Here is a 105,742-nt window from a genome sequence, read left to right on the forward strand (position 1 = left end):
ACAGAACATTGGCCAATTCTTGCTAAATATTTGTCTTCAGAACAGTTTCATGGCCCTCTCATTTTGGCCTCTGTTTCTTACATAGGTAGGCCTATAAAGACACACTTAGAGGCAATGTCACATTCAAAAGCAGAAAATTCACACAAAACACACACTGGTGAGCATGCATTAATATCCTTAACATATCACATGAAAACACAAGTTTTCCTATTTGCAGACTCAGAGATACCATCTTCACAGAAAGACTCGCAAATGTGTTTATGCTTCCATACACAAGCTCCAACATATCCTTTCCCCACCCACTACTCACTCAGGCAAATAAATGCATGCTTTTGTTAACACACAGGAGTTCACACACAAATCTCATCCTGCCTGTCTGGTTAGAGGAGAATGACTAATGGGAAATCATGCACAAAGGCAAGCATCCTAGGAGAGGCCAGGAATGGGTTTACAGTGAGGCTGGTGGGATGGAATTAAGCCATCAGATGACAAACTTGTCCTGCCAGGCTGCACCTAAAAGTTGCTCAGCTGAGGCTACAATGTCGGACAGCACTGGATCTTGGGTGATGGTGCAAGTTTGCCTGCCTGATTTCCAACTTCCTCCAGAGTTTCATGTCATCCAGGGTTAAGCTCTGTTATCAGCCCAACCCCAGTGCCGGCAACAAGCAGGACTCTCTGGGGACTCAGGGGCGGTGTGGGCTGCTTTCCAACCTTAGGCTTGTCCTGACATAGTGCAACCCCAAGTGGTTAGCATTAATGACGGTTTACAACGTTGGGCCAAGCATTGGGTTAAGCCCTTCATGATTTCATTTTCACAACTCTGTGAGGGGGATGGGGTGTGCCCTCTCATCTCACCATTTATTTAGGTGGTTAAGAAAATTGCTTGAGCCACAACTCAGCAAGAGAGACAAGGAGCTGAAATCCAACCTGGTCCTATTCTATCTTTCCGAGGTTCTGGGCATAAGGTGTGTATGCCAGTTTGTCTCCTCTGGGTCAGAAGCTTGCTTCTTGTGCTTATGATTGGGCTCCAGGCCATCCCATCCGGCTTAGTGCGGGGCCAGGCCATCAGCAGGTGCTTACCGGGGACACAGAGGTTGGCTTGCTGAAGCTGTCAGCAAGAGTTTTGGTTTCCCCATCTCTGAAATGGGGATGTCAGCGCTGACCCCGCAGGCCCGAGGTCAGCTGTCTTGAACAACACAGTGAGAGCCCAGCTCCATCTACATTATCGCTGCCACCACCCTCGCCCATCCCAGGGATGAAACACACTCCCCGCCTGAGTCCGGGTGCGGCTCCGGTGCCCCCATTGTTCAAAAGGGCGGAGATGCTGCCCACAGGGGACCCCCGCCCGGAGTCCAGCTCGCATCCCAGTGAAACAGCTAATCTGGCCCAGAGTCGGCCGCGCGGGCCGTGTCCTTTGTCTGCACGGCGGCGTTGGGTGCCCAAGGCCCGCGCCCCGCTCTGTGGGTAGACAAAGCCGGAGCCGCGGCGAACCCAGCCGGCTCCAAAACCTCTCGCGCCTCCCGACGTCCCGCCTTCTTCCCCCTGATTCCTCTGATTGGTTTGTGCCATTACAAAGAGGCCGGGAAGCGGGCGGGTCACGTGAGTATACGCGACTTCCGATTGGTTGGGCTCCGCTGCCTATCGAGGAGGGCGGGCAGTGCGCGCTCCTCCCGGTCGCTCCCTCCGCGTTGAGGCCCGCCCGCAGGGCCGGCCGCCTGTCAGAGGGAGGTGGCGATGGTGCTCTTGGTGGCGGCAGCGGCGGCAAAGCTTTCCTTGGGCGGACGGCAGGGAAAAGAAGATGACTGACCGATCAACTGGATGAATGAATGAATGAATGGCGGAGCCGAGCGCGCCATGAGGAGCCTGCCGAGCCTGGGCGGCCTCGCCCTGTTTTGCTGCGCGGCAGCCGCAGCCGCTTCAGCAGCCTCGGCAGGGAATGTCACCGGTGGCGGCGGGGCCGAGGGGCAGGTGGTCGCGTCGCCCAGCCCTGGGCTTCGGGAACAGGCCAGCAGCCCTTTCTCTAAGGCCGCGGCTCCCACGGCGCAGGCCCCGCGGACCGGCCCCCCGCGCACCACAGTCCACAGACCCGGGGCTGCGACCCCGTCAGCCGGCTCCCCGGAAACCATCCCTGTCCGCACCAGCGCACAACCCGCTGCCACCCTCTTCCCGGTTGTGGACCTGTCGTCCGCCACCCCTTCGGAGGACGGACACACTCCCACCACCGAACCACTGCCCTCCAGACCCGCGCCCACCACTCTTGCGAGCACAGCTGGCCAGGCGCCGACCACCTCTGTAGTCACCACCGCTCAGGCTTCCAGCACTCCGGGGACCCCGACTGCCGAGTCCCTGGACCGTGGCAGAAACAGCAGCAGAGTCCCGCCCACCGCACCTGTCACCGAAGCCCCTACTCCTCCTCCCCCAGGTGAGTCTCGGCGCTTCCTAGTCTTCTGGACCTTTCCCAGGCACTGCCTATTTACACACCAGCCTAGTCACCCTGGCCTCTTGTTACTCAAGAGCTTCCCAAGGGAAGATCCAAGCTCCAGCTAGGGTAAACCCCCAATCCCTCCAAATCTAGAAAGTCTTTTGTCCCCCAACCCAGTGTTGTGCTCCATCCAGAGGGAGCTGCTGCTATGTGGAAGATTAGGGACTCTTCCAAAAACAGGGTTCTCTGGCCTTTGTCAGAGTCCAGGAATGGGCACAAACTTTTGTATTGGATCAGCCCAGAAGGCCACCCCACCTGAGATATTTGGGGAAAAGTTTGAAAGCTAGAGCGGTGCTTTATCAATGCCTAGGTAAAAACCTTTAAGGGATTCTCTCAAAGCTCTAGTTTCCTTGTTTCTTTAATAGTTAATAGATGCTGGTGTCGTGTGTGTGTGTGTGTGTGTGTGTGTGTGTGTGTGTGTGTGTGTGTGTGTGTGTGTGTGTTGGAAAGATAAAGAATATGTTTTGCTCACAAACATGCCACTTCAGGCCTGAAATTAAAAATAAAAACGTCATTGTAGTCGGTGTTTTCTCTGCAAATAAGTAGACTTGATAGGTCATTTGGGACAGGTGTGTATCTAGGTTGAGCAAGTTTATAAATTAGGTTAAATCCCTTCCTTGCACCACTTCATTCTGTCTCCATTCTAAGGTCAGTGCTTGGGCAAATGCCATTTAAGCAGGGATGCCCATTTTTGCCCTTTTTAAAACGAGGATATTCCTTACCGCTGATGCTGACATGCCAATTTGTGCCTGAGCTCACAATAGGAAATGTAGCTCTTGGTAAAAGTGTTCATAGTTAAGATATTCTTTCACCCTCTTGCATCTTAAGTAGGCCAAGAGCTCAACCAATAAGGCCTACCTCTTTAAGAAATTCTGCAAGTTTCTGAGATCTTTTGCTTTGCATTGGGGTGGAGATTTGCCCAGAGCACTTACTTGTCTAGCTTGATCTGATCGTTGACCTAATTCTTAGGCTCAGTGGTTTACTGTGGAGTCAGGTATGGACTTTGGACTACAGTTGAGTTGGTAGAGGATTTTCCCAGATGGCTAAGTCTTGAATCGTGTGTTGGAGCTTGGCAAAGGCATAAGTAGGAATGCGGATTATTCACCCCCAAAAGCCACATTTGGATCTCTTTTAACTTCAAGGAACGTACTAACTAGCTATTTTTTTAAACCTTTGGTGCTTTTTTAGCTTTTTATAGAGATTGACATGTTACTAAAGGTTAGACTAGTATCTAAGTGTAGACTCTAGAGTCCATTTTTTAGGTTTGAATTCCAGCTTATTGCCCCACTTTGTGTGGGCAGGACCTTGTGTTCTCACTTTCTTCAACCTCAAGATGAAGGTTATCATAGTCCTTATAGGTTTGCTGTGCAAATTATATAAAATGGACTGAATGTTTATATTATTGATGTATTGAAGAAGCAAGGACAAGAGGAGCAGGAGTTCAAGGCCAGTCTTGGCTACATACTACATTTAAGGCAACCTGGACTACGTAACAAGACTTTATCAAGAAAGAAAGAAAAACAGTCGAGAGCGGTTAGGAGAGGAAAGAAAAAAATTCACCAAGTCAATGCATACCTAACTAGTGCTTAGAATAGTTTCTGTGCTTGATAAGCACCACCTGTGTGTGTTGTGTTTTATTTATGACCAGCTCTGTTTTCTGATTAGAAAAATATCAAGAAGCCAAGTATTGTGACTTTTAAACATTGTTTTAGTAAATAGAAAATGGATGAGTTAGAAATTGTGAGTTTTTAAGCATATATTATTTAACTAGCAGTTGCTTCCTTTTGTTAGTATCTGATAAATGAACATACAATTAATGTCACTTCATGTTTGACATATTAAGAACACAAAGATAATCCTTACTGCCAAAAGAGATAATCAGAAGCCTACAAGAAAAGGACAACAGTCACTCCTTCACGGCTCTCTAGTTCTGGTTCCTAGAGGACCTAGAGGTTACTCCTAATAGTAGTTTGCTCCATCTTATAACATTTTTTTCTGGATGTATATCAATACAAAAATATTTTAAAATAATTTTAGGGCTCAGGGGTAGAGACTTCTTTAGTGTGAATAATCACCAATCACCACCAAAGCTTAAGTAATTAATAATTTGTAAAATTAAAATGGAATTATATATCCATATATATAGTTTCATCTTGATGTACCACTTAACTGTGTAACATCAAACTTAGTTATTTTCATGTTAGTACCTTCCATCTACTGTATTCCTTCCAATAGTATTTTTCATTGTAAATATACACACAGAAAGTAGACTTGTTTAACCAATTCCTTATTAATTCATTTAACCAGTTCCTAATTCATACATACATACATAGATTGCTTTGAAAAGCACAGAGAAGAATGTATTCTTGTTAAATCCATCATGTATTTATTATATTCTCTGATAGTTTGATAACAAATTGTTACTTAGAACCAAATAAATTTTAAGTGAAACCAAGCTTGGTTTATGAATATTTATTATTTGAAATGTTTTTTCATAATTTCTGTAGGCTAACATCTGTATGGCTGTCTTTCTGTAGCAAACACTTCAGAATATCAAACTGAGGTCTTTTACCTTTGTTTAAAAAGTGTGTAATTTATAGTCTTCTGTAAATTCATTCACAGAATTGTTTAGTTCTCAGTAGCTTGCCTGACTTTGTGGTCTACTGGTAAGCAATTTTAGCCTTACAGTGATATATTCAACTGGGACTTTTTAATTATAGCATGGGCTCCAATCTACTTTAGATAGTAAGTATAGCTCTTCAAAGGAGGAAAAACTACTATATGAATTTGAAAAAACTGATTTGGCTTGCAAAGCTGGATTTCCTGCCATTGGGAAAGATGGTTGTAGAATTTTATTTCAACATTTCTATGAGAACTGGTTACCGTTTATCATTTGATTGGAAAGGTCTTGGAAAGCGCTATATGAATCAGTAAAAATTTCCCTCCTAGAGATTTAGCTGAAAGCTCTTACCTACCAGTCAGTTGGGATCCTGTTGTTTACACAGGGACACTGATATGCAAACTGAAACTAATTACCCAGCAAGCAGACACTTTCCTCTCACAAACCTGGTACAACACTATACTGATTGGTTGGATGAAGGGTGGATGGAAATGCTGTGATCTTACTAGAGAGTAATAATCAGCAGAAAGGCCCTAAGGTAATGACAAATGCTTCCTTGTTTGTTTTGTGTGGATTAATAGAATATTAGAAGCCACTAAAGCCCAGCATGGCTCTACATTTTAGGAAATACTTTTATAAGCTTAGGTGAAACATCTCTGCTTTAGCTAACATTTGACTAAATGGATTGTAGCCTTTGGAAACATGTACAAGTCTGTTTTCTCAGTGCACATCTTCAGATATAGGGAATTAAGTTGTACTCTGAGTACAAATAATTTCAGCTTCTTCATTCGTCTTTACTTTCACGTGATAGTGAAATTTCTTCACTATCTTGTTCACCTCTATTGTGAACCTTTTCAGTTTTGTGTAACTTCCCTAAACACAGAACAGAGCTGAACCCAATATTCTAGATATACTCCAGCATAGCTCATAGCAGAGAGAGTGGTTACCTTGTTCTTTCTGGGTACAATAGTGATTTTGTATTTAGTCCCCTAAGCATAGCATTTTTTTTCTTGCAGCCAAATTGTGTGGTTGACTCACTGAATACATCAAGATATCTGACTATTTTAACTTATTATTTAAAAGATATGTGTTAGATAAATGTTCTTTTATCTGGACTTAGAAATGTTTGTGATTTTTGTAAAATATCTGAAAATTTTGCCATGCTTTTAAGATTGATTATGTCAAATTCAGATGTTTATTACAGCTCAAATTGTACTCCACCCAGGTTGTTCAAATGACTTGCAGGGTGTTCCTACAAACCAAGTCTAAGGACAAGTCAGGGCAGGTTATTCTTACCTCACTGGAAGAAGAAATTTATGGATGTTAAAACAGTTTGGAAGGGAAAGGATAATAGCTTACACTAGTTCTCAAGGGTCTCTTTCAGCTCTTAGGATCTGTGATGATTAAATGTGCATGAATCAAGGCACATTTATACCTTATAAGGAGTCTTAATTGTTTACTTATGATCCAAGTACTTTATTTAAGCAAGCCTCAATATCTAGTTTGAAATCTCTAATAGCATGAGGAATTAATGCAATATTACAAATGGATTCTATTTGATTTGTTTTATTTGCTTTTTTTTTTTTTTTAAGATAGGGTCTAGCTATATAGCTCAGGCTGACCTAGAACTTGCTATGTGGCTCAGGCTGACCTCTAACTTGTAATCCTCTTACTGCTACCCACCCCCAAGGGGATGGTTGGAGGTACCACCATGCCTAACTAATCCCTTAGAGTTCATTTGACAAGAACATTCTAGAAATGTAGGATCCTCCTAGCTGGACCAAAAGCTGGGTTTTGTTTTGTTTTGTTTTGTTTTGTTTTTTGGTTTGGTTTGGTTTGGGTTTTTTGTGTGTGTGTGTGTGTGTGTGTGTGTGTGTGTGTGTGTGTGTTTTGCCCAATAGTCTTTAATGGTAAGCCAGTCTTATTATATGTAGTTATTTTGTCTAGCATTTATTTTATGAAAATACAATCTGTATAGGTTCCAAAGAGAAGATGGGTTCAAAGTCTTTTATCAAAAACCTATGTGTATAGAGATATATTGGAGAGTTTTTCATCCTGGTGAAGCTGGGAAAATAGCTAGTAATCAGACTTATGAGGACATTCATATTAACATGCTCAGTATCAACAACTCAATGGGATAAGAATCATGAGTACCCTTGCCTTTGATCAAGTCAGGCTTTATTGAAGTGTATTCAAGGTAGAAATTGCAGGACAGACAACCTGGTTCTTTACCAATCTTGAAATACTTACAAGTACTTCCTTCCGCACCTTGGATAAGGTTTCACTATGTTACCTAGGTTGGCCTTATATCGTGGGCTTAAGCCATCCTTCTGTGTCAGTGTAAGTAACTGAAATGTGTCTGGATTCTTAATAATTTTCTTCAATATTTGTTTGGTCCAGACCTTGCATCAGCTGGCCAATACTTATAAAACACTTGAGCCCAAGCTTAGTTTGTGAGCATTTGGCAAAAGCAAGATGAAGCAAAGTCCTAACTCAACTCTGCTAAACGAGGACAAAAGAATCCTGTGGTCAGTATTTCTTTATGTCTGCCTGGGAAGGGGACTAGGTGGTTCAAGTCCAGCTCTTATGTCTTGAAAGAGCGGCTCTAGGCCACTGATATTAAAAGCTGGGAGCTTGTCTGTGAACAGTGTTCAAAACTTTATGGGTTATTGCTCATCAGAGCTGCAGTTTGGGTGTCCATCCTAAACCCTGTCCCTTCCTTAGTTCAGTTGTAGCTTGGTCCTAAAACTGAGCTGCTCTCCCTACCCTTCTTCCTCCCAGTAACTGCAGTAGGTTAAAGGGAAAACATGGGTGTTTGTGAAAAGACAGGTGGATACTGAGAACACCCTGCATAGCCTTCTTATCTGAAGACAATATGAAAGTCCAGTGGGTTCTGTGTCACTCCTGCCTTATTGACAGGAGAGTAAACGTTAACACCATGAAAAGATTACCAGTATTGGGGACTTCACCATGCTCTTGTTCTAAGAGGTCCACTTGAGGCTAATAAAACTTAAACTCTCTTTGGTATCTGTTCTAAATCTTGGTATCTTTTGCTACTAAGACCAGCAGAAAAAATATTTGATTTTGAATCTTCTACCATTTAGCATTAGGTTTGAGGGTTGTGAATCACTATTATAGTAATTGCAAATATACTGTGCTTCTAGCACAAAATGTCTTACACACATTAAATAATTTATTCGTAGAACAGTGAGGTATTGTTATATAGTATAATTTTCATTTTCTTCTGGTGCTGGGCATTAAATTCAGGCCCTTGCATATGATTAGTACATACTCCTCCTTTGAGCTATAACTTCAATCCTATTTTATAAATAAGGATACTGGGACCCCATGCTCTTTGGTGTTTACTGTATTGTATACTGCTCATCCACCTTTAACATTTCATTTTATAATAGTTTATGGTTATGATATTAAACTATAGCTCATCCTTTTGATTAGGGTTTGTTTTGCTTTGATGAATGTATTTGTATGAATTATCTTTAGGTCTAGTCATAAGGACATCTTATATTTACTGTATCTTATTCCTGGCTTTAGTGCGTACTTTTGGGTAGAAATTCCTTAGTTTGATTAGTTTCTGGAATAGCATAAACTCTATAACATTAGTTTAGAGTCTCCAGGAAGCCTTCTGGCTAGTTGAAAATGTACACATTGAAATAATCTGACGAGGTCTTTTTATCTTGATTTAACTAAAGACTCATAAAATTAAAGTGCCTTACTTTTCATCTTAGCATTCTAAACATATGTGCATTATCCTCCCAGATGTCCTGGTATCCTTATAAAACAGAATGGAGCGAAGTATTACAGTGCTGTTTTTACTGATGGGTAAATTATGGGTAGGGAGATTACTGCTTGAGGGTACTTCATAGAGAAGAAGCAAATACAGATAGAGGATCTTGTTTAGCTGAAAGAACATTAGATGATATTTTTAATTACATATACCTTTATTTTATGCCTTTTGCCTTGGTCTTGATTTTTTGTTTGTTTTCTTTAGATGTAAAAATCTTTATTGTTAATTTCAACATTATATTACAGGTATTTCTTTAGCTACATTTAGGTCTTTTTAAAGTATAGATTTTAGTTTACCGTTTCATTAGTAGAAACATCTATACCATCTGCAGTTGCCACTTTAAAAAGAGATTTTGTTTTAATTGTGATAAAATAAAAGTTATGCAAGGATCCATAGTAAATGTTTGCTAAAAAGTAGTAACCTATCAGATTTTTTGCTCAAATATATCCAATAAATTTATGTCAAAATAATCTCTCTAGTAATGCAACTCTTCCACAGGTAATTATCTGAGAACTCTTCTACTTTCCATCTTTATTTGCTCATGTGTTCAGTGCAAACTCCTCCATGTGTTTCTCTTACTCTGTCTCATTCTTGAGCCCTACCCCTTTTCCTTGTTATTTAAGAAGCCGAATTACCCTCTCTAGTGAACAATTTACTACTTTGTCTTCCTCAAAGCCTGATTCTTCCAAGAGATCTTTCTAGATGAACAAAAAGTCCTTGAAGATGTCTTGGTATCAGGGTATTTGGAATTGAATCCTGTTTATGCAGAAGAAAACCTCTCTTTTTTTCTGTGACTTTTTTTAAGCAACAAAATATAAAGTATTTTAAGGAGCAATTTCGTTTTTCTGTTATGAATAATATTGGCTATTTTTTTATATACTGCTTTGGTATATGAGGCTTAACTGGGTTGAGAAACAAGTGTTTTGATCTTTTGAATGATAGAAATTTCCTTGCATAAATACAATTAAAGTTAATAGTGAACAGAATGCTTCTAATAATTAACAAGTATGGGTTTCAAAGTGCTCTTGGAATCTTCTAGAGCTTTTCATCTACCTCGAGGTTAATTTCTGTGTATTATATAAATGTAAAAAGGCTTAGTCTCTGTCCACTGTTCTGTTATTGGTTATTTGATAGGTTTCACATTTGATCATTTTTTTTCTAGCTGTTGTCCTTGGAGTTTATTTGCTGAGTTTAATCCTTTGGTTGATTTTACTGCTCATATCTAAATAGCAGAAAGAAGGTGACTAGAGGTTAGGATTGTCTACATTTCTTTCCTAGACAGAAGCTGGGAAATGTAATAAAAAGAACCTAGTCATAATTAAAGATAAATGGTATGGGAAATAACAAGTTAAGCTATGGTATTTGATTAGGAAACTCAAATAAATTTCTCTTCTTTATCTTAAAATTGTTATGTAGGAATATGAATGGTAAGAATCTGTTTAAAACTATCTTAATCTACCTCTTCAGTTGTGTTACACCAAACACAAAGTTCTGCTCGATAGAAAAGAGACTTCATTTCCTTTCTACTCTAATATTTAACACTGTGGCAACAAATATAACTGAGTACTTATATGGATAATTTCTTATCAGGCTTTTAAAATATACATAATTTTTTCTTAAACAATAAAGGAGTTAAATGTCATCATCCCCACCTTATAGATGGCAAACTGGGACTCAGAAAGCTTCAGAAGAAAGGAGACCAGTGATATGACTCAGCTGTAAAGGTGACCCTCACCACACAATAATTTGGGTTCATTTCCTTGAACCCACATGGCAGAAAGAGAGTACTGTCTTTCGTAGGTTGTTCTCTGACTCCACATGTGTATGTAAGTGCTCTCTCATTTGTAAGCATGCTCACACAGCACATCTACCTCTCCAGTAATAAATATAACAAGAGAAGGAGAGAATAGACTCCCCCAGTTGTTCTCTTACCTCCCACACACTTGCCATAGTACCTATTCATAAAATAAATATGTGTGATTTTTAAAGAAGTAATTTACATTTATATTGCCATTGAATATCCCCAAATAGATTTTCAGTATTTAGCGACCAAATGAATGAAGAAAGAGTGGTTGGTACTTAGAGTAGGCATGCAGTATGTTCTTGAGGAATACAATACAATCATGACCTTCTCTCTTAAAATGAACTTCCCTCTAGCTTTTCTCTTTTTCTCAAATCAATAGAGCATGTGCAATTCTGAGAACTTATATATTACACTAATTATTCAATTTTATTACATAACTTTGTCCTTTCTATTTTTCTTAGCTAAAAGAAAAACCAAATAGGCAGTTGAGACTCTGATATTTTGGGGAGAAAGAATTGCCAAGTTAGAAAGCTGAGTTCTTGTATATAACATATGGGCTTTGTGGTCATTTTACTAATCTCATGATTTGGACAAATAATTTTATTTATAAAATGAGATGAGAACTTTGACTTATAAACTGTGTTATGTGGGTACTTATACTTCCTCAGATGTGTTTGGGAGCCAACACTAAAATAAGAGAATTCAGGTAGGTCTACGCATGTAGTCACCAACCTTCAGTCCTCATTTTCACTCTCATACACAAGTTACACACCAATCATCTATATTCTCAACTGGTTTATATAATGGGTACATTCTCTTAATAGAGATTTAAAACAGAATTTTCCTACTCTAACTTTTATGGTAAATAAATTATACTGCTTTCTGAATTATTGTAGTCATTAAAAGCCTTTCAATAAGGAGCAAAATACATAGGAAAAAATCTACCAAAATAATCCAAGGAATAAAATTATGGGTAAAATTTAAATCTTTTGATATTTTGATGAAATTTCCAGGTTTTTTTATTCACTAGATCCAATTTTTATTTTATAGTCATAAGATAACTATAAAATAAAAACAATGGTCAAAAGTTGTGATAAGCATGGTAAATCTCTCTTTACATGAGGTTAAGTCAGATGATGTGACACAGAGTCATGTAATTGGCTGAGCAAGTTTGATGTGCGTCTGAGATACTTGCTCAGTGTCAGGGAGATGCCATTCTGAAGAAAGCTGTAGAAGATGCTGTCTGAAATAGGAAACCTCCTGAGGCTTGACAAATCTACAAGATTTAGGCAGGCAGAGATGATAGATTAAATGTATTTTTTCTTTAGGAAAGATTAACTTCAGTGATTGATAAAAACTGAACATAGGATATTGTGTCTTTTTTCCATTTTACCTAGTCTAAAGGATTTGAAACAAATACTTTAAAGTTAATTTTAATGTACCTGAAGAGAAGAGGGGATTTGATTCTTATCTTTCGCCTTCTATAAAAATCAATTAAAAATGGACCAAAGACTTTAATTTAAAACCTGAAATACTGCAGCTTCTAGAAGTAAACATAAGGGATACCTTTTGAGATATAGGGGTAGGAAAGAACATTTTAATAGAACACTAATATGACAGGAACTAACTTCAAGTGCCAATAGACGGGGGTCTTGTGAAAATTAATAGTTTCTGTACAGCAAAGGAAACAGTAGAGCAAACAGCCCACATAATTGGAGAAAGAGTTTTACCAGCTGCACTTCAGACAAGGGGCTAAAATCTAGACTTTACAAAGAATTACTGAGATTAAGTTCTAAGAAAATAAAACTGCCAATCAACAAATGAACAAATGAAAATATATACTTTAAAAAGTAGAAATAAAAATGGCCAATAACTATTTTTAAAATGTTCAATGTCCCTAGCCATTGGGAAATTGAGCTATTTTGAAATACCACCTCATCCTTGTCAGAATGGATCTCATAAATAAATATGACAACAAATATTGGACAGGATGTAGGGACACAGAAATTTTATTCACCAGTGGTTGGAATGAAAACTAATACAACCATTGTGAAAATTAGTTTGAAGATTTCTCAAAAACTTTGAAATAGAACAGCCATACTCTATTTCATTCCTGGGCATATACTCAGAGAATTGACATTCCACACAAAGATATTTGCATCCTCATGTTCATTGCTGCTTTATTCATGGTAGTAATCAACCTTTGGTCAATCAACAAATGACTGGCTAAAAAAATTTCCTATATCTATGGACTACTATTCAGCTGAAAAGTGAAATCAAAGATTTGCAGGAAAATGAATGGACTTAGAATCTATGCTTTTAAGTGAGGTCACAAAATCTCAGAAAGAAAAGTAAAACATGTTCTTCTTCATCTCTAGAATCTAGCCAATAATATATGTAAATGTCTAAGCAATGTGCATGTGGGTACAGTATAAAATATAGAAAAGAAGACAAGAATGACTAAATAGTATATTAGGGGATGGGGAAAGATTGAATGCAGGCAATGAACATAAATTGTGAAAGAGGATATAAAGGTAATTGTTTTTCTAATTCTAATTTTGTCATGTATTTTTCATTTTTGACAGATAAATGCATAAAAATATATTTGGTAGTGAGACTGTAAAATCCAGGATAAAGCTCCAGAGCTTCCATTCCCAATACTATTCTAACTCTATAGAAGTTCATTGAGTTAGAATTTAAGGTCGGGTTAATTTTGGTGTGTACTTTTTTATTTGCATTTTCAAAATACATAATAAAATTTAAAATAAGAAAAATTAAACTTTATTTATATAGACACTGTTTAAACTGAACAATATTTGAGTTCATGGCATTTTTCTACTGTCCTTTACTAATAGAAGTCTGATATTTTTTCCCCTTAAAGGCACACTGCACCCTAGAAGTTTGGTTTCAATCTGCCCATATGTTTTGCAATTAGATCAGATGGGGTTGCTTTTATTCTGGTAATAGAACAGCTGTTCTATATGATGCTTTGCCAGGGAGACAGCTAAGCTCCAAGGAAAGGAGAAATTTATTCATTTGGAAGAAGGAATGTGTTCTGCCTAGTCAAAGAGAAAGTGATAAGGAGCAGGAATGTTTTCAACTTACAAGAGGAATGTTAAATAAATTTTAGTTAGCCAATGTTATGCCCTTGAGATAACTGATTTTGAAAGTTTGTTTCAGTATTTTGTTGTTCTTAGCAACTAACATATGCCCGGGGATCTTTTTATATTTTCATGGTTTCTTTTAAATCTGCTGCTTTTACTTCATGAATGTGGGCAAAGGGGTAAGCTGTGAGCAGGACATGATAGCTCTGAGTTCCTCTTAATTTTCAGGGAGGTGGGAGGGAGTGGGAGCACCCTCATAGAAGCAGAGTTGGGGGGATGGGATAAGGGGTTTCTGGAGGGGGAACCAGGAAAGGGATAACATTTGAAATGTTGATAAAGAAAATATCATTAATAAAAAACAATCAATATAATAATAAAATAATATATTAAATAAAAATATCATTAATAAAAATATATGTATGTGTGTATACGTACACACACACATAAGTGTATTCTAGGAAATATTTGGATGTTGGACACTCTGAAGGAAATTGGGTGAACTGAATAGCATTTTAGTTTTCCTTCAATCTTGTCAGTCATTTATAGAAATGTAGTCCAGGTGTGGAAAGGGTTAGTGGGAATAATAGGGGCCAATAGACGTGGTCAGCATTCTGACATGCTGCTTTTTGTCTCATTTTCCTGTTGAGGTTTAGTTAAAAGAAGATATCAGGCCTTTACTGCTGTACATTTCTTATTTGGCTTTATGTTCCTTACAGTCCTAGTTCTGAGCGTACAGCATTAATAATACAAACCCACCACCCACTAACAATGTGTGGGATAATGAATAGCTAGACAGTATACCAAACACAGAAAGCAATTTGGCTGTTGGGTATTATTATACTGAATTGTTGGTGTATTGCCTGCAAACCTATCCCGTTTAACTGGTTTTAATTTCTGTGTTAGTTTGTTGCTTCAACTTGTCCACAAATGCAGGACTAAAAGTTTCAGTTAATCAGTGGAATGGCAGTCAGATCTAAATTCCTGTCCTCCTTTCATTGATTTTATGTGTTAGTGAACATAATCTCTAATGATCGATGTCAGGTTCCCTATCTATAAAATGAAATATATTTTCCAGAATCCCAAGGTTTTTGAGAAACATGTAACTTAATTTGGATTTTTCTCAGACAAAAAGGCTTTATAGTATTCAAGCTTTCTATTCAGATTATGTGGTTTATATTTGTTCATAAAATACTGTGACTAGGATAGCTTTTGAAAACAAACAAAAACAATATACAAATTTATATGAGTTTATACATGTTATATTTTATAATATTTATTTTTTTGTATAATAAACTGCTGTTATGTTTAAATTTGGGACACTTTAGTGCCATTCTTTGCTGATTAGCTTGATGAAATAAAACATAATAAATCAGGATTTATAAATCTTTAATATTATTTTAATTGATTTTTGTTTGCTTGCTCATTTCAATTTTTGCCTATTGTTTATTCTGAAATTTCACTGAAGGTTAGCCTTGAGCTTAGGCTCTTACTGCTCTAGTCTCTTATGTTCTGGGATTATAGGCATGTGCCACTAGGCCTGGATTATGGTCGTGCTTTTTTGAATGGATTCTGCTTCACCAATTTTATGTTCAAGTATATAAATATATGTTTTAGAATATGAAAGCAATTGCAAAGTTAAAAAGCGAACTCAGATATAATAGAAGTGACAGTTTTTAGTGGTAACTGCAGATATTTTTATACTAGCTTTGTTTTCCTCTCCTTCCCTGTCACTGATAAAATTATATATGTATGTATGTATGTATATATGTATGTTTGTATGTATATAATGCATAAAAACCATTCTTTCAGATAATGTCACAAATGTGAATATTTTAAAGTAAGATGGGTTCCAATTGAAGTTGTTAGTAGAACTGTAGTATTATTATGTTAATTTATTTTATCAACCACTGTGAGCTTGGTTCAAATTACCATATTAGATACCTCCAAATATTTGCAGGGGAGAAATTATCTTATAAAGCTTTTTATCACCAATTTTAATATTCTATTGCTATGCATATTACTCCATTCTTCACAGCAGTAAATGAGATCACTTATTTGTTAAGAGAACAAATAATCAAGTTGAATTTAGCACTCTGGAGTTAAATATATGACTGATCGACATGGAAAAATTCACCACATTTAAAAGACTTATCTGACCTCCATAAAGAACACAAATCTCCTTTACATATGACTTGAGATGATTTGCTTGGTGTTCTCTGGAAGAACCAGAGAGGTGACTTGCTCTTGTGTGTGTCTCCTGGGTTCAAGGGGCCCCTGAAAGCCTAAAGTATTCTGGCACCAAGCCTGGCTTGTAATATTTTCAGACCTGTGGTAAGAAACCAGGGTGCCCATCTGCCCAGCTCATGCATTGCCAAAATGCTTAGGTGCTATGCTGAGGACATGGCTTCAAAGTAGTCCTGGCCTTCTAAAAACTGATATGTGTCCTATACAATGATCTGTACTTTCTGAATTTTGAACTGCAAAATCTATACTGAATGCTGAGAAAGAATTAAATTATTTAATGTGTATGGCACTGTTAAAAGATCAGCACTTCTCCACTATGTTTATAGCAGCCTTATTTATAATAGCCAGAAGCTGGAAAGAACCCAGATACAGAAGATGTGGTACATCTACACAATGGAATATTACTTAGCTATCAAAAAAATGACTTTGAAATTCATAGGCAAATGGATGGAACTGGAAAATATCATCCTGAGTGAGGTAACCCAATCACAGAAAAAACACACATGGTATGCACTCATTGATAAGTGGCTAATAGCCCAAATGTTGAATTACCCTAGATGCACAGAACACATGAAACTCAAGAAGGATGAACAAAATGCTAATGCCTCACTCCTTCTTTAAAAGGGGAACCAGATTACCCTTGAGAGGAAATAGGGAGGCAAAGTTTAGAACAGAGGCAGAAGGAACAACCATTCAGAGCCTGCCCCACATGTGGCCCATACAGCCACCCAATTAGATAAGATGGATGAAGCAAAGAAGTGCAGGCTGACAGGAACCGGATGTAGATCTCTCCTGAGAGACACAGCCAGAATACAGCAAATACAGAGGCGAATGCCAGCAGCAAACCACTGAACTGAGAACGGGACCCCATTGAAGGAATCAGAGAAAGGACTGGAAGAGCTTGAAGGGGAACTTCAGACCCCATATGAACAACAATGCCAACCAACCAGAGCTTCCAGGGACTAAGCCAGTACCCAAAGACTATACATGGACTGACCCTGGGCTCCAACCTCATAGGTAGCAATGAATAGCCTAGTAAGAGCACCAGTGGAAGGGGAAGCCCTTGGTCCTGCCAAGACTGAACCCCCATTGAACGTGATTGATGGGGGGAGGGTGGGAATGGGGGGAGGATGGGGAGGGGAACACCCATATAGAAGGGGAGGGGGAGGAGCTAGGGGGATGTTGGCCCAGAAACTGGGAAGGGGAATAACAATCGAAATGTAAATAAGAAATACTCAAGTTAATAAAGATGGGAAAAAAATCAGCACTTAAATTAATAGACACCACATACTAAACACTCAAAATTAGCTGTCATTATTTATATTACTTTATTACCTATCAATAATGTTAGGGTAACGTAATTCTAGATTAATAAACTTACTCTTTCTTGACAGTCTGACAAGACTTTCATAATTAGGAAGACATACATTGTCACAAATCAAACTTCTCTAGTAAGTGCTTTAATATGCAGGGTAGGACCAGTGTCATTTCAAAGGCTATGCCCTGTCCTTTAGAGGGGCCCAGTTCAAGTGAGAATCGTCCCCAGACATGACAGCGCTGGGCTATCTGAAAGCTATTTCAAAAGATGAATATAAACAATCAGTAGTTAGGGGCAGGAGGATCAGGATGCCAAGACCAGTTTGAGAGAAAGAGAGGTGGGGAGAGAGGAAAGGAGAGAAAGGGAGAGGAAGAGGGAGAGAGAACCTGCAGCAATAAATGCAAACTTTTAAGGAATTTCTGGAATAGCAATCGGCAGTCTGTTAAGTGTGCATGCCTCTGGGATCTTTTGTTAGTACCAGGTTGCAGTCCTAAATGGCCTAGCAAAGTGTAAGTCTGTGTGTTCAATTCTGTATTGGTAGCATGTTGTTCTTTCTCAGAAGATACCAAATAGACTCTGCATGTACAAGTTATACCAGCTACCTGGCCTTCAGTACTACCTCTGTAACGTTAGTATAATAATGCTTACTTAATAGCCCATTCATTTAAAGCCAGCTCTTCCGGACTCCAAAGGCTATGCACTTTTCCTCTGACTTAATTGTGTTGCATTGCCAAAGCAGATGGGAGTAGCAGAAAATGGAATAAAGCATCAAGTGGGTGCAGATCTCATTTTGGCTTTTGATTTTCTCACCTTTTCTAGCCTCCTCCAGCAAGCTCATATTTTTTCTTTCTCAGTACTTGGATCCAGTTGTACATACTGATCCATGTTTGCTTTCAGTAGCTCCTACAAAAATCAAAATTAGATCAAAGAGCCTTTCTCAAAGGCAGTAGAGTGGGTGGAGTAGGAGTAAAGAGAGGAGGTTGTGGTAAGAATAAGATGAGGACAAACAGGTGGATGAGCATGGGAAATGTTAAAACAGAACCAAGGAGTGACTGTGAGCTTGCCCTTCAGCACCAGATGGTTAGGGCTGACATATGACCATGTAGTGCTTGTTAGAATTTGGCAAGTGAAACCATACACTGTGAAACGGAAGTATTGATTGTTCTTGACTGACAATAGGGCCTTTCATAATTAACTTAAAATGAGCTCTAGATCAAGATGCTGATTTATAATAACACTATACGAAAGTCACAAAAGGCCAGAAGAGCAAATATGAGTCAGACTTCTGCCAGTCACCTCAGGTTGCAGCCCTGTCCCCATCTAATCAACTTCTTAGTGAAAAATTAGTTTCTTTCAATCTGATCCACTCAAAAAACATTGACATATGATGTGTAAAATTTTGGAGGGTTTGTTTGTTAAAAAGAATGAATAAATAGCTTCAGTGTGGGGGAAATGACTATTCAACAATAATGCTATCACATCTGCAAGTGGACAAGAGCAGAGGTCAGGTCCAACTTTAGATATAGGGCACACATATACAATGAAAAACCCAATCATGTCAATCTCATAATTAACAATTTAATATTTAGAGTATAATACAATAGTCTTGCTGAGAACAGTAAGTAATCCCAGCCCATAAGGCCCAAGTTGTTTAATGACTTAAAAGTTCATTATCTTTGTTCTCAGTTTCTTCATCCTTCAACTTGTTCTTTAGACTCTAGTAGAATCCGAATGCCGTATTTTCCACCATATACATACTTACTGTGATCAGTAGTAATAGTGTAGGAAGCAATCATCTGTGAAGGTCTTTTTCTGTGTCCAACACCAAGCTTTAGATAAATTGTATGACCTCATTTAATACTCAGAATGTATAATAATAAAATGTATTATGATTCCTGTTCTTTTTTGCTAAAATTGAAGTTTTAAGATTTTAAAGAGAATGAACAAATTTTCATAGCTATTAAAATGTAGAACTTTGATTTACATTCAGCTTTTTAGCCTCAAAGCCTGTTTCCATAATCATTAAGCTAACCAGACTATTTTACTTTGTTTATGCTTTCTTCTGCCTAGAGTGTCTTTGTCTTCAGTTTTAATAGAAGTCTTAATTGTAAGTAACAGAAATTAACACACTGATTTAATCGGAAATTAGGTTTATTACAAGGATTTTGAGGGTATCAGAAAATTACCAGGAGAACCCAATATAGGCCATAAAGCTGGCAGTGATGCCTGATGATACCACCAAATGGGCTGCTGACATTGCTACTGAGCACTGGATATAGCTTGATGAGAACACGAGTACCTGGGCACTGAACCTGATAGTAGGTCCATTGTTACACTACATCATCTCCTCAGCCAAGAGAGAGAACCTCATGCTCGTTCCTTGGACCCATAGTTTCTAAAGTAGTTTTAAAGACAAGGAATGTGCATCTGATTTATTTATCTTCAGTCATTATACATGTCCTGATTGCAGGGAAGGCCAGGGATATAATATAAGACTCTGACTTAAACCATTTGATGGAGAATCAGAGCTAAGAATATGCATAAATACACTACATAGAAAATAATTCTGAAATACCAAGGAATTTTAATAGCAATCTGTTGAAAAGAATGCCAGATGTCAAACACCTCTTTCAGCCACCTAACAAACTTATTTGTCCTTGGAAAATACCATTCATGCTGTCTTTTAGTGCTATTGTGAATTATGCGTTCTAACATTACTGAATGTATGATTACTTGCTTTTAAGGAATTCTTGTTTTAAGTGTCAGTTGTCTCAGAACTGGCTCTCTGTCTTCTTATTTAAACGTTTATGCTTTATTAATGTTTACACTTTGACATCATCTCATCTTTAGCATGAAAGACTCCATTGCCCTGAAGTATACTTACTACCTACCACCTCTAGAAAGTAAGCTCTACAAAGGCAGGCCCCCTCTCAAACACAGGCTCCCAGATTAAGTCCTAGTATGTGGTAGTTGCTTGGTAACTGTTGGATAGGAGAAAACTCCTGAAATAAATTATTTACCTTTGGGAATGAAACAGTAGCCAGAGAGACCTTTGAATGAGTGACCTGTTCAGAGCATTGTGTCATAGTTTCCAATTAGACTCCAAACAATAAGTGAGTGGAAACAGTCTTATTTATCTTTGGTCACCTCTTCCTCTTATCCAGAAGCATAATCAGAAAAAGTTAATTGGGAACTTCCATAGATCTGCTACTATGGTCAGTAGCCACAAAAATGGCCTGAGGATACTATATTTGTACTTTATGAACCTATTTTCCCCTTCTCCATTATAACTAGTCACATCTGTGATTATCATCTTTTCTGGCTTGAGAGTGATCAAGGAAGACAACTGATATCAACCCCTGGCAGATACAGACATGTACATGTACACACATACACACCCCCTAGAAGAACATGTATATACACACAGACGGTAAAATTAAAAACTCTATTAAAGAAAGGAAGTTTAATAATGCTGAAATTAATTTGCATAGGAATAGTGAGATAGTAGAAACACAGTCTAGAATTTTTAGTTGTTAATGTTTTATCATGAATGAAAGTATAATTTAGTTAGACTGAAAGAGAGCTTTTCAAGTTGATAATTATTGTCAATGATGACTACTATCTCTGGATCAAAGCTGTCCAGTCGTAATTTGGGCTGTGCTACCTACCTAGTATCCTCACCTATATTATAGACAATGGGAGTTATTGTATGAATTAAACTAATTTAAGGTTTCTGATATAAATTGGCTTTGTGTTAGCTGTACCTTTTACTGCTATAATTTGAATATCTGTTTCCCTTTACTACTTCCAATTCTTGGTTATTTTGTTCTTCTAATCCTTCCAAGTCTGGTGCTTTTACAATGGAGAGCCAAAATCTAAAATGAGGTCGGGTTGCTTATTCAAAAATCATGTGGCTGGGAAGTGCTAGTTATGGGATTCAAACCCAGATGCATCAGACTTTTGAAGTCATTCTATCATGGCAAATTTGCATGCTAGAAATAGAATAACATAATGCTCTCTGTTATATTCTTCCTTCCATTCCTATTAGTTTTAAATGAATCATTCACTCACTCAGCATGTCTACTTCTCTTTTCTCATTTTGTAGTCTTTTAGTTTGTCTAAATTATAAATCTATTTACTACTCTCTAGCTTTTCTCGTGATCCTTGTATTTGTAGTAGGAAATCTGCACATTATCTGAGACAACAAAACATTGTCCAACACTACACTGCTTTTATTTTTGCTTTATTTTCTGCTGTTGCTGCTGTCGTTGTCATTGTTAGTTAGCCTGACTGGTCTGTATAGTGGATTTGTTTCCAGAGGAACTGTTATGAGTCAGATAAGTAAACATACATTATCCAGGATGTCAATTAAGGAAATATATCATACATCCAAGCACTAAGGGCCATTTTAGCTGGTATAAAAGATGAGACCTAAGTTTCTCAGAGTGGAAGACAGTAGCAATGAAGATACTTGTTTTGCAACCTTAGCGTGAAATTTTGTCTTTATTCCTCTTTCTTAAAGCTTGTGCACAAGACACTTGAAATATTTCAAGTAGATTCTAGATACTTGTCGAAAAGAAAGGAGAGGATAGGAGAGGAGAAGAGAGAAGAGGAGAGAAGAGAGGGAAGGGAAGGGAGGGAGGGGAGGGGAGGGGAGGGGAGGGAGAGGAGAGGAGAGAAGAGAAGAGAAGAGAAGAGAAGAGAAGAGAAGAGAAGAGAAGAGAAGAGAAGAGAAGAGAAGAGAAGAGAAGAGAAGAGAAAAGAGAAGAGAAGAGAAGAGAGGGGAAAGAGATCTTTAAACTTGCTGTTGCTGTTCTGGAGACTTACTTTTAGTAATAGCATACACCAACCCAGTTTTTAGTAAGTCTTTTAATAGCTTATCAGAAAGCCAACATTTGTATTTATTGTACTTCTTTTAATTTATAATCTGTGTAACAGAGTATGCATTTATGAAAACATTCAACCAAAGTCAGTGGTCATTAGTTTTCTAGGACTAAAGTCACAAATGTCAGGATATAATTAATTTGTTTCCTTATTATTTAGCCAATTTTCGATGTTACCTTCCTTTTTTTTTTTTGTTAACTGTTACAAATTTTTAAATCCTTTCTTTCCATATATCTATATCCATGCTCAGCTATACATCATTAACATGATTAAACTCCACATTACATTCTCATTTATTGTCTCTGTGATGATTGAACCCAGGATATTCTACATGTTCTGGATTGTACACTCAGCTACATGTCTAGCCATGTATTTATTTTTAGTTATGTAATAGTAACTTCACATTTGCCTTACTCATAGCATAGTTATTACTGGCAGTTCTTTTGTCCATTCTTCAGGTCTGTTAGTTTTCCACTACTGAATGCCTGTTAACCTAGTTGCTGGAGGAACAAATAAGACAGGATTTGTGTCCTTGAGAACACAGTGGAGAATAAAGAAAATTAGATCAGAGCTAGTATGGGCAGAGAAATTAGAGGAGCAAAGAAGGGACTCCCCACTTAGACTTTTAGAAGGTCTAGGAGGATGATACAGAAAGCTTTCTGAAGGAAATTTTTATGAGATGAATCTTGAAAATATGTAGGAATTGTTGAGATGATAGAGAAGGTGAACCTAGGGAAAGTCCATGGGGAAAGTAGAGGTAGGAGAGCACATAAATGGGGCGTTTGGGAAGTCTTGAGTGGCCTAGACATTGTCAGGGTGATCCAGGGAATGGTGAAGCCTGGATTTGGAATGGGTCAGCAGTGTCACATCATGCACTGCTTCCCAGGTCATATTCAAATATTTATTCTGAAAGCAATGAGTTGCAGTGTATGCCAGAAAGTGATATGATAAGGTTTTTGCTTTGTAAAGATTGTGGAAAATGCATTGTTCTTCCAAAAGTGTGCTGACGCCCAGCAAACACAGTTAGACCACTGGCTAATTCTTTTCTTCTTTTCTGCCTCTAATTGTGGATTAAATGGCTTATACCATAACATAATAATAGAGGAGTATGAATTAGTTGTCTAGCTTCTCCTGTTAAGAAACCATTTAAAACCTATTTGACTTGTTGGTGTGATATTCATCCTTAGATGATTAAAGTAAATTAAATAGAACCAATAAAATTTGCAATTGATGCTGGACCTTGCAAAGAGCCTGGTGTTTGTCTGGCCAAATGCAAGCACCTCCTGTGTGCCAAAAATTTATTTGTGTTAAAGGCTGGGGAGAGATGATAGATTATTTAGTCCTTTGTAGCTTGATAGAGTAATATCTTGGATACTAATTTGAATATTCTAGGTAATTACTATATTCTTTTACATGCATTTCAGTTTGTAGCCTTACTGCAAACTTGTAGGATATGGTAAGGAACCTACGATAAATAATGAACTTTCTCAGAATCATGTCATATTTAATTATGAGTAATAAATAAGCACAATTCAATATTTTTTCATTTACTCCTATCATATTTTGTTACTTTCCCTGACAAGGCAGTATTTCTGTACTTTCAACCTGAAGTCTTTCGCCTTCTCTAATATTATGAGAAAATGTTAGCAAACCACTTAAACATTAAGAGCTCAGAAGGAAGAGCTTAGTTGTTAGAATCACCACTGGAATAGCAACTTATCTCTGTTCCAAACACTTAGGAAACATGGTAACACCCATTTAAACTGTTGTACTGTATTCAAATTAATCTTGGTAAAGAGCCTTTTACTGGCACACATTTGAACTTTGGCTTCTTGTTCAGGTTCTGAGAAACCTTGTCATCATAAATACACATCCAATAAAGTATGGCATGAGAGTAGCTTAAACACTTCTTTATTGTAGAAAATTTGGGGCATATGCCAAAATTAACATAATAGGAACATGACTTCTGTCTACCTGGGCAACCATTTTCTTGGCCCCCCAAACAAGGCATTTTCTCATAGATACCTCCATCTGATTACCTTATTCTGAAATTATTTTTAAATAAATGCCAGTCATTCTACGATGTATGAATATTTCAGAATGAATTTTTGAAAGAAGTGGGTTCTCCATTCTAAATCATTTTCAACAAAAACTAACGGTTTTCTTAATATAATTTAATGGCGATTCAGGAAATCATTTTCTTTTTTAACTAAAGAAATCTATTTTGTTTGCTTGCTGTTAGATATATTTAGAGACTTGACTTTGAACATATAAAAAAATGCACAAAATAGTGACCCTTCCTGTTCCTGTTACCCATCTGGACTGTTACCTCGTATTGAGCACTGCCTTATCAACACTTCCACCTATTTACCTTACAAAAGCTAAAGCTGGTCTGCTAGCTTAGTTTGCTTTTGTAATGTAAATCGATCGCTTTATGTCATTGTCTCTCTGCACTATTAAGTATCTAGTATAGCCCAATTGAAGATAGAGGTGGGAAGGAACCCTGGGACTGTTTTGATAGTGTTAGGTACAGATTAGAATGCACTTTCTCAATGTAGGGAATCTGATTCAAAGAGATGATTTATAAATATGAAACTGTTAAGTAGTTATTGAAATTTGTTATTTGAACAATGCTTATCCATAAATGTATATTAAATGTGAGAAATTATTTGTATTCCTTTCTTTGGATATTATTAATGTGCATAAATGTTTTGCCTGCATGTGTCTAAGGGCATTGCATGCCTCCTCCTGTTGAGATCAGAAGAAGGTATTGTATTCCAGGAACTTGAATTACAGGAGACTGTGACTAGCAATGTGGAGGCTGAGAATCAAACCCAGGTCCTTCATAAGAGCACCCAGTATTCTTTTAACCATGGAGTCATCTTCCCAGTCCCTTAGTTTTCTTTTCAAATGCTTATTACACATAATTTTTACAATGATGTATTTTTTACTTTAAATATCTAATTTCTTCTGCCCTTTCTCATATTGTTCTTCCTCTGTCTTACCCTAATGTGAGTGATTTTAGGGTTAATAAAGAAGCAATTTTGATCTACAACAGAGGGCCATTTGCAACTATGAAAACAACTCAAGCAAATAGTCCATTGGTGGAAGAACTTCTCATTACAAAATGTTCTTTTTAAAGTCCGGGATATTGGTTGCTCGGTCACTGAGGAGTCTGGACTGCCATTCATTGGCACCCTGGATGTTTGAGCAGACCTGGATAGGAATGTACTGTTCATTTTGAGTGAGAGAAAAGGACAGAGAGGCTGCCTCAAACATTGCATCATCCAAGCCAAATATTCTATTTGTTTGATACAAGCCATTGATCTTAGAGTATAACCTCAGATACAAATAGGTTTTGTTGAGAGTGGGACTATTTTGCCTGGTCTCTCAGGTAAGGAAAATTGTTTTATGTGTACTAGATCTGGTGTTGTCAGAAAATATGCACTTTTCCTACCTTTTTATTTCTGTTGAATTTTCAAGCCCTTGCATCTCATAATTATCCCCTAACACTTTGCACACTGTCCATTTAATAAGAATGTAGTGCTGATGGACTATGGCTTTGATATTAACTCAGTTATATATCTGGAATGTTTATTCCCTTGAGCTTTCCAACTGAGGGAGCCCAGCATGAACTCCTACTTTGGAAAATATCTGAGTGGGCAGGCCTGTTTGCCACATTACCCTCATTGTCTGTCTTTGTTTATTCAGCTGAAAAGCAATACTTGCCTCTACATAGCCTAGCACAAATCTCTAGCTCTCAGAAGCTATTAAAGTGGGTAGGAAAATTGTTTAGGGAAGAGAAAATATGAAAATTGTCATTGGTCATTGACATACTATACAGGTGAAGGTGCTTTCTTATGTGAACAATGTAATGATTTTTGTGAATTATGCAGCCTAAATCTGAAAACATTTTTGTGGGCTGTTATATTAGGGTCTTTGCTTTTATATGCCTTTTTACCTTCTGTATTCGAGGCACTGATAACTTACTGACACGATTTATTTGTTTTTACTACCATAAAAAGAATCCTAGGTTTTTAAGACACAAGCTGCCTTCAGGTACAGGTGATGATGAATTTCCTGTGGCCGGATTAACAGTAACATTTTTGGCCATTTTCTTTGGTTTTCTTTGTGTGTTAAGTGAATTATTTTAGCAGACTGCTAAAATTTCTTTGCCTTCATTCTTTCCCAGACATTTTCCACATTGTCTCTAGAGTTATAATTTTATAATGCAGATCTGTGATTCTTATGTAAAATTCTCCCATGGCTACTCAGCCCTCACATGTCACTACTTCTGCTTTTACTTCTTGCCCTAGTTACAGTGAACTGTCTTAAAATTTCTAGGGTATGTTTCCTTGTCTCCAAATCATATACATGTTGTCTCCTAACCTCCATCATACCTCCTCATTCTTTGTTCCCAGGTTAGATGTTTCTCCTTCAGAAAGCCTGGGCTGTACTGTACTTTTCTTTAATACCACATGAATATCTCCATATGGTACCTAACAGAATATATTGCTTATTTGTTTTTCTTTTTTCCACAAGACAGTAAGTGGTTGGAGATCAGGGACCATGTCTGCCTTCTTTGTTGTATCCACATTACCTAGAAATTATAGACTCTATTTCTGGCATAATGTAGCTTGGTAAATGATTGAATTAATAAACTTATGGTTTGCTGAGAATCCTTTCTTTGGTAAATGCAGAGAACATTTTAGCTCTCTGTTCTTGTGTTCTTGAACTTTTCCTACTTAAGTTCTATTAATATTCATTTGTTCACTCATTGATTGTCAGTTTGGCTGAATCTGGAATCACCTATAAAATAAGAATCCAGGCAAACCTGTGAGGGATTATCTTGGTTAGGTTAGCCTCTGGCCTAGCCTGTCAGGAATTATCTTGATTGGGTTTATTGAGATGGAAAAACCCACGCATTGTGAGTGGCACCATTCCATAGGTTGGGTTCTATACTGTATAAGAAGGAAAGTGAGCTGAGCTTCTCAGTCTCTACTTCCTGACTGCAGAAACAGCAGGACCAGCTATCTCAAGCTCCTGCTGCCGCCTTCCCACCATAATGTACTACTGTACACTTGAACTGTGAGCCAAAATAAGTCCTGCACTAAGTTGCTTTCACTAAGTCGCTTTCGTCAGGATATTTTATCACAACACAGGAAAAGGAACTGAAACATGCATTTTACTCAACAAAATGTTATTTTAAACTTTTTGAACCTCCGTGCCTTCTCTGGAAAACTGTGACTATGTAATATTGGACTCCTGCAACAGGAGGAAGCCCCTCCCCAGCCTCCTTTCCTGAACTGCTTTTCTACCTTAGCATTTGACACTTTTTTAACTAACAGATGAACCATCCTTCCTGGAGCATGGCATGATATTGCATTTTTTGTTTAATTTCTACATTTTGTAACGATAAGGAAAGTGAGGCCCAGGGTTAACTGTTAGAAACACTGTTGGGTATTTTAGACTGCTTTTCTGAGAAACTCAAAATTGGTCTGGAAAATAAACATGTCTTCTCTCCTGGCCTCAGGTTCACTTAAGAATAGAATCTCAGAAAATTTGACACTTTTTAACTAACAGGAACCATCCTTCCTGAGATGGTGAGCAGATACTCAAGTGGCAGGGTTAACATTAGAAACACTGACTCCCTCAAAATCCTTGGTTGGCTAAGACTTACTATATAATGTTAGTTTTCCGCTAAAACAGTTTGAATTTGCTAAAGTACAATTTAATAATATTATATTATCTCAAGAACCTTTTCATCTTACAAACCTAAAATTTTGTGCCCCTTTAAAGGTCCCCATTCTTCTTTTTTTAAGTCCTGGTAATTCAATGGTTTGTTTTTATGAATTTAGCTACTGCAGAAAATCTCCCTAAGGGTCTTTTGTGGCTTAATTTTATTTAGTGACTGAAAGTTTCACTTCTATTATAGTATACTACAGACTTTCATTTTTAAAATATACTGTTGGATGTGTGTGTGTGTGTGTGTGTGTGTGTGTGTGTGTGTGTGTGTGTGTGTGTGCACATGCACGCCTGTGCGTGCATACATGCCATGTTTTAAAAATTCATTTACTTTGGATTCTTATGCTTTGAAATTGAAACATCGGGCTGGAGATGTGGTTCAGTGGTTAAGAGCACTGACTGCTCTTCCAGAGGTCCTGAGTTCCCAGCAACCACATGGTGGCTCATAACCATCTGTAATGAGGATCTGATGCCTTCTTCTGGTATATCTGATGACAGCAACAGTATACTTATATATAATAAAGCTTTTTAAAAAGCAGTAAGGTATACATTTAAAAAAAAAAAGTGAAACATCCTCCACAGTCACATGTGTTTGAGGACTTGATACCCTGTCGTGGGAGCTGTCCCCTGAGAGGCTGTGCCAGACCCTGACCAATACAAACTCGAATGTATGCATCCAAACATTGTACTGAGGAAAGAAACCCCAATGGAGAAGTTAGGGCAAGAACTGTAGGAGCTGAAGCGGTTTACAACCCCATAGGAAGAACGACAATATCAACCAACCAGACCCTCCAAAGCTACCAGGGAGTAAACCACCACCTAAAGGGTACACATAGGTCCATGGCTCCAGCTGGATATGTAGCAGAGGATTGCCTTATCGGACATCACTGGGAGGGGAGCCCCTTAATCCTGTGGAGGCTCAATGACCCAGGGTATGGGAATACAAGGACACTGAGGCAGGAGTGGGGGGGGGGGATCACCCTCATAGAGGCAGGGGTAGGGGAGGGGTTAGGGAGTTTGTGGAGGGGAAACTGGTAAGGGGGACAACATTTGAAATGTAAATAAATAAAATAACCAATTAAAAATGGGAAAAAAAGAGAGAAATGGAGCCTAGCAGGTCACTGTAGTTTGTTGTTGAAGGATATATCTAATGCCTTTTCAGGCACACACACTTTGCTCCCTGATCTACTGAGGTACTGGGAGACAGCCTGGCCTCTTGCACCCATGGATTGAGCTAATTGTTGTCATGCCTTTCCTGTCATGATTGGCTATATTTACTGAGCCAGGCTCTAAGATAAATCCTCACTTCCTCAAGTTGCTCTGTCAAATAATCTGTTACAGTGACAAGGGAAGGGATCTTCTTTCTGAAACCCTGTTCAGTATTTCAGGACATAAATACTCAGAAATGTTGGGTCATATGGAACGTCTATTTTTAATTTCTTGAGGAGCTGCCATACTGGCTAATTTTGATTGTCAACTTGTTGGAATTTAGAATCACCATGGAAACACACTTCTGAGTGCTTCTGTGAGGATGATTCCAGAAAGGTTTAACCAAGCAGGAAAGACCCATTCTAAATGGTAGGTGGCTGGGGTACCTGACTGAAGGCAAGTTTGGCAGCACCATTCACAACTCTTTGCTTCTTGTTGCAAGGGTAGTGTTGACCAGTTGCTTCAATTTCCTTGCCATAATACATTGCAGCCTCTCAAAACAACAGACTGAAATAAATACTTCTTCCTTTACTTTACTTTGCCAGGTATCGCCCATAGAAATAGAAGAGCATAACTAATATACAGAATATTTTCTTCCTCCTCCCTCTTACTCTCTTAGTGCTGGGAATCAAATCTAGGGCCTAAGCATGTTGGACAAGCCTTTTATTACTGAGCTGTATTCTCCCTGACCCCAACCTCTTTTAAAGGGAGTCTCTCCCTATGTATCCCAGGTTGCCCTTACACTTGTGATCTTTATGCTTCTGGTTCCTAAGCTCTAGAATTACAGAACAGTGCCACCACGCCCAGCCTGCCATGCTATTTTCTATAGTGTTGTTCTACAGTGTTACAGTCCTACTGAGACTGTTAATACACACAATAGAACATGGGAGAAATAAAGCAGAGGTGAAGGAAACAGTTTTGTTAGTATGACGGAAAATATCACTTACCAATTTACTTCTTTTAGCTTTTTCAGTTGACACTGCTTTTTTCTTTTCAGGGCTATTACTTCGGGAAGAGTTTTGAGTTATGGTTACCTATCATCGTTCACTGAGAATTTCTAAATTTACAAACTTTGATAGTACCTTAGCAATTATTAGGGGAGCTTGAGGGTTGTTTTGCATTTTTCTTTGAAGGAGTTTATGTTAGAATGATGGTGACATGAAGCCTTTTTAAGAATTCTAATGTCTTTGTGATTCCAACTTTTTAATTGAAGTGTTGTAATCTATGATTTCTTATATCTCAACTTCCTCTTCAAGATTCTGTGTGTGTGTGTGTGTGTGTGTGTGTGTGTGTGTGTGTGTGTGTGTGTGTGTGTATGTCTGTGTGTCTGTGTTGCTCAGGAAGTGGTTGAATTCCATCAATGTATGCAACATGACGAGCAAGAAAGTGCCATAAGAAAAGGTTTTCTTTTTTAATATGAAGTGAATATGAAGTGTTACCCAAATGCTTAGTCATGATGATAAAGCAAAGAACTTTGCAGTTTGCACAGCAGAAAAGTGTTACAATGATCATACTGAGTGGGGAGAATTTGTCAACTAGTTTGGGGAATTAAGAGGATTAGATAGAGAACACAAAGTAAGGATAGACCTCTTCCAGTTCCAAAGAGAAGAAAAAGTAGATCTATTTAAATGTTCTTTGGAATGACTCAAAACTCAGTTGTTTTCTTACCTTAGAGGCACATCAATTAAATTTGTAGCCTCTTTGATGACTATAGAAGAGTGTTTTCCACTTTACAGTATTTATTCATTCAGAAAGCAGCAAATAGACTTAATTATATTGTATAACACAAAAGAGAAACTTTATTACTGTGCCAAATCCATATTTCAAAAAATGGTTTTTGCTGCCAGTTCTGTCCAAACCTGAATTGTCCTTTAGACAGCTGAAGTAATTTACTAATAAATGTATTGCCTCTAGTCTCTTTTATTCAGTCCTTTCCTTGCAGTGCTCTTGAAGTTAATCTAATCCCAACTGGTCTCTGTTGCCATCACACCCTGGAAAAATTGATTTCTCTGTGTCTCCATTCCATTGTTTTATCCTAAGATAAAGATAATACCTATCTTTTAGTTTCCTAGTAAATTAACAACTTAGTGCATGTAGAATACATAAAACGATTATGCTGTGTAATAAGGAAATAAATAAAACAGTAAAGAATAGTAGAGATAGTTACTGTTGTCTTTGTTTGTATTATTTGTTTTTGCTTCTGAAGTAGAATCCTGGCTACCTGTTTCAATTTCATGTCAACCTGACCCAAGGTCAAAGTCTTCTGAGAGGAGGGGGCCTCAGCTGAGAAAATGTCACCATATTGACTGTAGGCAACCCTGTAGCATATTAATTAGTGATTGTTGGGGAAGGGCCCAGCCCATTATGAGTGGTTCCATTCATGGACTATATAAAAAAGCAGGCTGAGTGAGCCATGAGGAGCAAGTCAGGAAGCAGCAGAATTCCATGTCATCTATACCAGCTCCTGCTTTCAGATTCCTGCCTTATTGAGTGCTTGTCCTGATTCCCTTCTGCGATGGACTATGATGTTTTAAGTGTAAGCCAAAGAAATCCTTTCCTCTCCAACTTGCTTTTGGTCCTAATGTTTCACCACAGCAATAGAAAACCAAACTAAAACATGACCTCATTACACTGGTCAAGAATTTTGAATTTTCCTTTGCTTGTGACAAACCTTCCAAGTATTTTCAAGTGATTATATTGTAATTTTGTATAATTCCAAGTACCACAACCAGATCTGATGAACCCCAGAAGTGTTCTCTAGCTACTGGTGCTGGAATCTTCAGTGTTGAATAATTCTATGATCAAATTCAAACATACTAGATTCAGGGATCCAAATAACTGTTTCTTCATCTGTTCTTCCTTACTTTTTGCTGCAGCCATGGTAAGTAAATTTTCTCTTTGCTCAACTGTTTACCCTATAACTCCTGGGGTCTGTTAAGATAGTATGATCCAATTCTGGTATCAAATGCATATATCCTCAGTAAGCTATCCAGTTAGTGATCATGTTGATTGCATGTGAGTGCTAACGCTATACTGTATAATCTTCTTTAGGTTGTATCACCAGCTGCTTTAGATCAGCAGCTTCTAATTGACCTGTCCTTTTGTTCTCTTTGCACTCCTCTGAATGACTTTTCCAGGCATTAGAGTGAGTAAATAGTTCCAGGCTTTAAGTTGCCCAGCTGGCTTCTGTAAACAGAGAGACTAAGGCAGATTCAGTCCAATGACAGAAGCAGTAAGTAGTGCTTGAAATTGAAATTCTTTCATCACGTTTGTTTTCTGCTATGTTAATAAGATTAATATACTAATGAAATTACTTAGAGTATTTTAAGAATATTTAGTTATCTCTGATGATCTTTTTAATCTACAATTCTTGCTGTTTGTAAGGATACTGCTTTTCAGAAAGATTCCTTATAATAAAAATGTAAGGTGGAGAGAAAAAAATCTATTACTGTAGATTTTCTTTGGCCTTGTATCTTCTAGTTGTCAAGGCACTCCTCAATTAAGTAACAAGTATCTTAACTTACAAGCAAGCATGAAACTCAAGATTGCAAAGCAATAAACAGTGGTTTCATGTTTGACACCAAGTCCCTTGACCTTATAGAATGACTTCCTTCCAGTGTTGTCTGGACCTGGATTGCTGCTCAAATTCAATTTCTGTGTTTACTTTTAACAACCACTTCCAACTCATTAAACTCAGGACTCCTGTGCTCAGGCTATCAAAGAAGAGACCCATATACATGCAAGCATGGTTTCTAAGATGGAATAGCAGCCCGGCAAATAGTAAGATAGAGTACCCTTTCAGTCCTCGGGAGCAAGTACTGGGCTAATCCTTTTAGTGCATTTCAAATTTGACAATGGCACATAAAATTAATTATAATAAAAATAATTCTTATTAAATGGAAAAGTTTTCACATAGGCTTTTAAAATGTGTACAGACAGAGAAATAGCAGCAAAAAAAATGAATGTCTCGGTTCAGGTAGCAAGTTGTAGTCTGCTAATTAAATGAGGATGCATTTAAATAAAATAAAGCAGTGACAAATATTAAAACAAGAATATGTACCTTTGGCTTTCTGTACAATATATTAAGACTCATAAGCAAAGAGCAAATGCAAGATACTCTGTGTCGCCAATTGAGAACTACTTTTGTCTCTTCAGCAACTGTTTCCTCCCACCCCCCATTTGGTAATCATTCAACTTGATGTCACTTGCTTACATAGGGAAAGTAAATGAAAGAGATATATTGAACAGTACTAGGTAAATGATCCATCTCTTATCTGAAGTAAAAAGCTTGTGTGGTGAAACGAAATGAATAAGAACACTAGAGTAAGACAAGTGTAAATGTGCCTGCTGCCTCAGCCACTTACTGCAACTGTGGACTCCAGCAATTACTGCACTTCTTTAAGGTTCAGTTTTCCTGTTAATAAACTTAGGCTTGTAATCCCTGCCCCTAAAGTTTGGGTGATCTAAATGTTAATAAGTAAAATGCTCAACAAAGGTTGGAGCATTGTTGGTAATAGTGAACGGTAATTTTTCTCTCTGTAATTAATAATGATAAGTCCAATTATGCTAGTACGACTTATATTGCTATGACAAATCCCTGAGAGAAGTAAAATAAAAGGAAGAAGAATTTTCTGGGATCCTACTTTCAGAGTTTCAGAGATTTTAGTCCATGATCAATTGGACCTGTGCTGAGACAAAATATGGTCATAAGAATATGAGGCAAAGGAGGCAAAGAGGCCTGGGTCAAGACCATATTGCCATTTTGGCCCCAACTCTGGAATATTCTATGACCCTCCCCCAATAGTACCATTGAGTGATTCATCAGTGGATAAACTCATTCATTATGTCAGCACTCTAAGCACATAATTATGTGAGTGGATCTATCTGCTTAGGATCAAACCTTCAATACCTGCGCCTTATTTATATCCACATCCAAACCATAATACTGAGTTAGAGATTACACTAATAGTTGTATGAACTAGTTTGTTGACAAGGTTCTGGTCCAGGAAAGTTAAAATATGTTGTTATCCAGATAGGTATGACCTTCAGTGGGTAACCTTACTTTGAAATAGAAATAAATCTTATAGAGATTTAAGTAGGGAAACCATCTGGAATAAGTTCATTAGAATGTTTCTGCATATCTCAAAACATAGATGTAAACAATTACTACTTACTAATGCTTGATAGAAGATATAATGGGAAAAGATCAGTTTTTACCACTGCTGATAATGACTAAGTAGTTTTGAAGTAATCTTCACAAGATTTATATGACACTTAATATAATTTTAATAATAAAAATTTACTGGGCAATAAAAATTCTGAATAAATTAATTGAAAAGTGAACCAGTACTTACAATTAGGAAGTTTGAATATTACAAAATCTACTCATTCTTGGTATATTAATTTTTAGGGTAAATGAAATTGTTAGAAAAATTACCAAAGAATTTTTTGGGAGGAATGTGTTAACAGTTTAGAAATATAAATAATTATGAAGGATTAAAGGCAAATGTGGAGAAGAACAAATTAGTAGAATGTTATAAAACTGTAGCTAATAAAACCATTTTATGCTTTCATATAAATAGATCAACATAAGTTAAAGAAAGAAAAAAATATATATATAGTGTGTATGTGTGTATGTATAGTTTCCTGTGGATGTGTGTGGAAATGTGTGCACATGGGTGGAAGCCAGAGTCATCCTTGGGTGTCATTCTTCAGGTGTCATTTACCTTGTTTACTCAATGGGGGCATGTGTCTTGCCCTCATTATGGGAATGGGGGGTAAAGGGTGGTGTATCACATCATCATGTGTCTACCCACTTCCACCACCCTCACCTGCCAAGACAGCAATGCCTATGGGTCATCAAAGGGTGCTGAGATTGTTTTATTGTATATGAGTAACCACTTATACAGTGGAGCACATTACCTTAGATTGGATAGTGAGCACTCATACTACCAATGTCTCTATGTAGAATAAGCACATCAAAAAAATTACATGCTACACTCTCCATGTCTCCCTTAATAAAATATATGCCATCACCTCCTGGTTTTTATGTGTTTTTTGATGATTGAACTCAGATCCCATGTTTGCATGGTAGGCACTCCTCCATGTAAATGTTAGGATTTTAGAATTCTTTGTATATATGTGCAATAAATATGATTTACAAATATCTTGTCCAGTCTGTGACTTGTAATTTCAATTCTGAGACATCTCTGAAAAAGTTCATTTTGTTTTATTTTAGTAAAGTCTAGTTTGTATGCCCTTCTCTTGTGGATTTTATTTCTGTTGTTATATTTAAAAGCTCTTCCTATAATACAATGATTTGTCTAACCCAATCAAATTTTTCTGTTTTCTTCTAATATGGTTTTATTTCCATACTGTATATTTAGGATAATGGTTCTTTTGATAAAATGGTTCTTTTGGTAAGTATGAAGTTAGATCGAGTTTGTCTTCTTCTTGCAGAAACTTGTGATGGTGTTAACTGTCAGGTTGACAAACTCTAGGATCATCTGGAAGATGGGCCCCTGAACATACTTGTGGGAAAATTTTCTCACTGAGTTATTTGAAACCGGAAGACCCACATTGAATGTAGGCAGTACCACTTCATGGGCTGCACCCTGAAATAAATGGAAAGGATGGAGCTGAGCAGCAAGCTGCATTCACTGCTCTCTTCGAACTGTGGATAGGTGATATGAATAGGTGCTTCAGGCTCCTGCTGTGCCTGCCCAAGAGTGATTGACTGTTACCTAGAACCATGAGATAAAACAAACCCTATCTCCTTTAGGATGCTTGTATCAAATTATTTTATTACAGTAACTAGAAAGAAAACTAAGAGTCACTGCAACTCTTTAAAATTATTTTAACAGAAAAAAAACTAGCCTTTTTACATATGATTGGCTTTTCTCATTGTCAAAAAATTGGTTGATTACCTGTGAAGGAGCAGAAAAGGTTTGGGGAGGGATTGAGGTGTGGCATGCCACAGGTGTGGAGGTCAGAGGCCAATTTGTGGAAGTCAGTTTTCTTCTTCGGTAGGTCCTGAGATAGAAGTCAAGTTGCCAGGGTTTTTCTCTCCAGCCATTAATACCTGTTCTCCACTGATAAAACAGTACCCTGATAGCTGCTGTTTTACAGGAAGTTTTAAAACCCCCTTTTATGCATTCTGCACTTTTCTTCGTTGCTCTTTTGTTTTTCGTACTCATTTTATTTTAAAACCTAATTGTGAATACTTTTTCCAAAAAATTATTCTGGGACTTTAATTAAGATTCATTGACTCTGTAGATGTAATTATTACAGTATTTGTCTCCAATTGTTTAAGTCTTCTTTTGTTTCTTTCACAGGTGTTTTGTAGCTTTAAGTCTAAAGGCTATGAACATTGTATTTAGTTCATACCTAATATTACATATTAGGTGTTATTCTTAAGAGTTTCTTAAAATTTAATTCTAATTGTTTATAACAAGGGAATAAAATTGTTTTTTAATATGAAAATTTTTTTAGGATTTATATTTAGGTGTGTGTGTATCTGTGTGAGGGTATATCTCTGTGGGTTCTCTGAAGACCAGGAAAGGACAGTGTATTCCTTGGAGCTAGAGTTCTAGGCAGTTGTAAGCCACATAATGTGGGTGCTAGGACCCATGTTTGGGTCTAGTGGAAGTCCAGCAAGTGCTCTTAACTGTTGAGTCTCTTCTCCAGTCTACCTGATTTTGAATCACTGTTGACTTTGGATTGTGCACTCTTTACTGATGTCTTGGTGAGTAGTAGTAATGTTTGTTTCCCAGGCTGGCCCTACATTTGTGGGCTCAGGTGATTCTCCAGAGTAGCTGAGACAATATGTACATGATACTATGTCCAGCATAGGATCAATGATATAAAAGAGTTTGGTTTCTGGTATTGAATTATCTCTTGATATTATGGATAGTCTCTGACTTGATGATTTTGACTTTATGATGGTGTGAAAGCAGTATGCATCCATAAGAAACTGTATTTTAGATTTTAATGTTGACCTTTTTCTGGGTGAACAATATGTGTTTTGACTTTCTTATGATGTGAGGCAGTGGCAGTCAAAGGTAAAGGTAAGCAGTGGCCTCACAATGGCCTCCACAGTTGCTAAGCTGGTGTTTGTTGAGGTTGAGTATATGTTGATGTAATATTTTTAAGTTTAAGTATAAACTCATTGTCAATTTAGGAGCATTCATACTTTGTAATATGTTTTTCTGATTTAGAATTATTAAAGTTATAAGTTGTTATTTCCCATACCTTAAAATATTATTTGGAAGCAACTTTATTTATACATAAAAATTTAAAAATGCTCTTACTGAGTACCCTCCTTTTGTTTAAGATATTATTGAATTTTATAATGTTCTCTACAAGGTTCCTTATGTCATCATAGTTCCAATACAGGATCTTACATTGGATTCATGTATTCATTCTTCTTAGACAGCCCTAATAAGGAATAGTTCTATCTGAGATTGTTTTTATCATTTATGACCTGGATACTTCAAATAATACTAATCGCTAACTTTGTCCAGTATTTGAGTTTGAGTTTGTGTGTATGCATTTGGTACACAAGTGGTGTGTGGGTGTGTGTATGCATGAGAGAGAATGTGTGAGTATGTGTGTGTATGCACACGTGCGTGTACATGTGCATGTATGTGTGTGTGTGTAGACCAGAGGATTATTAAGCACCTTCCTCAGTCTTATGGGCACAGCCTGTGTATCTATCCTAGTTGTCAAAATAACTGTCACTCAATTTTATTCCATTCTTATTTTCAATCATTACCCTAGCTAAATAATAAATTTTCTATTGTTTTTACTTTCATACTGGGGATTGAACCTAGTGCCAGCTAGGTAAGTGTTCCTGTTCCTGTGCTATATCTCCAGCCTCTTTTTTTTTCTTAAGTTGAATAATTGAATTGGATAATTCAATTGGATAATTGAAGCCATGGACAAAAGGCTATTGATAATATTCTTTAAGCCTAGGTACCTTCTGTCCTATGGCCAGCTCTTCTGAATATATACAGCATTAGCATCTGTTTCCTTGAATGGAGGCAGAAAGCTACACATATTTCTCCCAGGTTCTTGAAAGGCATTCACGACCTATTGAGTTTACTCAAATCTGGGTTCCCCTTCTACATTTTCTAGTCTTGTAAGAACAAACTGTACCAGCCTTGCTTTTGCCAGAGAGCTCTTGGTAAGCAGAGAAAAGAATCTCTAGACTTATCCTGCTGACTCAGCTGCCAAGTTCCCCCACGCACTTGCTGAGCTTCCTTCTGATGCCAAAGTCCACATCTTGCTGTTTTCTGTCATCCTCCCATATTAGTTAGAATTTTACTGAAGCAAGAGCTCTCCCTTCAAACTATTTTTTAGAACTTATTATTTATTTAGATCATTGTGGTCCTGTGACATTTAGTTGTTTTTAAACTGTTAGCTCTTTCAAATCTCTTTTTATATGTTTGGATTTTGGAGTAAAGACACAATAAACCAGTAAATAAATAAAATGTAGTAAGGACAGAGAGAACTTTTTGTAATTGTACAGTGTAACTGTACTTAACCATACCTAATCCTTAACTTTAAAGTTTAAATGGTAACTCTCTAGAAATAGAAAGTCTAAGATGGCCTCATGTCTGATGTCCCACTGGGAATGGGTGGATAGCCAGCTTTTTTTTTCCTTTTTTTTAAAATTTTTATTTCTGTTCATTGGTTGGGTTCAGGTATCTGCATCTGATTCAGCTGCTTGGTGTGTCTTTTGGAGAGCAGTCATGGTAGGTCCCTTTTTGTGAATGGTCCAAAGCTTCAGTGATGGTGTCAAGTCTTGGGGCATCCCCTTGAGCTGGAACCCACTTTGGGCCTGTAGCCGGACCTTCTTTTTTTCAAGCTCCTCTTCACTTCCATCGCTGCATTTCTTAAAGACAGGAAGAATTATGGGTCAGAGTTTTGACTGTAGAATAGCAACCCCATCCCTCACCTGATACCCTATCTTTCTGCTGGAGGTGGATTTAAGAAGTTCCCTCTCCCAACTATAAACCCTTTCGTCTACGTCTACCCCTCTTCCCTCTTTGGATCTTGAGAGTCTCATACTTCCCAGGTCACTGGTACTTTCTAGAGGATCCTCCCAACCTGTTTCCTCCCAAGGTCACCTCTTTCAATTCTTTCTGCTGGCCCTCAGGGCTTCAGTCCTTTACCCCCACCCAATACCAGAACATGTTCCCCTCTCCCCTGACCTCCAAACCCTTTCCCTCCCCTGGCCCACCCCCTCCCCCATTATATTGCTTTCTTCTCCCTCCCAAGTGGAACTGAAGCATCCTCGCTTGGGCCCTTCAGCTTGTTGACCGTTTTTGAGTTCTGTGGATGGTATCTTGGGTATTTTGTCCTTTTTCTTTTTCTTTCTTTTTTTTTTTTTTTTTTTGGCTAATATCCATTTATTTGTGAGAACATACCATGCATGTCCTTTTTGGTCTGAGTTACCTCACTCAGGGTGACATTTTCTACTTCCATCCATTTGCCTGCAAAACTCAGGATATCCTTGTATCTTAATAGCTGAGTAATATTCCATTTTGTAAATGAACCGCATTTTCTGTATCCATTCTTCTGTCGTGGGAAATCTGGTTGTTTCCAACTTCTGGGGATAACCAGCTTTTTAATCGGTCAAATTTCCTTAATTGTTTTTAAGTTAGATTTATTCATTTTACTTTATGTGTGAATTTTTTGCCTTAGTGTGTGTATATGCACTATGTGTGTGTTTGGTCAAAAGAGGACATCAGATCCTTAGAAACTAAGGTTAGGAATGGTTGTAAAATACTATGTGAAGGCTGAGAATCGATTTGCTCCTCTATCAGAGTAACATTTACTCTTAACCGTTGATCTATCTCTCTAGTCCCCTGTTTGTAGAATTTCTTATTGGATAGTTGTTTAGCTCAGGTAACTGGGCTAACTTAATCTGTCCTAAGTTAATGAAGCAGAAGATGTAAGATGCTGCAAGACCAGGTTTGAAACTGTCCCCTCACTTATGCTACATTTAGAAGGCCAGTTAGGGGTTTCAAATAGACTCTGTCTTTTGATGAGTAATTACAACAACATCACAGTGCAAAAGAGGTGTGGACAAAGGAAAAATTCATTGGGAATATTATTACAAGGATCTACAATGATAGGGACACAAGGAAAGGATAGGAATTGATATAGTAAGTTCTCAGTAAATAGTCAAAGTATTGTTGGAAGGAGCGGGTGGGAGAATGTAGGTTAGTGATGGTGCACGTACCTAACCTGTGAGTTCTGGGTTCATCACCCGTACCCACAGCCACACCCACAAAAGAAGAGATAACGAAAGATTGAAGAGATATATAGCTGAGGAGGAAGACTCATATTTGCACCAGTATTTTTTTTTGAGAGAGAAGTTTTAGCAGTTCAGAGAAGATTATGGAACATTAAAGAAAGAATACGTGATGAAGAAAGGGGACCAAATCAGTATTTTAGTTTGAGAAATTTTATTTGGAAGATAAATGATTTTTATCTGGGCCAGGAGATTAAAGAAAATATATTTTATGTTCCTAGAGTACATATTTAAAGGTAGAATCTATGAAAAGGTATTATAGGAGGCAGTGAAGAGAGGGCAGAATCCTGGAAAGAGCTGGGAAAGGGTGTGATAAAGAGCACAGTTGAGGAACCAGCTAGTTCATCTTGAAGGAGCTGGGCAGTCTGAAACTGCAGAGACAGGTAAGTAGACAATCAGAGGAAGAGAAATAGCCTGTGTGCATGACACTGAAAATGAGAGTATTTGCATTTCATAACAGTATTTTTAGACTTTCTAGGATTACTATGTAAATCATTTTCTCAATTATAAAGCAGGGTTTTTATAATCCAAAGGCAGTACATGTAATCACAGATAATATGACCTTTTATTTACTTATTTTTAATGATGCATGCTGATGCTCAGGGCACATACATAAACACACATGCATGCATACACACACACACACACACACACACAGAGAGAGAGAGAGAGAGAGAGAGACAGAGACAGAGACAGAGACAGAGAAACAGAGACACAGAGAGCACAAAAAGCTAGTCAGTGATCCCTAAAGTATGATTTTAAGTGGTTATGTGGTTATGGCTTTTTAAAATAATATTCGCTAATTTCTCTGGTCCTGGTTAGTTATATGATTTATTTCTTTTTTGTAGCATCAGATTTCTTACTCACAATCCCCATGTCTCAAGATTACAGTGGATAACAAAGGAGATCATTTGTGTTATTTCTAAGATTATATCTGATACATGTAGCACATACTCAATGACTGGTGATATCATTTTCATTATTGATAGTAAAGGCTAGCTGTTAGCCTTTTAGAGCCTGTCATCTTGTCCCATTAATTAGATGAATTATCGTTGAACTGTAGAATTCTGGCACTGAGCCAGAGGTAAGACACACTAATAACATAACCTTGCCTATGAAACAGCAAAATTTCTACAAAAAGTTCACTCCTTTATTCACAAATGTCTACAATAAAATAAATTAAATGTTTTACTATAAAAATGTGTTGTTGGGAAGTATTGTGGCTACATCCTTATCTTTAAAAGGAAATCTTGGAGCATTTATTTACAAATGATGGCTTTTAAACTTTTACATTTCTGTGACACCTGTTTTAACTCAAGAAACTCATCAGCTTTAACATTGTTTGCCAGAATTTAAAATATTTATGACCCTACCCTAGCATAACATAAACATGAAATGTAATTTGAGTATCAGTTCTATGTTAAAGTAAGACACTTTATTTTAAAAAAATCTGGTAATTGTTACTTTTCCTTAGAATGAAGACTTTCCAAGATTTATTTTTTCTAAATATTGAAAAATGAAACAGTCTTAATAAAAAGTGCAGTTTGGAGCACAGAATACCTTTAAGAAATCAGGCCTCTGGTCAAAATATAAACTTTCCGGTTTACATAGGAAAAAAAAATGGCCACCTTACTAAAAGCAATTCCCATTCAATCATTTCCAGATTCAATGCAATTCCCATCAAAATTCCAACATAATTCTTTACAGACCTTGAAAGAGCAATTCTTACTTTCAAATGGAAAAATCAAAAACTCAGGAGAGCTAACACAATTCTGTACAATATAAAAATTTCTGGATATATCACCATCCCTGAACTCAAGCTTTATTACAGAGCAATAGTGATTAAAAAATGCATGATATTAGCATAAAAAGAGACAGGTTGGTCAATGGAATAGAATCCTATGTACACTTAATTTTTGACAAAGAAGTCAAAACCATACAATGGAAAAAAGCATCTTCAAGAAATGGTGCTGGTCTAACTGGATTTCTTCATGTAGAAGAATGCAAGTAGATAGATATTTATCACCCTGTACAAAACTCAAGTCCAAGTGGATCAAAGACTTTAACATAAAACCACATACACTAAATCTCAGAAGAGAAAGTGGGGAATAGCCTTGAATTCATACATACAGGAGTCAAGTTCCTGAACAGAATACCAATGACTCTGGCACTAAGAGCAACAATTAATAAACGGGACCTCATAAAACTGAAAAGCTTCTGTATGGCAAAGGACACTGCCACCAATAGAACAAAACAGCAGCTTATAGAAAGGGAAAAAATTTTACCATCCCTACAGCCAACAGAGGACTAATATCCATATACATTAAGAAGTTAAGAAATTAGACAACAAGAAACCAAATAACTCAATTTAAAAGATGGGGTACAAATCTAAATAGAGAATTCTCAACAGTGGAATCTTTACTGGCCAAGAAGCACTTTAAAATAAAAGGAAATGTTCAATATCCTTAGTCATCAGAGAAATGCAAATCAAAATGACTCTAAGATTCTATCTTATACCTGTCAGAATGACTAAGGTCAAAAACACAAAAGACAACTAGTTCATGGTGGCAAGGATGTGGAGCAAAGGGGTACACTCCTCCATTGCTGGTGAGAGTGGAAACTTGTACTTTGGAAATCAATTTGGAAGATTCTGAGAAAACTGGAAATAGTTCTATCTCAAGACCCACTCCTGGCCATGTATCCAAAAGATGTTTCACTATAGCACAGGGACACATGTTCAACTGTGTTCGTAGCATCTTCATTTGAAACTGGAAATAACCTACATATCCCTCACCTGTAGAATAGATAAAGAAAATGTGGTACATTATTCAGTGGAATACTACTCAGCTATTAAAAACAAGAACATCATGGAATTTGCAGGCAAATGTGTAGAACTAGAAAACATAATCCTGAGTGAGATTACCAGACCCAGAAACACACACATGTGGTTTATGTACTCACTTATAAGTAGATATTAATCATAAAGTGAAGGCTAACCATAGTACAATCCACAGACCCAAAGAAGCTAAGTAACAAGGGTCCCAAGGGATGATGCTTGAATCTCACTCATAAGGGGAAATAAAATAGAGATCAGAGGTAGATGGAGTGAGAGAACTGGATGGGACAGGGGTAGAGAGGGGAGATGGGATTTAGATGTAGTGTGGGGAGAGAGAGGTGGGAAAAGAAAGTGGAAATTGGTTGTTGGGGGTGTTTCTCTAAAAGGAGCCAGAGATCTGTGACAGGGTGGTTCCTGGGAATCTATGGAAGTGACCCTACCTGAAACTCCTAGCAGTGATATGGAGCCTGAAGTGGCCACCTCTGGTAGGCAGTGGAAGGAGAAGGATACCAAACCCTCCCCCAAAATCTTTGACCAAAAATTTGTCCTGTCTACAAGACAGGTAAAGATGAAGCAGAGATTGAGGGAATGGCCAACTAATGACTGCCCCAACTTGAGACCCATTCTTTGTGAGAGAACCAACCCCTGACACTAATAATGATAGTCTGCTATGCTTGTAGACAGGCGCCTAGCAAAACTGTTTTCTGAGAGGCTTCATCCAGCAGCTGATGGAAACAGATGCAGAGACCCATAGCCAAACATGGGATGGAGCTTAGGGAGTCTTGTGGAGGAATCAGGGGGAAAAATTGAGGGAGCTAGAGAGATCAGAGTCATCACAAGAAAACCTACGGAATCAACTAATTTGGGTCCATGGGGGGCTTAACAGAGACTGAACCACCACCGAAGAGCATGAATCCATTGTACCTTGGTCCCCCACACATGTTGCAGATATACAACTTAATATTTGTGTGGATCCTCTAACAATTGGAGGGGAGGCTGTTTCTCACATTTTTTGCCTACATTTGGATCCCTTTCAGTTAGCTGGACTGCTTTGACTGGCTTCAGTGGGATAGGATGTGCCTAGTCCTGCTGGGACCTGACATTCCAGAGTGGTTGATACCTATGGGGGAGCCTAGCCTTCTCTGAGAAGAAATGGGGAGAGGAGTCTGATGGTGGGCCTTGGAGGAGAGGAGAGAGGGAGGTGGTGATCAGAATGTAAACTGAATAAATAAATTAATGGAAAAAGAATATCTTGATGTACAGGTGTTGAATGTAGTATCCTTTGATTTTGTCAGTCTTCTTCCTCTCTCCTTCAGTTTGAGAAACCAAAGAAATGGTTATTGTAGGCTTCTTGGAAAATGGTAACATTGTATGTTGGACACACTAAGTATACACATCAAGTTATTATACTTAAAATAATTTTCCTAGCCTCTGTATGAACCTTTAAAAAATCTCAAAAGGAAATAAATATATGAAAAGTGGGAGAGGAATCCTGTTGCTCTTCATCTCTCACCTTATCCTCTCTTATAGCCATTATAACCCAAAACTTAAGCTTTTGTTAGTTCAAGTACATTTCTTGGTATCTATGTTTGATGGAAATGCTTACTTTATGACCATTATTTTTTATTATTATCAATTTAACATTTCCTTTCCCAGAAATTTACATAGTAAATAGACTAAGGACAACTTTTCATTTCTTTATTTAAATCTTTGATTTACTATAGTTCTTTTTCTTCTATAAAGCGTTAACCCACTGTTCTACAAAGTTGCTTGAACCTTTGAACATCAATGGTAATTCTAAGGTTTTTAACATTCAGAAAGGACTTTAAAAGGAAGCATATGAAGAGGGCACACATTGACACATTGACTATGTCTCACTAAGTTGCCTAGTTTGGCCTCAGACTCATGATTCTCCTGCTTCAGCATGTAAAACAGCTTTGGTTATAGGCATGTGGTACCACTCCTAGCTGAGCAAAGACATAGATGATAAAAATTAAATGGAGAGAAAAAATACAAATATGTAGAAGTCCCCTAAAAGATCAGTTATATATTCTTGAGGCTAATGACCTCCCAGAATAGGTATTTGCATGTAAAGAAGAGTTGTGGTACCTGCAAGACTGAATCCCCGCCCCCAAAAAATAAAAGCCAAGGAAGTTCATCTCTTGATCTTTGGTAAAGGGACACTTGAGGAAATGTGCTGTTGGGTATAGATTCAGTGACACTTTCACATAAGAATTTTTCCATAAATTCACGTTCTCAGAGGAACTACTACCTTTCTCTGAGCCTTTATACTCTTTTTTTTTTTTTCAAACACTTTAACCAGTTTGGTACCAGATTTTAGGTTTTTAATTTTTCAGGGTACAAATCACTATATTACCATGCTCTTCAGAAACTAGACAACAATAAGATTACCTAGTATAGCAGTCTGTCTGTGAGCATTTGCATTACTTTTTCTAGTTATGTCTCTATAGAGTTTTTCCCCTAAAACTTGAAAGTTTTGCAAGCTACTTACTTGATAAATAGTATTCCACATTCAGTTCTCAGAAACTGAAGGAGCTTTTGGCATTTCATCCACACTCTCCATGATTAGCTTCTGTTACTTCATTTCCACAGTGTCTGCCCTGGTGACTCACCATTAGTCATGTTATTAATGTATTGCTTTGTATAGCTCTGCTGTCTGTGATTCTACTTCATTAAAAGTCAGTACTTCGATTATTGCCTTGGGCACCCAAAAGTTCTTCATATTATGTTTATTAACTAAAATTACATTTTTTCATTTCATAAAATTTTCCATTAAAGTGATTGCACTATTTCTGTATTGACTCCTATCTACATGAATGTCTAGAATTATGAAAGGTCTGAGAATTTCCTTACAACTTAAAAGACTACCTTGACATAATATAATGGCTGCTCATAGTGTTTTGTATTTATTGTAGTTGCTCACATCTCATTTAATATGGGCCATTTTATTTGAGGACTGTCATTGTGATAGAGCTCAAAATCTGACCTATAATTGAAAAGATGCATATACCCTCTCACATTTGCTCTATTTTCCTTTCCTTCATTATTTTGGGAAGATTATCGTGATATTGCATCATTGCTTTTCCCTGTCATTGTATTGGTCTTTTTTTTTTTTTGCTTAAATATCTTATTGACTCTGTTACTATTAGGATAACCTAATACCACAGTACCAAAGTATCTATTCAAATCTGGGTGGTATCATTTCTTATTCTTGAAAATTCTGTCTTAAATTCTTCTATTCGCATCACTATATCATAGGCTTATATATGAATACTGCATGTAACCCACTATACATAAGATATTGTAACAGTACTGATTTTGTTTTCTATATATTGTTTATAAATGATCTCATCCATATTGCATATTGAAGTTGCGGCCTATAAATTTACCACCTGAATGACATTTGTGGTGTTTTGTGTGGTATCACTACTCTTAACATTCACTACTATAGTACTGTACACCCCATTCTGGGACTATGACACAAATGCCATCACTCCACACTGTTTACAGATGAAAACAGGAGAGCAAGGGAGAGTAAATAGCTTGCCTAAGGCCATATAGTAAGTTCGTTCTTAGGCAGGATTTTAAATGTTAGCTGACTGTTTCTATGGTCTCTTTGATTTATTGCCTCTTTAAACTACTCTTGTATGAGGGTTATAGGGAGTACGTTATATTTTCTTTCACAATGTTGACATGAATTTTAGCTATTTCTTGAATTTCGGCCTAGCAGAGGTCTTGCCATGATAAGTTTGCAAACCACTGAATTCATTATATACAAAAAGATTATTCAAATAACAAAGTGTGGGGGGGGTGGTGTGTGTGTGTGGTGTGTGTGGTGTGTGTGTGTTTTACTAAGGCTTGCATCCAGGTAGGAAAAATGTTTTACTGAGTTACAACCCCAAGCCATAAGTAAGAATTCCAATTTTTAGGTAAAGCTGATTCTGTTCCTTAATCTTGGAACTAAAAAATGTTTGAACTCTCCATTAAATTTTATAGTTCACTACACATGCTTGAAATATCAAAAAAAGGAAACAAATTATCTACTAGTATATTCATTACATCTATAGATAAAAAGGAAATGGAAGGAAAGAACCGATACCAAGGCTTAGAAACTGAGAATACATGGGAAGTTGCCAAATGTGTGTTTTGTGGAATCTTTTGTTTTTACTTGTGCAGATACACTGTTTTTAAATTGTATTTCTTTCTCTAAAGTACAAAATTAAACACCTTTATAACTTTCTATGTAAGACTCTGGATTTGCTGCTATTTGGTAATTTTTAAAATAATTTAGATTAATATTAAGATTACATTCCCAAATTAAATTTTTAATGACTATGCTACTTTATTTAGTGCCTTAACTACTAACAAATACAATTTTTATCCTGGTTTATCCCTATTTGGGAATGAAAGAAGCTGATCTGTAGAATATACACAAAATTTTATAATTTTCTCCTACAGTTCATTTAAAGAACATCTTTTTTACAAACTTACAAAGTCCTCTGTTAAAACTGGGTTAAGTTCTGCTAAAAAAAATACTTTCCCTTTGCTAAAACCTCCTAAATGAGTGTTTGCATTCAAAGGTTAAAGCTGGGAGCTTCTAAATCATTTTCATCCAAAGAACTGTTTGAAATCTACTTAAGAAAACATTTAGGTTCTAAATAACCATATTTAGAAAAGATAGTTGAGTTGAGATTGGTTTCTGTCAGGGTAAACTGGCCCTTCCTTCTCTGGGCTTATTGCTCACTTTCCTCCCCTTATAGTTTAGTTCTCCATTTCTTCCTTGATGGAACACTGAACGTCTGATTGCAGGTGCGACACAGTTTTATACGACCTTGTATAACTTACTGGACTTAGTCACCTGAGTCTTAGGCCTTTGCTGCTCATGGTAGGGTTATTTATTATTTAACATGTTGTCATTTCTTTTTTTTTTTTTTCATCTTTATTATATTGGGTATTTCTTATTTACATTTCGATTGTTAGTCCCCTTCCCTGGTTTCCAGGCCAACATCCCCCTAACCGCTCCCTCTCCCCTTCGATATGGGTGTTCCCCTCCCCATCTTTCCCCCATTACCACCCTCTCTCCAACAATCACGTTCACTGGGGGTTCAGTCTTGGCAGGACCAAGGGCTTCCCCTTCCACTGGTGCTCTTACTAGACTATTCATTGCTACCTGTGCAGTTGGAGCCTAGCCTGTCCTTCAAGCACCATGCAGATAAGCCTGCTTTCAGAGGCCTTTAGTTCAAAAACGTGCATGATTACACTACACACGTATGCATGCATGCATGCACGCATGCTGCCTTAGAATAAGCAAGTTGGCAATGAAGAGAAAACTAAAGAGGAAATTGAGAATGTCTATAATTATAAACTCTATATGTGTTATGAACTCTGCTGTGTTTATTTCTAAATAAGCTGCATAGTCTAAGAAGTCAAAACTAGAATTATTTTTTCTAGCACTAAAAATTTATCACAAGTGTTTTTTTTTAACAAAAACTAGAGTTTAATGATGACTTTCTTTTGTTTTCAGAGTATATGTGTAACTGTTCTGAGGTTGGAAGTTTGGATGTAAAACGCTGCAACCAGACCACAGGGCAGTGCGAGTGTCGTGTGGGTTATCAGGGTCTTCACTGTGACACCTGCAAAGAGGGCTTTTACCTGAATCACACTGTTGGTCTCTGCCTGCCATGTCACTGCAGTCCACGTGGAGCAGTTAGCATCCTCTGTAACAGGTAAGCAGCAGAGTGTGGACGTGAAGTCTATTGTATTTTGTAAGGAGAAACTGTGTTGGGAAACTTGGAAGAGTTGGAAGAAGAGACTAGAAGGTGGGTATGACTAAGATTTCATATATATCAAAGAATTTTTTAAAAAGACTACCCTGTGGAGAATCAGTTATTTAATTAAAAGAGAAAACTACTGTGCCATAGATTTATACAATGTTTTTTACACTTTAATTCTGTCACTTTGTATATTATTATCAGAATTATAAAGCTTTTGTTTTTTGCTCTTTGATAGTTTCTCTAAGTTTACTGAAATAAATATTGATGAAGGATTCTGGCACTGGAAAGGGTTTCCCTTTCAGGCATTTCCAGTGGAATATCTTTATTGTTGTATCTATTAACATGACTGGATATTAAGGAAACATATTCTTGGTTTACTTTTGTATTATCAGAAGTCTCAGATTTCATATATGCTTTTTTGTTGTTTGTTTTTATTTTGCTTTTTTATTAAAAGATATTCATTGTGTGTGTTGTGGAAGGGGTATGCCTGCCATGATACTTATGGAGGTTGAACACAACTTATAGGAGTTAGATCTCTGCTTCTAACATAGGGTCGTGGGAATTGAGCTTTAGTCATTAGGTTTTGTGGGAAGTACCTACTATACTGTACCTGTTTCTTAAATGACTGGAAAGTAGACATTATTTGGAGGGGGGAGGAGAGAAGAGGGAGAAAGAGAGAGGGAGAGAGAGATCAAATTAAATTATCTTCTATTTCGAAGCGACTCAACCTCCTGGTACCATACCACATTATGGAAGTAGTTGTTATTTGATTTTATATAAGTGAATACCTAACTTTTTATGGACCTCAAGGCATAAAGCTGAAGAGACAGCCATACAAAGTGACAAGGGCAAGAAATTTGGAGTTAATGTACCCTGAATATGTACCCAAGATCTGGTGCCGCTTCTGAACTGCACTGTGTTATTGGCAAATACTCTCATTTCAGTGACTCAGTTTCTTCTCAAGGTTGCTATAAAAGCTAAATGGGTTGTTATATTTGTTATAAATGTTATGTATGTTACAAACGGATGTGGCACACACAGATCAAGAAATACATGTTTGTCTTTATTTCAAAGGAATATTAAATTATGTGAAAAAATTTTAAATATTTTAATTTTAAAATATTTTAATTCTTTGAAATTTCATACAAGTATGAATATATTTTATTATATTTATCTCCCACATTTTGTGATGAAATATTTTAAAGGAACTTTTATAGCTCCTTGGTTAAAAATATACTTTAGACTCAGCGAGTGGTGGTAACACATTTTAATCCCAGCACATGAGAGGCAGAGGCAGGCAGATCTCCAGATTTGAAGCGAGCTTACTCTACGTAGTGAATTCCAGGACAGCCAGGGCTACGTAGAGAAACCCTTACTACAAAAACAAAACAAAACAAAAAGTGTTTTAGACTACCAATAGGTATTTTAGATGTTTTATAAATCATATTGCACTATTGTGCAGTATTACATTATGTACTTGTATTAAACTATAGAAATTAATTTGACTGAGAAGTCTATAATTTGAAGTGAAACAATGATGAATGTTTGTGAATTTTTAGTAACTTCAAAGTTAGTCTTAATCTTCATAGCAACTGTTTATATATAGGTTAGTAGGTCACAAAAATATCAAGTGGCATAAAAAATAATTCCAAATTAAGTTTTCCATGCCCAAGTCCTGGATTTATTACCATGCCACATGCCACCTATAATGGGAAAATTGAGTCTCTTTTAATATTGAGACTATAGTACATTTTTTTTTTGAGAAAGGGTTTCACAGTGTAGCCTGGCTGATTTAGAACTCTTAACAGGCTGTCCTCAAACTCATGGTGATATATCTGCCTCTGCTTTCTCTATGTCTGTCACTTCTGCCTCTACCTCTCAAGTGCTGGGATTAAAATTATATGCCACTATCCCTGGTCTATATATAACTTCTTTACCATGCCCCAAATACATAGCCATATAAGTTATATTCACTTACTTTTATTGTGGTACTAGCAGCTAACCCTGAGCATGCTAGACAGGTACTCTACCACAGAGCTACATCCTGAGCCCAACACACCTAACATTTTTCCCTTTTATTGGATTTTTAAAATTTACATTTCAAATGTTATTCCCTTTCTCGGTTTCCCCTCCAGAAACCCTCTATCCCGTCTCCCCTCCCCCTGATTCTACCTCCATCCACCCACCCATTCTCTCCCACCTGCATGCCCTGACATTCCCCTACACTGGGGCATCAAGCTTTGACAGGATCAAGGGCCTCTCCTTCCATTGATACCAGGCAAGGCCATCCTCTGCTACATATACAGCTGGAGCCATAGGCCCATCCCTGTGTACTCTTTGGGTGGTGGATTAGTCCCTGGGAGCTCTCGGGGGGCGTTGGTTGGTTGATAATTGTTGTTCTTCCACTCCTTTCTCTAATTCTTCCATTGGGGACCCCATTCTCAGTTCAATGGTTGGCTGCAAGCATCTGCTTCTGTATTTGTCAGCCTCTGGCAGAGCCTGTCAGGAGACAGCTATATCAGGCTCCTGTCAGCAAGCTTTTCTTGGCATCTGCAATATTGTCTGGGTTTGGTGTGTGTATATGGGATGGACACACAGGTGTGGCAGTCTCTGGATGGCCTTTCCTTCAGTTTCTGCTCCACACTTTGCCTCCACATTTCCTCCTGTGACTATTTTTGTTCCCCCTTTTAAGAAGGACTGAAGCATCCACACCTTGGTCTATTTCTTCTTTAGCTTCACGTGGTCTATGAATTGTATTTTGGGTATTCCAAACTTTTGGGCTAATATCCACTTATCAGTGAATTCATACCATGTCATACCTACCATTTTAAACAACAGGATGCTAACAAGCTGATAGTTTGCTAACTAGCTTAATAACTTAAGATATATTACTTTATGAACTTTATTGTTTTATAATATGTTTGTATAATATGATCAATATATTTAACATGAAGGATATCTCTGAGAATTAAAATTTGTGTGATATATATGTATATGTTCTCATTGTGAGTGGTGTATAGATAGAGCTCAATAACCTTTGGAGTTGAACCTGATTTGTTTGTTTTGTTTTATTATAAAGTGAGCAATATAATTACTATCTCACAAAAGAGAAGGAATAAGTCAGCTAGACTTGAATATTCCTGTCTACTGTGGTACATCTTTTCTGAGAAAATCAAGTGCTGAACCAAGAGAGTGAGCATTGTGTTTTTTAGCTCTGATGTTTGACTAATGCACTCAGAGTACTTGTATTGTTAAAGGTTTTCTTCCATTTGTCATCTGATAATCAGATCCTGACCTTGGTGAGATAACTCATGCTAAATCAGAGCTAATCCTAATGTGCTGTTAATAGATTTAGGAGTTAAAGATCAGCCTTGTGAGTAAGTTTCTTATGTGATGTTTAGTTGCTTTCTCATTGCATTAGCACCTTGGCGTAAAAGAAAAATGTATAATCTGTGTAAGACTAAAGGCATACACTACTAGGAAATAACACAACACAAACAAGTCTAAATACATGCCTGGTTTGTAAGCAGAACGTTTTAGCTACCAAAGGCCCTCAGATGAGTCTTTTTGGGTATTACAGGGAGGGAGACCTAAAATTCTAGAGAATTTTCTAAAATAATGCATGAATATGAGAGATCTCTCCCCTTAATGCCAGCTAAAGTCTTTTGTCTTGATCTCTCTGTTCTCATTAAAAATGAATAGAAATAAGAGTTCTGTCCTGACTCACACATTGAAGGTCTGTGGAACAAACAACTGACTTTAAAAATTCATTTTCCCATTCTCTCTGTCCATATGTTTTAGTGGGAGTTGGTCCAGTGCGGGTAGATTTTGGCTCTAGGAGTCAAATGTGGGTTGAGTAATGTCTTTGTATGCAAACACAAAGTTCTCTATGTACTGATAGAAGGTCACACCCTTGTGTCAGTATTGGTGTTCTAGTCTGTTTAACTGGAAAGTTGGTCTGTACCCTCTGAACTTTTTTATTTTTGCTTTTGGGTTATATTCCTAGTAGTTTCCTGATTCAGATCTAGATGTTTTATTAATTAAAAACACAATGTTTTATCCAAAAATGAAGTCTGCTAGTAAGGTCATGGATGTCATCATATATATTTCTTAAGATGTTATCATATTTAATGTTAATGCTTTAATGCAAAGTATCAAAATATTCATAATAAATTAGAATACATGATTCTGTACTTTATATTATCTGAGTGAGGTAATTTCTGTGATAATCTAATAATCCTCCTCTCCTTTAAGTCCAATTTGGGCTATATAATGTGTCATGGAATATATATTACTTTGCTTTCCCAATTATTGGAAGATGTTCCAGATCAGAAGGCAAATTATAATTATGTCATAAATGAAGACCAAAATTAATTTTATTTATTATTGGATGTTTTATGCATTTACATTTCAAATGTTATCCCCTTTCTCGGTTTCTTCTCCAGAACCCCCCTATTCCATCTCCTCTCCCCCTGCTTCAGTGCCCACTACCACCTCACTGCCCTGGCATTCCCCTACACTGGGGAATTGACCCTTCACAGGACCAAGGGTTTCTCCTCCTGTTGATGCCAGACAATGCCATCCTCTGCTACATATGCAGCTGGAGCCATGGGTCCCACCATATGTACTATTTGGGTAGTGGTTTTAGTCCCTGGGAGCTCTAGGGGGGTCTGGTTGGTTGATATTGTTGTTCTTCCTATGGGGTAGCAAACCCCTTCAGCTTCTTCACTCCTTTAAATCCTCCAATGGGCTCCCTGTGCTCAGTCCAGTGGTTGGCTGCGAGCATCTGCCTCTGTATTTGTCAGGCTCTGGCAGAGCCTCTCAGGACACAGCTATAACAGGCTCCTGTCAGCAAGCATTTCTTAGCATCTGCAATATTGTCTGGGCCTGATGTTTGTATTATGAGATGGATCTCCAGGTGGGGCAGTCTCTGGATGGCCTTTCCTTCAGTCTCTGCTCCATACTTTGTTTCCATATTTCCTTTAGACAGGAGCCATTCTAGGCCATTCTGGATATGATTTACAGGCTCTCCCTCCCCTCTGTTGGGCATTTCAGCTAATCTCATCTCTTTTGGGTCCTGGGAGCCTCTTGCTTTCCTGCAATCTGTGACTTGCTGGTGACTACCCATAGAAAACTAAGACTCATCCAAGACCTTTGCCTATATAGGGCACTAAAAATCACTTTTTGTGTAGTGTTTAGGAACAATAGCTGGTATAAAATAGTGCTTTGTGAATGCAGCTTTTGAAGATTTAAAAAGAAAGCTAGTTGGTTGCTAGAAACAATAATGTGGGAAGCTTGGTCATTTCAAATTCTTATTTTTCGATTGTATTTGCCACACATGTCAAAAGATATTGTCCCTGTTCTCAAGAAACTCACAGGTTAGAAGAGTTCCTGTGAAAATCAAATGTTAGAGCTTGTAACGTGTACAAGTTGTTTCAGGAAGGTCTTAGGAGAGAATTCATGTTTGAAATGGAATTTGAAAACTGAGTAGAAATTTGTATGAAAAGAAAGGGTCACTGTTTCTGGAAGGCAAAGAGTAGTAAGGGCAGTGAGGAAGGATTAAAAGAGAATAGGAAATAGAACTCTTGTCTATTTATTTGGGGTTGTATCTTGAAAGTTTGGCTATAGTAGAAATTCAGTAAGCATTTGGTGAGTGAACAGAATAGATGAATGAAGAATAAACAGCAGACCATTAAGGAGCTAGTGGCCATCACATTCAATAAATATGCTTGATTAGGGGGTGATCAGAAAAATCATCTATCTGGTGAACAGAAAGAGTGCTCAGGCAAAGAGACTAGTAGGAAACTGTTTAACAATGTAATCAAGAGAAGATAAGGCCATATCTAAACCACAGTGAAGGGAACCAGATTAAGAGTTAAACGGTTGCCTTAAATGTATGAAGTAAATGGGGGAGAGATGACAACTGTGTGTCTTTCTAGCTTGAGCATAGAAGTGAAAGAAAAGAAATACTCCATTAGACAAATGAGAAAATAGTGGTGTAAGTAAAGTAGTGATGCTGTTTGGTTTTAACCATGTAGATATGGAAATGACTAGTAGAGCTGTCTTAATGATACATTCCGATATGTTCTCTAACAGGCTCACGATATATTCTGTTATTTTTTAAAAGAAGGTTTATCTTAAATTATATATGTATGCATGTGTTGTTCATGTGAGTACAAGTGCTTGTGGAATTCAGAAAATGGTATTACATTCTCTAGAGTTGGTCTAACAGAGCCACATAATGTAACATGGGTGTTTAGAACTGAATTCAGGTCCTCTGCAAATAACTATCTACCTAAAATACTGTATTTTATGCTGTTTTGTAGAAAAAGAGGATAGCACCTTATAATTTTAGTGTGTAGACCAATTATTATTCCTGCAAGTCACCAACCTCAAGTTCAAAGTTTTTTTTTTTAATCCTTCAATATGCCATCCTTGAAAGTGGAATTTTTAAAGATAATCATAGTGGTAAAAATAGGTATTTGGCCTGTATTTCTTAACCATGGTTTATTTGTTCCAGTAAAGATTTATATATTGCTAGTTTATATCTTAGAAGGTATATTAGGGTCATTATATCAAATGACTTATGGAAAGAGAACTTGGAATAAACTATGATTCTTAAGTGGTCAGGGGTGGTTTTGTTCAAAAATGGGCACTGAGAATACTGAGACTTTTATGGAAATAAAGCATATTTAAAGTAGTCTGGATAATCTTATCTGTTTTGTATCTAAAGGTTCCATTTCATATCAGGCACAATTTGCCCTCCTAGTCATCTAATTATTAACTAGATAACAACTGTAGGCAAATGAATGGAAAAAACCCTCTTTCCAGCTACTCCTGACCTTTGTCACTCTTTCTGAATCTTATCATAGACTCCTCTTGTTTAACATCACTTTAGAACAGTTTTGGAAGGTAGAATTTAATGTTGTGTTATTAGTAATATTAAGTAATAATTTCTTTTGCTTTTAATAGTCTGTTCCATTTGTATGCTAGTGGTAAAATCAAGTTCCACAAAGTATTAAGATTATGAGAAGTTGGAAGAGATCAGTATTATAGCTGAAACCAGTGAAAACCAGAACTGAATAAAATGAGGTAGTAGCATTTGATCTGTTTTGAAGAAAGGATTTAGACATACAGGGTAAAAAAAGTAGAAAAAGACTTTTTAGAAGAGGAAAGAGGATTAATAACTCATAAATGCACTCAATATAGATGTGAAGTCAAAAAGAAGCAGGGTTAAGGGATGAATCTGGTAAGTACTCCTGGGGTCAAGTCATAGAGAATATATTAAAAGCCATATAAATTAAAATGTACTTATTACATAAATTTTAAGGACTTATTTTTTAATTATATGTATGTATCTATGTAATTTGGGCATAGGAGTGTAGTATACATAGATACCAGAAAAGTGGATTTGGACTTGAAGTTACAGATGGTTGTGAGCTGGCTTTTGTTGATGTTGGGAAGTGAACATGAGTATCCTAAAAGAACAGTAAGTGCTTGTAATTTCTGAGCCTTCTCACTAGGTGCTCCTTTGTAAGCCATCATCCGTAACAGCAGGTGTAGGATCAGCACTGTATTGTAGCAATCTCCAATGTGGATATGTATGATAGTGAGTTGTTAAAGGCAGAGTGAGAATTAGTAAGGATCAAAATATGGGTAACACAACAGGAATGAGAGAATAATAGGAAAATAAAGGATGAAGTACTGTAATAGTCATGTTTTGTGCATAATCTCTAGGAATTAATGCTTTGTGTTAATTCAAACAAATGTAAGTGTAGTTCATGTTCCTAAACTGAATTTATAGAAATGTGCATCAGTTTCAGCCTCCTTCTCAGATCTATATTCTCTATGTGTGCTTTCTATTCTGTTGCTGCAAGCTACAAGGGTTCAATGGCTACACCCCATGGGATTTTAATCCCCCCAAGTCTTGCTTTTGAGTATCAAACAAAGCCTTCATACCTAAATTCTTTCTATGCTGCTGAATATAAATCCAAGGCCCCTTCACCTTTTAAAAGTGTTGGAGCTGTTATTCATTATAAAGAAGCACTTGATGTACAAAAATAATAGATGAGGGGAAGTCAAAAGCTTGTATACTTTACAGTTTTCATAAAATTTCAATAAAATCATGTTTCTACTTAATCATTCTGACCCTCATATGCAGTAGGAGAAAGTGCAGTGCCCTCCTTTTGAGGTCACCGATTGTTCAACAACTCTGGGCTCAGTTCTCCTGTGACAGTAGGTATAAAAGGAATGATTCTGATCAGCTCACTGATGCTGATTTTTCCTGATGTGTGGAATTATTTGTCACAGCCTGTTCCCTAAACGTCTGGATGCTTTATATGTACTCACTGCTGTGATGGTATATTACCCTCTGTCTGTATCCTTACAAGTAACAGCGATTTTTCTTGTTGTTTTGTTTTGTTTTGTTTTGTTTTGAGAGATGGTGAATTTAATCCCACAGTGCCAAGTTCTCATAAGGATGTTCTGAACTGAACTTCCTAAGTTACAGATCTTAACAGTCAGCTTCTTCAGTTTAAACATGATGCAGTATAGCTTTGTTGCATGGCAGAATCAATAAAAATTTTGGAATTTTTTATAGCAAACCTGGAATCCTCTTCCTTTCCTAAGGGTGAGGAACCTTTCATTGACATTCAAATTGCAGAGAGTTTTGTTAGACCCATCTCTCCTAATAAGGGAACTTGTTCAGTCCATATTCATATAACCAATGGAAACCTAATTTAAATGATAGCATTTAGGCTGATCAGCCTTAAGCATATTTTCAACTTCTATTTAAATGGCAAAACAGTTTCTCTTGCTTAAGAAGAAAGAAACTACAAACAAATTTCTCAATAAATATCTTTCTCATAGGCAATTTTATTATACTTTAAAAGGTTAAAGCCTTACAAACGTATAGTAGTATTAATCTGTAGTCTGACTTCCTTCTAAGATGAAAATACCACATAACTTGGAAAGTGCTACCTTCATGCTATTATACATACCATCTCACCCTTCTAAAATACTTAGAACCAGAAGAATGTTTTACATGTTAGACATTACTATATCCATTACCATATGAACAACCATAATCCATAAATTCAATATCTGATACAGATTTTCTAAAAAAAAACTATTGAAAAGCTTCAAGTTCATAACTAATGAGGAAGGACCTTGAAGTTACAAAATTGAAGAGACTCCTTTAAGATATGACTAGTAAATGCTAGCTGGTAGCTCGGGAACCTGAAACAAAAGGACATAATTAGAAAATTTAGGAAAATTTAAGTGAAGTCTGTAGTTCACAGCAGTGATGTTAGTCAGAATGCTCTAGAGCAACAGAAATTACAGAATTTATACATTTAAAGGGGATTTATTAAAATGGTTTACCTACTGTGGTCCAGTCAATCCAGCAATGGCCATCTACTGATGGAAGTTCCAATAATCCAATAGTTTTTCAGTCCATGAGGTCAGGTATCTAGCTGGTCTTCAGTATTCACTGTAATCCTGAAAAAGTAGTGTGCTGACTCGTTTTAAGTCAACATGGCAAGCAAGAGTCACTGGTAAAGAAGGAACCTCAATTGAGAAAAAATATCCATAAGATCAGGCTGTAGGTAAGCCTATAGGGCATTTTCTTAATTAGTGTTTTAAGGGGGAGGCCCTATCCATTGTGGGTGGGACCACTCCTGGGCAGGTAGTTCTGGGTTCTATAAGAAAGCAGGATGAGAAGGTCATGTGGAATAAACCAGTAAGCAGCGCCCCTCCATGGCTTCTGCATTAGCTCCTACTTTGAGTTTCTATCCTGACTTTCTTCAATGATGAATACTAATATGGAAGTATAAGCCAAACAAACCCTTTCTTCCCCAAGTTGCTTTGGTTATGGTGTTATATAATAACAAGAATAACATTAACTAATACAAATAGCCAGTGAAGGAACAGACTTGAAAACAAAAGTAAGGGCAAGCAGGTAACGTGAGAGAGCTTCCTTTTTCTATGTCCTTTATATAGGCTGCCAGCAGGTATGGCTCATATTAAAGGTGTATCCTCTCACTTAACAAGATAAAAGAGCATCTTCTTACTTCAAATGATTTATTTAAGAAAAAATCCCCCATAGGTGTTCCCAGCTGCTTGGGTTTTAGTTAGTTCTAGATGTACACAGGTTGAGAAACAAGGATAACTATTATAGCAATATATTAACTTTTCAGCTTTTACAAATGTTCTGTGCTTATGTAAGATGTTAAATTGCAGGTAAAGTTGGATAAAAGCCATATGAGAGCTCTCTATACTTTAAAAAGACTCTTTCTTAAATCTCATATTTTATGATTAAATGTCAATAAAATCATTATTGGGAGTAGCCAGAAAGGTATTGTGGATAGTATTGCTGTCTTGCCATGAAACTTGGTCCTAGTGATACTTTATAGGTATAACACTTTGTTGCATGAACATTTGCAGGTTTAGATATACGATGTTGTGGTAAGAATATACAGTTAAGCTGACAGCCTGATTTAATGTCCTTCCTTCAGATTTTAAAAGAAGACTTTCTAAAACTATGCTAATAGACTTAGTTTGAAATAGAAGTACTGTTGTTGCTACAGAGAAGGCTTTGTCTTCCTCTGTGTCTGAAAGCAGCATGACTTTTTCCATTTCTGATTTTTTTTCCATCACACATTTAAAAAAAAAAGTGTCTTACCAGGCAGAAATACTTGACTGTAGAGATTTTTTGTTCTACCAGAATATAATTTCCACTCCAAATGACTAAATTTGCCAACACAAAAGGATTTGGATATGGCATTTCTTCAGATTTCCTAAGAGAAAAGTTTAAATCCATCAGCAGTATTGTGGCCTTCAACATGTGTGGTTCAGTCAAAAATTATAAGTTGCTCAGTAATTCTCTGATATGATACAATGCACTTTGACAATTGCATATTTCGTTACATTTTTGCTCATATATAAAATCAAAGGTTATAGATTACATGAATATATTGTTTTATTCACATTAAACATATATGTTTCTCCTCAAATATTTATCACTCCTTTATAGTAAAAAAAAATCAAAATCCCTTCATTTATCATTTTGAAATACAGAGCACATACTTAATATCTGTAGTCACCTTACAATGCAGTGGCCCATCAGAAATTCTTACTCCTAGTTCCCACTCCCTCTGTGCACGTGCGCGCGCACGCGCGCGCACACACACACACACGCACACTTTTCTCTTCATCTTTTTGGCCTTCTACTCTTCCAGTACTCTGGGGAACTATCGTACTATTTTCAACTCAGTGAGATCAACTTTTATTCTACATATAAATGAGATCATGCTGTATTGCCTTTCTGTGGCTGGCTTATTTCATTTAACATAATGATCTCGTATGTTGCCTCAAGTGCCCAAATTTTGTTCTTTTCTATAACCGAATAGGGTTCTATTATGCACATTTCTTTGCCCATTCTTCATCTGATGGACAGTTGGTTTTTTTTGCATTTCTTGTCTCTCATGAATGGTGGCACAATAAACATGAGAATGCAGATGCCTCTTCAGTCTGCTGGGTTTCTTTAGTAATGAACACTGTAGTTGGATTGCTGGATTGTATAGTTGCTTTATAAAAAATATTTTGAGGCACTTCTGTACTATTTTTTCATAGCTGTATTAGGATACACTGCCCTCAATAATGCACCACTTCACTTTCCATTGAGTGTTTAAAGTTCCAACTTACCATAGTAAATTCAGTAGGTTTTGTAAGAATGTTAATTTATCTTCAAAGTAATTTACAAATGACAGTGTATTCCTAATTTGATTCAATAGAACTGTGAGAAATAGGTAAGTTTGATTGATGGCTTCTAACATCGTATGTTATTTACTACTTTAGATTCTCATGAAGTTTATCTAGCTATAGTGGCACACAGGTTGCTGATGCAGGAGGAGACCACTAGTTCTAGGATAGGCTGGCTTAAATAGCAAGCCCCAGTCTCAAGGAAGAAAAACAAAAAATGTAAGTAGCATTTTGTGGAATAGGTTGAAAAGTATTGGTATTAGGTCTTCTTTGAAGGTCTTACAGAATTCTGCACTAAACCCATCTGGTCCTGGACTTTGTTTGTTTGTTTGTTTGTTTAGGAGACTTTTAATGACTGCTTCTATTTCTTTAGGGGTTATGGGACTGTTTAGATGGTTTACCCGATCCTAATTTAACCTTGGTACCAGGTGTCTGTCTAGAAAATTGTCCATCTCCTCCATATTTTCCAGTTTTGTTGAGTATAGGTTTTGTAGTAGGATCTGATAATTTTTGAATTTCCTAAGTTTCTGTTGTTATATCTCCCTCTTCATTTCTGATTTTGTTAATTTGGATACTGTCTCTCTGCCCTCTGGTTAGTCTGGCTAAGGGTTTATCTCAAAGAACCAGCTCCTGGTTTTGTTGATTCATTGTATAATTCTTTTACCTTCCACTTGGTTGATTTCAGCTCTGGGTTTGATTATCTCCTGCTGTCTACTCCTCTTGGGTGAATTTGCTTCCTTTTATTCTAGAGTTTTCAGGTGTGCTGTAAAGCTGCTAGTGTATGCTCTCTCCAATTTCTTTTTGGAGGTATTCAGATCTATGAGTTTTCCACTTAGCACTGCCTTCATTGTGTCCCATAAGTTTGGGTATGTTGTGCCTTCATTTTCATTAAATTCTAAAAAGTCTTTAATCTCTTTATTTCTTCCTTGATCAAGTTGTCATTGAGAAGAGCCTTGTTCAGCTTCCAAGTGTGTGTAGACTTTCTGCTATTTTTGTTGTTATTGAAGACCATCCTTAGTCTGTGGTGAGCTGATAGAATGCAAGGAATTAGTACAATCTTCTTATGTCTGTTGAAACCTGTTTTCTTCATTGGTTATATGGTCAGTTTTTGAGACGGTACCATGAAGTGCTGAGAAGAAGGTATATTCTTTTGTTTTAGGATGAAATGTTCTATAGATGTCTGTTAAATCCATTTGGTTCATAACTTCTGTTAGTTTCACTGTGTCTCTGTTTACTTTTTGTTTCCATGATCTGTCCATGAATGAGAGTGGTATGTTGAAGTCTACTATTACTGTGTATGGTGCAATGTATGCTTTGATCTTTAGTAAAGTTTCTTTTATGAATGTGGATGCCCTTGAATTTGGAGCCTAGATATTTAGAATTGAGAGTCCATTTTTGTAGATTTTTCCTTTAATGAGTATGAAGTGTCCTTCCTTTTTTTGATAACTTTTGGTTGAAAGTTGATTTTATTTGATATTAGAATGGCTATTCCAGCCTATTTCTTGGGACAGTTTGCTTGGAAACTTTTTTCCCAGCCTTTTACTCTTAGGTAGTGTCTGTCTTTGTCACTAAGGTGGGTTTCCTTTATAGAGCAAAATGCTGGGTCCTGTTTATATATCCAGTCCTTTAGGCTATGTCTTTTTATTGGGGAATTTAGTCCATTGATGTTAAGAAATATTAAGAAATACTGATTGTTTCCTGTTATTTTTGTTGTTAGAGAGGGAATTATTTTGTGTGGCTTCTTCTTTTGGGTCTGTTGCAAGATTACTTTCCTGCTTTTTGTAGGATTCAGAAAAAATGCCTTTGAGAAATACTATCACCATCTTATAGACAAGAGAAACACCTATCCGAATAATAAATTTAAATGTTGCCAGATAGAAAAATCACAATACATTTATCTTAAAATATAGACTGGCTTTTATAAATGAGCCTAAAAACAAACACTACTGTTATAAGAAGCAATCATCTATCATGTCTTAGGGCAAAACAGATTGGGATGTGTTCAAAGTTGTCAGTGTATTAATATCAATAACAAAGTCCCAGTTAATATTCATATTCCTTATTATAATAATAAAAACAATATTAAGAATAAAAAATGTAAGTAACAAAAACCCCAAAAAGGTTACAAAAAAGTAACAAAACCCTAAATACCTTCATGGCATTTAATGTTGGGTTAGCATGTGTGTCTGTTCTCTAGGCCAAGAGGTCTCAATGAAGAGAACACAAGAAATGTGTTGATGGGTAAATATACTTTTCAGTAGAGATTTTTATGTTGTCAAAGACTATAATGAAAAGATAGCTTCTGATGTCAGTGACAAGACCCTTTCTCCTCTGTGTCTCCTTTCAGATACGTACTATGACTATTTTATTCAATTTTCACTTTTTAACTTTGAAGTAATTTTTAAAGAGATCAGAAAATGAATAGGATTTACAACAGAACATATACTACAACTATTTAACGGAGAAATATATGACTTTCCTTGCCTGACCTATTTGTTAAAAAAAGCAGCATAATCGAGGACATCGGGAAGATTAATGTGAATGTGGTTAACTTTTTCTGTTTGGTACTTAACATGTACACATTCTCTGACTTAAGACAATTCAAATCATTGTTCTCTCAGAAGCTAAGTTATTTAGCAACATGGACTAAATAATAAATAGCAAAATTTATATTTGAGTCAAGGGGAAAAAAACCTCCAAACACTTGCACATGTTAGGCAACTGCTTTTGAAGTTTGTAAATGAAATCTTACAGTTAAAAAATAGTTGTACTCAGTTCTGTTTGGCCCTGAGGCTCTTTCTACTGTACACGGAAATAGAAGAGGGCAAGATTATATATGGCAGTGTGGGTATCTCATGTAAGTGCTTGGTTGGGTGTGGGTGAGTATGATTCATTGGTGTAAGGGTTGGTCATTCGAGGGAGATAAATTTAGAAATCACTTTTGGACCACAATGAAAATGAGTACTTCAAAGATGGTAACATGAAGTAGTGAGAGTATACATTAAGAATCATTTGAAAGGCTTGAAGTAGACATAATCCTTTCTATGAAAGAATTTAGAAGATGTCATGAGTTAATGAAGAAATTACATGAATTTTGAAGCCAAATGAAGTTTGCATACTGCAAATACAAGGGAGAAAGTACGTAGAACCTCTTGACTTCACAAAACTGACTTCATAAAGGAGGAAATTGAACAAGGTAACAAGAAAAAGTGATATGAAGTATACTTTGGTATCTGAGGGTTCTCAGTGGATCTTACTAGAGCTTTGGTTAACATACACAAAAGTAAGTTTCAGGCAGATTGAAGACATAAGTGTGAAAGCTAACAGAAAGCTGTAGGAAAGCATCTTGATGTCCTGAAGGACAGAGAGATCGCTTCAACAGTAATATAAAAATATTGACAGCACACTGTTTTAACTGTGTCAGAAACTGTTCTGTTTATATGCCTATCGGATATGTTTACTAAATTAACCTTTATGGCTTTTGTATGAGATGTTTCTGCATCTTATGGATAAGAAAAGGGGTTGAGTAATTTACACAAAGTTTAGAAAGGAGGTTAAATGATTTATGCAGTGCTAGAGAGATGGCTTAGCATTTAAGAACACTTGTTATTTGTTTTAGTCTTTGTTCCATTGTGAAGAGACACCATGACCTTGGCAACTCTTATAAATGAAAACATTGAATTGGATCTTGCTCACAGTTTGAGAGGTTCAGTTCATTACCATCATGGCAGGAAGCATGGCAGTACACAGGCAACATAGTGCTGGAGAAGTAGCTGAGATCTACATCAGGATCTACAGACAGCAGGAAGACAGAGAGCCTCTGGGCTTGGCTTGACGTTTTGAAACGCCAAAGCCCATCCACAGTGACACACTTGCTCTAACAAAGCCATACCTCTTAATCTTTTCAAATAGTGCCACTCCCTAGAGACCAAGCATTCTAATCTATGAGCCTATAGGGACCACTCTCATTGAAACCAACTGAGTGTCCTTCCAAGGACTGGAATTTAGGTCCCAACACCCATAATGGAGCTTCATGTAATCCCAGCTCCAGGGGATCCCACACTATCTTCTAACTTTGTAGGTACCCATGTGCGTGTGCATGTTTACACATTAATTAAAATAAAAATGTTCAATATTTTTATGTATATTCATTATATATATGTATATGAATATTTTGCTTGAATGTATGTATTGCACCATATGTGTATCTGGAATCCATAGGGTTCAGAAGAGGGTGCTGGGTGTCCTGGAACTGGAACAAAAGCATGTTTATGAGCCAGTGGATTCTGGAAATTTAATCCAGGTCCTCTGCAAAGCAACAACAAATACTTCTTGACTGTTGAACCATCTCTCCAGCCTCATAAACTATAATCTTTCAAATATAGTTTACATAGTTATGGCTTGTGAGAAAGCGAGGATTTGAATTCAAACATTCTAATTCCAGAGTTTTTTGTTATTTTTATGTTTATTTTTCACTAATACATAATATATAAAAATTGTACACTAATGTAGTACATGTAACACATTAGTGCATGTTCGCTTTGATTTTTGTTTAAATCTGGTTAAATATATCTGTCTCCTCCAATATTTATCCATTTCTTTATAGTAAATTTTTTCAGAATCCTTTCTCTTGATTAATTATTTTTTATGTGTATGGGTGTTTTGCCTGTAGGTGCATATATATGCACCTCTTGCCTTCAGTGTTCTCAAGGCCAGGAGTGGGACCATCTGTTCCCCTGGGACTGGAGTTATAGGAGGTTTGTGAGCCACCATATGAGTGCTGAGAATGGAACTCCAGTTTTCTAGAAGAGCAGCCAGTGCTTGTAACTGTGAGCCATCTCACCGGCCCCATCAGTTATTTTAATAATGTATGAAGTATTATTGCCATAGTGTTTATATTCGTAGTTTTGCTATGTAAAAATGAAAATTCTGAACAATTTAAAGTATTAAAAGTAGAGGCTTCTGTTTCTGAAACAGTCTTATAAGATGGTAAAGACAACCACATACTGGGCAAGGACAGTTACATATTTGAACATGACAGGACTGCTTTCCCAGAAACATTTCAAGAGTTTCTAGAAATAAATGTGAAAAATACCCTTTACAGAAGAGCAAAGTCACATGACCTACAATAATGAAGACATACTTCATCACTTTAGTAATCACAAGAATGCCAAGTGTTGGTAAAGCTCAAAGTGCCTTCCTCCATTGCAAAACATGTGCTGCCTGGTGAATCAGTTGCCTAGGAATTTAGTCCTTGATGCGCTCCTTAGGGAGAATTGTACTCAGGAGTGCAATAGATCTGTAAGAGGTTCACAGAATGCAGTGCACAACACTTAAAAGGCTGAAAACAAGCCAAGCATGGTGGCACACATTTGATTTTATCACTTGGGAGGCAGAGGCAGAGGGATCTCTATGAATTCAGTGCCAGCCTAGTTTGCATAATGAGTTCAAGGTCAATTGCTGGTACATAATGAGACCCTGTCTCAAAAACATAAAGAAATCACTGTCCAAATAATGGAGTAATTGAATGGGCTGAGAATTCTTAGAGGCCTGTTTCTTCTGTTGAAGAAAAAAAAAGTGAAGGGAATGAGAAATAATTTTCCTTTCTAAATTAAGCCAAACTTCTAAGTTATAGCCCTGGGAATATGATACTTTTATGTGTTTTGCCTCTAATTTTCTTCTGATCTTTCAAATAGGTTTTAAATTTGATAATGGTAAGATTTTTGTACTTAGGCAATACTCTTTTATTATTAGGAATTTCTGTCTGAATTTGACTTTTCTCTTATGTATTATGTACTATGTGTCCTCAAAAAATACAAGGAATGTTTGGCATAATAGCCCACTGTTTTCAACAATAAAGCTATCCTTTTTTCCTCAAGAAAAAGGAGCTTTTCTCATTGTATAATGGCCTTTTCCATGACTAGAAAAATAGGGAACAGACAGTCTTTAGCCAAAATGTCCAATTATTGAGTATTTTTGGTAATAAGAAAGGAAGCAATATTTTTCATCACCTTTACAAAACCATAGCTCAAACTTGAAATGAAGAATTGTCAGTAACTTTTTATTTTATATTCCTATGTAAAAACTTTCTGGTGGCTAAACTTCCCTACTACCTATTAAATATTATTTTAATCATTTGAAAGAGCTTATAAATCAACAGGGTTTTTTTCTGACTCTATTTTAATTAGCCATCTCAATGTCTTGCCAAACTAAATTGTTCTCCCAAGTTAAATCAAGAAAAAAGAAAACTGATAGACTTAGTTAATGGAATTTTTCTGTTTCTTGTTCTCTATGTCTGAGTGCCAACATGTAACCTATCTGAGAAAGAGAGAAAAATGAGTAAGGCTCTTTAGTGACCAATAACATGTATCTATTTTGTGTATGTGTGTGTACACACCTGTGTTTAAGGCTTCCCATGAAGGCCAGGAAGGGCACTGAATCCCCTGAAACTGGCATTAAAGACATTTGTAAACTGCCTGATATAGGGAAAAACTCTGTTCTCATACAAGAACAGCAAGGGTCCTTAAACTCTGAAAGGTCCCTCCAGATCCTACTGACCAAAAACACATCAATTAACATATATTTAGTTAAAGTTAATGACAGTATAACTAAATGTGTATATGAACAGGTAATTTATATCCTGCAAATCTTAAGAATCATATAGACAAATGTTTTAATGACAAAAACATGCCAAGATGTTTGATACTTAAAAAAATAAATTAAATCGTTAGCTAGTTGATACAGATAGTCTAGCTGGCTTTGATCCTGCATAATGTAGGACTTTCCAGAGTTTTCCCTTTTCACTTGTAAAATATTCTTTCTAGAAACTGCAAATGTGTTCGTATGCTCTTTGCCTAGCTATATGTTGTTCTAAAGCAGTGAAAAAAAAATTAAGTGGTTATCCTTTAATTTCTTGCTGGTTCTTAAAAGAGGATCTTAAAAAAAGTCAACAACTCCGAGTTTTCCCTGTGTTTAAATACTCCTATTCTAATGAGTCCTAGGGGAAAAACATGATCTAAGAATATCATTACTACGTCACAGTTGCTATCATGTTTGAGTTGAAGTTTGTGCTTAGGCTGTGAATATAATTTATAGTTTTCACAATAACCCTATAAGAGTTGTAGTTACTTTCACTGCATAAAGAATAACTAGGCTATTGGGGAGAGTTCATGCTTTGTACCAAGAACTCACCAGCAAAGCTGGATGAGAACCAAGGTGAGGCTCCTTGGTCTGCTTTTCCATAAACTCTGATACCTTCTTTCTTGTCTTCCACTCCTCCCAGTTAATCACTATGAGGATAAAATAATGGAATTTTATTTAAAAAAAAAGATTGGATAGTACTTGTTGCACAGATATATGCCAAATCTTGAAATGACAGACTTTGGAGGATATTTTTTAAATGAGTAATTATTCGTGTTGGAAGAAACATTTGCTTTACGTAATTACTTTTTGGTAAAGATTAAACCCAGGGTCTTGCACAAGTTTGCATGCTCTCCAGATTGGGCTGTAACATCATCTCTAAGAGATAACTTTCTGTAATACTTTACTGACTTTGTTTTTGAATAGATCATTCATGTATAATGTAGATTCTGAATATTAAATCTTCCCAAAGTCTTAAAGCCTCACAATATTTATTGTACCAGTGATTATGTAGAATGTGTAAACATTGACACTATAAGAAAATCTGAAAACCCATTGGAATAGTTTAAGAAATGTGGAGTATATGCCTAGATTTCCTACATATTGTAAGTAAACTTTTTCTCTGTAGAGTGTTCAAAGTTTGCTAGAAATTCGAGTCCCTAGGATATGACACTGGAGGAACAAATTCTACTTTAAATGTCTTGCAAGTATATCTTACAGATTTCTGATTTCTATTCATATTGCAATGCTATGCTTTTACTTATTTTCCAGAGAGGAAACTGTGAATCTTCAGTTATTTCCTTTCAAATCTGTGGATAAGCACAGGCTTTTTGCAGCCCCCTCCCCCACATTTATATCCTTGACCTTTGCCTCAGAAAGCAGCAGTCTGTAACAAGGAGCCCATGAAAGAGAGTGTTGTACAGCATTATTCTATAAAAGAAGTCACACAGGCTAAGCTTTATGTTTGCTGAGTGATTTAATTCTTACACATGCTGGAATTGGCTGTGGACCATGCATAACATGATGAAAAAGCACTTTTAGTGCAATATCACAAGCAAACTTCCCACTCTACTCCATTGGGATTTTTTTTTCGTTTTTTTTTTTTTTGGTTTTGTTTTAAGTGAAAAGAAAGCACTTACTTTCCTGTTATTAAAAAAAAAATCTACCCAGGAAAAGTGAATTGTGGTATCTAGATTCAAGCACTGGCTTCATTAGGATTCCTGAAATTACTCTGGTTGGTTTTAAAATAAGCTACTAAGGGATATACTGTCCAGGGGAAAGGATGCCAGCCGACATCAGTGTTTCGAGTTCCCCACAGAATTCTAAAGGGAAAACATAGCCAGCAACGACAACTCAGGAAACACGGCTATATCATAGCTACAGGGTGTTTGTGACTCAGTGTCCCATGGTAGTCTAGGCAGACCCTCAGAAGTTGTTCCTGATCCATTCGAATACTAAGTCGTGACTTAGAGGAGTGAAGACCAACCATGTTTTCATGGACGACGGAAATGTTTGAAACTTGGCTAATAAGTGCAGTTAGAAATCTGCAGGAAGAGGGATTTTCTTTATAGTTTTCTCATATGCCTTTGTTTCAGACATGATGAATGTCCATCTTCTTTGCCAAATCATGTAGTGGCTTTAGGGTATTCTTGGGTAAAACTAGATATCAGTGTATCTTTTCTGTTTTGCAAAGTTACTTAAGAGGCATGCTTGGTAAATGTCTACTGAACCTTTTAAAATACCAGAGCTCACCCACTCTATGGACAGTACAAAATTTAAATTCTAATCTAACTTGAATATCTAAATACTTGATGGTGTATCCTCTGAGAACCTTGTACTTTGTTACCCTATGACAGTTTTCCAATTATCACATTGTTGAGCTTCTGTTTCAGAATACTTGATTTTTACTGACCGTGAAAAAGAGATGTTATTTATTCTAGATCAGGTGTAAAACAATCAATTATCAGAACCTTAGGAGTAGTGAGATATGAGAGATAAACCTAACTCATTGATTGTAAACAATAACTCTGCCTTCCCAATAGCAAATGAAAGATTGTGACTTCCACTAGAAGAGAGATCCAGAGGATTAATGAGGATATTATTTTTAACATTAGTCTTCAACACAGTGGTTTATTGTTTATTATTATTATTATTATTATTATTATTATTATTATTGATATTGTTATAGTGTTCCTGCTTTTAGTATATCTCCATTTTAAGTCCTTTTTTTTTCTTATTTGCCAGGAAATTACGTGGGTGAATAGACTAGGTAGCTTTGAATAAAAATGGAGTTCAATACAATATTTTTATTTAACATACAATATTGCAGAGGTAGTAAGTATTTAATATTAACTCAATACTGACTTTCTTTTCTAGATTAGATTTATTTGAGTAAAGCTGTAATAAATTTCCATGTAAAACTGAATGGATTTATTTTTCTACTTTTATACTCCTTTTTGACAATTCTTCAGATAGCCAAGAGGAAAAGAAGAGGAAAGTTGTCTTAGCCACTTTTCCTATTGTTATGATAAAATACCCAGGCAAAAGCCGCTTATGGCCAAAAGGATTTATTTTGGCTTATAGTTCCAAGGTGCCACCCATAACGATGGAGATGTTCTGATATCAGACCTCTGGTCTTGTTGCATTGCCAGCCAGGAAGCAGAGGAAAATGAATGTCCATGCATGGCTGCCTTTCTCCTTTTTCTGCATTCCAGAATACAAGCCACTTTTAGGACAGATCTTTTCACCTCAAATAACCTATACCAGATCATCTCTGGAGTGCCTCAAGTTTTGCCTTCTAGATGATTCCAGATCCTATCAAGTTGACAGTCAACATTAACCATCACAGAAGCAAACTTCAACTTAAAAATATTTGCTTATGGGTAGAACATAAAACTTATTTGTTATAGTAGTGGTATAGTAAACTGATAAGCACATCTCAGGTTTCAAAAAACAAAAATCAAAACAACAACAACAATAACAACAACAACAACAACGAAAAGCTTGGATTTGTACACTACAAGTAGAGTAGATTTTCAAACTGCAAATAGATTATTCATGGTTAAAAGTCCTATTACTTCTGCAAAATTCAGTTCACAGTCTCAATAATCTTCTAATTTAGAACTTCTATTTTTTATTATAGTAAGAGAAAGTGGGGAGTGACAGGAAATTGCATTAAGTGATATGTTAAGAGCCATTTAATTATTAATAGTTTTAGCATGGCCTCCTGAATAGGTTTCTTTAGGGAGTCAGTATTAACAACTAAATCTCTAAGAAAACTATTTTTTAAATGCGGCTTTCAGTTTAATCATCTCCTATCTAGTGTGACTGCTGCCAGGATTCCATAAAGTCTAAACTTGTGAGCTCTAGAAGAGACATGTAAAGAAATATTTTAAAACATTTAAAACATGTAAAGAAAAGCATTTTCCTTTGAGTATAGTGGTATACTTACAGCAGTCAGAAGGCTGAAAGAGAGTTAAGAGCCGGCCTAGACCAGATGACATACTGAATGCCTGTCTATGTAAAAGCAAAACAAAGACAGAATCCCTATTGAGGTCAAGAGTGTGCAAAGAGAAAATTAGGGTTTTTTTTTCCCTGAATACCCTGGAAATTGGTGTTTTTACTCTTTTACTCTTCCCTGTGCCTAATACCAAAATTTAGTCTGTATATTTATTGAAAAATCATGAGGGTGTTGATATTAAGTACAGAAAACAAACCAAGCATTTACTTTCTTTACATTTTTGGAGTTGCCATTGATTACCTATCCCTGAAATAAGAACCCACTTAGCAAGGTGTACAACATTAAAACAGTCTGTTCCAAAACACAGTCTCTGGACTTATGTTAGGTCTTGACAATAGGAAACCACACGATGGGCTGTGTTTAAGGACTTTTATAATCTAATGGGAGATGGGAAGCTTTATATGTTGAAAGGTTACAGAATAAATTACACTTGGGATTGAATAGTGCAGGTAGATCTCGGAGTTTGAAGGTCAGCGTGTGTACAAAGTGAGTTTCAGGACAGCCAGGGCTACATAGAGAAGTCTGTCTCAAAACAAAACAAAAATTGCATTTGGAATTAAAATGTAAATGTGGGAAACCACAAGATCTCTGTGGACCGGCTAGAGAAACATTTCATTGGAAGATGCCTTAAAAGCAGGAAAAAATTTTAGAGGTAAAGAGGAACAAGGACTATTCTAGGAAAGTGTATAGAAGAAATAACTCTACCAAGAGTTACATGAGGAAAATTTGACACACATAAATGACATATTGGACATAAATGAATGATTATAAGAACATGGAGTAGAGAGAATGAATTGAAAATGATCCAGAGGTACCTTTGTGAGTGTATTAAATGTTGTGAAAGTTATGCCCGATTCAGCCATTTGGAAATGCTGTGCTTTGTGCCATGGGTTATGGTCATTTTGATGACTTCTGTTTTATTGAATAGAGTCTAACAGGCTGTGGTTTTATTCACACATACCTAGAACATATTGGATCCCCTACAATTGGAATTATGGGATGAGATGTGGAGCTCTGGCACCTGGACTTTCCACAGTGATCTCTCACCCAGCTAGGTGGGTTCAGGCAAGGAAAGACAGAACTCAGGCACGGGTAGGGGGTGAGACTGCGTTTACCACCTCAACTGCTGGTCCTTCTCCTTTCTGCCACTGCCTCTTCAGTTGTTCGGCCAGGCTGAGCCAGCAGGAGATTGACTAGCCAGTGACAAGGGGTGCAGGAAGGATTTTGGTGGCAATTTTGAGAGAGCAGGTCTCATTCCCATGTGGCAGTTTTGTGGGTCTTAAGACAGAAGTTCTCAAAGGATGGAATAATTCCTGCACACCTTTAATCCTGAACATGACTCTTAAATACAGTTTTTTGGATGGGTCAGTGTCTGACAGCAGGTACTTCCTATTGCTTTGGCCTGAGAGCTTGGGAAGACCTCATGTACATATTCGAGGTCCTGCTTCTACATCTGTCTTGAGCCTACATGACCTGTGTTCACATTCTCACCTGTGGAGGAGGGATTTGGAGCGCTGTCCTCTATGACTGATCTGTCTTGAGCCCATGTAACCTGTGGTCACGTCACATCCTCACCTATGGAAAGGGGACTTGGGGCTCTACATGACTGGTCTGTCTCAAACTCTCTACAGGGGTCTGTAGGGGGCTGCAGCTAGTGAGGCCTTGATCTGGGAGAGTGGGAATGCACCTGCCGTCCCTTTTAGGATCCCTTTTAGGATCCCTATCTTGACTAGGAATCAGGGTACCTTTCACAGCCCATTACCCCACAATGCGAGCCACAGTGCAAGTTCTGAGAATTGAAACTGGGTCCACTGCAAGAACAAAACGTGCTGTTAATCACTGAGCCAACTCTCTAACCCATTACTTTGTATATTTCTGCCTCAACTAGCTATGGTCTTCCTAAAACCCATGTCTTCATTTCCCCATGAGCCACTGAAGTCTTTGTTCAACCCCCTTCCTACTTTTTGCCATAGGAGTACAATAAGACCCAACTGGGGTTCCCAACACTTGTAATAGTAAGATGTTTAAAGCAACCTAAATTCCATCTGGGAAATTAAGTAAGAGATTGTGCATTTGTATAATGCTGTATGCTGCTATGAAAGGGTTCTTTAGGGAAGGAATGTGATGTAGTTCAATGGTAGAGTGTTTGCCTGTTTGCCTTTGGTTTAAATTCTCAGAACTGAAAAAGAAACCCGTATACTGATATGGGTCTTCCCTGCTGGGTGCTTATATAGATGACAACCACAGGATATCTTCCTTTTGTCCCTTCAGTTCACTGTTAATCCTGATCTGCCTGTGTATGGTGGGAGGCTGTCTTACATGGGTCACAGCAATGAATGTTCTACTGTATATGATGGAAGAAAGTTTTATATAGGTCACAGTAACGTATGTTCTTGCCCTGTGAGTTCTTTTTGATTCATTTAATGGGAGTCCCTAATTTAAGCAAAAAAACTGGGTTTGATATGGCAGCACATTCCTTTAGTCCTAGAATTTGGGAGACAGAGGTAGGTGTATCTCTGGGAGTCTCAGACCAGCCTGATCTACACAGTGAACGACAGGATTACACAGAGCAGTGGTTCTCAACCACCTAATGCTGTGGCCCTTAAATACAGTTCCTCATGTTGTGTTGACCCCACTCATAAAATGATCTTCATTGATGTTCCGAACTGTAATTTTGTTACTATTATGAATCATAATATAAATATCTGATATGTGTTCCCCTGAAAGGGTTGTTTAACCCACAAAGTGGTTGTGACCCAGAGCTTGAGAACTACTGACATAGAAACCCTATCTTAAAACAAAACAAAACAAAACAAAAAATTAGACAATTTTAAAAGAAAATAACACAAAAGTTTTATATTTTAATAATTGAGGAGTTGTTATTATTGTTAAAATGGCCATTTAAGAAAAGAATATAAATAGAAATTGATAGTATACTGAATAAATTTTTAAGTCTTTATTTATTTTTACTTTTGGGGTAGTTAGCAGCCTTCAACTTTTATAGAAATTAATGTAGGAGCTAGAAAGATTGTTTGCTATTTAAGAGTGCTTGTTGCTCTTGCAGAGGACTAGAGGTCCTAGTACCCTTGTCTGGCAACTCAAAATTGCCTGGAACTTTAGCTCCAGGGTATCCAGTACCCTCTTCTGGCTTCTGTCAGTACCCACAAACATGTTCTTAGGCATGCAAACACATAAATAAAAAGAAATCTTAAAAATTTCACTAGGCATCACCATTCTAGTCATACTTAATGTACACTCCACCTTACTTATCAGAACTATGATTTAAATACATTGTAGACTTAAAATAGAGAATCATATTGAGTCCCTAGTTTAGAAATTGGTGTGAAATGATTCATCTATCAAGATCTTATTTTTCATATGTGTGAGACAGGAGCTAGGTAAAGTCTAATTCTTTTTTCAAAATTGGAACAGATATCTGCAGAGCGATGGTATAATCCTGGAATGAGATACGGCAGTGATACATATTCTAAATTCCAGTATTCAGTAAAGGCTTTACACTAGAAATTTCTATTCTCCGTGGGCCCTTTGTCATGTATTTTCAACTTCCCAAGCACAGAGGATAGAATTATCATAAATGGCTATCAATACTATTAGCTGAAATATGTCCATAAATGTGTCTAGTTTAAGTGGCTGGGGCAAGGGGATTATGAATTTGAGGACAGCCTAAGTTGCATTGTGAGTTCCACAGCAGACTGTGCTATGCAAAGTGAGACTAGGACGCCAGAAAACAAAACCAATTAAACAAAAACCCTAAAACAATAATAATAATTGTTATTATTATTGTTATTATTATCATTATTATTAATCCCTTTTATGCTTTTTATAATGTACTATTATTGATTTAGGAACATTGGTGGTTTGACTGCATGCATCTCTTTGAGGGTATCATATCCCCAAGAATAGGAGTTATAGACAGTTGTGAGTTGCCATGTGGGTGCTGGGAACTGAACATGAGTCCTCTTTAAGAACAACCAATGTTCTTAACCATTAAGTCATCTCTCAGGCCCTCTTCTATGCTTCTTGGAAGTAGAATCTAGTAGAAATTCTTGGCTGTGTTAAGATAATCTATGGAGCCCCAAACTACAGTTTTCAATATCACTTACCTTTATTCACTGTCTTTGCTTTTATTTGCAGTTCTGGGAATTGCCAATGCAAAGTGGGTGTCACTGGCTCCATGTGTGACCAATGCCAAGATGGACATTATGGCTTTGGTAAGACAGGCTGCTTGCCCTGCCAGTGCAACAACCGGTCTGATAGTTGTGATGTTCTCACAGGTATGTAGTTTTCTTAATAGCATCATGAAATTATTCTTTATTCCTTCAATCTTGAAGTCTTAATGTATTGATTATTTTCATATAGTTTCTAAGGCCTTGAACTTTTACATAGATATAGTAAAGCATAGAGCAAGTCAAACTTTTATAACAACTTAAAATATTTATTGAATTTCAAAAATCATACAGATTGAAGATTGGAGAACAACACAAGTAAAGTGTTAGACTTTGCAAAATACATTAGAGCTCATCTAAGCAAGCTATGCTTCCTTGAGAATTCCTGTGTGAAAGAACTGAGACTCCATATGACTTAGGAAGACTGAGGCAAATCCAAGACTGCAGAGTGAAGTTTACTGTGGGGTTACTTACACAGCTAGAGTGAAGGGTGGAAGCTACATTGGCCAGTCCTCACAACTTGAATCAGCAAATAGAGAATTGTGTGGTTTTAAGATCAATGGTGACTTCCATTAAACCCAGAATGTAGCTAATTTATCTCAGGCTAACATCAAAGATGTCCAGCATGTTCCTGGTGCTAGTGGAGAAGGTCTAGTCCTAAAGTCCCGTTATCATGCCATTCTTTTTCTTTTAATCTGCAATGTGCAGGAGAGCTATATAAGGAAAGGGTGTAGGATTGCTTAGACATAGGAATAAAAGTTATGGCTCAAGATGTCTGCAGTTAAGTTACACTGCATCAATACACCACATGATTTCTTTCCAGTAGAAATTTGCTGATTCTGAGCACAGGTTAAGGGGTAAGGGTTGGCCAAAGGAAGGGAAAGCACTCTTGAAGGAGAGCTTTTGACAGCCATCTGGAGCATGCATAATAGGTGGAAACTAGAGGAGCCCAAAACACAAGGACAGTTTTCCCAACTCTGAACTAAGATGTCTGGGCCAGAAAATGTTTTATGCTGAGGAGACAAAATCGTTTTAAAGAGAAGAGGGCTTGTTATAACATGCAGCCAGCTCTTTCTTAATACATTGCCAAACTCTGAAGATGCATGGAATGGGTCTGAATGGTTGAACCCCCAATGTCAAGACAAAGGTCTGCCAAATTCTTAATCCAAAAGGTCATGCCAAGAAATTGTGAAGAACTACTGTTGAGTTGGCAGATAAGAAAACTGAGTCTGTCTGTAACCCACCGTCATGCCTGATTGAATTGAGGCCATCATTTTCGTGTATTTGCCTATTAGAGGAAATGAGAACCCTCTTCAGTTCTAGCTTAGCTTAGCTTAGTTTAGTTTAGTTTAGTTTAGTTTAGTTTAGTTTAGTTTAGTTTAGTTTAGTTTAGTTTAGTTTAGTTTTTCAAGGCAGGGTTTCTCTGTGTAATAGTCCTGGACTTCTGGAACTAACTGTAGACTAGTCTGGTCTCAAACTCACAGAGTTCTAAATGTCACTGCTGGAGCTAAAGATGTGTAGCACTACACCTGGCTGATTCTTTTATATATCAGGTATGGTATACAATACAAAAAGACTACAAAAATGGAAAAATGTGGCTCTTAATAAAAATATAAACAATGGAATCAGAACTACAAGTAATACTGTTACTAGAATTCAGATGGAAACTTCAAAATAACTAAAACTACTATATTGAGGAATTATAGAATTGTCTTATTAGGAATAAGACAAAATCAGTAAAAAGATAAAATTTCACTAGAGAATAGCTCTACACTGCACATACACACTCACATGGGATGAGGGCTAGGGAGACAGCTCAGTTAGTAAAATGCTTACTATGCAAGCATAGGAACCTGAGTTGTAAACCCGTGTTAAAATGCTGGGCATAGTTTTATACATATGGGTACTGCGTCTCATGTATGTCTGTGTACCAGTGTCTAAAAGGGCATCTGATCCCCTGTAACTGGAGTTACAGACAGTTGTGAGCCACTGTGGGTGCGAGGAGGTGAATGTGGGTCCTCTAGAAGAGCAGCTAGTGTACAGAGCCATTTATCTCTCCAGCCCCAGTGGATGCAGTTAGAATCTGAGTGCTCAGGAAACAGAGACAGGAGGATTCCTGGGACTAGCTGACCATCCAGTATACCCAAATTGATAAACTCCAGGTCATTGAGAGACTCTCCTCTCAAAGGAACTGGACAGCATTCTTGAGGATGGCACTTGAGATTATCCTCTGACTTACACACATACATATGTACTTATATGAATATAAAGCTGCAAACACATACACACAGATTTGAAAGAAAAGCAATCTAAGGGCTGATGAGACGGTTCAGTTGTTAAGAACACTGCTGTTCTACCAGAAGTTCTGAGATCAAATCCCAGCAACTATATGGTGGCTCATGACTATATATAAAGGGATCTAATATCCTCTTCCTGCATGCAGGTATACATGCAGACAGAACACTCATGCATTAAAAAAGAATACATAGATAAATATTTTTTTAAAATAGAAGCAACCTAAAATTGTGATATTTGAAGATAATACAAATTATGGTATTTAAAGATAATAACTTATTTGCAAGAGCTAGGAATAGGCTTTACCCAGTGAAGGCAAGATAAAAACCAAATAAAAATACAATAAAACTGTCAAAACTGAAGCATTTTTATAACAAGGTAGTAGAAAAAAGGCAGGAGAGATGAATAGGGTACAGCCAGAGTCTCATGTTTAAGGGAGCTCAAGAATTTATGGGCAAGAATTTTCTAAATGATTAAAAAAAAATTCAACCTACAGATCAGAAAGCTCAGCAAACGCCAAGCCGTCTAATAACAGAGAAAACCACATCTAAGCAAACTCAGTCAAATTGTCAAAATTAAACCTCTGATCTTCAAATTCCCTAAATGTAAGTAAGATTAGAGGACCTTCCTGGAAAGTCTTTTAATATCAACATGGAAAAAAATCAGGACATATGATTTTGATAAGTGCATGACTTTTTATGAGAACAGAACATCAGAATAAATCTAAACTGAGTGGATCCCCAGAAGAATCACACTGGGAGCTTATTCTTTACACTTAATCATGGACACTCTACTGAACCATATGTAGAGAAAGCTGTCTCGAAGATGTTGTGTCATCTGTCTGTAGCTACTTACCTAATGTTCTTTTCCTTTACTCTTGTATTGTCCCAAAATGACTACGCATGTTCTTCCCCCTGACAAGAATGGCCTTTCCAACTCGCCTCCATCCACACCTTAGACCCTTTTGCCTTATTAAGTCATAGACTTCATCCAGGTCCTCTACAAAAGGTGATTTCATTAGCATTTCCTGTTGCCATTCACTAAATGGAAAGCTCTCGCTACACACTGTCACAGGCACTTGCAAGTTTTCAGAGCACTTGTCCCAGTTGGTTTAAATGTTTACTTGTGGGCATTACTCTCATGTACACATGCCCTACATGGTAAGTTCTATCAGGGCATGAACAGAATCAGCTTCATCCTGTTGTTTATACAAGCTCTATCACACTTATTGGCACATATGACCACCCATTTAATCTTTGTTGGATTAATGAACAAACTAATGGTAAAATATGAAAAACAATGGTGAGATTCATCATTGGATAATAAGAAGAATGTTTTTCTGGATCAAACCATCAGTTATTCTCTGGGTGGTTTAAAGAACCAGAAAGCCATTTGTATGACTTTTTTATTCACAGCAGGTGGCAGCTATCACACTGACCTGCATGTGCACTGGAGATAAAGTAAAATAAATCCACTAAGTAATTCTGACTTCTAAAAGACATTTATAGTTTACCATATTAAAAATATAATAAGTCTGGAATCCAATGTGAAGGAGTGAGCACTTTACTGAAAACAGCCAGTTTATATACAATTTTTATCACAGTTGAGTTTTCAAGAGTGCTGTGACACCATCGCCCTCTGGTGGCCGCTTTGTATGTTTGCATAGTTATTCTTCCCAGTATGTCTGGAATTTCTGTTTTAGATTGATTTAGAGTTTCAAAGTTCTCTTTTAAAGTAAAATATATTGGAGAAAATATCACAGGGAAAAATTTGACAGTAGATATGAAAAGGCTCTTTAAAAATATTTAACCCAGAAATTCTATTTTCAGGAACCTTCAGAGAAAATAATTCTAAATTCATAAAAAGCTTATGTTGATTAAAAAAAAAATGCTCACCAGAATGATAGTTATGATGATAAAAAACAACACTTAGACACCATAATTTATAAAAAAATATGCAATTAATACTGCTATATAGATAATATATGATTGGAAACCCAGAAAATCAAAATTTTACTGTATCTTGGGCAAGTTATTTAATGTGTTTCTGTCTCCATAAACTTGGGTTAACAATAATCACCTAGTAGTTTTGCTGTAAAATTAAATACATTTGTGCTTCTCTACAATACCTTGATCATCATAAGCAGTCTGGAAGTGATAGCTAATAGATTTCATTACAGTGTTTTCATGAATGGCATATGTGAATATTTGGGCTTTAAAACGAAAAGTACCATATAATTAGACTGCTTCAATGACAAAACCCAAATCTCTATAAATAAGTTAAAACTCCAAGGAAGGTATCCCAAATGTTAATGCATTGTCTGGGCATTTTTCTTGTCCTTTTACTTGTTTTCCAACTTTTCTTTATTGAGCACATTTTTCTTAAATGAAAGTGTAAGAGAGTCGGTTATTTTTTAACTGCCAACTTTGTCTGGCAGGCTTATTTTTAAGAACTCAAGGCACTTTTGTGTCTTGGTCGTATCGCATGAGAGTGAGACTTGACAGCCTGATTCACTGACTCCCTGGACTGCTTAGTAGCTGCTTTGCTTCAGGATGCTGCTCTCCCTGGTCTTCTTCCTGTATGGCTACATTTCCTTTTCTGTCCGTTGTGCTCCATCTCCCTAGGTCAGCTCTATACTGGTGCCTCGGAACTCAGAGCTTGGCACATTTGTTCCCTCCACTAGTACTTTCCCTTTGGGCGATCTCACCCAGACCCCAGATTTAGTTGAAATGTCACTGATATGCTTGTTTATTCTCAGTTTTGCATTCCTCCCTTGATCTCCATGCTCATTCAACAGGCTGCTTCATTTGAATGCTTTTCATTAACATTAAAATCCTAACACCCAAAACTCGTATTTTCCACTAATACCTGTCTCTCCTTCCTTTGCAACAACCACTGATAGTGCATCCTTCCCCAAGCCATTATCACCTGTCTGAACTGGTTGGCCTTCTCTTAACTGATCTTTCTGCCTCTGTCTATTGCTGCTTCCCTGGGTTTCTATCCTATTACAGTCCAGTCTCCATGTAAGAATTTTTAAAATTATAATACTTAATTATGAAATTCCCCTGCTAAAACCCTACAGTAGTCTACTGTTATTGTTGAAGTAGAAATAGGATATGCTTCTATGGCTTGAAACAAAAATAATAAAAGCTAAAATTAAAATACTTTGTTTTAAAACCAAATCCACAGTTGTCTGTGATATTTTAAGCAAACTTTTTTAAAAGCAAAAATTTTTTTGTTGTTATAAAATTTATAGCTATAGAGTTATCAGAATATAAGAAGATTTAGAAAGAAAGCAGTGTCAAAGTGGTTTTGTCCTGGTATGAGTACATACTTATATACGTGAAAAATACCTTCAACACTGTCATATGTGTAAAAAGTTTCATGATTTTAGCCAGGCATGATAGCCCCTGCCTGTAATGCCAGAAGACGGAGATGGAGGCAAGAGTACCAAGTATTCCAAGCCAGGTTCAACTAAACAGTAACTTCGAGACTAGCTTGAGCTATAAAACATCATTTATAACTAAATATATTTTATATGTTTTTAAAAGATATCTACATGAAAATTCAGTCAAAAATCAAAGCATCCAAATAACATAAAAATATCTTTCCTAGTAAGTCATGAAATTCCTGTAATCCTTTAGGAATTGAGAGCACACATTATTATTAATATTTTCATTGTTTTGGCTTTCACATCTTGTTACAGTTGTCATATCATTTTATAGTCCAATCATTTCTGCCACACTTGATTTTGAAAATATTACATGATTAAAAGAAATATATCCAGAAAGTCTTCATGTTAGTATCAGCTGTTTTTAGCTTGTAAAAGTTAAACACATTCCTGCTTCTTTGTGTACTTAACTTACACCTTAGCAGTAATTGTAAGTCTGATTTACACTGCATTGTCTCAGTCTGTACGTAGATGTGATGCTGCTATGCCTCTCGCAAGACTCCTTTGTCATAGGGTCCCAAGGAGTGTTGACCCAAAACACACAGCTCTGCTTTCTTCCTGTTTTTTTTACTAGTCACTTCTAAATTTTTCACTTTGCATTGTCCTAGTTTGCTTTCTATTGCTGTGCTGAACACCCTGATGGGAAGCAACTTGGAGAAGACATGGTTTAGTTCATCTTTCACATCTTAGGTCACACTCTATCACTGAAGGAAGTCAGAGCAGGAACTCAAGGCAGAACCTTGGGACAGGAACTGAAGCAGAGGCCAGGGAGGAGCACTGCTTACTGGTTCAGCCTTGTGGCTTACTCAGCTTGCTTTCTTTTTTGCTTGTTGTTTGTTGTTTTTGTTTTTCTGTTTTTATTAATTTATTCTCTCATACATTTCAACCACAGTTTCCCCTCCCCGCTCTTCACCACTACCCCCCCCACTTTCTCCATCCCCATCCACTCCTCCATTTCCCTTCAGAAAAGTCAGCCTGCTTTCTTATGCAATTCAAGATCACTTCCTAGAGTTGCTACCTCCCACATCAATCATTAATAACGAAAATGTCATATAAACTTGTCTAAAGTCTTTTATTGGTTACTTTTTGGTTCTTTTATAAAAACACCATAAGCTAGGCAATTTATAGAAGAAAATGTTTAATTAGCCTTATGGTTTTAGGGAGTTGGAGTCCATCATGATTTGGGGCAAAATAGCAGGAAACAGCAAGCATGTTGTCTGAAGCAGCATCTGAGAGCTCATATCTCAGTCCAGCCCTCAAGCAGCAGGCAGAGAGGGCACACAGAGAACAGTTGGAGTGTTTTAAAACCTGAAGGCCCATCCTAAGTGATATAGTGACATAGTCCTCCAATAAAGCCAGGCCTCCTACTCCTTCTCAAGTTGCTTCACCAACTGGAGGCCAAGTATTCAAGCTCAGGGGCCTATGGAGTCTATTTTCAATACAAATGCAAACCACCACACAGCCAATAGAGGCATTTTTTGACGTGAGGTTTCTCTCTTCTCAAATGACTCCAGCTTATATCACTTGACAAAAACTAATGAATATTCATGTATCCACCTCTAAATATTTTGCCACCATTTTGCTTCATACTTATCCATATATGTATAATTACTATATTAGGGTTTTCTAGAGGAACTGATAGAATGAATATATGTATAAATGAATGAATACATATGAATATATATATGTATATATATATTTATGATTTTACTATTATTTTACTGACTGTGGTCCAGTTAGTCCAACAATGGCTGTCAACAGAGACAAAGTCCAAGCATGCAGTAGTTGTAGTCCTCAAGGGTGGATATGTCAACTGGTCTTCAATATACACCAGAATCTTGAAGAAGCAGTTTCTAATAGCAGTGAAAATGTGGACCTGCAAGCAAAGAAAAAAAAGGTTCTGTCCTCCATATTCTTTATATATGTTGCTACCAGAATACATAGTCCATATTAAAGGTGAATCTTCCCACTTCAAATCATTTAATTAAGAAAATCTCTCACAAGTATACCAGCCACTTGAGTTTTAGTTCATTCCAGATGTATTTAAACTGAAAAATAAGAATAACCATTACAACAGATATTTGAAATGGAAAATTTCAAAAAAATATTGGGTGCTTGTTTTCTCAGATATATTTTCTTTCCCCTATTCATGGAGACAGTGATCCATATTATTCCTTAACTGTCTCTGTCCCTACTTAAAGTTTTTACTATGTATTTTTTGGTTTAATGTATTATATATTTTTGTATATGTTTACACTTTATGTGTATGACTTGTCTGAATGCATGGGCAGCTCACAAGCATCAGAGTTCTGATTACCCCTGCTGGTCTCCAAGGGCAGTTGCACAGAAACACACATAGGCACATACACATAAGTAATAAATTTTTTTTAAAAAATAGATGTACTTATTTTATTTGTTTATGTGTATGACTGTTTTGCCTCCATGCATGCATGTGTGCCTAGTGCCCAAAGAGGTCCGAAGAGGGTGTGGAATCCCCTCGGACTGGAGTGGCCATTGTGAGGTGGCACACAGTGCTGGGAATCCCAGACTGTCTGTGAGAACAGCAAGGCTTTACCAGCCCAGCTGTCTCCATCTCTCAATCCTTTTCTTTTCCTTTCTTTTCTTTTTCTTTTCTTTTCCTTCCTTTCCTTCCTTTCTTTATTTCTTCCTTTCTTTAAAGAAATAACATAGAACTAAATGGTACTCCTGCTAATTTTTCTGTATAATCTGTGGTCTTCCTGATGCAGGCAGGATTTCTGAACATTCCTTAACATTTAAACAATTAATTTGATTCTTTTAGGTGCTTGTTTAAACTGCCAGGAAAATACTAAAGGGGAACACTGTGAAGAATGCAAAGAAGGATTTTATCAGAGTCCTGATGCTGCAAGAGAATGCCTTCGCTGCCCGTGTTCAGCAGTGACTTCTACAGGCAATTGCACCATAGGTAAGGTCTTTTTCTAGGTCTTCACTTTCTTCTCTGAAATAAACTGTATTGATGTATTAGATTCTAGAGGACATAAGTGAAAGTGAGTTATTAAATATCACAACAGTTTAATTTCTATGAATCTACAACCAAATTCTAATCATATATGAAATGAAAATTTAGACGTCTTAGCAACACTGTGCATGTATCTGGATTCTTTCCTGTAGCATATTTTCAATGTTCATGCATATTGAAACAGGTATCCGTAATGCATACTTCTTGTTGTAAATTGTATAGAAGCCATATTTTATTTATTTTTCCTGACTTGGTGGATATTTAAAAGTTGTCTGCTGTAAATAATGCAGTCATAAACATTTCTGTTCATGTTTTGTATATATAAATGTTGCCAATATACCCTCAAGTCAGTGGCTGTTGAAGAGTGAACTTGGGAACTTATTTGTGTGTGCTGGCCAAGCACTCTGCTTCTAATCTGCATTTACCAGTATTTCTGTGTACAAGGGTTTTCATTTCTCTGGGGCTTGTCACTAGGAGTAGAATTTGCTATGTCATATATCAATTCTGTTTGACACTCTGAGGAAATATGAGATGGTTTTCCAAAATAAGAACACAATTTTATGTTACCATTTTGTGGGGGTGGTATATGTATATTGTGTATGAGTTTGTATGGCACAGCATGTTGTGTTTTAAAAGCAGAGATGAACACCATGTATCTTCAGCCTCCCTCCACCCTACATGTTTAAGATTTTTTTTTGTTTTTAGTTATGCATATACATGTTTATCTATGGAATATCAAGTGCATGTGAGTGCAGTGCCTGTGGAGGCCAGAAGAGAGCATCCAATCATGTGGGTCAAGACGTCTCCCTGTCCCCAATATTATTGTTTTTAAGAAGTGTAAATGAGGATTTTAAATTGTCAACAGACTCAGAAACACTTATCAGCTATCTCCTTTATAACTAAAGCCATCCTTACGGATGGGAAATGGCATTCATTACACTGAGGTTTTAATTTGTCTGTCTCTGATGTCTGGTTATATGTTTATTGACCAGTATTGTATTTCTTTTAAGAAAACACCTTTTGGTATTCTTTTGTTCATATCTATCTTTTACCATTGTGTTTATAGAGTAATATATATAAATCAGTTTTCAGATATCTGATTTGTAAGAAATTAGTATGTAGCTCCATGTGAAAGCTATTGCCTAGTAAATAGAAGATTCTGAGCTTGATCTCTAAATATTATAAAATACTTAAATGAAAAGGTTTTAAAAAATAATTTATAAATATTCCAATGGCACAATTTTTCACTTGTTTCATCTCTTTTTAACACAAATGATTTTTGTTTGTTTACTTGCTTAATTTCAGAGGCATTCAGTTTAATTTTCTGTTATTGTTTATGTTGGTTTGGAATTATTTCTCATGAGTCAAGATGTTAGGACTGTCGTCAGTAGTTTGAAGGTTTAATTGGGACTGTAGAATCTGATTTCAATATGGCTAACTCATATGGCTTGCTAAGGGCAAAAAGATTCTATTGGTCATCATATGGACTTCTTCATTAAGCTACTTAATATGCTTGCAACATGGTAGCTGGCTTCTGCTAAAAGGAAATGATCTAAAAACGGGAAAAAGGCAATCTGTGGTATATTTTATTATATAGTCTCTAAAGCCAGAGAGGTGTTTGCAATACCCAATTAACTTACTTATGCCTATTCTATCAAGTAAGAACATGTGATACTCCAGGAGTTGGGAGTATTTGACAGCATCTGGGAAGTCAGTTGATATACCTAGTAATAAACGAGAAATGGTATGTTTCTCATTTCATAGGAAGCTACTTAAAAATCTTTCATTTTTCCACAAATAGTAATTAACCACCAGTACATGTTTTTCCTTGCTATAGACAAGGATTATAAAAATGTAAGGTATGGGTTCTAAATTAGCATTCAGTGTTATAGAAAGGAAAACACACAAAGTGTCAAAAGTAGCACATAAACTTATGGGTATGAGCTTGCAGGACATGAAGAATGTTGTACCATTATCCCTGGGACTAGACCTCTGTCTCTTATTTCTCCTAAAGAAGATGATACCATCACATGGCATACATTTTTATTTATCCCTTTATAAGTATGCAATCTCAAATATTTACAATAAGTTAGAATTATCATTTTGTGTCAGGAATATAAAGATTGAATATTAATATCTAAATTTACATCTGCAATAAAAGAATTCTAGAGCATACATATTGGTGTGCTGTTAATGACATTTAAGATCTTTATAATATTTGTAAAGCAGAACTTTGGCTGCTCAAGTTCTTGGCTCATCTTGAGTAATATTTTTTTAAACATAGGGCTTTGCTTAATGTACTGCTTTATAATTCTTTAGTTGAGTGATTCCCTGGGTTCTCTTTCATATGATGAATTTAAAATGAATAAAATCTCTGTGGAAAGAAAATCGCTGTGAAAAGTAATGTGCTTGAAAGCTTTGTTCTTATATGCCTTTTCTATACACTATATACTGCACTATAATAGAGATGATGTCTATATTTTAAATCATTTAATCTCTAGCCTCAGTATATAATTTATGCTGATAGTACATGTTGGGTGAGTAGAAAAAGGGACAACCATCTCAGGGGAAGAGAGTAATTAGGTATGTAAAAATGGATTGGGAGACCTTTGGAGAGATTTATATTTCTTACTGGGAAATACAGAAAAGTATGTATGGAACACCTTACATTTAAATGGAGCCTTGAAAAGTAAGGACTGGGATACTTAGAGATGTATCCATGTAGTAGCAGATCACAGCCAGAAACTGAACTGTAACATGAGCAATCCGATTAGGCTTGCATGTGCCTATAGGAGTAGAAAGTACTAAGCCAATTCAATTTGATACTTTCAGAGACTGCTGTGGTTGTGAATTAGCTAAACTGCTTTGTGTTCCTGACAGGTCGCATGTGTGCACCTGCCCAAGAGCTATTCGGATTTGTGAATGAAAGATACATATACTAGTTATTCTTAAATATATCTTCACTAGCTCAAAGGCTGAGCAGTTCTAATCCTCCCTGAGGCTATCACATATTTCCCTCCAGTATTCCTCCTGGCATAATGTCCTCTAATTCTATATTTTATCTTTGTTGCCCTGGCTCCTGGGCAGAACCCTAATCTTTGCTGCCCAAGATGCTTCTGGGCAGCCCTTCTGGGGGTCGAATTTCTTTTCATCTACACTTTGGATTTTAGGGTTGTTTTGTTTTGTAGCTCTAAGTCTGATCTGCCTCCCTCCGAATCCTGATTATTTTCTTTTGTCTCTCCCAGTCCTTAGCCCACACAAATGTAAAAGTCTTATTTTAGTCTACTTCTCTACCCATTGGCTGCTGGCCATTTATTTATTTATTTATTTATTTATTTATTTATTTATTTAATTAGTCATTTTATTCATTTGCATTTCAAATGATACCCTCCTTCCCAGTTACCCATTCCACACCCCCCATATCACCCTCCTTTCCCCCCTCCTCTTTGCCTCTATGAGGGTGCTCACCCCACCCAGCCATCCACTCATGGCTCACCGCCCATGCATCTCCCTATGCTGTGGTATCAAGCCTCTACAGGTGCCTCCTCTCCCATTGATGTCAGATAAGGCTATGCTCTGCTATATATGCAGGTGGAGCCATGGGTCTCCCCATGTGTACTCTGTGGTTGGTGTGATTCAGTTCCTGGGAACTCTGGGTTGTCCAGTTCGTTGATATTGTTCGTCCTACGGGGTTGCAATCTTCTTTACCTCCTTCAGTCCTTCTTCTTCCTCTTCCATTGGGATCACCTGGCTCGGTCCTATGGTTGGCTCTAACTTGTGGCTATATTGGTTAGGTGCTAGTAGACCTCTCTCAGGGAACAGTCATACCAGGCTTCTGTCAACAAGTGCTTCTTGGCATCAGCAACAGTGTCTAGGTTTGGTGTCTGCAAATGGGATGGATCCTTAGGCGGGGCAGTCTCTGGATGACCTTTCCTTCAGTCTCTGTTCCATTTTTTTGCCCCTGTCTCTCTTTTTTTTTTGGACAGGAGTATTTCTGGGTTAAAATTTTTGAGATAGGTGGGTGGCCCCCTCCCTCATCTATGGTCCACATCTATATACTGGAGGTGGTCTCTATAGGTTGTAGCTCTCCTTTGTTGGAAATTTAGACAAACATCATCCCCGTTGGGTCCTGGGAGCTTCTTACTTCCCTGGTGTCTGGGACTTTCTAGTGGCTACCCCCAGTTCCCCACCCCACCCCCACTGGTACATATTTCTATTCAATTTCCTGACCCTCCATACTTCTGTCCCTTCTAATACCTGATCCTGCTCCCCCTTTTTTCTCTTCCCCTCCTCTTTACCTTCCAGGTCCCTCCTTTCCTCTACCTCTTGTGATTATTTTGTTCCCCCTTCTATGTAGGATGGAAGCATCCACACTTTGGTCTTTAAGCTATAACATGGGTATTCTGAGCTTTTGCCTAATATCCACTTATCAGTGAGTACATACCATGTGTGTTCTTTTGTGACTGAGTTACCTCATGCAGGATGATATTTTACAGATGCATCCATTTGTGAATTTCATGAAGTCATTGCTTTTAACAGTTGAATAGTACTCCATTGTGTAGATGTACCACATTTTCTGTATCCATTCTTCTGTTGAGGTACATCTTGGTTGTTTCCAGCCTCTGGCTATTATAAATGAGACTGCTATAAACATAGTAGAACATGTCCTTGTTATATGTTACAGTATCTTTTGGGTATATGCCCAGAAGAGTATAGCTGAATCTTCAGGTATAACTATTTCCAGTTTCCTGAGGAACCACCAAATTGATTTCCAAAGTGATTTTACTGTTGTCTCTTTATTGAAAAATCAAAAATTAACTGGGGACAAGGATCTTTAACATATAGACACAGATTTTCGATCTGGGGGAACAATTAATTCAAAGCACTAGAACCAATCCCCAACATCTCACCCTTTCTGTATAGAAAAAAAAAGGATTCTTGTCTTAAACATAAATTGAGCATAACCATAACAATTGTGTAAATTATAAAGTATGATATACAATTAGCATCTAGTCTATTATATTCAAAAATTATACAAAGTACTTGATCACCTAGCCAAACTAAAAAGCTTATAATTCTGTACCTGAATTAGGTTTTGATTTTAGCCTGTATCACCATCTGAAAACTATCTTTTTAATTCTGTATCATCTCTCTCAATGCTAAATAACTTGAGTTTGATAATGAGACTATAACTAGTCTTCAACCCTATCAGAAATCCAGGAATCAATTGAATATTACCTGAATATATAGGAAACAAAAACATAACTTCCAAAAAAAACATAACTTCCAAAACTTAAATGGTAGAGACAGCTGACTACCTCGACAGTCTCCAACAACTGGAGCATATGTCTTTAGTGTTTTGACTCAGAGCCATCTGGCAGACCTTGCAATTAGGCAGGAATTTAAAGGACTGGCTTACCCTGTCTTGACAGAGCTTAGCACTCAACTATCCCACATCTGTTCTCTTTGGACAGTATTTTATCTGTAGATGAATAGGACAATTTTTGTCTACTGAGTACCTTGTCATTATTGGAGCAACTCTATATGGAGGTTTTGATGCTCAATTTCTTCTTTGGAGAAAAATAGGGAAGCAGACATGTCACATTGTCAAGTGATTCTTAATAATGTAATAACATTAAATGTCATATTTGTTCATTTTAGATGTTTTTGAAGACTATCTACATAAAGTATCTCTGAACTGTTAAACCTTAACTTCTCTTAGCCATTTCTATTTGAGTAAATTGAAAACACATTATTATAATTAAACCAGAATCTAGCATAACCTTGAGTTTACTATCTGACCCTTTAAATTTGGTTATTTATTCATTCTAAACAGTTTGTAATAGCAGCTATTAGAAGGATTGGGTTAAAGCCTTGTATTCTTAAATGACTTTCATAGGCACAATGTCTATCTAAGAGTAACAGTATTAATTTCAATTTTGCATCAATATATAGAATTCTATCAATAAAAACCTTAATTCTATATCAATATATAGATTCTATACCAATGTAAGAAGTTATAACGTTAATTTTGTATCAATTATAATGATTTCTATTAATGTAAGATTATGGCTACATAATGTTTTGTTCAAGAATAAATTTAGTAATCCATCCCATCTATTTCCCCCTTGTTCAAAAATTACAACTATTTCCAAATTATCTCTTCAAATGACAATCTATCTATAATTTATAAAATAACCATACCAAGACATCCAAATCCAAGTGATCAGGATGATTACTCTCCATGGCTTCTTCCTGCTGACTAGGGGCGACAAGAAATTCTTTAAAGGGCTGGGAGGATAGGAAAGTTAGAAAAATTGATTATACCTAAGAAAGCTAGCTTTAGCATCTATTATCTAGTTTCTGTATGCTTAGAAGGCTTAAGGCTTGACTGAAGTTTTGACTGGATCTGTCTGAAAGGTTGGACTATAGATCATCTGGAATTAGTAGTAACTCCCGAAGCTGTTCTAGAAGTCTCTGGACAGCATCAGGAATCAGGAGGTTAGAACAGCAGGCCAGTTTAGCATCTCTAAGGTTGAATTTTGTCAAAGCTGTACATTCTGTAATATATGAATCTCATAACCAAAATTTTAGTAACATTAAGATATTTTTATGGATTATGTAAGGTGTACAAATAAGGATGAATTTTGTTCCTTTTTTTTAAGCAGCTGAAATACAATTATCCTTTTATCAGTTAATTTGATCAATAACCAGTTGTAATAAATCTTCATTCATGTCATATGAAGGAGGGCACAAAGAATCTTAAGTATTCTATAACCAACAAGATTTATTGTCTAATTTTAGCTGAAGTTTTGGCTAGATACATTTTTATGTCTAAGCCAGTATTGGGCTGTTCCCATGGTGATGAATAAGCAAATCGAGTTACCTGTCTTTTTTGATTGTCTCAATTTTTTTTTCTTTTTGGTTGTCAAGGTCTTAGGGGTTGGGGGGTCTACTCCATATGATTCTGGAAGGGGTCCAAAGTCTTTTTCCTTTCCTGTTAACACAAATATAGAGCCTCTCTCCCCAAATAGTATATCCTTGGTTCAGTAACTAGAAATCATAGCTTGAGCTCTCTCTCAGAGAAATTTTAATGTAACAACCAAACTCATAACCATTCGTATTTTGATAATTAAAACAATTAAAGCAATTAAAGAATCTAAACAAATATTATTTGTTGAGACAGTGTGTCTTCACTGCCCTCTCTTGTTCTATATGAGATCAAGGCCAAAGTTGTTAATACATCTATATAAGCTTAATCCTCACTTCTATAGAAATTAGTATCTGTATGGGTACATATTAGTAGTATGTCCCCTTCTTTTTAAATAATTATCAAGACCTAAGTTTTTATTGTTGGAAATAGGTTAGGCTCCCTATCCTCTACTTTTTGATCTAATCTTTAAAAATCAACCTCCTCAACTATCTATACTTCTTTGTAATCTTACTATATATGCCTATTTCCAGGCTCTATTTTGTCATGCCAGGCAAAAATCAATCTCAGAAATCCCACGTAGACCATGACCAAAAATCCCAAGTATTTGCCCTGGCAAGAGTCTTAAATTTCCTTAAAGCATTTTTTCATTTAATCTCCCTAAATTCTCCCTTCTTGACTTTATTTTATACATTTGAGATCAAATGCTTGGATTTCTTAATTCGATATATAGTTAAGAACATTTAAACAATTATCATTATATTTTTTCTATCCTTAAAAATAATTAATCAAATTTTATTTATCCCTATCCATTGATTATTTACCTGTAGGAAGTAAGCTGTGTCTATCATCTGATTCTCTGTCTCAGAGCAGTCATCTTATCTTTTTGTATAGCAGGGACTCATAGCATGTCAGCTAAGGCTTTCTGAGGTGGCTAGAATTTTTTAAAAGTGTCTAGGGTAGCTAGTAATATTCCATTGTGTAGATGTACCACATTTTCTGGAAAAGGAATAACAATTGAAATAAGAAATACCTAATTTAATAAAGATGGAGAAAAAAGAAATTGGAGAGATAAAATAAAGAAAGAAAGAAAGAAAGAAAGAAAGAAAGAAAGAAAGAAGGAAGGAAGGAAAGAAAGAAAGAAAGAAAGAAAGAAAGAAAGAAAGAAAGAAAGAAAGAAAGAAAGAAAGAAAGAAAGAAAAGAAAAGTGTCTAGGGTAGATCCCTGCAGGAGACTGTGTTCCTTTGTTCTAGTTTTATGGCTTGTATGGGAATCATATGACTCAGATCCTCTCGCTGAAAAACCATTTCTCCCCTCCTCCTAAACTTATCTCATGGTGTGTATGATTCCACTCGGGAATCTAAATTATTTTTAATAGTGAGTTCTCACCTACCATGTTTCATCCATCTGGATGTTGAAGATTGGCTCTAGTGCTTTGAATTAATCCAGCCCCCCAAATCAGGAGTCTGCATGTCTAAATGCTAAAGATATTTGTCCCCAATTGGTTTTTGATCAATCAATAAAGAGCCAATGGCTGGGGAGGTAGACTGAGGCAGGACTTAGGGATTTGCATGGGCTAGGAACTATAAGAGAGGAGGAGAGCGAGAGAGCACCATTTTTAGAGGGAGACGGATCAGATTAAGAGCTGCAGAAGAAAATTCATTCAAAATGTAGGTGGAAAGTGGCCCTATGGGAGGGGCTGTGCATAAGGTTAGGCAGCAAAGATAAAACAGATTTAGAAGGTATTGAGCCAGGAGTTCTTGAGGGAAATGTATGCTAGCCGGGCAGAAGATTAGAAATGCCCAACTTTTGAGCTAGCTCAAGACAGATTTAAAATTAACTGACATGTGTGTGTGTGGTGTGTATAGGGGTAGTCTTCTATTCGAAAATCCAGATAATGCTTGGGCAGGTGTGCATGCCCATAAACCCATCAGGAACACAAAGCAACTTAGATAAACTACCACTACAGATCGCTGGGTCTAATGCTCAAACATACAAATAAGTTCTGAATAGTGACTAAGTCTATAATATAATGGTTATACTAAAAGGGTGTCTTAGGGTTTCTGTTGCTATGATAAAACACTTTCAGGTAAAAGTCCATCTGTGAGCAAAGTCAGGCCAAAACTCAGATAGAGCAGGAACCTGGATGCAAGAACTGAAGGAGAAGCCATAGAAGAGAAGCCATAGAAGAAAAGCTTACTGGCTTGCTCCTGGCGTCTTGCTCACCCTGCTTTTTTCATAGCATCTAAGACTTTCAGGTGTACTAATACCAACAGTGAGCTGGGCCCTCCTACATCAATCATCAAAAAGAAAATGCCCCATAGTCTTGCCCATAGGCCAATCTATGGGGGCAGTATCACAGTTGAAGTTCCATTTTCCCAACTGACTCTAGCTTATGACAAGTTGACATAAAATTAGCCAGCACGGGAGGGGGGGGAGGGGGGACATTCTACACTAGTGAGGGAGTATCAGTAATAGTTTCAGTAAGTGATTGATGGTCTTGTGATGAGAGCCAATGAAAGGAAAGACATTTCAAGTCATGAAATCATTATCCCAGCCAGCAGTAGGTAGGAAGAGTCAAAAGGATCATAAGTTCAAAGCTAGCCTGGGCTACACAGTATGACACTCTCTAAAAACAAACACGCAAGAACAAAAGCATAGTAGGAATGTTAAAAAATCACTGATCTGACTTCTTAGGTGTGCCAGAAGCAAAGTGCAAGGGAGGAGGAGTAAAACAGGAGGCAGATTTTAAATATCTCACGAGGTCCACGAAGTATAAATATTAGGGAGATGAGGTACTCTCACAAGTCTCATTCCAACCCTTCTATCTGTTCTATCTACAACTTTTTGAAATGGAATTTTTGTTACCTATAAAAATGTAAACATGGCACTATCGTGAGTTATGAACTTCTTAAAATGAAGTATAAACTTTTTTGAGTATTTTTCTTATATATCATCTGTTGTAAGAGTTCTGAATTCATTCTGTTGTCATTATTCTTTATGCAAATTAATTTAAGAATTTCTTGTTTAAAGTCCTTGTTTGAAAAATAGAAAATCAAGGTTCTGAATTTATTAGCTTAACTTGATGCCACATGACCAATGAGACTATAAATGTTAAATTAAATTTGTTCATCACTTATACAACTCTGACTTATACTCAAAACACTTGACTTGTATACTTTAAATGACAAATTATGAATTGTTTCTCAAATGAAACTCTTAATAAAATAGGGCAAAAGGGATTCCCTTTATCCAAAGTCTGAGGAGTCCTTTGCTGTATTTATGCCCACTGTAAATTATTCTTCTGTAATGAAATACCATGTTTAGAGAAAATTATTATTCTGTTAGCAAATTTGTAAAATCTAAGAAGTTAAGTTACAACTTACTATTAAAAATCACTTATCAAATCTAATTGATAAGCCCAAGCTATAATCATATAGAGACTTGAAAAGAGCAAATAATTATGAACCAGTATGTTCCCAGTATAAAAGATGAAATTATGTAAGTAGCAAGCATTCATTGAACAGATACTGAATGTCAGATGCTACAAAAATACTGGAGGTAAGGATGGAACACAAGTAGCTTACAACTTAGTTGGTGAAACAAGTAACTAATCCAATTATTGCATCTTAAATGTTAAGTGTAAACAGAAAATCAGGTACAACCTTTTGTGCTTCTGAGAATTGAATTGCTGCAGTTTGCATTTGTAAGATGATAAGGGTAGGGGACAAGAGGATGCTGCATATAGAGAAAACAGTATAAATGAAATTTTAGAGAGAGAAGAAAGCAAACATTCTTTAGGAGTGTCCTAAGCCATCTGACAAGCTTGAAACATAGTATATGATGAAGTATGAAGAGAAATGAGATGAGCTAAAAAAAATAGGCATGGCTTCGATAATTTTCAGTAGAAATTTTTATTAAATTTTCACTTAGTTCTTAAGCCATTAGAATTGTAGCAACTTCTGTAGAGAGGCAATATGTGTATTCAGATTTACTTTGAAGATCATAGAGACTGTAGGAATACACTGTAGTAAAGAAGTCTTAGGAAATATTGAGAGAACCGGAACTAAGAAATGATGACAGCCTTAACCAGGAGCATAACACTGGAGTTGATACATGTCACTAGATTAGGAATATTTTAATGTATCACTGAATTGAACTGATAACTGCCCCAAAGCAGGTAGGAGATAGAGAGCTGAGAGTTCTTAGCTTTGGTACCTAGGCAAGTGGATGAATATTGGGGTCATTCACTAAAATATGGGAAACTTTTTTGAGGACAGACATCTATGTTAAATTTGAATTATTTGTAGACCTAGATATCCAGGCAATCTGTATATCATATATAGTTTGTAATTTAAGACAAGAGAGATGAACTAGAGATACTTGTTTTCCATTGTTGATTGTAAAAATAAGTAACCTCACCCATGGAAACATAGAATGAAAGGGAAACCAAGCAGAGCACTCTGAGAATAATGGTCTCAGGTGTAGGTCAGTGCCAGAGGGTACTTGCCCTCCATGGAAGAGGTCCCAGATTAATACCCACCCAGCACCACACAAAAGAAAAAGACTCCTAGGAGTATCAACATTTAGGGAAGTGGAAGATGGAGAAAGTTTTTCCTTAAACCATATTCTATGTAGTCTTTCATGCCTTAAAGGAAAGAAAATTGTAAAAGTAATGAATAAACATACAAACAAACCAAAGCTATGTAAGGACCTGTGAGGTGGTTCAGTGGGCAAAGATACAAGCTAGAAAAACTAACAACCTTTGAGTTTGATCCCCAGAACCTACATGATGGATGGAGAGTACATGAGCAAGTTGTCCTCTGATATACATACACATAGTGTTGTCCATATGCATCAGAGCATGCACATTATACACACCCACACTCTATGTAAGGGACAATATATCACAGTTATTGAAACATCTAGCGAAAGCATATTTCTTTTACCCTCTACTACAGCAGGCTTTCTAGACAGGCTCATCTTTCCTTCAATACACTGGAAAGTTAATAAACTAAATTAGACTTTTGGTTCTATATGTCTCTTCAGAAAAGATACCAGAGAGGATTTTGGAGGGCAAAATAGCTTTCTATTTTTTAATGTAGCTTGAGACTTTACTAATTTATTTTAATGTTCTTGTATTTCTATTTCTGTTATTCTATTAGAATCTGGTACGTTGGAGCCTACATGTGACCAGTGTAAAGATGGTTACACAGGCCAGAACTGCAATACATGTGAAAATGGCTATTACCATTCTGACAGCATCTGTCTACAGTGTGAATGTCATGGCCATGTGGACCCAATTAAAACTCCAAAGATTTGCAAGCCCGAGAGTGGTGAGTGCATCAACTGCCTTCATAACACCACTGGGCTCTGGTGCGAGAAATGCCTAGAAGGCTATGTTCGAGACCTTCAGAGAAACTGCATCAAGCAAGGTAAAACTCCAACTAAAATTACATATTGAGTATCTGAGGCTTGCATTGAGTGTTTCAAGACAGCTGCCAGTAGCTTTGTAAACCTTCCAGTCCTACCAGACGAGTTTCTGGAAATAAATTTCGCTAGGTATTTGCCTAAAGAGGTTTCTTTCCCTTCTTATTGTCTCCTGATCCTCCAGCATCAATTCCAGAAATGTGAAGACCAAGACCAAGTCGTTGTGACAATGAGACCGAGTGCACTCATGTTTCTCTTCTTCTCTCTGTTAGAATTGAAAGGTCCTGAAAGTTGTTTTCCTTTGCTTCTTGACACATCATTTCAGTGGTCATCCATCTGGGAAACTGCAGTTCTTGATAGTATCTTCACACTTTGAGCTGACATTGTCCATGTGTGATAGATAAAATCTTACTAATATTCCCTTTGAGTTTTAAAATAAAAGGCATAAGGCATATAAAGAAATGTTCCTTATAGGAATGTTCATTGAGAATTTAGAATTCAGGAGGAGCTAGGGATATTTAGGGATTATTATTCCACAGAGAGATTAAATCCTGCTCTGTACAAACCACTCCTTGATATTCCAATGTATACTAATTACTGAACTGAGGTACAGTTGGTCAGTGACCTGTGGTATCTTTCTTCTATATTTGGTATTCTGCTATAGTGATAAGATTGAACCACATCACTAGCATAAAACTATCGCATAGCATTCCACCATGTATCCAGACAAAAGTGCCAAGAAGATAGGATTTTGATGAGATTTTTTTATCCATGAAAGAGTACAAGCTTTGCCTATTCAGTACCCATAATGTTCACTAATGTACACATAAAATTCCCCAAGAGCTCTGTGATGTAGACATTGTTATTCATGTTTAACAGATGAAGAATCTAAAATTCTAAGAGATTGATTGACTTAGCTGTAGTCCAAACCTAGAACTAACCTAGTGGAAAACCTAGTCCAAAGCTTTTCATCCTTCCACTGAGCCAAGAGATCTAAAATCTAGTTCCTTGATTATAAAATAATTCAGCAACACACAAAGCAAGAAATCTCTACACATTGAATTAAAGAAAACCTTCTTTCTCTTTTGGCTAACATCAACTCTTAGCATTAAATTCTGTTTTCTGGGATGGACTTTTATACTTCTTTAAGGAGAATTTCACTTTCATAAAATGCCATCAGATGTGCTGGATATATTTTACATCAGATAATTGTCATTTTAAACCAGGTGATTTAGAACTTGGTAGTGACACATTTACAGCCTTTGCAGAAATGTCCATGATTATACATGTTTAAGAAGGGATGGAAAACTTCCATGTTAGAATTTTTCTAAAGTTTCATTATGGATGTTATGCTCATTGAAGAACAGACCTGGATGTGAGATGTAATAAATGAGCTGTCCAGACTCCATTTCTTATCATTGTATTTATTTAAAAATTATTTTTAACTTGCATTCCTCTAAGCAGGGCACCATGTCAACATTCCATATCAACTTTCACTCTCATGTGTATTTCTTTTATTGTTTTTCAAAACTAGATAATTTTGTCTTTTACATTTCATTCTCTGTTTTTATTTTCAGAAGTTATTGTTCCAACTCCTGAAGGTTCTACCATTTTGGTTTCCAATGCCTCTTTGACCACATCAGTGCCCACCCCTGTTATAAATAGTACATTTGCCCCCACAACCCTGCAGACTATATTTTCAGTAAGCTCTTCTGAAAACAGCACCTCAGCTCTTGCTGATGTATCATGGACCCAATTTAACATCATCATTCTGACAGTCATCATCATTGTGGTAGTGCTGCTAATGGGATTTGTAGGAGCTGTGTACATGTACCGAGAGTACCAAAATCGGAAACTCAATGCTCCCTTTTGGACCATCGAACTGAAAGAAGACAATATCAGTTTCAGCAGCTACCATGACAGCATACCCAATGCAGATGTATCGGGATTGTTAGAGGACGATGCCAATGAAGTGGCTCCCAATGGGCAGCTGACCCTGACAACGCCCATTCATAACTACAAAGCCTAAGAAGCTGAGTTGTCCTCCTGGATTTTCAGAACACAGTGCTCACTAATACAGCTCCTGACACCTGGCTGCACAGAGCCTGGGTAGAGTTTGCTGAGAAAGGTACTGTGCAAATGTTCAGGTACAAACTGTAGTGCGCTTAGCCTGTCTGTTGCTCTTAATTCCCCATGAAGATCTGAAGCACTCATCATTGAGGACTTGAAGTAAAGTATATTTTTGTAGCAAACCACATGTGTGTATGGAAAGGCTGAATCTCACAGAGCAGCCTAAGTCTACCTGGCCTCTCAAAGGACTGCTCAGAAAGTGTTCACCTCACCAGGAGTGACAGAATGTTGATGTGGAGGAGAAAGACTGATGGAAGCCTTCATCTACATTTTGGAAACATATTTTATAAAAGAGAGGCAGGGAATATGTTCATTTTACTATATTAAGAGAGATGATATCTAGGCTATACAACAGTAAAAAAATCTTGGTCATGTGTAGACTAAGGGTAGCCAGGTCCCAAGAAGTTCTGTAGAAGGGCTTGGCTTTCCACCCAAGAGTGTCCTTCAAGAATGGAATTAAAGCACAGGATAAGCTTCCATGGTGAGGGCAGGCACAGCACCCAGAAAGCAGAAAGCTGATGGTCCTCCTTGGAGAGGTTCCTGCCTCTAAAGAAGAAACAAGGTGTACATAATTAATGTAGCATTATCTGGTCAACATTGTACTTGTATCTATTTGTAAAAAATCATGTCCTATTTTATCATCTAGACTTTATCTGTATAGCAGTTAATGGTGTTGTAAAAAAGAAGAAAGGGGAAATTGGTTAAAATACTGTAAAATAGGTGACAATATTGCTAGAGCTGGGACTCTGGTGAGCATCAGTCATTTTAGTTCCTATTTGGACAGTTTTGAAATTTATAAGAGGTCAAATTTTTCTAATCTTTCCTCCCTCAACCTAGAGTCATATACTATGTGACTTACCATAGATTCAAGCAATAGATTTTGAAGTCTATAATTGTGAAACTGGAACACAGGCTGCATTCTCCAGACCCACCTAATTAGCCACTCTGTTTTACAATGCTCAGTGTAGACATCCTCAAGAAAAGACTTCTTTCCTGAATGTAAAAGACAGTCTTCCAAAGGATAGTAATTTTAAATTAAAAAGAAAAGCCATCACATCACTTTGGGTCCCTTGTTTTTATACCCATGAAATATTTATGTGCCTCCCATATCTGCCAAAATAAAGGCCTCTGACATTTGAGCATAACCTGTCACCCATGCATCATGAGGAATGTTTGGCTTCTTCAGTGCTAGAGTTCATCCATCTTCATTTCTGGGCAGAGGGGTCACACTAGTTGGGTGTGTATTTCGTCCTTGCTTTTTGTTGCCATTTTTCTCTGAGGCTGCTTTCATTTGTGGGTTGAGAGCCAAGAAAAGTGACTCAGACTATGAAGTAGTCAGGGGGAAACAGAACAGAAACTAAACCTTGAAAACTCAGATTTCTTTGCTTACCTCCTCAGAATATAGACTTTGGTCATCCTTTATAGGAGACCCCACCTTCTTCTCAGGGTTTAGAAATGACTGTATCCTAGAGGATCCATAGGAAACCTGAGTGTGCTCTGCGTATTTGGCTATCTTTATAAAGGTAGACATTACTTCTCATTGTGCGGAAACAATTTACAAGTGGCTGACTGATTGCCTAGCATATGAGTCTATGGGTTTAATCTTTAGAATTACAAAAGATATTAATATTTTATTGTCATTTACAAACAACTTTGTCATTTTCAAAATCCCTTTCCATGTATATTCTTTCATCCTCACCATGGCCTCCTTAGGGACTAGTCTTATACTCATGTCATAGGTGTAGTAACTGAGGCACAGAGAGTCAAAGTTCAGCACTATACAATGCACAGCATTATTGCCTGAATCAATTCACACCTCTACTTCATTGTCATTTTGCTATGTGATAACATAGAAATCTACTAGCCATGGACCCTAGAAGGCTGGAATGAACATTCTCATTTGTGGATGCTTCTAATAGAGCCCTTGTGTGCTCTTGAGTGTACTTCCCCCACCGTGTGGGGGGAGGGGGAGTATGTGACTCACAGCACAATACAGGACCACATAGCTACTAAGGACTTAGTTAAAAGAACTTTCGAGGATTTCTACCTAAAGACAGGATTAATGATGAGAAGGCAAAGCTGCTGATAAGTCTTCATTAAAACAAGTGATTTGCTGAATTGTGGGGGGAGCAGGGAGACATTTCCTAGCAGTTGCAGCACAGGTGTATACAGTCATACATCACACAGTTCCAAAGCACTAAGCACCCAGTGACTACCTTTCTGATACCCCATCTCCTGCCAAAAATAATGGTAAGAAGATAAAAAAATCAAATGTTTGTTAAACAGATGTTTACCCAATAAATAAATAAGGAGTGTTTGTATGCGTCTGAGAGCCAAATTAAATAGTCAAGATTTCAGCTAAATAGAGATTCCATGATACAGTTCTTAAAAGATAACACTAAAACTAAACCACAAAATTATCAAATACCTGTTAATAGCTCCTAAATCATGATTTTTAAAATGAAGAAAACAGTCTTAAAATGTGTTTTAAGTAACATCATTTGATGATCAGTGCTCTGCTTGTAGAAATAATTTTGCTGTAAAAATCAACAATGAGGTCAACACCTCTTGAAAGTAGAGTAGGAAACCAATATAAAACATACTGCAGGATTTTCATTCCTCTGGAGCTATCGCCACCCAATGCTACAGGGCCTCTGCAAAGCTGGAGCAATTTTTGTCTAAGAATAGAGAAAACATTGTTTTGAAAATATACTACATACATGAACCTTAATGAGAAATGAATGTGAGTGTTACATTCATTAGATCCCCTTATTAAGCCCTGCACATTTCTGATATGTGGATGTTGTAATCAGTGTCAACCATGACTTTGACCTCCCTTATCACCACCATCCCCTACATTGCCTCTAAGGACTCTCTTATTTACAATCTCCCCAATTGCAGAGGAAGCAAAACGATAATAAAAGCGTCTTATTTATATGAACATGCTGTGGACCCAGTGCATTATTTTTTTTCCAGGGATACTTAGATTTTAAGGTAGTGCAATAGGGCAGACATGGGCTGGGAGGATAAGTTTTTATTGTTTTGGTTTGGTTTGGTTTGATTTTGTTTTTAACGAGATTATCTAAATCCCAAATGATACCACTTTTCCCTAGTCCCAGTATTTCCAGAATTATTAATCATCAAAGCAATACTCATTGACCTACCAGTTAATTTGGGTTATCTGATCATCAAGATGCTGTGTTTTAGAATAAGAGAGTCAGAGCTTTATTATTCATCATTCACCCTAGTCCTCTGCTTTTTTTTATGTTTATAAACATACAATTAATTCTAATAGTTCTTTCTGGTTTCTTATTGTTTGAAGTGGTGTGTGGTTAGGAATTGGTTTCTGCATCATTCAAGGAAATCTGACAAAATATTTAATATTCAGAATAAGTTAAAAGAACCTAGTGCAATCATTAGGGCAGTAGAAGTTGTGACCTCATCCATACGCACAAAAACACAAATACATACATACATACATACATACATACACACATACACACAACATACATACATACATTACATACATGCATACATACATACATACCTTTAGTCTGTTGGTACTTTTGACAGGAAATGGTTTAGGAGTTGAAAGAGGTTTGGTGTCTGTGTTGAAGATCTGGGGGAGGTTACAGAAGGTTAATTTGTCTTTTTCTTTCACTCTGAGTGAATGGCTAAGCTGGAAGAACATGGTGATCAATCTGAAGAAGTCAAATAATGTCAAATGGCTAAAGCTTATGGATCATTAAAATGTCAGTGGTTTGAATGATACTTTTTCAAGAAACTGGGGGTCTTCCTTGTTACTTATACATACACAAAAACTTCAGCAGCCCTGGAGTGAGCCCAGAGCTTCAGATTCAAGCTTGCCCAAAACTAAATGACTTCTAGTCCTCTTTTAATGCTAGGCACAAGCATTCTCTATTCTTAAATATCAGCCCAATCAATTAGGGTATGTTTCTAAAAATTTAACCTGCATTTATGTCACTAAAATCTTAACCCAAAATTTAAAAAACATGTCTCATATGTGTGCTGTACTAGGCTTCATGATGCATTTCTAAATTTGTGTATGATTTGAATATATGAAAGAATTTATACAAGAGTGTTATTTAAAATTATTAATAAATGTATATAATTTGTACCTATTGTAGATTTGTTTCACTTTTTTATGTAGTGAGAGATTTTAGAAGTCTTCAGGTAAGTACTAAAGATCACTTGTCAGTTCATTTCATGGAAGTCTTTATATCCTTTCTGTACTGACCAATGTTTTGTTTAAGTTTATCGAAGGAGTGATGGGGAGAAGATACCACATGGGATAATCCATTCTGATACAGCAAATTCACACCAGAGATGAAAATATATATGTACATTTTTATTGGGCTAGGAATATGGCTTAGGTGTAAGTCACTTGCATACCAAGCCCACAGCCCCTAGTTCCATCCTCAGCACTTATAATAAACAAAAAGTAGCATAAACATTTGTCCACACCATTTTCTGTCTTCTATGCCACTCCCTGAGATTTCTATCAAACTTGTGTGCCATCCACTGAGATTTCTATCAAAATGTGTTAAGACTGATTTCCTTTGGATTTCTGACTTACATGTGAAGAGTTTTTGAACTCCGGAAGTGAAGTACATTCTATGTTTATCAGGTAAATCATAAAAGAGTGCATCTTTCTATTATTTTAAGTTTCCATTGAAGAAGTTTTCTTTTTTATTGTTAAACCATGTTTAATGAAATGTCATCTGGTTATCCCATTAAACATTAAGGGGTTTTTTTGAAAACACTGCAGCAAGATGTCAGTCATCTCTTTGCACTGAGAACTTTAAAACCTTAAGTCAATTTATTCTACCTCAGCTGTTCATGATAGCTCACACCTGTGATCTCAGCACTTGGGAAGTGAAAGCAGGAGGGTCAGTACTACATAGTGAATCCGAGGCCAGCCTGGGCTACATGAGACTCTATCTTAAAAAGAAAATTATATTTCAGTTAAATTTAAACTAAAGTTTAAAATATACTTTCCAAACAAACCTTAAATGGTTAATATCTTATGTCTGTATGATATATATTTGGTATGTTAAGGAAACAAAATAATTATGCCAGGAAGCTAAACAAATTAAGCTTTCAAGAGAAAAAAATGTATACAAACAACACATTAGCAGAAATACCACTAAAAGAATAAAGTATTTTTATGCTTCTGATGAAAGTCTATAAAGACATCTCCATTGCATTATCACAACTGATTGTATTAATTTTCTGCAGGGAAGTAGGACATGTTCCAGAAATTCAAATGCTCTATTGTAATTAAAATGTGACAACAATTGTAAATAAAATCATTATAATCAGTTTTGTCTTAGTGATTTTTGTTATGGTTCAGGACTTCAGAAGACCCTGAGCCTCATACATGCTACACAAGCTCTCTCTAGAGCTTCATCTCTACCCCATGCTTACATAGGCCTTAAAAATTAAGGTAGGAATGGTGAGATGGCTCAATCAGCTGATAGAGGTGCTTATTGCACAAACCTGGAGACTGGAGTTAAGGAAATGTGAAGGCAGAGAACTGACTACACTGAGTTGTCCTCTTGACTCCTACTGATACACAAAATAATTTTTATTAAAAGCTATTTTTACACAAATTGGTTGAATTAGGAGTGCGAACTAACAGATAGAAGAGCAACAATCTGTCAATATTAAAATCAGTTTTACCTGTAAATTTTTAAAAGACGTAAGAAAAATTACAGTATGTAGTGACAATTTTTGATTTTTATTTCTTTAAAAGAACACAAAAATACAAGTACTATCTTAGGGTTTTACTGCTCTGAACAGACACCATGACCAAGGCAACTCTTATAAAGTATAACATTTAAGTGAGGCTGGCTTACAGGTTCAAAGGTTCAGTCCATTATCATCAAGGCAGGAACATGGCAGTGTCCAGGCAGATGTGGGGCTGAAGATGAGAGTTCTACCTCTTGTTCTGAAGACAACTAGGAGAAGACTGGCTTCCACGCAGGTAGAATGAGGGTCTTAAAGCCCACACCCACAGTGACACATTTCCTCCAACAAGGGAACACCACCAAATAGTGCCACTCTTTGAGACAAGCATATATAAACCATCACAAATATTATAAGAATATGTTTTCATTTAAATCCCAGGTATAGAATATGGAACTGTTTCAAATTTTCTACAGCAGCTGACTATGATTTGCTTCATGCTCTAGCAGGGCTATGATTTTACCAGCTGCAGATAATTTCTGTGATTCTTGTGCCTTTTGGAGTTCTGGGGACTTTTTAGAGGTATATAAAAGTTAGGGCCCCAAGAAGCAGGGTGGGTTGTTGGTTGTAGCTGATTGTTGGTGTTAGTTGAAATTTCTTAGTTTTGTGCAAAGAAGAAATTTGATATACTAACAGTCAAGATCAAACTTGCACCAAGGAACTGAACACCCCCAATCAATGGGATTATGATATTGTTCCCCCTTTCTGACACCTGTTACTTTTTTTCTCTTTTATCTAGTGTTTGGGGGTTAAAAGGGTGGAAGAAAAGGGGTGGAAGAGGGTTGAGGAAAGAAGAACCCACAAAGTAGCAAAAGGCAGCTACATCAGTAAGTATTTTTCAGGTTTTCTAATACATCTATTTATAAAAAGAAAGCCATTGGACAATGTTAAAGGGTATTGCATAATGAACTTAATTGTATTAATAAATAATTTTAAAACTTTTGTGCTAGGCCTGGGGAAATGAT

General features: G+C 36.8%; 1 protein-coding gene across 1 annotated transcript; it reads left to right on the forward strand.

Annotated features, from left to right (window-relative positions):
* Positions 1-1,652: 1,652 nt before the first annotated feature.
* On the forward strand, positions 1,653-103,155 carry Megf9 (multiple EGF like domains 9). Its single transcript, XM_032902829.1, has 6 exons — positions 1,653-2,422; positions 48,917-49,118; positions 75,742-75,881; positions 84,320-84,463; positions 96,614-96,883; positions 98,456-103,155. The coding sequence occupies exons 1-6, from the start codon at positions 1,831-1,833 to the stop codon at positions 98,905-98,907; spliced, it is 1,800 nt and encodes a 599-aa protein (XP_032758720.1). The 5' UTR covers positions 1,653-1,830; the 3' UTR covers positions 98,908-103,155.
* The last annotated feature ends 2,587 nt before the right edge of the window (positions 103,156-105,742 follow it).

The sequence above is a fragment of the Rattus rattus genome, chromosome 1 (genome assembly GCF_011064425.1).
Source record: "Rattus rattus isolate New Zealand chromosome 1, Rrattus_CSIRO_v1, whole genome shotgun sequence".
NCBI classification, from domain to species: Eukaryota; Metazoa; Chordata; class Mammalia; order Rodentia; family Muridae; genus Rattus; species Rattus rattus.

Coding starts and splice junctions, on each gene's coding strand:
- Megf9 (XM_032902829.1), top strand. CDS start 1,831: ATGAATGGCGGAGCCGAGCGCGCCATGAGGAGCCTGCCGAGCCTGGGC. Junction 2,423..48,916: donor CCCTACTCCTCCTCCCCCAG/GTGAGTCTCGGC, acceptor TTTTGTTTTCAG/AGTATATGTGTAACTGTTCT. Junction 75,882..84,319: donor TAGTTGTGATGTTCTCACAG/GTATGTAGTTTT, acceptor TGATTCTTTTAG/GTGCTTGTTTAAACTGCCAG.